The sequence below is a fragment of the Tyto alba genome, unplaced genomic scaffold (assembly GCF_018691265.1).
Source record: "Tyto alba isolate M040663 unplaced genomic scaffold, T.alba_DEE_v4.0 Super-Scaffold_12, whole genome shotgun sequence".
Taxonomy (NCBI): Eukaryota; Metazoa; Chordata; class Aves; order Strigiformes; family Tytonidae; genus Tyto; species Tyto alba.
In genome coordinates, this window is record NW_024881274.1 from 5898670 (window position 1) to 6020565 (window position 121896).

Below are 121896 nucleotides of genomic sequence, written 5' to 3' on the forward strand. Positions count from 1 at the left end.
CCGTACCCCCTCCGGCCCTCTCGACACCTCCCGCCGCCCCCCCCCCCCCCCCGCCTCGGGGCTCCCCCGGACCGCCGGAGCGCGGCCCGTAAAATGCGGCGGCATCAAACGGCGGCGCGGCGGGGGGCGGCGGGGGGTGGCGGGGGCGGCCGCGGCCGGGGGGCCCCCCCCCCCCCCAACCCCCAACACCACCCCCCGCGGCGGGGGATCGCGGGGATCGCGGGCGGCGGCTCTGCCGGGGTCGCCCCCGGGGCCGAGGCGGTGCGGAGGGGCCGGGGCGGGGGGCACCGCCCGGGGCGGGGGCCGAAGGCGCCGGGGGGGAGCGGGGAGGCGGCTCCGCCGGGTCGGGGCCCCCGGGGGCGGCGGCGAGGTGGCTCCGCGCCGATTTCGTTGATGCCGCTCGGCCGCCGCTGCCCGCTCCGTCCCGCCGGGACCACACCGCCCCGGGGCGCGCCCAGCCGCGGGCAGGGGAGGGGGAGCCGGGGGGGTTGGGGGGGGGGGGAACGAATCCTCACCAACCCCCGGGGGTGGGCTCCGGGGCGAGGGCGGGGGGGGGAGGAAAACCCCATCGGCGGGGCCCGGCGGTGAGCGGGAGAACCGAGGGCCGGGGGAGAACGAAAGACGGGGGGGGGAAAAAAGGGCGAGACGTGGCGGAGAAACAAAATCAACATGGAAGTTGCCTTTTCTCCATTCAAGTTTCCTCCGCTGCCCTCCCAGCCCTCCACTTCTTACATAACTCACCTTCGGGCGGACCGGAGGAATTTTTATTTCATTGTTCCCAGCATCTTCTGGGACCGGGACGCGGCTCCTTGAGGTGCTCCAGCCTCCTGCAGTCCTCTATCCAAAAGGAGGCGAGAGTGGCATCTCTACCCAGCAAAGGGGGTACCAGCTCTGCTGCCAGTGCCATATGGTTGGCACGTCATGCGCGAGAGCTATCACATGAGAGCTAATGATTGACATGCGCTTGCATTCAGGGAGATTTGTCTCTCTGGGGAAGGAGGACTCGCCATCTGTCACTCTGTACTCAAAAAAAAAAAAAAAAAAAAAAAAAATCCTCTTCCAAATCTACAGCTCTGCCTACACGCCGCAAAATGGGACCCGGGCGAGATGCAGGCGATGGCGGGGCCGGGCTGAACAATGGAGCCGGTGGCAGGGCGGCAAGGGAGACCGGCCATCCCGGCCGGGCCAAGCGTGTCGGGGGCGGCCGGCGGGTACCGGGGCGAGGGGGGAGAGGCCTTGGGGAGCCTCGCTGGGAGCTGGCATCTGCGGCTCGCCGCAAAACACCGCGGTGGCTCGCCTGGGTCTGTCCCCACCCTCAGCCACCAGCCGAGCGGGGATGGCTGCGGTGCTGCGGGCCCGGCGCGGGCTGGGGGGCTGCGGCCGGGCAGGGCCCGGGGGAGGCGGCGGTGGTGGCGGGGCCCTCGGCTGCACCCGTGTGGGCAAGGGGGGCTGGAGGTGTGGGCGTGGGCAGGGCTGCGGGGCCGTGGGTCCCTCCACGTGGGTGGCACATGGCTCTTTTGGCTGCCCCACGGACCACTCCCCCCCCCCCCGCGCACACACACACCGGCACCCCCTCGGCCTCACGGCCCCACGCCAGCCTCTTCTCCCCGCAGCCCCACGGCACAGCCGGGCCTTCGGCACACGCTCCTGCGTGCACGCACCAACGCGCACCCTCCTCACACGCGTGTGCACACGCACACCCTCCCCGACACACACGGGCTCCCTCCAAGCCGTCCCCGCCGGCGCCGATCCCACGGCGGTGGGGGCAGAGGCCCGGGCTGTGCCGGGGTGCAGCCAGCGAGACCTTTGTCTGCCGAACCCCTCCTCACCTGCACGGCCCCGCGCCCCGGCCCGGCAGCACCCCGTCACCCCCCCGGCCTCCCAATCTGTCCCAAATCTGTGCCGCCAGAAACCGCTGCTGCCATTTTGTGCCTGCAAACCAGCGTGCTGTGTCCCGGGGAGGCCAGATCCCATCACCCGGTGCCCCCCCTTGGTCCTGGGCCGCAGCCGTCGGGATGTCCCCGTGTCCTGGATCCCCTTTGTCCCCCGCGAGCCCCGGGGTGGCTGGGACCTACCCGGCTCGAGGGGTGCTGGCAGGGGAAGGGGCAGCGGGCGCAGGGTGCTGCACATCAGCACGTGCAGGCCGTGTGCCTCAAGGGCGGCACGGAGGGGACACGGTGGTGGCGGGGGGCCGGCACGCAGACAAAGGGCTGGCCGTGCCCGGCCGCCGGGTCTGTGCCAGCGGCGTCGGCGTCGCCCACTCCCCCCCGGTGCAGGTGCCGGGGGCTGGCACGTGATGGAGGGGCCTCCACCGGCGACGAGCGTGTGTGTGTGTGTGTGTGTGTCCCCTCCAAACGCTCGCTGCCGAACCCTCCGACTGTCACTCACGGCTGCGGCCGAGCAGATGGCACCTGGGCTGGAGCCGGCCCGCGGGGAGGCTGGGTGCCGGTGCTGTGCCGGGGCACCAATTCCTGGGCAAAACCTCCCGGCACGTCGCAGCCCTGCCCTGCCGCCGCGCCGTTCACCTCCCGCTGTCGTTGCCCGTCTTCGCTTCCGCAGGCCGGTGCCGGGCGGGCATCACCATGCACTGGGAACCCACCCTTGCCCGGTGCCAGTGGCACACCGGCGCTGCCCGCTCCTGCCAGCAAGCCCCCACCCCGCTGCCCTCGCTCCCCAGGTCAGGGGACCCCCCAGGTCCTCGGCGGGTGGCACGGCCCCGCTCCAGCCCGCCTGCACCCCCGGCATCGTGGCAGCGAAGGCGGCGGTGCCCCAGTTCCCAGCACCGGGCTGGCAGCTCGTGGGGGACCCACAGGGGCACTGGGGTTGTCTGGTGTGAGCGGCCAGGCTGGCCCGTGTGGGGACAGGGACGGGGGACGGGGGGAACCACGAGCCGCTGGCCCGGTGGATCCATTACAGCCTAATTAGCAGCCGGCGAGCGGCGAGGGTGGGCGCCGGCGTGAGCCTCATCAGCATGCACAGCGCTTGGAGGGAGAAGAAAGTGGAGACATGAAACGGGGAGAGGAGATGAAAGGGGAGCAGGGAGATGAAAACCCAAACCGCTGCATTGTGCTGCGGCCGGGGAGGTGCCAGGGGCCCTTGGCCGGCCTGTGCCGGGGCACGGCGGGCAGGAGGAGGGATCCCGGTGCTGTCCCCGTGCTGTCCCCTCTGCCATGGCAGGTGATGGCCCAGGGCAGAGCAGGGCAGGGCCAGCCCTGTCCTGCTCCCCACGTGTCTTTGGGGGGGGGGGGGGGGGGAGCGCAGTTCATCCAGGGTGCTGAGTGAGGCACCCAGCATCACGGCACAGGGGCTGCGTGAGCAGGATCAGGCCCCTGGGGAGATGGGGCTGCCCCGGGTGGCAGGAGGAGGCGAGGTTGGGCTGGACACAACTGGGGGGCAGGGGCAGGGCTGGGTGCTGGTGCTTTGGGTGCCAAGGCTGAAGCGGGGGGGCAGGTTTTGCTGCCCCAGGAGCTTGGGGCTGGGAGAACTGGGCCCAGTGACCCCAGGGCTCTGGTCCCCATCCTGCTGCGGGTCCTCGTGTCCAGGGACCGGCCTTGTCGGCACTGCCACCTCCAGTCCCTGGCCACCACCCCAGACAAGTGCCCTGGGGTCTCAGTGCCTGGTGGGCACAGCAGGGTGTTTGGTGGGCGCACGAAGCTCTTTCCTCCTCCAAAATTCATCCCCCGAGCCCCTTCCCCTCCCTCCGGCAGGAAGGCGATGGATGGGGGTGGGGACCCTGCCCGGAGCGGCGGCGGCTCCGTCCCCGAGGTGGGAGCTGGGGGACACGTGGCATCCGGAGGGACACGGTGGGGGGACAGAAGCGGGTGGGAGCTGGGCGCTGGGTGGTGCTGGGACCCGGCTGGGAGCCAGCTGGGCCCAGGACGGCTCCCGGGGGGGGGGGGGGGGGGCCCCGCGTGGGGTGAGTTTGCCGGGGCTCAGCCGGCTGCCGCATCCCCAGCGTGGGGGGCCCGACGCGCGGCACCGCAGCCGGCTGCCTCGGCCAGGCCGTGCTGTCCCTCCCTGGCGTGGGCCGAGGGGGCACCCCAGCTGACCCCCCCGCACCTCGCCGTCGGGGTCCCCGTCCCCCCCCCCCCCCTCGCTGAGGCCACCCAGGGCCCGAGCGTTGGAGCCGGCTCCGGCGTCTCCCGGCGAGCAGCGGCGGGGGGAGGCGGGGGCCGCGCTGCCAGATGGAGCTGGCTCCGCGCTGCAATATTTCTGGGAGGTGAAGGCTGGGAGAGATGGATGCGGGTAACGCGGCGGAGCCACCGCCGGGAATGTCACAGCCGAGGGGAGGAGAGCGGCGGGAGCGGGAGCCGAGCCCGTCCCCGTCCCCATCCCTCGCCCCATGTCCCCGTCCCCGCCGCTTTTTGGGGACGAAGCGGCCCTCGTGGAGGGGGCAGCTCTCCCTCCTGGGACCCTTCCCTGGGCATCTTCCTCCAGTCACCGGGTGAGCAGGCTGCGGGTGGGGGTCTCTGCGGGGTGTGGGGGGGGTGCCCTGCCTGTCCCCATGTCCCTAAACGTCCCCGCAATGGGGACCGCAGGGTCATGGGTGGGGTGGGCAGCCTGGGAGGAGGAAGCTGATGGTGGAGGGAAACTGAGGCACGGAGGGAGGAAAGGGGTGGCCCTGGCTCAGCCAGGATTGGGGGGGGGGGGCGGGATTTTAGCAAACCCTCTCTTCTTTGCTAGAGGAGGAGGGGGAGATGGGGGGGAGGGGTCTGGGTCTGTGGTGCTGGTGCCAAATGAAGCCCCCCACCCCAGCCGGGTCCTGCCCCTGGGGCATCCGGACCCCTGGCCTGTCCCCCACCCCCGCAACCGGGGACCTGCCAGGTGGTTTTTAAGACACACGCTGTTAATTAGGCAAACGACGCCCTGGGAATTGAGCAGTGGGAAAGTGCCCGGAGCTGCAGCTGCTGGGGGCTGGGGGGGGTCCCAGGGCACGAGGACGGGTGGCCCCAGGGGACACGTGTGTGCGTGTGTGTGTGTGTGTGTCCGTGTGTGTGTGTGTGTGTGTGTGTCCCCTTGCTGCTTCGTCACCCAGCGGGTCCCGGGGCGCACCCCGGCTGGGGTCAGATGTTCTTTGGGGATACAGGGACCCCGTCCTGGGATCCAGGGCTGGAGGGGGCTGCTGCTGAGGTAATAAAGCTGCCTTGCTGAGGTCACAATGGCCTATGACATCACAACCGCTGGACTGTGATGTCACAAGGCACCAGGAGCAGACAGGAGACCCCCTGGAGCTGCAGCATCTCCCCCTCCCCCCTGCCTTTTCCCGGGGTTCAGGGGGGGCACAGGCTGTCCTGGCTGGGGTGGGTGGGGGGGCAGAGGGTGGGGGGCACAGGGGGCCAGCGCACAGCCCGGCGGTGCCACCGGCGTGGGCACGGCGCGGATGAACGAGCGCGGCTGGCATGGGCCCCCCGGCCCCCCCGCGGCAGATGGCGTCCGCTTGGGCCCGTTTCAGGGAGCCGGCGGGGCGCGGGGGCGGGGGGTACGCGGTGTGCGGGGGTGGCGGGGGGCTGCCCGCAGCCACATCCCCCCTCCATCACCCCCCCCACACCATCCCCCCAGCCCCTCCACGTCGGTGTCCCCAAATCTGGGGGGAAGGGGGCCGGTGGCCCTCCCAGAAATGCGAGTGGCGTCAGGCCTCAGCGGGGCCGGTGGACACAGGGGGTACGGGGGTGGCACCAGGGATGAAGGTGAAGGGTCGGATTTGAGGCTGGGGGTGTCACACCCCCCCGTGCTGGGGGGGCTTTGGGTCCCCAGCCCTTGGGGGCTGACCCTGGCTGGTGCTGCCATCACAGGGCCCAGGGTGTTGGGGGACCACCGGCGTTGGGTGCTCTGGGACCCTCATCCCCATCCTGGGGTGCTGTGGGGCTCTCCCATCCCTGGGGATGTCGGGGACCCCCATCCCGCACCCCCCAGTGACTTTGGGGACCCCCATCCTGGGGAGCAGCACCCCCATCCCAACACTCCAAGCCATCGAGGCTGGGCGGGGCGGGGGGGGGGGCCCGGCAGCGAGTGGATTTGGGGAGGGGGGTGCTGGGGGGGGGGGGGGGAGTCTCCATGGCGACAGGGCGCCGATGACGACAGTCGCCATGGCGAGGCTGCGTGGCCCGGCCCGTTGCCATGGCGATGCGCCTGGCACGGCGAGTCGCCATGGAGATGGCCGAGGGATGGAGCGGTCCCCATGGCGGGGGCCCAGGGCCAGGCCAGGGTTTTGGAGGGGGGGGGGGGGCAGGATATTTGGGGTGGGAGGGGGGGGAGTGCCCCCGGGGCTGAGCCCCCCCACCCACGCGTGGGGCCTCGCGCCCTCCCGGCGTGGCGCGGCGTGGGGCCGGTGCCGCCGCGTGCCGCCGCGTGCCCGCTGCCGCCCGGGTTCATTTGCACGAGGCTTTTCCACTCCAGTTCACACTACCATCTGACAAGCCCAACTTCTCATTTTCAGAGTAATCACTCCACTGCACTAATTGCACATGCAAATATGCAAATTCGTATTAATTAATTACTATACTAATTAGTTCTGTGGTATTTGCGAGTAATAAATCATTCGGAGGGAGCGGGAAGCTGGAGACCTGGCCCATTTACACTTCGCATAAAATTTTAATAGGCGCTCCGGCTGATCCGGGACAGCCGCGCCGCGCCGCGCTTAAAGGCGCAGAGCTGGCGTGGCACGGCCTGGCCACGCTCCCCGGCGTGGGGGGCACCGGCCCCCTCCCCCCCCCCGGCCCCCCGTGCGTGGGAGGGCACCAGGGGATGGGCAACGGGGAGGGAAAAGGGAAAAGCGGGAAAAAAAAGGCGATGGGGAGGAGGTTTAGGGGTGCAGGGGGCGGTGGCGGGGGCTGCGGCTGTCTGCTCCTGGGGAAACTGAGGCAGGAGCGGGGTGGCCGTGGGGAGGGGGTGGCCTGTGCCCCCCACCGCAGCGCCACGGGCTCTCCCCCCACCCGGGAGGTGTCTGGTCCCCCCCTGGCACGGGGAGGCCCCCGAAGATGGGAGTACGCCAGGGGAGGGAGGGGGGGGCACCCTGCTCTGTGGGGCCATGGGCACCGCGGCCATGCCGGCACCGTGACCACAGTGGCCACACCGGCACCATGATCACGCTGGCACCACGGCCACGCCAGCATGGTGATCGTGCCAGCACCACAACCACGCCGGTGCCATGACCATGCCGGCACCACGCCGTGCCGGTGCCGTGACCACGCCGGCACCGTGGCCACGCTGACGCCACGAGCACGCCGGCACCGTGACCGCGGCAGCACCACGGCCACCACCGGCACCGCGCAGCCGCTCCCCACCGCCACCTTTGGGGATTTTGCAAGCCTTTAATTGTCGTAAGCACAGATTAATTAAGCAGCGATAAACACAAACCCATGCATTATTGATGAATAAGGGTGAGTTCAGGTTGGTGCAAACGTTGTAATTAAATATAAACCTCAAGCTGCCCATTGTTAACGTACAAATTACATTACTATTGCGACACGTGTCGGGGCGCGCGCGGCCGGGAAGGGGCTCGCGCCCCAGCACTGCGACCCCCCCGCTGCACCCCCCCAACCCCACGGAGGGGGAGAGAGGGGCTGGGGGGGGGGGCCAGGAGGGGGTTTGGGGGGGCCCTTCTCCATCTGCATCCATCCTGGATCCGTGTGCAGCCGGGCCTGGCACAGGTTGAGGGACACGTCACCGGCCCCCAAACCTGTGGGGACCCCACTGGGAGGGTGGGGACACACGTGGAGGGCTGTGCACACACGTGTACACGCAGCCTGCACGCTCCTGTGCATGTGCACACACATGCGTACACGCACACGCACACGCACACGCATGCACGCAAGCAGAAACTCTTGTGCACACATGCGCTTCCCTGGCGCGCGCACACATGCACATTCCTGGCACACTCACATACACACACTCCCGTGCGTGCACACACGCGTGCACAACAGTTTTGTGCACACATGCGGCCCTGGGGCACGCACACATGCACACACGTGCACACATGCACGTGCACATTCCTGGCACGCTCAAATACACACCTGTGCGTGCACACACGTGCACACACACATGCATGTGCATATGGATGCACATGTTCATATCCCCGGCACAGACATGCCTGCCCAGACATGCATGCACACACATGCACACCCCTGGCACACACAGGCATACGTGCACACCCCCCCTGTGCACACGCACACACACGCATGTACTTGCACACGCACGTGCATGCATGGATGCACACACACACGCACATCCTTGGCACATATGTGCACACGCACGCACATGTACATCCCTGGCATGCATGCACACGTACACACACACATACTCCTGTGCACGCACATGCAGGCACCCCCCCAGTTCCCACCACCCCAGCACCCCCAGTCCTGTCCCCCCCCGCCCCCCCCCAAGGCAGGGTCACCCCCACCCACAGCATCCCGTGTCCCCATGGCCCCGTGTCCTGCCCCTCCTCCCCCCGAGCAGGGCCCCCCCCTCCCGTGCCACCTCCCCACCAGTCAAACCCCGACCCCCGGGGACCCTGGGGACCCCGCCGCTGGGACAAGTGACAAGGACAGCGGGGGGGCTGTGGGGAGGGGGGGGGGGAGCCCGGCCGGCTGCGCGTCCCCGGCTCCCCGCGCGCCCCTCGCCCGGGCGCGGGGTGGGGGTTGGCAGCTGGTAGCTATTTATTAACCAGTCATGGTTAAATTGGTTTATAAATTAACAGATGTTTTAACTTTATTCTTTCTTCTGGGAACGGAGACAGCAAACTGGTCTGTGCTGGCGGCTGGGCCCCGGCCGGGGGTCTCATTGATGGGGATGGGGGGGGGGGGGGGGAGCAGGGCTGGCAGCCCCCCGCCCCCCCCCCCCAACCTCAGGGGCACCAGGACGGGCTTTGGGGTCCCCTGGGGTGGCACCTCCCCGTTGGGGGGGGGGGGGGCGACAGGGCCTTGGGCTGTGGAGGGCACGTGCTACAGGTGGGTAAACTGAGGCACGGCCAGCAGTGCTGTCCCTCGGCGAGACCCCCCCCCAGGTTGTGTCTCCGCTCACCGCTGCACCCCCACTCTCCTCGGGACCTCCAGCCCTGCACCCCCTCATGTGTGTCCCCCCCCCCCAAGGTTTAACCCTCCAGGCAGATCCTAGCACAGCCCCCCCCCCCCCCCCCCCCCGCCCCAATCCAGCGCATCCCCTTGCCCCGGGGGTGTCATCCCAGGACCTCCCACCTGCCCCCCCCCCCCTCCCCAAGCCCCCCGGTCCCACCCAGACGCGTGGCCACGAGGTTTGGCGTGGGCCGGTGGCCGCCAACCACGACGGCTCCAGCCGCGGCTCCCAGCTCCGGCCACCCCGTGCCAAAACCCGTGAGCCAGTGGCCAGGCCCGTGCTGGCCGGGTGGCCGGTGCCAGCACCGTGGTGGCCGTGCCAGCCCCGGGGTGGCCGTGCCAGCCCGGCCGTGCCAGCGCCGGGGATGACAACTGCCGGCAGCACCAACGGGCACGGCCGGGCTGGCGAGGTCACCGGGGCCAGGACTAGCCCGGGGCGGAGGGGGGGGGGGACACGACACACCAGCAGGCCATAGCCCCCCCTGCCCACCCTGCTGGGGCGCAGGGATGGGACCCCCCCTCATCCTGCTGGGGACACCCCATCCCACCCCACTGGGGACACCCCACCCCACTGGGGATGTGGGGACGCGGACCCTCCTCGCACTGGGGTTGGAGCTCCCCCCCCCCCCCCCCCCAATCACTCCAGGGAATGGGGGTTGTGTCCCGCCCACCCCCCCAGACCCAACGTGTGTGTGTGGGGTGTTATGATGTTGCAGCCCCCCCCCCCCCCCAAGTCCTGTCAGTGCTGCTCAGTGCCTCAGTTTCCCCCTCTGGCAGCTCCCCGCCCCCCCCTCAGCCCCATTTGAGGAAGGGGCTGCTCCCAGCTCCCCCTTCCCCTCCGCATCCCCCCAGGTTGGTCGCTGGGGGGAGCTCCCAGCAGGGAAGGGGTTAAGGGCCCCGCGGCCCGCCCCCCCCCTCCCCCCCTTCTCCCTTCACGCCACCCCCTCGGGCTCCCACGCGTGTTCCCACTCCCACACCTCCTCCGCGCCCGGGGGGGAGAACCGGCCCCCACCCGGTCGCCCCCGCTACATCTCCGGGGGGGCCGCAGCTGCTGGGGGGGGGGACGACCCCTGTGGTGCGGGGGGGCTCGGGGGGAGCTCGGAGGGGACCCCGCAGGGCCGGGCAGGGGTCCCAGGCGTCCGGAGGGGGATACCCAGGGTGAGGGGCACTGGGGGGGCCCCGGCACCCCCCGACACCCCCCTCCGCCCGAGCCCCGCCCCCCCATGGCCCCTCCCACTCCACCGCACAGGCCCCGCCCCCCGACACTCACCTTTTATACCCAGAAACCGGCGTCCCCCTCTCCTCTCGTCCCCACGATGCTCCGGCCCTGGTGTACCCCGTCCCCACGGCACCCTGTCCCCACGACGCCCCGTCCCCGTGGCACCCTGTCCCCACCATGCTCCGTCCCTGGTGTACCCCGTCCCCACAACACCCTGTCCCCAGCGTCCCCTGTCCCCGTGACTCTCCATCCCCACGACATCCCATCCCCACGACGCTCCGTCCCCAGTGTCCCCTGTCCCCACGACACCCTGTCCCCACCATGCTCCGTCCCTGGTGTCCCCTGTCCCCACGACACCCCATCCCCACGACAACCCATCCTCCATGCCGCCCCAGCCCCACAGCACCCCTCCCCTCCCGACACCGTGTCCCCGCCGTGCCCGGCCCCACGGGTGACGGGTCCCGCTCCTCGCCGGTGCCCGCTGGCGGGGGACGAGGCGGCGAGCGCCGCTTCCCTGAACCTGCTGCTATTTTTATTCTCTCTGCAGGAGGATCTGCTGCTGCTGCGCGGAGCTGCAGCCCCCGCCGCACGGCACGGGGATGGGCACGGCACGGCACATCACGGCACGGCACGAGCGCTGCTGACTCTACCCCTGCCCACCACGGAGCAGCCCGAGTGCCCGCGGCGCCAGGAAAGCGCTGACCCGGCGAGGAGCGTGGCCACGCGTGGCACACGTGTGCCCGGAGCCGCGTGGCACGGAGCGGGGCTCGGCCACCGCACCCCTTCCCCAGCACGGTGCTGGGTGCTGGGTGCCGGCCCTGATGCGGTAACACGCACCCCCTCCCCCCCGCAGCCAGCTGTGGGTGCTGCCTGTGGGCGCAGGGCTGCGTGGGTGCGGGCGGCGTGCCGATCCCGGGGGGCTGCGGGTGCTGCCGCAGCGCGGGGAGGGGAGGGGGCCCGGCCACCCCCTCGCACAGCGCCTTCGCGGGCGGGAGGAGCGGGAACGGCAGCGGGAAGGAGCCCGGGAACCTGTTGCCATAACAACCCGGGTCCCCGGGATGATGCTCAGAGCCTGGCACGGGGACCCCGGCACGGAGGGACCCCTCACCCCAGCCCCCCGGCTCAGCCCCACAGGGACACGGCGTGGGCAGTGCCGCATGGGGCTGCGCTGTGCCGTGGGGCCAAGCTCGGCTCCCTAAGGCCTGGCTTTGCCATCTTTGCTGCGCAGAGCTGAGCTTTGCCATGCAGAGCCAGGCTTTGCCATGTTTTGGTGCACAGAGCTGAGCTTTGCCATGTAGACCCAGGCTTTGCCATGCTTTGCCGTGCAGAGCTGGGCTTTGCCGTGCAGAGCTGGGCTTTGCCATGCAGAACCAGGCTTTGCCATGCTTTGCCGTGCAGAGCTGGGCTTTGCCGTGCAGAGCTGGGCTTTGCCATGCAGAACCAGGCTTTGCCATGCTTTGCCGTGCAGAGCTGGGCTTTGCCGTGCAGAGCTGGGCTTTGCCATGCAGAACCAGGCTTTGCCATGCTTTGCCGTGCAGAGCTGGGCTTTGCCGTGCAGAGCTGGGCTTTGCCATGCAGAACCAGGCTTTGCCATGCTTTGCCGTGCAGAGCTGGGCTTTGCCGTGCAGAGCTGGGCTTTGCCATGCAGAACCAGGCTTTGCCATGCTTTGCCGTGCAGATCCGGGCTTTGCCATGTTTTGCCACGTAGAGTCGGGCTTTGTCAAGCTTTGCCACGCAGAGCCAGGCTTTGCCACGTTTGGCCATGCAGAGCCAGTCCTTGCCACGCTTTGCCGCGCAGAGCCGGGCTTTGCCGTGCTTTGCCGCGTGGGGCCGGGCGGGCGGGAGGCTGGTCCATGGCACGGTGCCACTCGGGTAAATATTTTGCTGGAGCGGCGGCTGCTGGCCCGCGGCCACCCGCAGCCGTTGGAGCACCGGGAGATCCGGGGGCTGGAGCCAGCTCCCGGCTCCCCCCTTCCTCGTTCCTCCTTCAGGGGCGGCTTCCTCAGCCCCGCCGCCACCGCCCCGGCCCCCGGCGGGACCCCCCCGTGAGGGGATGGGTGCCACCGGTCCAGCTGTGGGTGACCCCGCTGTCCCCCTGCGTGGGGACCCCCCCCCCCGGCTGTGCCCCCTCCACGGCAGGGCTGGGAGAGGTGCCCTCGATGCTGGGGTCCCCCCTGGCAGGGCCTGACAAGCGCTGAGAGGTGCCCAGGCTGGAGGTTGTGCTGGTGGGGGTGGGCGAGCCCCCCGTATTTCCCGGGGGGAAACTTTGGGTTTGGTGGAATTTTACACTGGGAAAACCACCAAGAGCCGAGGCAGAGCCGGGACAGCCGGGCACGGTGCCGGGTAAGGGCATAGTACCCTGGCACCAGTTCACCCCAGTGTCCCCAGGGTGGTGGGTGTGGGGGGGGATCCCTGGCACACAGGCGATGGGACATTTTGGGGGTCCCATGTCCCCTGGGGGGATCCCATCCCTGCCTGAGCAGTGTCCCTGTCCCGTGTGGCACAAAGCAGCGGGGGGGGGGGGGGATTTTCCTGATGCCCAACCAAGGGTGCAAGCAGCCATGCCCCTGCCCCCCCCCCCCGCTTGTGGCTCTGTGGGGAAACTGAGGCACGAGGGATGGGGACTCACGTGGAGGTACCCATTCCCATCCCTGTCCCGTCCCGTTTGAACTGGCCACCGCAGTCAGGGGACACCCCCCCCCTCCCGGCAAAGAAGGGGTTAAGAGCCCCCCACAGCTTGGCTGAACCCCCCTCGGGGGCTCCCCAAGGGCTCATTACCACGGCCTCAGCCCCCCTGCCCGGGGAGGTGGTGGTGGTGGTGGGGGGATGAATAATTCAGTGCCTGGTAGGAGATGTGTCCTCCCTCCCTCTCCTTCCTCCTCCTCCTCCTCCTCCTCACCGGCTCTGCCTTCCCCACCTCCCGTCACTCTCAGTCCTCGCCCGTACCGAGCCCCGGGTGCTACCGAACTCCGCTCGGCACCGGTGGCAGAGACGAACCCCCCCCCCCCCCACCTCCCTCCTCCTTTCCCTGGCCACCCCCACATTCCCCCCCCCCCCCGGCTTCTCCGGCAGTGACGGTGACGCACGGTCAAGGCCATGGACCCCAAGGACCGCAAAAAGATCCAGTTCTCGGTGCCGGCACCCCCCAGCCAGCTGGACCCCCGCGCCGTCGAGATGGTGAGGGTGGCCATCGGGGTACGGGGTCACCCGGGGGGTCCCTCGTCACCCTGAGGTCACCGGCAGCGCGAGCGCTGCCGGTGACCTCAGGGTGACGAGGGACCCCCCGGGAGGGATCGGGGGACACACACACACACATGGGAGAACCCCGAGGTGTGAGCTCGGTCCTGTGGGAGGGATGGGGACAGAGTGGGATGGGACTGGGAGAGCTGGAGAAGTGGGATCGGAAGGGACGGGATGGGACCGGGAGAGCAGGACAAGGGGGATCAGAGGGGATAGGGCATGGGACAAGAGGGACAGAGAGGGGACGGGACTGGGTCGGGGGGACAGGATGGGATGAGGGAGAGGCGAGGACAGGACAAGAGAGGTCCAAGGTGCCCCCGTGCGAGCCACGGTCCTGAGTAGAGGGAGAGTTTTGTGGGGGGACAGGAGGGAAGGGATGGGACGGGGGGGACAGGGATGGGACAGGAGGGAAGGGACGGGACGGAGGGGACAGGACAGGGACAGGGATGGGGCAGGAGGGAAGGGACGGGATGGAGGGGACAGGGATGGGGCAGGAGGGAAGGGACGGGACGGAGGGGACAGGGATGGGGCAGGGATGGGGCAGGAGGGAAGGGACGGGATGGAGGGGACAGGGATGGGGCAGGGATGGGGCAGGAGGGAAGGGACGGGATGGAGGGGACAGGGATGGGGCAGGGATGGGGCAGGAGGGAAGGGACGGGACAGAGGGGACAGGACACGCTGGGGGTCGATGCAGCCACCCGTGGCCGGTTGTGCCTGGCCTGAGGGGACGTCCCCAGCACATCACCGGACCCAGAGTCCCCATGGAGGGACTGGGCAGGAGCTGGGGTTCTCGTGGGGCTGGGAGGGACCGAGGACATTGTGGGGACCCCTCTGTGGGGCACTCCACCTTTCAGTGGCGCTGACTCAGTGGGGACCCCCACTCCGGGGACCCCTGGCCTGGCTGGAGCTGGGTGTCCCCTGTCCCCTGCTCCCCGCTGGTGGCCCCGGGCTGGGTGCCCCCCCGCACCCCCTGCCAGGGTCCCAGACGCTCCCTGCCCACACCCGCGCTCACACGCATACACAGGCTCACACGCGTGCAGGCATGTGCGTGGGGTCTCAGCCCTGGGGTCCGGGCAGGGGACAGGGGACCCCCGGTGTCCCCAGCTGGTGACACCCCGCTGTGCCTCAGATCCGGCGGCGGAGGCCCACGCCGGCCATGCTCTTCCAGCTCTCCGAGCATTCCTCCCCAGGTGAGCGGGACAGGGACAGGGACAGGGACAGGGACAGGGACCGGGACCGGGACCGGCTGGGGATGGACATGGTGGCAGGGGACATTGGGTCCAGGGAGGGGAGGTGGTGGCAGGGATGGGACATTGTGGCAGGGATGGGATGTGGTGTCATGCATGGTATGGGATATCTGGGATGGGACATGGTGACAGGGAGGGGACGTAGTGGCGGGGTGGGATGCGGTGTCACTATGGGGTGGGATGTCAGGGATGGGACATGGTGGCAGGGAGGGGATGGGGTGTCCCATAAAGGACGGGGTGGCAGGGATGGGATGGGGTGGCAGGGAGGGGATATGGTGTCCCATAAAGGATGGGGTGGCAGGGATGGGATGGGGTGGCAGGGAGGGGATATGGTGTCCCATAAAGGATGGGGTGGCAGGGATGGGATGGGGTGGCAGGGAGGGGATATGGTGTCCCATAAAGGATGGGGTGGCAGGGAGGGGATGGGGTGGCAGGTCCCTGGTGGGCAGGGTAACCCCCTGGAGTGGGGGTCCGGGGGGGTGCGGGAGCTGCCCCGGCTCTGTCGGGGGCCAGCAGCCCCCGGCCCGCTCACCCCTCTCTCCCCGGTGCTTCCGACCCAGAGGACGAGTCCCTGCCCTACCAGGTGAGTGGGCGCCGGGACCCCCGGGGCGGCCCCACAGCTCCCTGGGCACTGCAGGGGGGTTGGGGGGGGGGTGTTATCGGGGTGCAGCCCAGGCACCCGCCACCCCGTCTCGGCCTGGCCCCGGCGCTTATCGGTTCCTTGCCCGGCACGGCGCCGGCGCTGCGGGGACGGGGACGGGGACACGGAGCCGAGCCAGGCTGTGGGGTTTGGCCCTGGAGCAAATCGCCTCGTGACCGTCATGGGGACACAACCCCGGGGTCCCCCGCGGCAGGGTCCTTGTCCTCGGGGAAGGGTCGCTGCGGGACCCCCATCGCAGCGTCCTCGTGCCGGGGTCCCCATTGCGAGACCCCCGTCAGAGCAACCACCTCCCCAGGGGGTGCCTGGCTCCCCTGGGGTCACGGTGGCCGCTGCCATTGGGGGGGGACACCCTGACCCCAACACCCCTCCGTCCCGCAGCGCGCCTCCGGTGAGGGCTGCCTGCTTAAACCAAAGAGGACCAACCCGTGTGCCTACACGCCGCCCTCGCTCAAAGGTACCGGCTGGCGCCGTCTGAATGGGGAAACTGAGGCACGGGGGGCTGCGCAGGGTGGGCTGGGGGCACCCGGGTACACTGGACCCCTACACCACTCCACACGGCTCTGTGGGGAGACCCCAGTGCTCCCAGTGCCCGGAATGGGGTCCTGACACCAGCGCCTCCCCAGCGGTGCAGCGCATCGTGCAGTCCCACCTGGAGAGTGGCCTGGCCGGGGGTGACAGCTCTGATGGGGAACCCGATGACGGGGAGCGCGAGCTGGCCCACGCCTGTGACCCCGACAGCACCCTTGAGCCTGGTGAGGGGGACAGGGCGGGGGACAGGGGGCCGCCAGAGCCTTGGGGAGATGGGGACAGGACTGCCAGAGCCTGGGGGACACGGGGAGATGGGGATGGGGCTGACGGAGCGCAGGGGAGATGGGGACGTGATTGCTGGGGCTTGAGGGCCATGGGGAGATGGGGACGGGGCTGACGGAGCCTTGGGGACATGGGGACAGGATTGCTGGAGCTTGGGGGAGATGGAGAGATGGGGATGGGGCTGCTGGAGCCCAGGGGACATGGAGACATGGGGACAAGGCTGCTGAAGGCCAGGGGACACGGGGACAGGATTGCTGGAGCCTGGGGGACATGGGGAGATGGGGATGGGGCTGCTGGAGCCTTGGGGACGTGGGGACAGGATTACTAGCGGCTGGGGGAGATGGGGACGGGGCTGACGGAGCCCAGGGGATGTGGGGACAGGATTACTGGAGCCTGGGGGACATGGGGAGATGGGGACGGGGATGTTGGAGCCTTGGGGACGTGGGGACAGGATTGCTGGAGTTTGGGGAACACAGGGAGATGGGGATGGGGCTGACGGAGCCCAGGGGACATGGGGACAAGGCTGCCAGATCACAGGAGACACAGGGAGACGGGGGCAGGGTTGACGGAGCCTTGGGGACATTGGGACAGGATTGCTGGAGCTTGGGGGACACGGGGAGATGGGGACGGGGCTGCTGGAGCCCAGGGGTGCAGGGACGGGTGCCACCGTCCCCCACCAGCCCTCGGGGACAGGGTGGGTACCCGGGGACACACACACACAAGCTGGCTGCCTGGACCTGCTGCCCGCTCGCCCCGGTCCGAGCGGGTTCCGCGGGGGCCACCATGTCCCCTTGGCCGGGGCCGCGCCGACGCCATCCGGACCCCGGTGCCACCGTGTTGCCTTCCTCTGCCCCCCGGCTCATCGTCACCCACCCGAGAAGCCCCGGGGAGCCAGGCCAGAGCCGAGCGGAGCTTCTTCCCCGCCGGCCCCAAGGCGCACAAGCGGAAAGGTAACGGCGAGGGGACGGCGGGGGGACATGGCGGGGGGGTGGGTGCCGGGGCTGGGGGTCACCCCGGAGCTGGGGGTCCCCGGCCTCGTTGCCCGCAGGCGGGCAGAAGGTGTCCTTCGCCGGCGGCATGGAGGAGCGCGGGCAGGACCTGAAGTCGCTGACGGTATCGGAGATCCCCGAGGACCCCGAGGGAGCGGAGGGTGACGAGGAGGAGCCGGGACGAGAGCCGGAGGACGGCGGCACCGGGGGTACGCGGGGTGGCCCCCCTCCCGTGTGAAACCGGGTGGCCCCGGTACCAGGGGGTGAGGGGGGGGGGGGGTCTCCCCAAACTTGACCCTGCCGCCGTTTTTCCGTCCCCCCCCCAGAGCGGCGACGCGTCGGCTTCGCGGAGGTGCCCCCGCGCCCCGTCGGCACCGAGCGCCACTCGCCCACCTTCCCACTGGGCACCAGTTAGCCGGCGCTGGGCGCCAGCCACCCCGGCTGCCCCCGGCTGCAGCAGCTTCGCCAGGGCCCCCCCAATTCCATCCCGCCTGCCCCCCCCCACCACCCCCCCACCCCGCCCTGCCTGCGCTTCGTGTGCCCTGTTCCGCCCCCCCCCCCCCCCCAACACGGTCACCCCGTTTCGGTGCCGGGGGTCCCCTCCCTGGGGAGCCCTCGCACCCCTCCGGTTGCCAGGGCAGGAGCCAGGGCCGGCCCCCCCCCCCCCCCCCCCCCCCCGGGGTGCTGGGGGGGTCTGGGTTCCCCCCTCCATCTCCTGGATCCCCCCCTCCAGCTCCTGTGTCCCCCCCCCCCCCATCGAGCAGAGCCCCCCCCCCCCTCCCCCCTCGCAATAAACGGCTGTACAGAGAGGTCGGAGCCTGCTTTGGGGGGGCTGGGGGGGGGGCTGGGGGGGGACACAGGCTGGGGGGGGGGGCAGGGGATCGGGGGGGTGTCTGAGCATCTGTGGGGCGAGAGCGGGGAGCTGTGGGGTATGGCTGTGGGGTCAGAGCCCGGTGCCGCCATGGCCCCCCCTCCCACGGGGAATGGGGTCTCCCTCACCCCAATGACCCCCCCGGTGGGGAATGGTACCTCCCAGCCCCACTGACCCCCCCCCCCCCCCCCCATGGGGAATGGGGTCTCCCTCGTCCCACTGACACACACACAACCCCCCGGTGGGGAATGGTCTCTTCCTCTACCCCGTTGGGCCCAGCCGCTCGCCTGCCCCCCCCCCCCCCCCCCCCCCCCCCGGCCAGCGATGGTCGGTGCCGGCACAGCCTCGCTCTGGCGTTTCCCTTCCGGGGTCAGCGGCGGCGGCGCGGGGTCGGAAGCGGCTCTCGCCGGGGTTCGCTTCCGGCGGGGACCGGCACCGAGCACCGGGCGGCGGCAGGTACCGATACCGGTACCAGTACCGGGGGGGCCCTGGGGGGGCCGGCCCCGCTCTAGGCACGGGCGGGCCTGGGCCTGGGCCTGCGCGGGTGACGGGCCCCGGCGGGGACAGGGCCGGGGGGTCATTGGGGCCGGTCCCGCAGCGCGGCCTCCGGGAGGAGGTGGGGGGGGGGGGGGGTGGAGGGTCGTGCCATGCCACGCCACGCCACGCCACGCCACGCCACGCCACACGACTGTCTGCGGGGGGTCCCGCGTTCAGTCCTTGGGGAGGGGCAGTTACCGGCGTTCAGTCTATGGGGGGGCCCGTTACCGGCTCCCCAGAGGCTTTGGGGGCCCCGTTACTGGTTTCCCGGAGGCATTTGGGGGAGGGTCTGTTACCGGCTCCCTGGAGACTTTGGGCCGGGGGGAGCCCGTTACCCGGAGGCTTGGGGGGGGCCCGTTACCGGTTCCCTGGAGGCTTCGGGCCGGGGGGGGTCCCGTTACCGGCTCCCCGGAGGTTTTGGGCCTTGTGCCGGGTACCGGGTGTGGGGGGGTTGGTGTGAGCAGGGCCCCTCTCCACTGGCGGCCAGAAACCTGCTGTGGGCAGGGAGCTCGGGGGGGTCTAATATCCACACGGGAAACCTGGCGGCCCCCCTGGGGAGGGAGAACCCGCCGCCTGGTTTTACAAACCCGCTGTAAAACTGCTCTCTGCACCCCGCGATGGCTCGGGGTGGGGGGGCTGCTCCGCGTTTGGGGGTTCATTTCGGGGCCGTTATCACAGACACATCCCCCGCTGCTTCGGGGCCAGGGTCTCCACGAAGACCCCCAGGTCTGCCCCCCCCCCCCCCCCCCTCCTGTGTTTCATACCCTGCTCCACACCACGGGACCGGGTGGGTTTTGGTCACGGCACGGTGACAGCAGATGCTGCCAGTGGGGTCCCACCGTGGGCCCCCCCCCCCCCCCCCCAAAATGTTCAAGCAGGCTGTGCCTCTCACTGCCACCTCGAGCTCGGGGGGGGGGGGGGGGGGGCAGCACCCACCAAGGGCACCCTGAGCCAGGGAGGGAGAGGGGCTGAGCCCCAACTCTTAGCTGGTGCCAACTGAGGGTTCAGGCAACCACCTTGCCACTGAAAATGAGCGTGGTGATGCGGAGCGCTAACGAGGAGGATAATGGGGGGGCCGGGGGGGGGGGGATGAGGCTGGAAGTTGGTTGTAAAGAGGGGTCGGGTGGGGGGGGAGGCAGCACGGGACGGGGCCCCGGGGCTGGCTCAGCCCTCGGTTTACACTTCCTGAGGCAGCTCCCCTGACACACAGCGGCTCAGAGGAGCGACACCCGAACGTTCCCCGCTCCCCGGGACGCGGCAGCACGCGGCTGAGCCGTTCCCACCCCCGGCACACCGGGCACCGAGGGGCTCGCTCCCCCGGGGAGGGGCTGGGGCAAAAGGGGCTCGCAAGGCGGTGGCCAGGGCCAGGCTGGCGTGCTGGCTGTTCACGAGGCTCTTGGCGTTTCCCTGGCTCTGCCCGCGGTGCCGGGGAGGGGACGGGCTCCCTGGGGGGTCCCGGCCTTTTGAGCTGTTCACAGGGAGGCCGAAGCCGCAGCCCCGATCCCCCTCGTCGCTCTGCTTTACCACGGTCCTTGCCTGTCACTCGTGCTTCCGGGAGCCAGCACGTAACGTGCCTGGCAGGGAGACCTTTCCCAGCGTCAGGCACGGGCCCAGATGAGCCCTGGAAGGTGCTTTAGGGAAAGCTGCAAATCGGGGCGAGGGCAGCTCCGCACCGTGCCTCTGCTGCGGGATCACGGCACATCTGGGGGTGCTCGAAAACCAAACGGCCTCAGCCCTTTGGGGTCCCAGCCACAAATACGACGGGGCCTGTCAAGTGGTTTGCTGAAGATGTTGGCTCATTTAATGTTTGGGGTTTTTTTTTGTTTTTTTTTTTTTTTTTGAGTGAGGTTTAGTGACTAATTTAATATTTAACTTTTTTGTTTTAAAGGCATGTCTGCCCTCTAGGAAGCTCGGACGCGTGTTAGTGTCTGGTGAGTTGGTGTCTCTGAAAGGCCCCGTCCTTCTCGCTCCCCAGGTGTTTTCTCTCCTGGTGCAGCGTTTGGTGCAAAGGCTGTAACTCTCAGAAGAGGTGACATGAGAATTAGCTGTTGAAGTCGTCATGTGAGCTGAGAAGACACATTAATAGGAAGTCGGGGGCGCAGGAGGAAAGGAGAAGCGGTGTCACAAGATGGAAAGGTTTCTTACTGTAAGACATGTCATTAACATGCAAACGTGTGCTAATGAGAAGCTTGTGATTTGAATCTAAAAGCTGAGAGTGGAAAGGGGTGACGCTGGGGAGGGGGGTGACCCTGGAGCTTTGCAGGGGCTGCTCCAGCCTTTCGCAGGGACGGGACGTGCCTCAGCGCAGGCCCTGGGTCCCTTTCGGTGTCCAGCGTCCTGGCGTTTTGCCACCTGGAGCTTTGGGGCAGCGCTGGCTGGGTGTCAGTGCTTGGTGTTGTCTCAGGATGTCACCGGTCCCCTCTCGCATCCTTCTTCATCCTCAAAACGGGAGGTCTCGCCAGCAAAAAGAAACCAGATCTTTCCTCAAAGTTTTAAGAACCCCTTTTTTCTGTAACCAGAAAACCTCTGAGGCGTCCCTGGGGCGGGTGCCCCTTTGGACTGTGTTATTGTCACCCGGGGTGTCCCTCCGGGCAGCACGTGCCACTTGTGCTTCCCCGGCCCCGTGTGTCGGCCGTCGGAGCTGCGCTGCTCGAGGACCCCCAAAAGCGGCTCGTGGCTCGGCAGCCGGTGCGGCGCAGGCTGCGGAGGATGTCTGAATGCATAATACAACACCGGGGCGCTCAATAATTTATCTGTCACCCAGAAAAAGGCACATTTATACACGCTCAGATCCAGCCCCTGCTCTTTCTGCTCTGAGCTTTCTCCTGCCTGAGGGAGCAGTCCCAGTTGGGGGGCCTCATCTGGGCTTAAAATATTTCTGCCAAATCCTGCTCTGTCCCACGGTGCTCTTGAGGTAAAGCCCTTGTCGCCGGTTCTTCCCCAGGAGTTGGTTATTGCCGGTTGGTTTGGGATGGGTGTGCTTCTGAAGCAGGGTTAAACCTCACGGGGAAGGCTGGGCTTTAATGACGGGTGGGTTTAGGTTGGCTGAGCTGCATGAGGGCTCGCACCGGTTCCCGTGGCCTGGTGTTCTGCCTCGGGGGAGCGGGGCCGGCGAGTCTCACAGGGTGATTTTAAAGCACTGTGAAAGTTGCGGGGGGCTGCCTAAGTGCAAAGTGGTGTTTGAAGGAAGGAGGTGGCGACACCCTGCCATAGGGGAGGAGGCAGCCCGGGCATGAGGTGATGTATTATTTAGCGCTCACAGATGTCTTTAACTTTTCTCAGTTTGAGATGGGTCCCTCGCTCGGAGCAGCGAAGAGCCGTGGTCGTTGCGGCTGATCCGAAGTGACAACTCTTCCAGCTCCTTCCGAAGTGTCTCCGAGAGAGACTAACAGGGACTTGACAGGAGTCCAGCTTTGTTCCCTTTCCAGCCCCGGCGCTCCCTGGGGGCTGGGACGCAGAAGCTGCTGGTGCAGGGATCCAAAATCACCCCCAAATCTGGTTTTGCTCAGCTCTTGCAGTTGCTCCAGCGTCCGGTGGGGCTCGGCAGCACCCCTGGCTTGCCCCTTCCCGCAGGTCTGGGCGCAGTCTTGGGGCTTTTTTCCTCGGACGTTGCGTGGCTGCAGCCTCCTGGTTGTGGCGAGCGTGATCTGTTGTAGACAAACAAACCTCACTCGGATCCTGGAGGATGCAGAACTGCTGGGGCAGCAGCTAATGCAGCAAAGAATCTGTTTTTTTGGAGGCAAAATGTCCGTGAGCAGGAGTATTTTGCAGAGAAGGAGTCTGTAGCTGTGCCTTTTGCTGTGGGTGACTTGGATGTGGCGGAGCCGGGGACTGACATATCCCTGGCCTGACCTGTTTTGGCATCCTCTTTCCTTGTTTGTCTCCAGCGTGTGCTTAGTTGCGCGGGCAATTAACATAGTGGCCTCCTTGTGCGGTGCTGACGGAGAGGAAAAATTTTAATACAATGGTTGGCACGGGCTGCCTGAAAACAGCCTTCAGACCTCAACACCTCGCTGGCGCTGGGGTTGTGTGCCCGGCACTGCCAGCCGCCGCGGCCGGGACAGAGAGCAGCGCTTTCCCCTGCTGCCTTCCTGCTGCTCTGCTTGGCCTGAGCCACTCCCAAAGGCAGCAGGCTCTTCTCTCGGCCGTGCCGGATGGGATCCGACGGCGTGACCGGCTCCCGAGGCTTTATGGTTTGCCTTGTGCAAAATGTGGAGCCCCTGGGAGCTTTAGCATCCGTGCCCCTGCGGAGGAGGCTGCTGCAGCTTGGGGTGGCTCCGGGATCCCAGGACCTGCTGCCTTTCAGAGCACGGGCCTCCACAGGAACACCCCGAGGCCCCTGTTCCTGCTGCCGCGGCATCTCCGTGGGGTTTGCCATCTGCTGCTGGGGCCGCCAGCTTGGCTTGCCGTGCTGCGAGCGTGTTCTGGGTGGCTGCCTCTGGGTCCCAGGGACACTTGCTGGTGGCTCCGCGGTCGCCCTGCACCTCTGAGCCTTTCGCAGCCCATCCCTCTCGCTCACTGCAGGGAAGGAGGAAAGGAGGGTCTCTGCTGGTGCTGGTGAACGTTGGGTGCCAGGGTGAGATGGGGCAGCCCTGGGTGTCTTCGCTTCAGAGAGGGAGGCTCTTTGCCAGCCCAAAAGCCAGTATTAGCTTTTTCCCTCCGGAACTGTATCAGACAGGCAGGATCTCATTTGGTAATAATAATTTGCCTTTAGAGGGGTGAGAAGGGGGTATGCAGACCCCCGAGGCTTGAGGGTTCCCCGTTGTGTCTCCCCGCAGGTGATGCACTGACTTGGCAGATGTTGCCCTGATCGACGTAGGACCCAAGTGGCTTGGGCCAAGGATGAGCAAACCGACAGACCTGCAGCACGACCTGGAACGAAGCCTCCCAGCCATAGCGTCCATCAGCACCTCGTTCTCCCAGAGCCAGGGCTTCTCCCCGTACTGCTACTTCTCTCCGGAGAAGAGGAAAGCCATCTCGGATGTGAGGAGAACCTTCTGCCTCTTTGTCACCTTCGACCTGCTCTTCATCTCTTTGTTGTGGATAATCGAATTGAATGTAAGTTGGGGAGAAGCAAATCCGTGGAGTCTTTGCCCCTTTAAGTTGGGCTTTTTTAATTCAGTTCCCTCTGCCTTAATTGCTCCGTTGCAAAATTCTTGCGCCAGGTCTTTGTTTGTTCTTCCCAGCGCTCTGGTGATTTGTGCTGGCTGAGAAACCACTGCACAGTTAGTGTAAACTAAAGTCCAGCTCGTTTCCTGAAACCGGGCTCTGTTGTGGCTGCCCAGGGTTGTTAACGCCGTCACGTGTAGCGCTCTGTGTTGTAGTGTAACAAGATCTGGGGCCCGTGGAATCGCCAGGTTGAGCAATTGGCCAAATTTCTCTCCTGCTCCCCTTGCTTTAAGTGAAGCCGCTCGCTGTGTTTGCCCAGCAGCTGCCAGCTTTGCCGCAGCGTCGTCTTCTTGGAGCACGGGAGGAGCAGGGTAGGATGTGCAGACCCTCCTCTCACCCACCCAACTGTTGGGCAGAGACGAGGGAGGCGCTGAGCTTTGGTCCTGACATGCTGCTGCTAATCTCAGCTTCTGAAAGCCAGAGGTGCTGCTCCAGCGCAGAGGGGACCGGCGAAGGGGACCGGGGGGATTTTGGTCCTCTGCGAAGCGCCTGTCACACCGACGGAGGCTGCTGCGTCTGCTCAGTGTGTCAACTGTTGCAATGACCAGGGAAATCCAGTTTATTTACCCCGGTCCCATCAGGTCAAAGTTACTCCCTGGGCTGTATTTTGGTTTTGTTTTTTCCTGACTGGTTTCCGCCGTGGTGACGGTGGGTTCCAGGTACTGCATGTCCTCCTGTGGAACAACCCGAGCAGGGAGGCAAGATGAACAGATAGACCCCAGCGCTTCTGCGTGCGGCCCTGCCGGTGTCTGGCCTTTATTTATCAGCACTGGATCCTGCGCTCACTTAGCAGCTCTTATCTCTGCCCTGTTTATCTCCTGGGTGTCTGCACTTAACAGATTGTCTCGGCCAGCAGCTCCCTCACCCTGCCCGCTGCAGCCGGCCACGCAGTGTTGAGAGCCTGAAGAGACCCCTGCTCCCCCCCAGCCTAGGAAAAATCATCTCTCAGCCAGCATTCCAGCCATGCCAATGGTGTCCTGCATGCCCGGCTCGGACCCCGGCTTCCTGCTCTTGTCCCTGTTCGCTGGGCTCTCTGGAGAGGTGCTGTCTACAAATCAAAAACAATCCAGCCCCAGGGAGCCAATCTGCCAGCGCGGTCACCAGGGTGATTCTGAGCATAGGTCTTGCAGGTAGCCATTAATGAGTGACTAACTGCTGATATTTGGGCCCTGAGCTGGGATGCTGCATATTTAAAGCTATTAGGGCATCTTATTTGCCTAGTTATGAAGAGCAACGATTTTATATCATGACTAATGCTTTTTTTATCAAACCGTTTCCTTTGCTGCAAGATAAGCTGAGCAAATTGGCCCTCGTTAAATGTCTGTTGCCTGCAAACTGTAATTCTGCGAGCTCGCGGCTCTTGGAGAGATGCCTCAGACGGTTCTGCCTTGTTCATGGCAGCGGCCTGTATTTAAACTGAAAACACCTCCCAGAAGTCGTAGTCCTTCCCCGTGTCTCGTTCCTCCTGCAGCATCTCACGGCGGCGTCACGGTGTGGGGAAGAGGCTTTCGGAGGCAGCTCAGCAAAGCTGGCTGGCACGAGTCCTGCAGCCGCAGATCAGTTAAAGCAATAGTGCAGAACTGCTTTGCCCCCCTCTCCCTGAATATTAAGCACCAGCCCTGACCTAGAGGGACCGCTTCCCGATGGCTGCCTCTTCTGTCCTTGGACTGTCTGACAAGAGGGTGCCAGGACACCAGGCTGCCAAGAACTGGCCTGAGATCCACCAACTTGTTTCTCACAGATCATCAAACAGCTGTCAGCCTATACCAGCTTCCAGGCCAGCTGGGCTGCGTTCAAACCAATAGCCTAAAGGTGAAGCATTTGTTCCAGTTACCTGAGCCATCCACTTCCTCATAAACAGCGATTCCAGGCTCCCGAGAACAGGATTTATGGTGTCAAAAGTACCAGAGCTGTCAGGCCCCAGATTGTCTCGGGGTGAGGCAAGAGAGCTCTTCCGTAAGCTCTTTCCACGCACCCATACGATATCCCAGAAAGCAGTTTTGCCTCTCTCAGATTTCCTTGCAGTCACTCTGTGTCTGTGCACGTCCCTCGTCCTCCCCTCCTCCCTCTTCCCCTCTGCCAGTACGTTTGAACCTTCTGGTTGACTTCCTCCGTCAGATTTCCTGGAGAGCAGCTCGGCACTGCTGGGAGCTGTGGGAAGCCAGCTGGCCTGGGCGAAGGGAGAGGGGACCCCTGGGTTCTTTGCACAGCGAGGATGATCGCAGTTTAAATTCCACCAGGTTGCTGAGTGACCCCTGAGAGCCCTCATGGGGGAGATGTTTTGATTGTCCAGCTGGAGACACTTTGTTCGGTGCGTTACTGAAGGCGCTAGAGAAGCCGTTTCCTGTGGGTTTTTCGTTTTTTTTTCCGCGTCTCCTCCCCTACAGCTGAAGTCTGACACCCGAAGCCACGCATGGAAGCGGTGGGCACGAGCGGGAGGTGTTGTCCAACCAAGGGCTTTAGGCTGTGAGAGTTGTGATCCGATGGCGCCGGATGCGCTGAGCCGAAGGAGTGGCTTTTCGGCGTTAGAAAGCCCACCCCCCCCCCCAGAAGTGTTTAATGTACCCGTGAGCTGCTCCAGCTCTGGCTGCCCGACTCGCGCTCCTCAGTGTGAAACCGAGGGTGAAATGGGCTGTTGTAGCCTCCTGTGGTCCCGCGTTGGCAGACGAGCCCGTGTCGTGGCTGCCGCAGGCATTTGTATGCCTGGTGCATAACCCGACCCGGCGGTAACCTCCGGTCACCGCTTGGCCGGTTTCTTCCTACTATTAGTTTCTTATCAGCGCACTCAATGGCTTTCTGGTTTCCTGTCTCCCCTTCAGACCAAGGATGGCATTCAGAAGAACCTGGAGAATGAAATCATCAAGTACAATTTCAAGACCTCTTTCTTTGATATATTTGTGAGTACCCCAGATTTGCTGCGGGTGAGGGAACGGCTTTAGAGCTGCTGGGGGTGGCGCGGCCGAAGGCTGGGCAGGGAGGGTCCGTGTGCCTGGAGGGGGGCTGGGGTCTCCCCGCAGCTTTGCCCCTCGCCTGGCTCAGTGAAATCGGGCAGGTCGCAGCCCATCCTGTCGCAGCCTTGACCCCCCTCTGGCTAGGAGACGAGGTCCTCAGGAGCTGGCCCGTGTCTGCGTCCTCCCAGCACCTGGCAGAGGGACAAGGGCAGTGATGGTGTCCATGGCTTTTTGTTTTTAAAGGTCTTGGCTTTCTTTCGGTTTTTTGTGTTGCTGCTGGCCTATGCAATCGTAAAGCTGCGCCACTGGTGGGTCATAGCGGTAAGAAGGCAATTTTTGCTTTCCTGTTTTTAGTTTTCTGTCTCTGCCTGGAGCTTGCAGGGATCTGAGATACGTAAATTTATTTTTCAGGTCACTACATTGGTATCCAGTGCCTTCCTGATTGTGAAGGTCATCCTCTCCAAGGTTGGTTTCCTTGAGCTCACAGGGGATTGCTTTGTGATTACCTGATGCTGCTGTTTTCCCGTCTGTGTAAACTCCCTGTGGTTTCTGCTTTCTTCCACGCAGCTTCTGACCAAAGGGGCTTTCGGCTATTTACTTCCTATCGTCTCGTTTGTCATTGCTTGGCTAGAGACTTGGTTCCTGGATTTTAAAGTCCTAACTCAGGAAGCAGAAGAGGAACGATGTGAGTATTTTGCTCCTCTCTGGTAGGAGTTGGCAGATGAGACTACCAGGCCTGGGGTTTCTGCTGCTTTGGCAGCACCTTGACAGATATGACATTTATAGAGAAGTGATCTCCAGGCTGGCTGTGATGGTAAGTGCCTGACTCAATTCTGTTATGGTATACAAGTCCCTTCAGGGGAAGAAAATACCAGCTTATAAAAAGCATCTTTTAATTGAGTGGAGAAAAACATGCCAGATTCCCCAATGTCTGGATCCTGAAGCCAGACGTGTTGGAAACAGAGCTCACCTCCCCATCAGAGAAAATGTTTTGAAACAGCGGGCCAAGTGCCAGGCGGACTGTTGGACTCTCCGTCTCTGGATATCTGTCTCGGGTCTGGGCTGGAGACTTTTCGGGGAGGATTGCTTCAGTCACAGACTCGTTACAGGGGCACGGCGCGAGTTATGGCGCGTGAAATTTGACAGCCTCTGGTCGCTGAGGTCAGACTAAATGGAGGTTGAGTTTGACCTAATGCTTTACAAATTACCCTCCAGTGCCGGGCACCTGTAACTTCCAGAGTCCTTCTCGGGGCTGGGTGCTCAGCCCTGACTGGCACGTCTGCCCCTTCCTAAAGCAGCACAAGGAGTTTGTCGCTCTCCCGGGCTTAACTGACAAAAAGAGGACTGGGAAAGGGCACGTAAACGAAGGAGAATTTGTCAAGCTGGGCTCCATCAGAAATGCACTGACTGACTGGAAAACACCAGAGGATGTTTGGGTCTTGCGAGGAGGCTTTAAGATGAAAAATGATCAAGTGTTTAATGCCTCTATTGGATTAGGCTCAGGTTCCAAATTGCTTCCAGGGGAAGCTCTTATTTAATTAGATGCTTAATCGCCTTTGGATTTGACAGGCAGAAGAGCCCATTGATCTCCATGCAGATAAAATGTCTGAAACAAAAGATGAGGCAATAGGAGCTGAAAAGCTTGTGGGCTGGCCGGTGTCAGTGCGAAAAGACCAGCTGTATCTGGAAGAAAGTGGTGGGCAGGGTGGCTGTGGCGGGGGCCCCAGGACCTGGATGCCGTGTGTGTAAAACCTCATGCTTTGGTTCGCAGGGTACCTGGCAGCCCAGGCTGCAGCCTCTCGCAGCTCCCTGCTCTACCCCGGAGCCCTTTCCGAGGGGCAGTTCTACTCCCCGCCGGAGTCCTTCGCGGGTAAGACATCCCCTCCTGCCGGGGGCCGCCTCGCTTCCCCGGCTTGTTCCCCTCTCAGCATTCCCCCCGGGGTCTCCTCGCCTATCCGGAATTGCCTCCTCCCCGAGCTCTGTCTCGTTATCCTAGCCCTTGGCAGTGGCGGGTGGCAGGGCCTCCAAGAACTGACACTGCGAAACGGGCTCCTCGCGCTGTGCCCGGGCAGGGCAGGCCCGGCCGCGCTGTCTCGGTGCCATCTGCGGAGCCGAGTCGCGCTCAGCCCTGCGCTCCTGGCTCCGGCTCAGTGGGAAACTGGAGCCTTTTGTGGTCTTGGGATCAAACGCTCTCAGCTGCGGCTGAAGGACTCGAAAAACGCTGCCCTCGGGGTGAGGGCACGGGGGGGGGCGGTGTGAGTTGCCACAAGCAGGTGAGGGCTGGAGCTGGCAGCGCTCCGCTGCCCTGCGGCACCGCCTCGTGCTGGCCCCAGGGTCCTGCCCCGCTCGGGAGCGAGGAGGCGTCAGCCGGAGCGATTCGGCGGAGGCGTTTGGGGAAAGAGGGGCCTGGGCTGTGTCAGCAGGATGGGGCACGGGGATCGGACGCTGTCCGTCCCCCACGAGGAGGTCAGGGGGAGGTGGTGCAAGCGGGGTCTTCATCAACCACGTGTTCGTCGCGTGCTTCCCCCCCCCCCCAGGGTCGGACAACGAGTCGGATGAGGAAGGTGCAGGGAGGAAGGCGTTGACAGCTCAGGTAAACAAAGGCAGCGTGGCCCGAGGCCTGTCGTCGGGGCTGTGGGAGTCGGACAATCCTGCTGGCCCCCGCGGGGTGCTGTACCTGCGGAGCACCGCCGGCTGCTGTCCCTCATTTCACACCTTTCCGTTCTGGGGACGTTTGGCCGAGTTGCTCTGCCCGGCCCTCGGCGCCAGGCTGTTCCCCTCGTGCTTCTGGTGGCAACCGCGGCCACCGCGGGAGCAGGCTCCTCCGGCTAACACCCGACGTTAACCCCCCTTTCCCCGGGGGGGGCACGCTCTCCCCAGCAGCATCCCGCGGCGCTGGGATTCTGCCCCCGCCTCCTGCCCCCTCCCTCTCCCCGCCTCGGGCCCTGGTTACCCGGTCCCGTACGAAGGACATCGCCTCGAAGTTCGTCGCTGAGCTGTGGCTCCCCGAGGCCCGGCTGGGCGCCGGCTGCTTCCTGCTCCTTTCCAAGCGGTTCTGCTGCCCCGGTTTTGGCACCCCTGCAGAAGGAAGCTCTGCGCATCCCGTAGCCCTTTGCCTGCTGGAAACCCTGACGTTGAGGCGGGAGGCTCGCCGGTAGACGCAGCTGGTGTGTGGATGCAAGCCAGGGCGGGGAGCGTGACTTTGAGCTCCAAAATGAGGCCTCTGTGACCCAAATTAAGAGATTTCTGCGGTGTGGTGATGGGAGATGGCCCCTTTCCCTCTGCCAGCCCTGGGAGGGGGGGTCGGCAAGCCTCGCGCGCACACTTCAGGCTTCCTGCACACCCAGCTAATGAAACGCTCCCTTCTCTCCTAGGAGAAAGAGTATGTCCGACAAGGCAAAGACGCGATGGAGGTCGTGGACCAAATCCTCGCCCAGGAGGAGAACTGGAAGTTTGAGAAGAACAATGCAAGTGTCCCCCCGCCCCACCTGCCGGGCAGCGCGGCCGGCGGAAAGCACGGATGGCTTAGCAAAAACGGGAGGACAAATGAGGCTTTTGAAACCTCCTTGCGACATGAAAAATTAACAAGCGTTACAATTACCTGATTGAATTAGGAATCTATTCCAGTTCAGTTAAATGTAAAATCCCCTCTTATTTAATTAGACGTTTAATTGCCTTCCTGTTTGACAGGAGAGAGCCCATCACTCCTCCCTCCAGCCGGCGGGCGGGCAGGGGCGGACAGCTCACCTTTGGGAGGTGCTGGGCCGCGGAGCCGTGCCCCGCTGCCGCGGCTTTCCGCCCTCGCTCCGCCGCACAGTGCCTTCGAGCATCCTGGGGAGCCCAAGCCCAGCTGGGGTCCGGCCTTTCTGGCCCACGTGGGAGCAGGAGATTGAGGGGCACAGGCTGCTCCTCCCGCCCCCAAAGCCGTTTGTGTGTGCCCCCCTTCCCCAGGACAGGGACCTCGTGGGCGCTGGGGTGTAAATCGGGGACGTGGCTTCGCCAGAGGGGTCTGTCTGCACGTCCCACCTCTTGCTCCGGGCAGCACAGAGGAGCACAAAGCGAAGCGGGCCCTGCCCTGCCTCTTCCCTCACCGCGCTGGTTCCTTCCCTGAGCTACAGGAGAGGTTTCTGGGGTACCTAGAGCTCCTTTCTCCCTCCAAAAAAGGGTGGAGGGAAAGGGGCGGTGTCTCTGCCCCCTAAAAGCAGCCTTGCCTTCGGCTCGTGGGCTCGCAACGCGACTGGGGTGAGAGTCCTGCAAACTGCAGTCTCATCTGGTGTTTAAAATTCCCCTGTCAAGTGATCCATTGTCTGACGCCAAACTAGCTGGGCAGATTGTTTTCTTTATCCAAAGGGGGGATGGATTTAAATAGACTAATCAGAGTTTAACACAGGGCTAATGATGAAAGGTTATCATCTGTCCGTCCCTAACCCCTCCGGGGAGTCTCCTCTCAGATGTAGGTAACAACAGCAGTGTGTTGGCAAACTAACCCCTTTCTCTTACCCTGGTGTTGGTAGCTTGCTACAAAGAGAATTTGACCTTGACGTGGAGTTTGCAGGCTGGCATGGGGCGGTTTCTTTTTCTGTCTCATCACTGCTGCCGCTCTGGATATTGTTTTGTTGATGGAAATTTGTGCATGTGCCTCTGAAACGTGCTCCCCGCTGCCTGGCGTGGGGGGCCGGGGGGATGTTGGAGGGGCTGGAGCGGGTCCTCGAGGACGACCCGCGCGGCAGGACGGCTCCTGCAGCCGCCGCGTTTGCACGCTCGCAGACTTTACCCCAGAAAGAAGCGATTCCTTTTGCTGACATAAACCTAACTTCCTTAATTTCTTCCACAGGACTTTGGTGACGTTGTTTACACTTTCGAAATACCTTTCCACGGCAAGACCTTTATTTTAAAGGTAAGAACCTTCCTGGATCACTTCCTTAGCCTGCGTGGTACGGGTGAAGAGCGACTGCTCTGCTGGGAGCCACGGCTCAGCTTTCACGCTCTGCCCTGGCCCTGGCAGGCCGGGTCAGGCTGCACAGCACACTCTCTTTGCTTGAGACAGATGAACTGCGCTGCGCGCTCTAGGGAATCTCTCCAGGAAAGCCCCTTGGCTGGCAGACAAACTCCCCAGCAAATATGGGCCCCAGTCTCTGCTGGTAGAAGTGGGAGCAGGTGACTGCAAGACTCGCTTCCAACCCCAGCATCTAGGACTAATCTGACCAAGGAGGCTAATTGGAACTAATTGCCAGCAAGACCAGGGCTGAGCGTGCGTCTGCTGCTGCCTGGCATGGAGAAGAGCTGCTCGGAAGTGCCTCGCTCTGTGCCCTCGCTGGAGTGGCTTGGCTGTAAACCACGCTTTAATGAAGCATTGGTGCTGCGGTGGCTTTTCTTTGTTCCAGTGCATATGTTGCCTCGCTGGCAGGAGCTGCCAATGGAGCAGCTCTGCGTTCGCGAGGAAAAGCTGGATGGGTCCCACTTTACTGCATTAACCATTTGCCTCCAAAGATCCCCTGTCCCACGGGGACGTGGGGAAATGAAGGTTGTCTGTGCTGGAGCTCAGAAACAGCTTTTCGGCAACTTCCCGCGCGCGTAGCAGAACTGCTGATAGAGCGGGGTGCGGGTGGGAGAGGAGCCAACCCCAAGGTCCGTCTGTCTCGCCGTGTTACAGACAGACACTTGCCCTCCCTTACAGCAGCATGGACCTCGGCAGGCTGCCGAAACCCGAGGCCTGATCTGTCCTCCCTGACTCCACGTGTGCCCTCCAGGCTCCCCGGAGCGAGAGCGCTGTGGCAGAAGGGGTGACAGCCTTGGCTTTGCGTGCGCCTGAGCCAGGCCAGCCTTGCCGCTCCCCTCCTGTACTACCCCCAGTTATTCTTTGTCATCCACCCTGTGTTCCTTAAAAATAATCTTAGCAAAGTGGAGTGGGGGACTGGCTAACTGCTCTGGCTCTGTCCTCAGGCTTTCCTGCAGTGCTCTGCTGAAACAGTTTACCAGGAGGTTATTCTCCAGCCTGAGAAGATGATCCTGTGGAACAGAACAGTGGCAGCTTGCCAGGTGAGCGTGCCGGACAAAGATGGCTTAATCACAGGAGCTCCTTGGAGCGGAGAGTTGGAGCTTCCCAGTCCAACACCGGCTGTCGGTGGTGCCCAGGTCCTACTGGAGCTGAGCTGGATCCGAGTCACTGAGGCGTTAAATCTCCGCCGCTCATCCGTACGATCCGAACGCTCTGCGGCAGCCAGCTGCATGCGTGTGCCCATCCAAAAGCCCATGAGGTGGGCAGGGAGATGGGCCAGCGCCTGAGCCAAGCCTGCTTTTGCTTGGGAGGGTTTGGGCGTTTTGCGCCGTCGGTGTGGCGGGGATCTGAAGGCAAAGCCTGTGCATCCCCCGCCCCAGAAAGGCAGAGGGACCAGTCCCAGAGCAGGAGACAAACCTGTGCACACCCTGCCAGAGAGCTCACCCCCCTCAGCCTCGGATCAGCTGCTAAAGACACTCCGGTTGCTTTGATTCCTGCTGCTGTTTTAGGGGAGGGTCCGTATCGCCCAGCTGTTGGCACGTGCAGACCTGCAGGCACAGTCTGAGGAAATCTCTTTTTATTTTTATTCCTCTTTCCCCCCCCCCCCCCCCTCAGATCTTGCAGCGGGTTGAAGACAACACGATCGTCTCGTACGATGTGGCAGCTGGGGCTGCAGGCGGTGTTGTTTCCCCAAGGTCAGTTTATTCCACTGTCTGGTTTGTACTGAGCCCCTGAACACCCTCTGAAAATACGGAGAGGAGCATCTGAGTGTGGTGAGAGCGCTCTGCCCCGGCTCTGCCGCTCTTCGCTGGCTGGGAGCTCGCGGTGTCACCGAGGCAGGGCAGGCTGGCTGTGCGGGTAACGCGCCCAAAGGCAAAGAGCCCCAGAAGTCTCCTCCAGACGTTTCTTGTAGCTCAAAAAATCTGCCTCGGTCGGTCTCCCTGATAACGGTGCTGCACTGTGCTTTGCCCGTTTGTTGACATACCTCTGGCCCAGCCTTTCCCCGCAGTCCGGAGAGCGGGATCTGCTCCTTCAAAGTCCCATTTGAAAGCAGTCAGCGCCTTTTCTTTGCTTAGGGATTTTGTGAACGTGCGCCGGATCGAGAGGAGGAGAGACAGGTACATTTCCTCAGGGATGTCGACCACGCACAGCCTCAAGCCTCCGCTCTCCAAGTATGTCAGGTAAGAGGCAGGTTCTGGGGTTTTTTAAGCTGGTATCTGACACGCGCTTTGCTTAAGCTTAGGGCAAAGAGCCACTTAAATGAAAACCCTGCTGTCTTCCTGGCAGCGGTTGCAGGAAGCGGAGCTATTTGTGGAGCTAAACCTTGCTTCCCTTGTTCTTCTCCCTTTGTTAAAGAAACTCTCCGTGCTGTTCAGCGTTGCTCGGGCGTTCCCCAGCTCTGCTCAGGGGAGTGGAGGTGCCGACCAGTAACAGCACAAACCCCAGCCCCGTCTACATCCTGTTTATGTAACAGTTAATTCCCAAACAGGGCCAGCTGCCATTTCTGAGGGGCAGTAAACAGCTGAGGGTGGCTCGCTTTGAGCCTCTCGCATGCCTTTTGCTTCTCGTAAGCCAGTCACATACTGACTTTAAAGGCTGAGGACATGGAGAGATGGTCCCAGGGGCGAAACGAGCTGCGTCAGGATGGACTGGCTCCCAAAGCCTCGGCAGGTCTTTGGCCTCTCCCCTTCCGAAGGGACAGCTTTGCCTGGCTGGTGATGAATCTCGGCGGGGTTATTCTCATCAAACAAGGACTCCTTGTTACTGTCTGCTCGGGTGCCTGGGGCCCAGCTGTGCCACTTCGCGCACTGACTTTGTTTTTCCTAATAATCTGGTTAAAGTAATTGACATTTTAACTCAGAGCCGTTATAGCTGCCTCAGTCTATTTAAGAGCTGGGGACTTCAGGGCCTAGAAAAATCTTTTTTACAAACGTATGCAGCAAAAATAGCATGTTCCTGAACAGGGAAGGGAAATCTGTATTTGGGCTGTGTGTGCGAGCGCAGCTCTTGCATCTGAGACGGATCAGATGGTGCGAGAAGGATCTGGGGGCTGCAGAGACAAGGCTCCCCGTGCCGAGCCCGTCCTGACCGCGCAGGGTTTCCCTGGCCGCTCGGCTTGCCTGGGACCTCTCCTTCGCTTCCCATTTCCACGGAAAACCTTCCCCGTGGCGAAGAGCCGGCGTCGGCCGGGCTGGCACGGTCCGGAGGCAGAGGCTGCTGCTTCTCAGCCGGCGGCCCTGCGGCAGCCCTGGCACCGCCGCTGCCAAAGCACCTGTGGGAAACCTGCCTCGCCGTGCTCGCCCGTGCGCCCGCAGCCAGAGCGGAGCCCTCCCCGGGCACTCTGCACATCTGCTCTTACCCCGCCGGGCTCTCGGGCCTCGCTGCCAGGCTGGTGGGGGGGGGGGGGGGGGGGGGGGCTCTGGCTGCAGGAGCTAGCGCAGGATCGGTGCCGTGCACCCCAGCGCGCTGGCAAACGGCTTTTCAGCCGGCCCCGGCTCTGACCGCCTGTGTTCTTGCTTCCCCGCAGGGGTGAGAACGGGCCCGGAGGATTCATCGTGCTGAAATGTCCCAGCAACCCCAGGGTCTGCACGTTCATCTGGATTCTCAACACGGACCTGAAGGTAAAGCCGGCTCTCCGCTGGTGCGCGAGCGCGGCGGCCGTCTCCCGTCCCCGGCGGGGGCCGGCGTCCCCCCGGCGCAGCGCAGGCTGCCCGCTGGGGTCCTGCTCCGTGCCCCCCGCTTCTGAGAGCGGCTCCTGAGCCACGGCTGCCCTAAAGGGACTCCAGTTTTGCTGGCGGGGGTTAAACGCTACCTGAAAAATCGCCCTCTTTCCCCCCTCCCCGAGGTTGCCCCGAGTGAGGTGGGGAAGCTCTTCCTAAGAGAAGAGACCTTAAGTTAAGGGTTTCACATCTCTGTGTGCTGGACTTGGGGGGGGTGGGGTGGAGATTTTTATCCTCTTTGGGGACTGCAAACAGCGGGGCACATGCAGCGCTGCCTGCTGCCCCCAGGAACGTGCTGAAGGGGCGACTCGCTCGCCCCCTGCTTGTCCCCGTACCCTGGTCCACACCCCGGCGCGCCTGGGGCTGTGCCCGGCCCCCCGGGGAGGTGACCCCTCGAGCTGGAGCCATCTGGGGAGGTGCCTGTCGAGTCCTTGCCCGGTGGCCCAGACAAAAGGCAGCGGCGCGAAGGGAGCCAGGGTCGGGCGGATGGGGCTGGGGGTTGGGGGGGGGGGAGCGGAGCTGGCCCGTTTTCTTCCTCCGCTGAAGGTTGACGTGGTAACGGGCGCTGCAGCAGCGAGCACAAAGGCTCCATTCATCAGCGCTCTGCTGCAAAGCTGCGCGGGGCCCCCCCCCCCCCTCCCCTCCCACGGCCCTCCCTCCCTCCCCACACGGCAGATCAGCTCCTGCCCGCCTCGTGAAACGCTTTTTGGAAAAGATTTGCAGAAGCGCCTGCCGGGGCAGAGCGGAGCGTGGCCTCCTGCTCCCTTTTGCTCCGTTTTCCTCCCCGCGTCCGGCTCCGACGCCTCTTCCCGCCCCGCTGTAACGAGTGGGTTTGGAGGGATAATGAACCCACTTGGTTGTGCAAGATGGGGCTGGGAAAGGAAAAGATGTTCCTTGTGCCTCCCCGGGCCGGAGAGCACTCGCCCACCTCCTGCCTCCGCTGCTGGAAGAAATGCCGTAGCGGCCGAGCTATTAATAACCCGCCCGTCGACTGCTCCCACCATCTTCCTGAAGGGCTCTGCTAGTGCCCAGACCCCTCTTCTGCCGCTGCCTTGCTATTTCCTTTGGCCCTGAAGAAGTTATTTATAGCACATGGCTCATCCCTTCCTGCGACGAAGGGTGAGAATTACACACGCGTGTGTGTGTTGGTGTCCCTGCCGGAGCTTCGCCCCGGAGCTTGTTTCCGAAATGGTCCCTGGACCAACAGTCCCACAGCCTCTTGCCCCCCCCCCCCCAGTAGCAGAGAAAACTTGCTCCAGGGAAAAGGCTCTGTCCTGCCGAAACACCCCAATCCAAAGTGTGTGCGGGGGGGTGCTCTTGTGCCTACCTGACCCCCCAGGATAGTTGGCCAGCCATCCCTGCCTGCGCTTGGGACCCCCTCTCTGCCCCGGGACGCTGCACGAGCCCCCGGGCGCAGCTCCCAGCCCTCCCTCAGCTCCCTTCCCCCGCAGAGGCAAGGATTATTTTATTTTATTTTTTGAATGCATCTCACATAATAGAGCGCAGGCCGAGGCGGTTGGGCTTGAGTCGTGCAGGGCTTTTTTAGAGAAATCAAAGCGCATTTCAGTTCCTCCCCCGGAGCAAGCTCCTTGAAAGCGGCAGCTCCCCGCCGCGGTGCTCGTGCATCCCTCGGGTCGGGCTGGGGGGGGGGAAAATCACCCCTGAGCTGCCTCCCCGCTCCATGTTTCTCTGTTTGTTTTTGTTTTTGTTTTTTTTTTTGTCCCCCCCTCCCCAGGGCCGCCTGCCCCGGTACCTGATCCACCAGAGCTTGGCTGCCACCATGTTCGAGTTCGCCTTCCACCTCCGCCAGCGGGTCAGCGAGCTTTCCGGCAAGCCGTGAGCAGTGGGGACCTGCCCTCGCCGGACATTCCTCTGCCCTCTCCCCTCCGTGGCTGGAGGGGGACACACACACACACACACACAGAGCCAGGAGAGGCCCCTGCGGCCCCCAGGGCCTCGCCGTGCCCCCCCCCCCCCCCCAGGGAGGCTGCCCCACACTACCAGCGCTGAGCTGAGGCCGGGGGGTGCTCAGCTCCTTTTCCCACCCCCAATTCCCCCTCACCGGGGCGCTGAAGCCATTTGACTGTTGTGTGCCAAACCCCTGCCCTGACCTTCCCCCCCCCCCCCATACACCACGTGGGGGTTGGGGGCTGCTCTGTGCCCCCCCAGACTCCTGCACTTGCACCCCAGTTCGGTGGGAAAGAGGGGCTGGAGGAGACGGCCACGTTGGGGTGAGGACACAGGTCTGTCCCTTCTCCTTGTCCGGCTGAAGCCCCGTGCCAGGCTCTGGGGGGGCCATTGTGTTCCCCCCCCCCCACCTGGCTCCCTGCAGCAGGGGATGGGGGGGCAGTCTGTGCAGGGGACCCCCCTCCTGGGTTGTTCCCTGGAGCTTTGGGCTGCCCAAATTTCCCCTTGGGGCTTGGCCGAGCTCATGTCATGTGTATGTGTCCCCCCCAACTCCCGGCGGAGGCAGAGCGCGATTTGCCTTAAGCAGAGACTTTTATCCATTTTTTCTTTTTTTTTTTTTTTTGAGGGGTAGGGGGGGGAATAGGGAGTTGGGGGGGGGGGGGGGGGGATGATGCGGGGGCGACTGCGCCTTCGCTCTACCTGCGAGCGCCGGTGCCGTGTTCCGGGCTATAAAGGGAATCAGCGCGAAGCCGCCCGCACGCGGGGGCACACGCCGGCAGCGCTGCGGCTGGGGGGGGGGGGGGAGCGCCCACGCCAGGCTCCCCCCCCCCCCCAACGTTCCCCCCGGGGCTTTCTGCCCCCCTTTTTTTGTCCTGGGGGGCGGGAGGTGGGGTGTCCATCCCCACCCCGTGTGCCTGCAAGGGGTGATGCCTCCGGCCGGCCCCGGTCAGAATTAAAAGCCTTGCACTGTTTGCAGCGCGGCGCCTGCCCTGTGCCCTTTGTAACCTGAGTGAGTAAAAGCGAGGAGGGACGCTGGGCTGGGGGGGGGGGCAGCCCGGATCGGCCCCCCCCCCACACACACACACAAAGAGGGGCGTCCTCCACGCTGGCTTCAGCCACAGGTGTCACTGTCCCCTCAGCCCGTGGTGGCATCGGCGTGGAGCATCCACCTCTGCGCTGGTCGCCCTGGGCAAAGGTTTCCCCAAACCTCTGTGTGTGTGCCCCCCCCCCCCCCCGAATGGGACCACTGTGGCTGTGGGGCGCTGGCCCACGTGGCTCGGGGGGGGGCTGCAGACCCGTGGCTCACTGCCCCCCCCTGCCCCTCTCTACCTCCTCGCTTCCCGGGCAAGTAGCCACGGCCACGTGAGCCCCGGCCACCAGCGAGCGCCCGTCTGTTCACAACCCCCGGCTGCAAATATCCCGGCTGGGGGGGCCCCCGCAACCAGCACCCCCTGGCACAGCCCGGCCGGGGGGGGGACGCGCCAGGCTGGGACCCCAGTGGTCCCAATGGGGCCACTACTGGGTGACACGGGGGTAGGGCACGGCCAGCGCGTTGGCCCATCATGGTCACTGGTCTGGGGGGGACTGGTGCCGGGGGGGGGGGGGGGGGACACACACAGGGAAAGGCCAGACGTGTCCTGGGTGGGGGCCAAGGGGGGGGGGTCCTGGCTGCACCGTCACGTTGCTGGCAGGATCTGTCCCAAACCCCCCCTATGGGAGGGGACACAGCTCCGGGGGTGCCACCACGGGGTGGCAAGCAGCCGGCGCAGGCACACGGGGTGACACACGTGTCCCCAAGTGCCACCCACACCCCCCCTTCTCGCTGCTTACCCCGAGGGGGCCCTTGGCACCCTCCTGTCCCCAAAGTGCCAGCGCCACGTCCCAAAATAGCCCCGGCGGGGCCATATAAGTGGGGTGGGCGGAGGGGGGGGGACACACACACGGACACACGGACACAGGGAGGGTGACACGATGCTGGTGCCCAGCGCTGTGGTGCGCAGCGGGGGGCTGCTCTCGGGCGCCCGCCTGGGCTGCCGCGTGCGGGAGGAAGACTCGGGGCGTCACGAGAGCTTCAGCGCCGAGTGGCTCGACCTGGAGCTCAGCACCCGGCCTGAGGAGGGGTGAGGGGCACCCCCCACCCCACCCCCCCCCAAACGCGGGGAGGAGCGGGGGGTTAGGGTCTTTGGGGAGCTGGGGAAATGGGCGGGGGGGGGGGGGAGTGGAGGGCTTGAGGTTGCCCAAGGAGGTTCTGTAGGGGTCTTGGGGCTGCGAGGGGGCTTCAAGGGTCCCAATGGGGCCATGGGGGGATTGGGGGGAAGGGGGTGCAGGGGGGGGGTCTCTGGGGTCCCCAAGGGGCTGGAGGGGGCGCTCCCTGTGGGGTCATGGGAGCTCCAGAGGTGAGGGGGTGTCCAAGGGGGGCTGGGGGGGGGGGGGGCGAGGCTGCGCATCCATAGAGGGGGGCTGTGAGGGGGGGGTGGGGGGGTTTCCGTGGGGTTGGTGAGGCCGTGGGGGTCTCCAGAGTGCCAGTGGGGACATGGGGGTCCCCAGGGGGTGCGGTGGGACTTGGGGGTGTCCGGGGGGTTCCTGTGGGACTTGGGGGGTGTCCAAGGGTTCCTGTGGGATTTGGGGGTGTCCGGGGGTCCCCAGGGGGTGCGGTGGGACTTGGGGGTGTCCAGGGGGTTCCTGTGGGACTTGGGGGTGTCTGAGGTTCCCGCGGCATGGGGTGGGACATGGGGGTGTCCAGGGTTCCCTGCAGGGTGGGATGGCCCCGGTGGGGCCGAGCAGGATGCAGGGGGATCCTCGTGGGGTGCTGGGCTTCCCCCCCCCCCCCCCCCCCAACGAGCGCCCTGTGCCCAGGTGGTGCCGGCGGGAGGTGGACGAGGAGCACCGGGAGACGCTGGAGCAGCGCGGGGAGACGCGGGTGCTGGAGCAGCGCTCGCCCTGGGGGGTGCTGCGGGTGGGGGTCCTGGGGCAGCCCCTGGCCCAGCACCTCCTGCCCTACGCCCGCACCCTGCCCCTGCCCCTCTTCGCCCCCCCGGACCTCCGCGGGGCCAAGGCGGGGGTCCCCCGCACCCTCTCCCGCTCCCTCTCCCACGAGGCCCAGCGGGGCTGAGTGTGGCGGCGGGGTCGGGGCGGGGGTCGGGGTGGGGGGGTTGGGGGGTGTGTGTGGGGGGGTCATCGGGGAAGGCGGCTGATGCTGGGGGGCGGCAGAGGGACCCCGATGCCTGGGTCCGCTCGGCCGACCCGGAAAGGCAGCGCCGGAGGGTGGGGGCAGGTGGGGGTGGGCTCCCGCTCGCCTGGGACCCCACCCCACAGTGGGTGTCGTGGGGGCCGGAGGGAACGGGGCGCCCACGGTTCGGGGGGCTCCCGGCAGCAGCGGGCGCGACTCAATTTCCCTGGCAAAGAAAAGGGGGTGCGAGGATGGAGCGCGCTGAGACACACCCCCATCCCCCCCCCCCCCGGGGCCAAAAGGGGCCCGGGGGTGGGGGGGACGGGGGGGCTGTGGGAGGGGCTGAGGTGGGTCGCTCTGCGGGGTTGTACAAACGATTGTCTTTGTACAGCAATAAAACACCCAGCCTGGCCCCGCAGCATCATTTTTTTGGGGGGGGTGGGGGGTGTGTGTACAAGGCCCCCTCCCCCCCCCCCCATAAGACGGTGTGGGGAGGGGGCAAAATTTGGGGGGGGGCGAGGGATCCTGCTGGGGAATGGGGGAAACTGAGGCACAGCGCCTTGCCGGCCGCCGGAGGGGCCCAGACGTCCCACAGGGGCTCAGGTTTAGGGGCGGGGGGGGGTGGGGTGTGTGGAGGGGTGTGGGTAACCTTCAGTTTATATAACCGCCCCCGCCCCGCCCCCGCCAGCCCAGCCGCTGCCAGGGTCCGGGATGGTCCCAGCGCCAGGGCACAGATTAGCTGTTCCCGCCCGGCCGGATCCCGCTGTCCCTGGGCCACCGCCAGCCCCTGTCCCCACCCCGGCCCCTTCCTCCCCACAGGCCGCCTGCCCCCCGCCGCCTTTGCCCACCTGCAGCTCCAGAGCACAGGCAGGATTTGGGAGGTTTGAACCACCCACCCCCCCCCCCCCCCGCCTTGCCACCCCCGGCCCCTAAGCGAGGCCCCATCCTGCCCAGGAGCCCGGCGTGCTGGGAGCTGGCAGGGTTGGTGGTTGCCGGCTCCTGCCAGGGGCTGGGCTGAGACCCGGCACACTCAGCTCACTGGTGATGGAGGCAGCAGGGAGAGCTCAGAGGGGGCCAAGCCCCAGCCCTTCCCCATCCTCCCCCCATTCCAGTCCCAGCCCATTTTCACCCCCCTCCCCAGCCCTGGGACACTGAGCAACCCACCCCCCACCACCACCACCCCGGGATGGGGCAGCACATGGTGGGGGGTGTCACACCCACATCTGGGAGAGAGGGGGGCAGCAAAAGCTTTGGGGTGCAGGGTCTGGCACCAGGATCCCTGGCACCTTCCCCCCCCCCAGCTCCGGGAGGGCAGCTGAGCGCCTTCGCTCAGCACCGGGCCGGATCCTGCCGCGGCCCCCCCCCCCCCCCCCCCGAGCCCTGCGGCGCTGGCACTAACCTGGTTAGCCAGGATGGATGGCCGCTGTCACCCCCCGCCCCGGCGCAGCGCAGCCGGGGATATAAGGCGGGTTTTGGGGGACACACACACACACACACACATACACACACACACACCAGGCGGTGGCCGCTGCTGCAGCCCCTCGCCATGAGCAGCCTGGCCGCCCTCCGCGAGGGCTACGAGCGCTTCGACCCCCGCGCTTACCTGCGCAACAACTACCTGCCCCCCCGAGCCGATTTCTCCTCCGAGGAGTTCGTGGTGCCCTGGAAGCTGCGATGCCTGGCCGAGACCTTCGCCAGCGGTGAGGGGTCATGGGGAAACCACCCCCCTTCCCTGCCCCCCCTGCCCAGTGGGGTGGGGGAAACTGAGGCGCAGGTTGGGAGAGCACCTCAGCACCCACCCTGCCTGCTCCCCACCGCTCTCCCCGCTCCCTAGCCCTTTCCCAGGGTGGGACCCTCCTCTCAACACTCTCTCCAGTTGCCCCCTCCCCATCCCTTCGCTCAGTGTGGGACACCCACCCCCCCCCCCAGGTGAGATCCGTGGGCGCACGCTGATCGACGTGGGCTCGGGTCCCACCATCTACCAGCTGCTGAGCGCCTGCGACCACTTCGAGGAGATCGTGGCCACCGACTACCTGGCGGTGAACCGGGAGGAACTGGGGCGCTGGGCGCGGGGGGAGCCCGGCACCTTCGACTGGAGCCCCTTCATCCAGCACGTCTGCAAGATCGAGGGACGCGGGTAGGGCTGCGGGGCTTGGGGGGGGGGGAACACAGGGGGGACCCCAGGGGGTGCTGGGCTGGTCCCTGGGGGGATCGTGTCCCCAAATCCCATGGGATCCCAGCCCCACATCCCCGTGGACGCTGAGTTGATCCCTGCAGGGTTATGCCTCCACACCCCTCACAGACATTGCTCTGATCCCTGGGGGATCCTGTCCCTGTGGGTGCTGGCTTCATCCCTGTGGGACCCTGACCCTGTGTCCCCATGTCCCTGTGGGTGCTGGGTTGATCCATGTGGGACCCTGTTCTCATGTCCCTGTGGGTGCCAACTTCATCCCTGTGGGACCTTGACCCTGTGTCCCCATGGGTGCTGGCTTGATCCCCGTGAGACCCTGTCCTCATGTCCCCATGTCCCCACGGATGCTGAGCTGACCCCTGCAGGGATATGCCTCCACATCCCTCACAGACATTGGTCTGATCCCTGAGGGATCCTGTCCCCGTAGGTGCTGGCTTGATCCCTGCGGCACCCTGTTCTCATGTCCCCATGTCCCTGTGGGTGCCAACTTCATCCCTGTGGGACCCTGTCCCTGTATCCCCGTGGATGCTGGCTTCATCCCTGCATGACCCTGTCCCCACAGATGCTGAGCTGACCCCTGCAGGGTTATGCCTCCACATCCCTCACAGACATTGGTCTGATCCCTGGGGGATCCTGTCCCCCTGTCCCCATAGGTGCTGGCTTGATCCCTGCGGCACCCTGTTCTCACATCCCCATGTCCCCATGGGTGCTGGCTTGATCCCTGTGCAACCCTGTCCCTGTGTCCCTGTGGGTGCTGGCTTGATCCCCGTGCAACCCTGTTGGTGCTGGCTTGATCCCTGGGGATCCTGTCCCCATGTCCCCATGGGTGCTGGCTTGATCCCTGCAGGACCCTGTTCTCACATCCCCATGGCCCTGTGGGTGCTGGCTTGATCCCCGTGCAACCCTGTCCCTGTGTCCCTGCGGGTGCTGGGTTGATCCCTGGGGATCCTGTCCCCATGTCCCTGTGGGTGCTGGCTTGATCCCTGTGCAACCCTCTCCCTGTGGGTGCTGGCTTGATCCCTGCAGGACCCTGTTCTCACGTCCCCATGTCCCTGTGGGCGCTGGCTTGATCCCCGTGCAACCCTGTCCCTGTGGGTGCTGGCTTGATCCCTGGGGATCCTGTCCCCATGTCCCCGTGGGCGTGATCCCTGCGGGACCCTGTTCTCACATCCCCATGTCCCTGTGGGTGCTGGCTTCCCCGTGCAACCCTGTCCCCGTGGGTGCTGGCTTGATCCCTGCAGGACCCTGTCCCCCTGTCCCCACGGATGCCGAGCTGATCCCTGTGGATCCCCAGTGGATTCCCCCCCCCCCCCCCCCCGTTTCCCCGCAGGGAGCCCTGGCAGGAGAAGGAGCGTCGGCTGCGCTCCCGGCTGCGGCGCATCCTGCCCATCGACGTCCACCGCCCCGAGCCCCTGGGTGCCCCGCTGCGCCCGCCGGCCGACGCGCTGCTCTCCGCCTTCTGCCTGGAGGCCGTCAGCCCCGACCGCGCCGCCTTCGCCCGGGCGCTGGGGCACGTGGGCTCGCTGCTGCGCCCGGGGGGTCACGCTTTGCTTTTGGGGGCCCTGGGGGAGTCCTTTTACCTGGCGGGGGCCGCCCGCCTGCCCGTGGTGCCGCTGGCGGAGGACGACGTCCGCGGGGCCCTGGCCGGCGCCGGCTTCGCCCTCCGGGATTTCCGCTCCTACGCCATGCCGCCCGCGCTCCGCACCGGCGTGGACGACGTCGACGGCGTCTTCTTCGCCCACGCGCAGAAGCCGATGGAAGCTTGAGGGACCACCCACCCCCCCCAACCACCGCCACCACCCCCCCCCCAACCAAAAAAAAAAAAAAACAACCCAACAAAAAAACCCAAACCCCAAGATTTTGTACCCCCCCCGACTCCCACTGCTCCAGCCCCGGTGCGCCCCACAATAAAGCCCGAGAGCTGCACGGCCGGGCCTGGCAGTGGGGATGGGGTGGGCGGGGGGGGGGGCACCCCTCTATTCTGGTGGGAGGCCAGGGTGGGGGGGTCAGGAGGGGGTGTGCAATGGGGTGGGGTGCGTGGTAGGGGGGGCGCAGGGTAGGGAGGATGTGGGGTGCCCCGTGGGGTGGCAGCTGAGGTGCGGGTGGGCAGGGTGGACACAGGGTGTAAGGTGGGGCTGAACTGGGGGTGGGGGGTGTGTGTGTGGTAGAGTGTGCCCCCCCGGGCAGGGAGGGGGGTACAGAGTGGGGGGGCAAGAGCCAGGCATGGCCCAGGTTGAACTCAGCTTTATTAACACCCCAAAACACACTCAGGCGAGGGGGCGGGGGGGGAAGACACAGACACGGGATGGACACATCCCTGAGGGGGGGCCCCATTCCCTCTGGCAGAAAGAGGGGGGGGGACACCCCCCAGCCCCAAGGCACCGCTCCAGCCCCACACATTATCCCCGCTCAACCTCCCTGCAAAAGCCAGCCAGCAGCCAGCAGGTCCACGCAAAGCCCCCCCCCCCCGCCAAAATGCAAACACAGGCCCCCCCCCGCCTCAGCCACCCACATCCTGCCCCCCCCCCAGCACCGTGGGCCCCAGCAGCCATTGCCACCTCGCGGCTGCCGGGCTCCACGGCAGGGAGAGCCCCCGGCTCAGCACCAGCAGCCGGGGGGGTCTGGGGGGGGGGGCGGGGCAGGGGGGGGGGCTCGGCTGCCCTTGAGCCCTGTGCAGCCAGCAGTGGGGGTACCCGGCCCCCCTGCACCCCGGGGCGGGGGAGATGGGGGGCCATGGAAAGAGAAAACAAACCTCAGAAGGCAACTGGGGAAAGGAGCCTGTGGCCAGGGAGGGGGGGCGGGGGTTCGCTTGGCACCGGGAAGGACCCCGGGGGGGGGCACCAAGGGCCGTGCTCCCCCAGCCCCGGCAGCTCTAGTCAGCTTTGAAGAGGTCGGAGTTGGCCTTCAGGAGGTAGAGGCTGTCGTCCACCAGGAAACTGTGGGGAGGGAGGGGGAAAGTGGGGGGCTGAGGGGGGTGGCCGGGGGGGTTCACAGCCCCATGGCCTTGGGGGAGGCCCCCTCCCACTGCTGCGTGGGAGGTGAGGGGATTAGGGGAGCCCTGGACCCCCCCCACCTCCACCTTGAGCGCAGCCAGACCCCGGGGAGCAGCAGTGGGGTCCCTCCAGCACCCCAGGGGCAAGAAGGGGACCCCCAGCATCCTGATTTCAAAAGGGGGGTGGGGGGGGGGCCACTGTGCACCCCGTGGACAGGAGAGGGCCCCCCAGCCCCTCATGGGAAACAAAGGGCTGCACTGAGCACCTCATGGACCAAAGGCGGGGCCCCTTAGCACCCCAATCCCAAGAGGGGGGGGCACCCAGTATGGGCATGAGGGGGGCACCCAGCACCCTGTGGGCAAGAGTGGGGTCCCCTGCACCTCAGTTTTGAGGGTGGGACTCCTGGCACCCCGTGGGAAACAGAGGACCGCCCGCCCCCCCCCCCCCCCCCCTCCTGAAGCCCAGTTTTAAGAGAGGCACTCAGCGCTGGGAAAGACTGGGGCGCCCAGCACCCACATATTCAGGTGTGGGGGGGTGGTGGTGGGGAGGGGAGGGGGGTGGGGGAGGGCACTGACCTGTAGAAGAGGACGTTGAGGGGGATGGTGCCGATGTGCCAGAGCGCGTGGGCGTCCAGCACCCAGAAGAGGGGGGGGAAGTCGAGGAGCTCGAGCAGCGCCAGCGCCTGCAGCAGCAGCACCACGGCCGCGCACTTCCAGACGTGGGGCAGGCGCGGGCGGTTCCGCAGGCACCACCGCAGCCACCACGCCAGGTTGAGGAGCCCTGGGGAGAGAAAATAAATAACAAAAAAAAAGGGGAAAAAGGGGGGGGGGGGGGGGGGGGCGGGCACGCAGGGGAATGGGGAGCACACACCCCCCCCCCTCAACCCCACCGGGTCACTCACCGATCGCCGCGTTCGCAGCCATGTTGTAGCCGTAGTCGAAGCGGACGAGGGTCAGGTAGGAGATGTGGCAGGCGAGGAAGAGGAGGAGGAAGGCCCTGAAGATGCTGATTAAGGCTGGCCGCTGCAGCCCCAGAGTCCTGGGGGGGGGGGGGGGGGTGGGGCGGGGTGAGGAGGAGGAGGATGAGGGTCGCTCCCGGCCGTGGGGGACCGGCCACCCCCCGCTGTCCCCCCCCCCCCCCGGCTCCGCGGCGCCGGTGGGGCCTCACCTGACGCAGCACAGGTACACGGAGTGCAGGACGACGGCTGAAGCGCAGAAATAGTCCAGTTTCTGCAGGGAAACGGGGCTGCATGAGCCAGGTTGGGGGGCTCAAGGCTCCAAAATACACCCCCCCACACACCCCCCCCCCCCCCAACAACAGGACCTCAGCAGGGGTTTGGGGACAGAGGGTGACGCCGCCCGCTCACCTCCGTCACAGCTGTGTCCCTCGTGTGGAAAACGGTGGACCAGAACCAGGCGTTTAAGGAGACCTGTGGGAGAGGGTGTTAAAAAACAACCCCCCCAGTGTGTGTGTGTCGTCCCCCCCACCCCAAGACTTCACGCTCCGGCCAGCGCAGCCACAACCCCTCCCCAAACCCTCCCTGTCACCCCCTCCCTGCAATGAGGGGTGCGAGGAGACACACACACACCCCCCCCCAGCCCCAAACAGAGCAGTGAGGATGTGGGGGTGCGGTACAGCCCGCTCTGGGGAAGGAGAATATATTTTTTTTTTTTGGGGGGGGGTGTTTAAGGCTGACCCAGGCAAAGGCGACACAAGTGGGGTACATGGGGGAGGCGGGGGGGACGGCGGCTTTATAGCGCAGCAGCATGAGGAAGCTGGCCAGGCCGTTGAGGAAGGAGGCGAAGGCGGAGGCCGGCTCCTGGAAGAACAGGAACCGCGAGAAGGGCCACTGCAAAGGGAGAGCGGAGGTGTCAGCAGACCAGTCTCCCCCAGTATCCTCTCCTCCCACCCCCCCAAGTACGCACCTTGCCGTGGAACTGGGGCACCCGGTGGCCGCCCTGGACGTAGAGCCGCACCGTCAGCCACATGCACTCGTAGTCGCAGTCGTCGCGGCAGGTCCAGCCTGCGGCGGGGGGGGAGCGAGCGGCTGGTGGGGCCCCCGCCCCGCTCACCCTGTCCCTCCCAGTCCCTCCCAGTCCGGACCGTCAGGCCACGGCAAGCACTGGGAGTGGCGGGATCCAGCTGAGGTGGGGGGGGTTCACCCTGCTGGGAGCAGGCAGGGCACCCCAAGTGGTTCCCTGCAACCCCCAGTATGGCCCAGTGTGTCCCCCCCCACCCCATATGGTCCAGTAACTTCCAAAATGGCCCAACAGAGGCCAGCACCTCTCCCAGCAAAGGCCAGTGGCCCCCAGTATGGCTCAGCGTGTCCTCTGGAATGGCCCAGTGACCCCCAGCGCAGACCGGTACCCCACTACACAGCCCAGCGCCTCCCAGCAGAACCCCTGAACGGCCCAGTAGCCACCAGCATGACCCAGTGACCACCCCTATAGCCTGAGTGCCCCCCCAGCGCAGCCCCAGAAAGGCCCCGTGACTCCCAGTCCGGAATCAGCACGGTCCAGCGATCCCAGAGCGCAGCCCAGCGCCCCCCAGTCCAGCCCAGCGCCCCCCAGTCCAGCCCAGCGCCCCCCAGCCCGGCTGCAGCTGGACCCAGCACCCCCCAATCCAGCCCAGCGCCCCCCAGCCCGGCTGCGGCTGGACCCAGCGCCCCCCAGTCCAGCCCAGCGCCCCCCAGCCCAGCCCAGCGCCCCCCAGCCCGGCCCAGCGCCCCCCAGCCCGGCTGCAGCTGGACCCAGCGCCCCCCAGCCCGGCCCAGCGCCCCCCAGTCCGGCTGCAGCTGGACCCAGCGCCCCCCAATCCAGCCCAGCGCCCCCCAGCCCGGCTGCGGCTGGACCCAGTGCCCCCCAGTCCAGCCCAGCGCCCCCCAGCCCGGCTGCAGCTGGACCCAGCGCCCCCCAGCCCGGCCCAGCGCCCCCCAGCCCGGCTGCAGCTGGACCCAGCGCCCCCCAATCCAGCCCAGCGCCCCCCAGTCCGGCCCAGCGCCCCCCAGCCCGGCTGCAGCTGGACCCAGCGCCCCCCAGCCCGGCCCAGCGCCCCCCAGTCCGGCTGCAGCTGGACCCAGCGCCCCCCAATCCAGCCCAGCGCCCCCCAGCCCAGCCCAGCGCCCCCCAGCCCGGCTGCAGCTGGACCCAGCGCCCCCCAGTCCAGCCCAGCGCCCCCCAGCCCGGCCCAGCGCCCCCCAGCCCGGCTGCAGCTGGACCCAGCGCCCCCCAATCCAGCCCAGCGCCCCCCAGCCCGGCCCAGCGCCCCCCAGCCCGGCTGCAGCTGGACCCAGCGCCCCCCAGTCCGGCCCAGCGCCCCCCAGCCCGGCCCAGCGCCCCCCAGCCTGGCTGCAGCTGGACCCAGCGCCCCCCAGTCCGGCCCAGCGCCCCCCAGCCCGGCTGCAGCTGGACCCAGCGCCCCCCAATCCAGCCCAGCGCCCCCCAGTCCAGCCCAGCGCCCCCCAGCCCGGCTGCGGCTGGACCCAGCGCCCCCCAATCCAGCCCAGCGCCCCCCAGCCCGGCTGCGGCTGGACCCAGCGCCCCCCAGTCCAGCCCAGCGCCCCCCAGCCCGGCTGCGGCTGGACCCAGCGCCCCCCAGCCCAGCCCAGCGCCCCCCAGCCCAGCCCAGCGCCCCCCAGCCCGGCTGCAGCTGGACCCAGCGCCCCCCAGTCCGGCCCCAAAGCGCGGCGGAGGCGTGGCCTCCGCGAGGGGCGTGGCATCAGAGCGCCCTCGGGGGGCGTGGTCCGCCCCGGCAGCCAATGGGCGCGGGAGGGGGGGGCGGTACCTGTCAGGCCCATATAGAGCGGCTGGCGGGCGCGGAAGTGCTGCAGCGCGGCCCCCGAGCAGTTCTGCCGCTCGCAGCGGCCCAGGCACTCGCGGTACAGCGGCTCCCGGTCCCCCTGCGAGCCCCGGGCCGGGACCGGCGCCGCCACGGCCGCCAGCAGCAGCAGCAGCGCGGCCCGCGCCGCCATCGCCGCCCGGCCCGGTCCGCTCCGCCACTTCCGGCCCACCCCGGAAACGGGGACGGCGCGGGGCACCCTGGGATATAGCGCCTCCGCGGGGATGACGGGATACAGTCCCCCCCAGGGCGGGAGGCTCATGGGATATATCCCCCGCCAGCCTCTCCGGCTCCCTCTGCAAGGGCTCATGGGATATATCCCCCCACCCGTGCACTGCGTGTCCCGGGGGGCTGCCGGGACCCGGGGGGATTTGCGGGGACTCCCCCGCCACGTTCTGGGGGTTCGGGGCCGTGCCAGGGCCCGGGGGCAGCGCGGCCCGCTCCGCCTCGGGGTGGGCCGTGCAGGCCCCGGCCATGCGGGACCCCGGGTGGGGACTGTGGGGTGAGGACCCCGAGGTGGCCGCTCGCCCGTGGGGTGTCAGTGGCTGCATCTGGGGGGGGACGTGCTGCCCCCCCGCCCCACCGTGCCTTCCCCCCCCCCCCTCCTCCCCTGGCTTGAGGTGGTGGTGACGGGCTGGCTGCCCGCTCGCATCCCCGCAGCCGGGGGTCCCGGGTCAGCCGTGTCACCCGTGGGAGCGAGGGATGAGGTGACCGGTGGGGACATGGCAGGGAGAACCAGCCACGTGTGGGGATCCCATCCCAGACCCCCCAGCACGGGCATTCCCGCCTGTGCTGGCCTGGCTGGGGGGGTCCGGGGTCCCCCCACTGTGGGCTGCGGTGCTCCCCGGGGACCCCGTGTCCCAGCTCCCCCCCGTGCAGCAGATGAAGGTGCACCGGTCGCTTGTGCCCAGGGTGTGTGTGGGGGGGACACGACAAAGGGGCCACCTCATTGGGGTCTCTATTGCTCCACTATCACTGTCCCCCAGGACCATCCCTGGGTGCCAGGCCAGTCCCCGCCCCCCCCAGGACCCCAACCCCAGAACGGGGGAGCCACATTACCGTCCCTTCCCCCCCCTCCCCCCCCCCCCAGGACCCCATTCCCAGACTGGGGGAGCCCCATTACTGTCCCTGTACCCCCTCCCCGGGACCCCAACCCCAGACTGGGGGAGCGCCATTACCGTCCCTGTCCCCCCAGCCCCTGCACCGACCACAGCCACAGACCCAGCGGGGCAGGAGAGGGGACGAGACTCCCCCCCCCCACACCCCCCCACCCCCCCAAATCCGGACGACGCCACGGCAAAGCCTCCGCACCCCCCCTCCCTGCAGCCGGTGCAGCCCCCTCCCCCGGGGGTGGCCGAGCTCCGGGGGTCCCGCCGGGGGGGGTGTCGGGGGGTGTGTGTTGGGAGTGGGGGGGGTCGGTGTGTGTGTGTTGGGGGGGGGGGGGGCGCGCCCCCGCCGGCCGGGACCGGGAGCGCGGCGCGGCCCCGCGAGGCGGAGCCCGGGAGCGGCGGGAGGCGGCGGCTCCGCACCGCAAACTTTCCCGGGAGCGGCCGGCGGGGCCGTGGGGCCGCGGCCCGCGCTCAGCACCATGATCCGGGCCGGAGGCTGCCTCTGCGCCGGGCTGCTGCTCGCCGCCCTCTGCCCCCCCGCCGCCGCCGAAGGTGGGTGCGAACGGACCGGGACCGCGGGACGGGGTGGGGGGACGGACGGACGGACGGACGGACGTGGAGCCGCGGGAGCGTCCCCTCGGTGGCGGCGGGACTTTGTGCAAAGTTTTGCGATCGGTACCGCGAAGGGAGGGAGTGGCGGGGGGGGGGGGGGGGAAAGCACCGGGAAGGGACCGGGGGCAACAACAGGCTGCGGGGGCCGGTGAGCGCGGGGGCTGCTCGGTTGGGAGTGACGGGACTGTCTGTGTGTCCCCCAAGTCCCTCCCCGGTGTGTGTCCGTCCTCCCCCCCCCCCCCCCCCCCGCCACCTCCCGGTGCCCACTCGGTCGCCCGCCCCCCTCCCCCGTGATCCCACGCCGCGATCGCCACCCAAGGGCTGGGGGTCGGGCTGGGCTGGACTGGCAGACGCTGGGCCGGAGCGGGCTGCCTTGCCCGCTGCACCCCGGCCCCCCCCGGACTCGGTGCCGCCCCGAGCAGGGACCCTCCCCCCCAACACACCTTCCCCGCACCCAGAGCTCCGGTAACAGCCGGGGAAGCGGGGACGGGACCCCAACTTCACGGGGTTCCCTTGCTAGAGCCACAGGGAGATTTCGGGGTGCAGGGCAGGGGAGCCGCGGGGTGCTGGGGCAGGCGCGGTGCCCCACGGAGCGGGTGGGTGGGTGGGTGGGTGGGTGCGTCCCCCGTCGCTCCCATCCACATTCTCGACGTGCCGCACCCTGCCCAGCCCGGGAGAGCGGCCGGGGAGGGAGCGGGAGCAGCCTGGACCCGAGCCCTGCCTGTCCCGAGGCCTCGGCGGGGACGTGGGGACAGGGCTGGTGGCCCCAAGGTGGCCACCAGCAGCCCCAAAAGCCACCGGCAAGGTTTGACCCCGCTGCCTGCTCGGGGCCTGCTGTCGTGCAGCCCCGCAGTGGGGGTCAGATCCAGCACTGGGTGGGTGGGACGAGTTTGGGAAGCAAATGCCCAGTGGTGCTGAGCTGGTGCGGGGTTGTGGGGACTCACTGGGTGGCCCCCCCTTGCTCCCGGCGCCCCCCCAGCTCACCCCGCTTGGAGGGTCCGTGCCGGGGGAGCTCTGGGCTGGGGACACACCATCCCCAACCCCGTCCCACTGTCCGTGTGTGAGCTGGGAGGGGGTAACCGGGCAGCACTGGCTCGGGGGTCACCGGTGCCGTGGGCGCGTGGCCGTGGGCTTTGCCGGACGCCTCGGTGGGCTGGCGGGACGATCTGCCGTGGCACTGCCTGCCGGAGCGAGCCGGGCAGGATGGATCCACCGACTGCTCTTCCCGGCGCCCAGCCAGCGACCTGCAGGAGCAGGGAGGGCCAAAGCCCCACGGGCCGGAGCTGGGATCCCCCCCCGGATCTGGCCCTGCCACCGCTCGCCCTTCGCCCCGGGAAAGCCCGTGGCACCCTCTTGCCCGCGCCGCGGGGCAGGGGGGAGGGCAGACCTTGAGCTTTGGCCGTGCCGGTGCGGTTTCCTTCCCCGGGGTGGAGGGGACCGTTCACTGCACCGCCGAGGCCACCGGGGTGGGGTGAAAGCTGAACCCCATAGTTGGGGGGCTTCCCTCTCCCTGGCCGCGTCATGTGCGTGTGGGGGGGGTGTCTCCCTGGCTCGGTGGCCCTGGAGCAGGCAGAGGAGGGGGCTGCCAACCGGGGCCCCCGGCCATGAGGCCGCGCAGGCAGCTGCTGGCACCGGGGGTTGTCACTCAGCCGCGGCGCGGCCGGCAGCCCCTTCCGACCGGGGACCGGGACACCAAACCCCCCCGCCCTGGGCGGAGGGCTGGGCACGGCTGCCTGACCCCCCCCCACTTGCTTCGTTGTCCCCCTGCCCCACGCCCAGGGAGGGGACGGTGGCAGCTCAGGGCTGGCGCGGCACTGGGGTCAACGCTGGGGCTGTGCCAGGGTCGATGCTGGAGCGGTACCGGGGGTCGGTGTTGGGCTGCGGGGAGCGGGGTGTGGGGGTGTGTTTTGGGAGGGGGGGGGTCGTCCCGGCGGGGTGGCGGGGCGCCGGGGGCCGCGGGCGCGCCGGGGCTGGGCCGTGCCCGCCAGCCCTGCGTCACCCGCTGCTCCCCAAACACGCCCGACCTGAAAAGGCGGTTCCTGCTGGGAGCGGGCGGCCGGGGGGGGGGGTGCCGTGCCACCCGCGGCCGTGACTCACCCACCCAGCACCCAGGGCAGGCTCCCGCGGCCCCCCCACCCCGCACCTCTGCACCCCCCCCCCCACCCCGATGCCCCGGGGATGGCCCCCTCAGCCGGCAGCCCCCCCAAGGGATGGGGCCGGCCGGGGCTTTGGCAGCCGTCGCCGCTCAACAATCGGGTCTTGTCTCGGCACGGCCCCCACCCCGCGCCCTCCGGCGTGGGCAGAGCATTCCTGCCCACGGCCCCCCCCCCCCGCTCCGGCCCCCCACCACAGCCCAGGGGCTGTGGGTCCCAGCCCGGCCCCCAGCAGCACCCGACGCGCACCGCGGGCACGGGGTGACATCGGCCCCCCGGCTGCCCCTCGAGTGGGGCCGGAGCCGGGTGCCAAAGCGGGAGCAGCTTTGCCGCGTGCCGGGGTGGGAGCGACGATCCAGGAAGCCCATCGGAAGCTGTTGGGAGCAGCCCCGGAGATAAACGGCCGCCGGCGGATCCGCAGCGTTTCCTGCGGAGGCCGGTGCCGCCACCGACTCGGTTTCCCACGGGGGCGAGGCCGGGCCGGGCGAGGGGACCCCGCTGAGCTCCCCCTCCGTCCCCGCAGTCTGCACGGGGACCGATATGAAGCTGCTGCGTCCCTCCAGCCCCGAGAGCCACTACGAGACCCTGCGGCACCTCTACCAGGGATGCCAAGTGGTGCAGGGCAACCTGGAGCTCACCTACCTGCCCCCCGACGCCGACACTGCCTTCCTCAAGGTGTGCGGGGACAAGGGGAACACCCTAAGGGGGGGTCCGGCGGGGGTCTGGCCGGCCCCTCACCCCTTTTTCCCCATCCCCAGGACATCAAGGAGGTGCAGGGCTACGTGCTGATCGCGGAGAACCAAGTGAGCCGGCTGGAGCTGCAGAGCCTGCGCATCATCCGGGGGACGCAGCTCTTCCAGGAGCGTTACGCCCTGGCCGTGGTGGGCAACGCCGGCCCCGCCGGCACGCCGGGGCTGCGCCAGCTCGGCATGCGGCACCTCACAGGTTGGGGACCCCTCCCCGGGGTGCTCGGGGTCAGGGGTTGCTGCTCCCGGGGCTGGGAGATGCTGGGTCCTGCCTGGGGTGGGTGCACAGGGGCTGCTGGCCCTGCCGTGTCCCTCCTTGGGGCTGCTGGACCCCCATAGTCCCTCCCTGGGGCTACTGGTCCCCCATAGTCCCTCCCTGGGGCTGCTGGACCCCCATAGTCCCTCCCTGGGGCTGCTGGTCCCCCATAGTCCCTCCCTAGGGCTGCTGGACCCCCATAGTCCCTCCCTGGGGCTATTGGTCCCCCATAGTCCCTCCCTGGGGCTGCTGGACCCCCATATTCCCTCCCTGGGGCTGCTGAACCCCCATAGTCCCTCCCCGGGGCTACTGGTCCCCCATAGTCCCTCCCTGGGGCTGCTGGACCCCCATAGTCCCTCCCTGGGGCTATTGGTCCCCCATAGTCCCTCCCTGGGGCTGCTGGACCCCCATATTCCCTCCCTGGGGCTGCTGAACCCCCATAGTCCCTCCCTGGGGCTACTGGTCCCCAGTAGTCCCTTGCCTAGGGCTGGATGCTCCCCGTGGGGTGTCAGGTCCCCATCCAGATCTGGGTGTCCCCATGGGGCTCCAGGAGCCTCCCCCCATCCCCGTGCTGACCCCCTCTTCCCCCCCCCGCCCCCGACTCCCCGACCTGTCCCTGCACAGAGATCCTGAAAGGGGGGGTGCGCATCGAGAGGAACCCCCAGCTCTGCTTCCAGGAGACCATCCTCTGGTCCGACATCTTCCACCGGCACAACGAGCTCCGCGGCGAGACCCGGGTGGAGAGCACCCGCAGCCGCAGCTGTGAGCGTTGGCACCCCGGCCTTGGGGGGGGTGGGTGGGGGGGTGGTGTTTTGTACCCAGGGAGGGGGTCTGGGGGCTGCCAGCCCCCCTGGTGTCGCCCCGCTCACGGCTTCCCCCGGCGCAGGTCCCGACTGCCGGGCGCTGTGTGCCGAGGGGCACTGCTGGGGCGAGGGGCCGCAGGACTGCCAGACGCGTGAGTACAGGGTCTGCAGTCAGCTCTGCACACCCCCCCCCCACACCCCCCGCCCTGAGACCTCCAAAACCCTGCCCCACAGGCTCCTCCAAAATCCCTGGGCTCTCACCCCCCTTCACATGTCCCTGACCCGGTGATCCCTAATGGCCACCTCAATCCTAGCCCCAGAGACCCCCCCCCCAGACCTCCTGCTTGCTCCCCACAACGCCCCATGGGGTCCCCAGAATCCCTGCTCCAGAGACCCCGACTTGTCTCCCCAACTCCCTTCCCCTTTGACCCCTACTTAGCGCCCAAATCCCTGCCCCAGAGACCCCTAAAATCCCTGCCCTGGGGGCCTCCGCTTACACCCCCAAATCCTTGCCCTGGGGACCCCCACTCGCCCCCCCTGCACCTCTGCCCCACTGTTCCCACCTGACACCCAAATCCCCACCCGAGGGTGTGTGTCCCCCACCCAGATCCCTGCCCTGGGAACCTGCCTACCCTCCAGCTCCTCATCCTGGGGAACCCCCCACATTCCCTGGGTGGGGAGGGAGGGGGACTGTTGGGGTCCCTGTCCCCACCGTGTCCCTCTGTGTGTGTGTGTGTGTCCCCTTCAGTGACCAACAGCATCTGCCACGGCTGCCCGCGCTGCAAGGGGACGAAGCCGACGGACTGCTGCCACGAGCAGTGTGCCGCCGGCTGCACCGGCCCCAAGCACTCCGACTGCCTGGTGCGCACCGGGGATGGGGTGGGGGGCACCCCAGGGTGGGGGGTGTGTGTGTGTGTGTGGGGGGAGATGCCGGGGGGTCTCACGCCAGCCGCTGCTCACCCCTAAGGCGTGCCTGAACTTCAACCGGAGCGGGATCTGCGAGCTGCACTGTCCCCCCCTCGTCATCTATAACTCGGACACCTTCGAGTCGGTGCCCAACCGCGACGGGCGCTACACCTTCGGCGCCAGCTGCGTCAGCCAGTGTCCCTGTGAGTACCACATTGGGGGGGGGGGGGTGTCCAGTGCTGAGCCACCGCGGCCCTGACCCCCCCCCGACCCCCCCCAGATAACTACCTCGCAACAGAAGTGGGGTCCTGCACCCTCGTGTGCCCTCAGAACAGCCAGGAGGTCACTGTCAACAATGTCCAGAAGTGCGAGAAGTGCAGCAAGCCCTGCCCGGAGGGTGAGCAGCCCCCCCCCCCCGCCCCAGCACTTGAAGGGGGGGGTGGAGCGATCTGGGGACCCCAGGGTTGGGTGGGAGGCGATCTGAGGACCCCAGGGTTGGGTGGGGGGGTGCTGGCTATGCCCTGAGGGGTGTCCCTCCATGGCTGGTGGGCAGGAGCAGTGAGCATTTTGGGGGGGAGGAGCAGGGGTTCGGGCAGAGCACCCCAGCCCTGCTCTGTGTGTGTGTGTGTGTGTCCCCCGCAGTGTGCTATGGGCTGGGAGTGGATTTCCTCAAGGGCGTCCGCGCCGTGAACGCCTCCAACATCCAGCACTTCACCGGCTGCACCAAAATCTTCGGCAGCCTGGCCTTCCTGCCCGAGACCTTCACCGGGTAAGGGCCTTGTCCACCCCCTCGAGACAACAGGACCCCCACCGGGACCACCCTCCCCCCCCAACCTCCCTCCCACCCCTCGCAGGGACCCCAGCACCAACACACCGCCCCTGGACCCCAAACTGCTGCGGATCTTTGAGAGCCTGGAGGAACTGACGGGTGAGAGTGGAGCTGGGGAGCTGGGGGGGCCGGGGGCTGTGGATGTTGGGGGGCAAGGGATGGTGACGTTGCGTTTTCCCCCCAGGTTTCCTCTACATCGCTGCCTGGCCGCCCGGCATGGAGGACCTGGGCGTCTTCCAAAACCTGCGGGTCATCCGGGGCCGAGTGCTTCACAAGTGAGAGGGGACGGGGACATGGGGAAGGGGAGGTACACGACACGGTTTTGGGGTGGGGTGGGGGTCCGTGTGTGCGTGTGTGTGTCCCCCCACGCACGCTCACCCGGCGGTGTCTCGGCAGCGGCGCCTACTCGCTGACGCTGCGGGACCTGGCGGTGCGGGCGCTGGGGCTCCGGGCTCTGCAGGAGATCAGCAGCGGGATGGTGCTCGTCCACCACAACCCCCAGCTCTGCTTCCTCCAGAAGGTGCCCTGGGACAGCATCTTCCGCAACCCCCGCCAGCGCCTCTTCCAGACCCACAACAAGCCCCCCGAGCAGTGCGGTAAGCAGCACCCGTGGAGGGCGACGGGGCTGGGGGGGAGCTGGTGGATCCCCACCATCCCCATTGCTCATGGTGTGTCGTCGTCCCCCCCCCCCCCCCATTCCTTGCAGAGAGCGAGGGGCTGGTCTGCTTCCACCTCTGCGCCCACGGGCACTGCTGGGGTCCCGGCCCGACCCAGTGCGTCGCCTGCGAGCGGTTCCTGCGCGGCCAGGAGTGTGTCGCCTCCTGCAACCTCCTGGACGGGTGAGCCCGAGGGGGATGGCAGGCAGAGACGCTTCCCGCCCCCCTCCCCAATCCGCACCGGGACCCTTTCCCTGCACCCCAACACCTCCCGGTTCCTTTCGCCCCTGCAGAGCCATCCGGGAGCACGCCAACGGGACGCGGTGCCTGCCCTGCCACCCCGAGTGCCAGCCCCAGAACGGCACCGAGACCTGCTTCGGCTCGGTGAGGATGGTGGGGAGACGTGGCGTGATGGGGGGGGGCAGGTTGTGTTGGGAATGGGGTGTCCCTGACCCCTTGAGTCCCTCACCCCACTCCCACAGGAGGCGGATCAGTGCGTGGCTTGTGCCCACTACAAGGACGCGCAGCAGTGCGTGCGGCGCTGCCCCAGTGGGGTGAAGGCGGACGCCTCCTTCGTCCCCGTCTGGAAATACCCGGACGAAGACGGCGTCTGCCAGCTCTGCCCCACCAACTGCACCCACTCGTGAGTCAGGGCAGGAGGTGGGGGGGGGGGGGGGGTGGTCACGGCCAAGGGGTTGGGGTGGGGCTGCTAACAGCAGGGGGGCTGCTGCACGCTCTGTCCCCAGGTGCACGATCCGGGATGAGGACGGCTGCCCCGTGGACCAGAAGCCAAGGTAGGAGCGTGGGTGCCCTGTGCCCCCCCTGACACCCCCTCCCATACCCATCTGGGTGCTGGAGGCGGGGGGGGCTTCTCTCCCTGGGACCCCCCACCCCATCACCCGTCTCCCGCAGCCAGGTGACGTCCATCATCGCCGGCGTGGTGGGGGCTCTGCTGGTCGTCGTCCTCCTCCTCATCACCGTCGTCTGCGTCAAGCGCCGGCGGCAGCAGGAGCGGAAGCACACCATGCGGCGCCTGCTCCAGGAGACCGAGGTGGGGACCTGCAGCTTTCCCGGGTGGGGGGACGGACCCCCCCAGGCCCCCCCCTCTCACCCGCCTGTACCCCGCAGCTGGTGGAGCCGCTGACGCCCAGCGGGGCCCTCCCCAACCAGGCCCAGATGCGGATCCTCAAGGAGACGGAGCTCAAGAAAGTGAAAGTCTTGGGCTCCGGCGCTTTCGGCACCGTCTATAAGGTGAGGGGGTGCCACCGGCGGGCTGGGACCCTCCCGGCTCTGCACCCCCCTCACCCATTTATGTGTCGTGTCCCCCTCCCCAACCTTCCAGGGTATCTGGATCCCCGACGGCGAGAGCGTGAAGATCCCGGTGGCCATCAAGGTCTTACGGGAGAACACGTCACCCAAAGCCAACAAGGAGATCCTGGACGTGAGTGTGCCAGCGGTGCCGGCGGGCGAGCGGTGCCCCCCCTGCACCCACCCTGACCCCCCCCCCCCCCTACCCCCCCGTCCCTGCCCGCAGGAAGCCTACGTGATGGCGGGGGTGGGCAGCCCCTACGTGTCCCGGCTGCTGGGCATCTGCCTGACCTCCACGGTGCAGCTGGTGACGCAGCTGATGCCCTACGGCTGCCTCCTGGACTACGTGCGGGAGAACAAGGACCGCATCGGCTCCCAGGACCTGCTCAACTGGTGTGTGCAGATCGCCAAGGTAGGACAGGGAGGGGGGGTGGGTCCGGGGTGGGGGGCAAACACACACACACACACACACACACACGGCGAGGGGTTGGGGCCAGCCTGACGCACGCCGCTCCCAGGGGATGAGTTACCTGGAGGAGGTGCGGCTGGTGCACCGGGACCTGGCTGCTCGCAACGTCCTCGTCAAGAGCCCCAACCACGTCAAGATCACCGACTTCGGGCTGGCCCGGCTGCTCGACATCGACGAGACCGAGTACCACGCTGACGGCGGCAAGGTAGGGCTTGGGGACGGAGCGATGGGGACCAAGATGCTCCCCCTTTTTGGGGACAGCCAGCCTCCTTACCCCCCCCCAAATCCTGCTCACCTCTCCATCCTCCCCGTCCCAGGTCCCCATCAAGTGGATGGCCCTGGAGTCCATCCTCCGCCGGCGCTTCACGCACCAGAGCGATGTCTGGAGCTACGGTACGTTGGGGGGTGGTCCCACCTCTGGGTCTGGGGTGCGGCGGGGGGGCCTGGGGGGCACCGCTCACCCCTGTCCCTGTGTGTCTCCCCCCCCCCCCCCCCAAGGTGTCACTGTGTGGGAGCTGATGACCTTCGGGGCGAAGCCGTATGACGGGATCCCCGCCCGGGAGATCCCCGACCTGCTGGAGAAGGGCGAGAGGCTGCCGCAGCCGCCCATCTGCACCATCGACGTCTACATGATCATGGTGAAATGTACGGGGAGGGGGGGGGGATGCAAGGAGACAGCTTGGGGACAGGGTGCCGGGGGGGGGTGGGGGTGGTGAGGGGGGTGGGTGGGTGGCACCTCGCTCCCGGCCCTGATGGCACCCGGCTCTGCCCTAGGCTGGATGATCGACTCCGAGTGCCGGCCCAAGTTTCGGGAGCTGGTCACCGAGTTCTCCCGCATGGCCCGGGACCCCCAGCGCTTCGTGGTCATCCAGGTACGGCGGGTTCCCACCCTGGAGAGCGGGGGGGGGGTGTCCTGTCCCGTCCCCCCCCAGCATGGGTGCTGACCGCTGCCCTCGCCCCCTCCCAGAACGACATGGTGGGGCTGCCCAGCTCCATCGACAGCACCTTCTACCGGGCCCTGCTCGAGGAGGAGGACATGGACGATCTGGTGGACGCTGAGGAGTACCTGGTCCCTCACCAGGGCTTCTTCAGCGCCGAGACCTCCACCACCTACCGCAGCCGCATCTCCTCCACGCGGGTAGGCAGGCTGGGGGAGCCGGGCAGGAGCCCCCCCCGGCTTCGCTGGCAGGGATGCGGGGGTCAAGGCTGCGCCCCACATCCTGCGCTGCCCGGGGGGCCGGTGGCTGACTCTGCGCCCTCTCCCTGCACCCAGAGCACGGCGGAGACCCCGGCCGATGCGGAGGAGGGCGAGGGTTTGGCCGCCTTCCCCTTCCCGCCCCCCGGCCTGGCGGAGGGGCCGGAGGGGGCCGTGCCGGAGGGGGCCAAGGCGGCTCTGCAGAGCCCGGCGGTGCGGGAGCCCGGCGCCCTGCCGCGGTACAGCGAGGATCCCACCGGGCTGGCGGCTGAGGAGAGCGAAGGCCCCGACCCCGAGGGCTTCACCACCCCGGCCCCCCACCCCGCCATGCCAGGTAGGGAGGGGACGGGTGGGGGATGGACCCAACCCCCCCCTCCGTCACCCAGCCCAGCCACGGTGGCCCCTAACCCATCCCTCGTCCCTGCAGAGTACGTGAACCAGGCTGGGGAGCGGCGGTCCCCACCCCGGCACCCCCGCACACCCCCATCCCCGCCGGACAAGCCCAAGGGCCACCAGGGCAAGAATGGGCTCATCAAAGAAGCCAAGCACCCCTTCCCAGGGCCCTTCGGCCACGCCGTGGAGAACCCCGAGTACCTGGCACCCCCCAGCCTGCCCGCCCCCGGCCCCTTCAGCCAGGCCTTCGACAACCCCTACTACTGGAACCAGGACCCCCCCAAAGCCGGCAGCCCCGAGGGCGGCCCCGGCACGACGCCCACGGCCGAGAACCCCGAGTACCTCGGCCTGGCCAGCCCCGACAACGCGGTGTAGGGCCGGGCTGTGGAGAGAGAGAGACACCCCCCCCCCTTTTCAACTTCGCCGAGGCAGCTTGGGGAGGGACAGCACGCAGCGAGCCGCGGCCACTGGGCCAGGGGCTGTCTCCTCCACCCGGGGTGAGGCCGGCCACCGAGGGCTGGGAGAGCCCGGGACGCTGTGGGACAGCACAGCAGCACATGTGGGGACAGAGATGGGGGGTCACCCTACGTGCCAAGTGCTGCTCAGGGCCCCCCCCTCAGAGCTGGGCACCCACGGGGTGACCCACAAGCCGCGCTGAGCCGGACGGTGCTCAAACCACAACTGGGAGCAGCCTGGGGAGCCCGGCCCCAGCGTGGCCCGGAGAAGGGGCAGCCAGCCACCGTCACCCCCGGGGCTCCTCTACCACCAACCAACTCGCCAGGGCTGTCCCAGTCCGGCCCAGCCCGTCGCTGCCCTCCTCCCCCGGCGCCCCAGCTGCGCCGGGACACACGGACTTGCACTGAGAGCAGGCGGACAGCGGGCTCGCAGCCCAGCTCCTCCTGGATTCTTTTGAAGCCGACTGTATCGCACCGAGATGTATATTTGATAATTGTACATTGTGGTTTTTTTTTTTTTCTTTTTTGTTGTTGCTATTGTTTCTACTCCCTTTGTCTGTGTGGTGCCACCTTTTCCGTCGCTGGCGCAGGGGAACCAGCTCCCTTTCAGGGACCATCATGTCCCTTCCCTCCTGGCCTTAGCTGCCACCACCCGAGGAGGCAGCGACGGACAGGACCCACTGGAGGATAAAAGTCCCGATCCTGCCCGGCCCTCGACCAAGGGCAGGGCAGGCAGGACCTGATCTAACCCCGCTCTCACGCCTCACTGCCTGCGTCCCACCCCTGTTCTCGAGGGACACGAGAGGGGCCACGTTCTCCTCTGTCCTTTATTCAGCACTGGGCCGTTGGGTTTATACACAGTATAGAATAAATAGGGGCCCCCTCCGCCGGCTCAGCCGCCCCGTGGCGAAGGGCAGAGTCATTACAGGCAGAACGCGAGAGCCGAGAGCCTGAGAACGGGGAGGTGGGGGAAGTTGACGGCCGTTAAATCAACTTCTTGGCCGTGGGGACAGAGCCAAGCCGGGGTTCCCATGTCCGGCCGGAGCAGCCGGTCCCCGCTGCCCTCGCTCCGGTTTAAACAGTGACAGGAGAGACTTTAATCATTAACGAATCACGCTTGAGTTTTTACAGTGAGGGGGTTTTGGCTCTGCATTAACCTGCTGGGAGCTGCCAAGCCCCCTCCTGGCTCCACTGAGGGCTGGGCAGAGCATTCACGGGGGACCCCAAATCCCCAGCAGTGGCTGAGGGAGGGGAGAGCCCCCCTGCGCTGCTGGGAGGCAAGCGCGGAGGAAGGGGGAAGGCAAAGACAGGCAGGGGAGCTGCACCCCAAAGGGATGGACCAGAAGAGCCCCCCCCCCCCGGCACGGCTGGCCCAGTGACACCAGTACCACAGCTCTGCCCATCCCAGCTCTCGCCCCCAGTGCCGCGGTGGTGTTCCCTGGGGAGGCTCCTTGTGCCCTCCCACTCCCCTCCCCTTGCTGTCCCCGGTGGTGCAGGGAGCTAACGCAGGCAGTGAGGAGCAAAGCGGGGGGCCCCGGGGGGATCCCAGCTGGGCGTGGGGCTACAGGATGACGCAGGGGGGGCGGCTGTTGGTGATTTTCTCCAGCGGTTCCCCATTCCTCGCTCGGCGAATCGCTTCGATCAGCTGAGGAGACAGAGGGGAGGGGGTCGCACTCCGGGCTGGCCTCACCATGAGGTCTTGGGGGGGGGGGGGATGGAGCATTTTTTTGGGGGACACACACGCAGCGGTTGGAAGCACTGGTGCCCAAATCATGGCCACACTGAGGCAGGAGCTCCAGAAACCTTCCTCCCCCTCCACCCCAGGTGAGCAGCGGGAAGGGGAACAACCCCCGAGGCTGCGCCGGAGCTCGGGCGGGTGATGAAACGGAGGCGTCGAGGGAAAAACCGGTCCCGGGGGAGCCCGCTGCGAAACCCAACCTCCCTGTGGCCACCAGCCTGGCCGGGTACTTACGTCCTTCTCGTAGGGAAAGCCTCCGTTCTCCAGCTTGGAGAAAACCAGCTGCCCGTTGATCTCAATCTCAAAGGCACCTTGAAAGCACGCGGGGCGCAGGCGTGAGTCCCCCAGACCGTGTCCCCGGCGGCAGGGCCGGGCTGGCTGAGCACACCCTGCGCTCAGGGTGGGGGGTCCTGCCCTGCTCCACGCAGACCCCCGGGGCTCTGGAGTCTCTGCACCCACAGGGGCAGGCCGGGGTCACCCCAAAAGCGAGCTCTGCCACGGCACCGGCCCTTACCTGTGCCCCCCAGCCTGGACTCGATCTCGATGTCAGGGTACTCCTCCCTCACGGCGCTCGCCAGCTCCTGGTAGGTGGGCTCGAAGCCGCAGGGCTCGCTGGGTGCAGGGAGAGGCAGGGGAGAGCCCCCTCACCCAGACGCCCCCCCCATCTAACCCCACCCCAAACAGAGAAACCCCCTCACCTCCACCTCCCCTGCTCCTGCCTGTACCCTCACAACAACCCTCCTCCCTCCTGCACCCCTAAATCTCCAGAACCCCCACCCGTGACCTCTCCCCAAAACCCTCTCACAGCCCTGCACCCCCCCCACGAGCCCCCCCAGCTCCCTCCACCCCTCAGCTCCCTCCATCCCGTTACCCTCAGCACCCCAACACTCCTCAGCCCCCCGGCTCCCCCCGCCCTGCCGAGCCCCCCCTCCCTCCTCAGCCCCCCGAAATCCCGCCCAGTGCCCCGCACGCCCCATCCCAGTTCCCCCGGTCCAGCACCCTCCCGCCCTCTCCCCATTTCCACCGGTTCTTCGCCCCCGCAGGCAGCGGAGCGGCACGGAGAGCAGGAGCCCGGGCCCAGCACTCACCAGTACTCCACCACGATGCGGACCCGCCGCTCGGCCCCGGTCCCGGTCTCAGCCCCGTCGCTCATCGCCTCCGGCCCCGCCGCCCGCCCGCCCGCCCGCCCGCCGCTTCCGGGTGCCGCCACGTGACTCAGCGCTTCCGGCCGCGCAAGCACCCGCTCCTCTCGTCTGCTCCGGGCGGGCCGCGCGGCGCCCCCTGCTGGCGGGAGGAGCGCGCGGCGGCGGGGCCCCCCCACCCCCGCGCTGGGTCCCCACGGAGACACGCAGCGACCCCCGTGGGACCCGCACAGACCCCCCGTGGAGACCCGCACAGACCTCCGCGGGACCCCTCTAGTCCCATAGACCCGTAGAAACCCTCCCCCCCCCACTTCCCCTCATGGGACCCCCTTACTGACACCCCACCCACCGCCCCCCGTGGGAATCCTATAGGGCCTTGGGCCCCCCACAGACCCCAGGGGATCACCCACGGACCCATAGGGCCCCCATGGAGCCCATGGGGCGGTCAGCATCCCCCACGGGGATGCCCTGATCCCCCCCAGTGGGGATACCTCCGGGGACCCCAAACACCCCGTGGGGACACCCACACCCCTTATGGGGACACCCCCAAGAGACCCCACCCTCTCTCCCCCACGGGACCCGCACAGGTTCCCTAAGGGACCTCTACATGTCCCACTGGGCTCCCCCCACCCCATAGATGCCCCTCCCATGGGGTCCCCCCAAAACCCCAGGGGACCCTGCTGCCTGTGTGAGACCCCCCACGGGACCCCCCCACACACTCCACGGGCTCCCCACCAGCCCCAGTCCCTGGGCTGACCCCACGGGACCCCCACCCCCATGGGCCTCTTCCAGCCCCCGCACATGTGGGGTCTCACTGGAGCCCTGACCTAACCCCACAGCGTGGGGCCAGGGACCCCCAGGGGGAGCCCAGTTTGGGGCGCACCAGACCTCACACCCCCAGGACAGCGATGGGGCCCTGCGTGTGTCCCCCCCCTCACTCCCAGCTCAGCCGCTCCTGGGGTCACCCCGGTGCATTGTGGGAAACTCCCCATCACCACCGTGGAGTGGTGGGATGCGGGGTTATGGGGGGGGGGGGGTGTGTGTGTGGGGGGTGGACCCCAACTGTGCTGGCACTGGGCCAGGCTGGATGCCCCCATCCCAGGGCTGGAGAGGGGGGGCCAGGGGGGCACCCCTGGGTGCTGGGGGGGGTGTGTGTTGGGGGGGAAGGTGCCAGGCGGCCGGCCCGGGGCGGCATGATGTCAGGCGGGGGCGGGAGCTGGCGCAGGTAGATAAAGCCGGGGAGAACAGGAATCCCCGGTCCGGCGGGAGGGTGGCGGGACGCGGCGGGCGCCTGCAGGTAGGAACGGGACCGGGGTGGGGGCCCCCAGCATCGCGGGGCCACTGGCCAGCCCGGGATGTCGGCCCCATCCCTGCCGGCATGACCCCAGCTCACCCCCCCCCCCACCCCCTCAACCCCCGGCCCTGGCCGCTGCGCCCCCGCCCCTTCCTTCCCACCTTCCTCCCCCACTCTTCCTCCTCGTCTGCTGCCCCGCAGCCTCCGTACCCCCGGCCCTGCAGCCCCCGTGTCCCACCGCCTCGGCACCCACTGGGACCCCTGCTCACAGCTGGGGGCGGGGGGACCCCATCCCATAGCTCTGGGGGCCCTGGGACTCTGTCCCCTAATCCTGGTGGCCCTGGGACCCCATCCCTTAACCGTGGTGACCCTGGGAATCCTGCCCTAAAGCTCTGGTGGCCCTGGGACCCCATCCCCTAACCTGGTGGCCCTGAGACCCCATCCCATAGCCCTGCTGGCCCCAGTCCCCTTGCCCTGTAGCCCTGGTGGCCCTGAGACCCGATCCCGTAGCCTCAACCTCCCCAGTCCCCCTGCCCCTCGGTCCTGCTGGCCCTGGGACCCCATCCCTTAGCCCTGGTGACCCTGGGACCCCATCCCTTAAACTTGGTGGCCCTGGCACCCAGGCCCTTGATGCTGGTGGCCCAGGTCCCCCTGCTCCATATCCCTGGTGGCCCTGGGGCCCAGCCCTATAGCACTGACCCCTCCAGTCCCCCACCCCATAACCCCAGTGGCCTTGGTCCCCTTGCCCCATAACCCCAAGGCCCCGATCCCTCTGTTTGTCCCAGCCCCTGGGGACACCCCGTGTCCCCTTCACCATCGTCACCACCTCATCAGAGCGCCGTCATGGCCACCAGGACAGGGGCTGGCTTTGAGGTGACCTGAGGCCATGGTGATGGGCTGGCAGGTTGGTGGCACGGCTGTGCCACTGTCCCAGGGACCCCGTGGGGCTCCCATCTGTCACATCCCCCCGTCAGCCCCACCGCTGTCCCCTGCGTGGCTTGGGGTGGCCCAGCACCGTGTCCCACTGTGGGCAGCATCGTCCCATGCTTGTCCCCCGCGGTCTGGCCAGGCAGGGAGACCCCAGCCAGGGGGAGCGGGGATGGGGCGGAGGATCCGTACCGGTGGGACTGGGACGTGGCAGGGATGGGGACGTGGCAGGGACAAGGATGGGGATGGTGGTGGCAGCCGCGCGATGACATCGGTCCTACCCGGCCATGGACTTGGACCCTGAGCTGGGTGGGGGACGGGGATGGGGACGGGGACGGGCAGCGGGTGAATGATTAACCCGGCCCCGCGCGGCATCCCCGGCGGTACACGCGTGCCTGTGGCCACCGAGTGCCACAGGTGCGGCCGTGGGCACCGCGCGTGTGCTACGTGTGCCGCGTGCCGAGCCGCGCCGAGCCGCGCCGAGCCGCGCCGTGCCACGGCGGGGCTGGACCAAGGCCGTGACGAACCGTTTCAGGGCCGAATCCGGCGCGCCGGCCGGTGTCCCGGTGCTGCGGCACCGCGTGGGCGCTGGCCCCGGGCCACCGGTGACGCCGCGGTGTGGGGGGCCGTGCCGGCGGGAGGGCTCGGGGCAGTTCCCACGGCGGGCGCGGGCGCCGGCTCCCTCGCCCCCGGCCTGCCGGCGCGGCCGCCCCGGCCCGGATGCCAGCGCGCTGAGGTGGAGCTGGGAGCGGCCGCCAGAACTGGTTTGGCCGGGCCAGAGGAGGTGTCTGGGCTGGGCCCCCGCCACGCTCCGCTTCCTGCTCCCGCCGGCGCCGCGGCTCAGCCCGGCACGGTTCAGCCCAGTACGGCTCAGCCTGGCACGGCTCAGCCTGGCAAAGCTCAGCCCAGTACAGTTCAACCCAGCAAAGCTCAGTCCAGTGTAGCTCGTCCCCGCACAGCTCAGCCCAGCAAAGCTAAGCCCAGCACGGCTCATCCCAGTACAGTTCAGCCCAACATGGCTCAGCCCAGCATGGCTCAGCCTGGCAAAGCTCAGCCCAGTACAGTTCAACCCAGCAAAGCTCAGTCCAGTGTAGCTCGTCCCCGCACAGCTCAGCCCAGCAAAGCTAAGCCCACCACAGCTCATCCCGGTACAGTTCAGCCCAACATGGCTCAGCCCAACAAAATTCAGCCCAGTACAGCTCAGCCCAACATGGCTCAGCCCAGCAAAATTCAGCCCAGTACAGTTCAGCCCAACATGGCTCAGTCCAGCATGGCTCAGCCTGGCAAAGCTCAGCCCAGTACAGTTCAACCCAGCAAAGCTCAGTCCAGTGTAGCTCGTCCCCGCACAGCTCAGCCCAGCAAAGCTAAGCCCAGCACAGCTCATCCCGGTACAGTTCAGCCCAACATGGCTTAGCCCAGCAAAATTCAGCCCAGTACAGCTCAGCCCAGCGCAGCTCAGCCCAGTACAGTTCATCCCAGTAAGGCTCAGTCCAGTGTAGCTCGTCCCAGCACAGCTCAGCCCAGCAAAGCTAAGCCCAGCACAGCTCATCCCGGTACAGTTCAGCCCAACATGGCTTAGCCCAGCAAAATTCAGCCCAGTACAGCTCAGCCCAGCGCAGCTCAGCCCAGTACAGTTCATCCCAGTAAGGCTCAGTCCAGTGTAGCTCATCCCAGCACAGCTCAGCCCAGCAAAGCTAAGCCCAGCACAGCTCATCCCGGTACAGTTCAGCCCAACATGGCTCAGCCCAACAAAATTCAGCCCAGTACAGCTCAGCCCAACATGGCTCAGCCCAGCATGGCTCAGCCCGGCAAAGATCAGCCCAGTGCAGCTCAGCCCAGCGCAGCTCAGCCCAATACAGTTCATCCCAGTAAGGCTCAGCCCAGCGCAGCTCACCCCAGTACAGTTCATCCCAGCACAGCTCATCCCAGCAAAACTAAGCCCAGCACAACTCATCCTAGTACAGTTCAGCCCAACATGGCTCAGCCCGGCAAAGATCAGCCCAGCACAGCTCAGCCCAGCACAGTTCATCCCAGTAAGGCTCAGCCCAGCGCAGCTCAGCCCAGCAAAGCTAAGCCCAGCACAGCTCAGCCCAGCACAGCTCAGCCCAACATGGCTCAGCCCAGCAAAGATCAGCCCAGCACAGCTCAGCCTGGCTCAGCCCAGCTCACTTTGGCCCAGTTAAGCTCAGCCCCCCCAGCTCCTGCACTGGGATGTGACTGGAGGGACGGGGACACCCCAACCCTTGGGCAGCCTCTCGGGGCTTGGCCAGACCCCGCGGGGCGCTGGGGTGGGGGGCAGGCGGGGCGGTGCTGAGTCACGCCGCCGCACGCTGACTCACCGCTTGTCTGGGCGCCGGCAAAACACCACCCGGGCAGGTGCCAGGGGTGGGCAGCCCCCCCCGGCAGCGCCGTGGCCCGACGTGCCCGTGCCGGCGCGGCGGCAGCTGGAGGCGTGGGGCCCACCTGGAACCCGGAGTGGCATCCGTTGGGGGGGGGGGGGGGGGGCTGCCACCCATGAGTAGCCCCGGGGACGAGGACCCGGAGCGTCCCACAGTGTCTCCCCCCTCCCTTAGATAATGCCATGGACGGGGGGGCTCAGCAGAGCGGCCCCCGGGAGCCCCCCGGACCGGGCGGCACGGAGCAGGAGGGGGTCCCCGGCGAGCGGGATGGGGGCGAGGGGCCACCCGAAGTCAAGCGCTCCCAGCCCCTCTTCATCCACGGCAGCAGGTGGGTGGGGGGAGCTCCACGCACTGAGGGTCCCCCGTGGGGGTTTGGGGGGGGTGTGGGGGGTGGGGGGGCTGTCCAATGGATTGAGTTGGGGAGTGGGGATAGAGGAGCTGGTGCTGGGGGTGGGGGTGGATCTGGGGGTGCTCAGCCCCTCTCTGCCCGCAGCCGGCCGGCGCTGGAAGAGGAGCCACGTGCCTCGTCGCTGCCCACCATCCCCAACCCCTTCCCCGAGCTCTGCAGCCCCTCCAACTCGCCCATCCTCAGCAGCACCCTGGGGCAGGGGCCCCCCCGCGAAGGTGCCTCCCACGTGAGTTGAGGGGGGGGGTGGGGGGTGTTGTGTGTGGGTTAGAAGGTGGTGGGGGTAGGGGGGTCCTCCTCCCCCCCCCCCCCCCCCCCATCCTCGCCGGGGGCCCTGACGCCCACCCCCGGGGTGCAGGCGGTGAAGGTGTTCGGCGAGGACGGCGCGTGCCGCTCGCTGGAGGCGTCGGCGGGGACCACGGCGCGGCAGCTCTGCGAGACCTTGGTGCGGAGGACGCGGGCGCTGCAGGACCACAGCTGGGCCCTGGTCGAGCTGCACCAGCACTTGGCCTTGGGTGAGCCACCGGTACGAGCACTGGGGGGGGGTCCCCAGCCCCTCCCCGGCCCCCCCCCCCGCCAACGCTGAGCCCCGTCCCGCAGAGCGGTGCCTGGAGGACCACGAGTCGGTGGTGGAGGTGCAGAGCTCCTGGCCCCCCGGCGCCGACAGCCGCTTCGTCTTCCGCAAGAACTTCGCCAAGTACGAGCTCTTCAAGAGCAACGCGGTACGTGTCTGCCCGAGACGGGTGTCCCGGGGAGGGGGGGACACACGTGTACCCCCCACGGGGACCCTGAGCACCCCCTGGGTGTCCCCTGATCCCCCCTGTGCCCCCCAGCAGTCCCTCTTCCCCGAGGTGATGGTGTCCAGCTGCCTGGAGGCGAATAAGAGCATGGCACACTCCGAGCTCATCCAGGTACGGGGCTGCCGTGCATTGGGGACCTCGCTGTGCCATGGGGACTCTGCCATGCCATGGGGGACCCCACTGTGCTGTGGGGACCCCACTGTGCTGTGGGGGACCCTGCTGTGCTGTGAGGACCCCGCTGTGCTGTGGGGGACCCCACTGTGCTGTGGGGGACCTCGCTGTGCTGTGGGGTCCCCGCTGTGCTGTGGGGACCCTGCTGTGCTGTGGGGGACCCCACTGTGCCATGGGGGACCCCGCTGTGCTGTGGGGGACCCTGTTGTGCCATGGGGACCCCACTATGCTGTGGGGACCCCGCCGTGCCATGGGGACTCTGCCATGCCATGGGGTCCCTGCTGTGTTGTGGGGACCCCCCCGTACCCTGACATGCCACTGGGACCCTGCTGCACCACGGGGACCCCACTGTGCTGTGGGGACCCCACCATGTTGTGGGGACCCCACTTCTCCGTGGGGACTCCACTGTGCCGTGGGGATCTCGCTGTTCCGTGGAGACCCCGCCGTGTTGTGGGGACACCGCTGCTCTGTGGGGACCCCACTGTGCCGCAGGGACCCCGCCGTGCCCTTCACCCCTCATCTCCCCCCCTGCCCCCCCCCCCCCAGAACTTCCTCAATTCCGGGAGCTGCCCCGAGGTCCAGGGCTTCCTGCAGCTGCGGGAGGCTGGGCGCAAGGTCTGGAAGCGTTTCTACTTCTCCCTGCGCCGCTCGGGGCTCTACTACTCCACCAAAGGCACCTCCAAGGTGAGGGCGCAGGGGGGGTAGAGTGGCTTGGGGGGGTGCAGTGGGGCCAGCCCTGACACACACCCACACACACCGCCCCCCCCAGGACCCCCGGCACCTCCAGTACTTCGCTGACCTCACCGAGTCCAACATCTACTACGTGACGCAGGGCAAGAAGCACTACGGAACGCCCACCGAGTTCGGCTTCTGCATCAAGGTGGGGATGTCCCTGCCTGGCTGGGGACTGGGGGTGCCCTTCCCCTGCCAAAAGGTCTCTGCCCCCCCCCCACTTGCCCCCCCCGAGCTGTCGGGGGCTGCCCCATGACGGCTCCAGCTTCTCCCCGCAGCCCTACAAGGTGCGGAGCGGCGTGAAGGGGCTGAAGCTGCTCTGCAGCGAGGATGAGCAGAGCCGGAGCTGCTGGATGGCGGCTTTTCGCCTTTTCAAGGTGAGCCCCGGCCCCGTGTCAAGGGGTTCTGGGGGGTGGAAATGCGGGGGGGGGTGTGGGGGGTGTGCTGGGGGGGGATGTCCCCATCCCTGTGCTGGAAAAGATGCAGGATGGGTGTCCCCGTCCCCACGCGGGGTGGATGCAGAGGTCCCCCTCCCCACACCGGGTGGACGTGGAGGTCCCCATCTCCACGCCAAGTGGGTGGTCTCCCCCCACCCCGCTGTGGGATGGAGCTCCCACAGGATCCCCCCCCCCCCGCCCCCCAGCTCACGGGGCTGTTCCCCCCCAGTATGGCATGCAGCTCTACCGCAACTACCAGCAAGCGCAGGCGCGGCTGAGCCAGCCCCCCTGGATCGGCCCCACGCCCCTGGTGAGTGCCACCCACCCCCCCACTCCCCCCTCAGCCCTCCCATCCCTTGGCCCCCCCCCCCCCCGTCACCCCACCCCACTCCCCCACAGCGAAGCGTCTCGGATAACGCGCTGGTGGCCATGGACTTCTCGGGGTGCACGGGCCGGGTGATCGAGAACCCCAGTGAGGTGCTGACAGTGGCGCTGGAGGAGGCGCAGGCCTGGAGGGTGAGTTGGGGTGCAGGGGTGTGTGTGTGGGGGGGGTGGGGGGGGTGGGGTGGGGTGTCCCCCCCACCCCGAGCCCACCCTAACGCCTGCTCCTTGCTTTGCACGGCCAGAAGAAGACGACGCACCGGTACAGCTTGCCGGCAGCCTGCCAGAGCTCCCCGCTCAGCGCCGGTGAGCAGCGCCCGCCCGCGGGGTCCCACCCGCGAGGTGGGGGGGCAAAGGAGTGTGTGTGTGGGGGGGTTCCCTGCCCCGGGTGGGTGGGGGGGTTCCCCCCAAGCCTAATGCCCATCTTCCCCGCAGCCATCCACCGCACCCAGCCCTGGTTCCACGGGCGCATCTCCCGGGAGGACACCCAGCAGCTCATCGGCCGGCAGGGCTTGGTGGATGGGTATGGGACCCCGGGGCGGGGGGGGGGGTGTGGGGTGTGCCTGGGGCTTGGGGGGGGGGAGGCGCAGGACAGGACATGGGACCCCTGGCGGGGTAAATGACCCTGGGGGTTATAGGGCCCTGAGGTTCATGGGGTGACACAGGACACCTGTGGGGATAGGGGAGACTTGCTGGGGGGGGGGGGGGGGGCACGGGATCCCAGGGGTGTTGGGATCCCCCCCCAGGGTTTTCAGGGGATCTGCTCCCCGGGGTTTGGGACCTGGGGGGTTTGGGGGGGGGGGGGTGACAAACCAGGGCCCCGGGGCTCCCAGGGGGATAAAGGGCTCCCAGTGGGTACAGTACCCCACGGCTTCGGGGTGGGGGGTGCTACCGGGGACCCTGGGGAGGACCCCGGGGGTGGCAGGGGGGGCCTGGGGCCAGAGGTGACACCCCCCTGGGGCTCGCAGCGTCTTCCTGGTGCGGGAGAGCCAGCGCAACCCCAAGGGCTTCGTCCTGTCCCTGTGCCACCTGCAGAGAGTCAAACACTATCTCATCCTGCCGGTGAGTGCGGGGGGCCGGGGGCTGCCGGGGGGGGGAATGGGGGGGGGGCCGGGGTGCTGACCTGCACCCCCCCCCCCCCCGGCAGAGCGAGGAGGAGGGACGGCTCTACTTCACCATGGACGACGGGCAGACCCGCTTCGCCGACCTCATCCAGCTCGTGGAGTTCCACCAGATCAACCGCGGCATCCTGCCCTGCAAGCTGCGGCACTACTGCACCTGCGTGGCCCTCTGAGCCTGGCACGGCTCAGCACGGCCCGGCACTGCTGGCGTGCCACAGCCCAGCCCAGCACCACCAGCACGGCTCGGCACAGCCCGGCACCACCAGTATGGCCTGGCACAGCCCGGCACGGAGCGGCAGGATTGGTCCCAGCTCGGCGCAGGGTGCACAGGGACGAGGCCGGCTCCTCCGCCACCACCCGCCGGCCCTGTGCCGGGGTGCCGGCTCTGCCCGCGGGGTCCTGGGGTGCCGGCATGGCCGGGCCCCCCCCCACTCAAGCACTTTCTCCCCCTCCTCCACAGCACCAGGCCCGAGTGTCCCCGAGTGTCCCTGCAGGGGCCGGACACTCCTCACCCCCAGGCCAGGCAGGCTCGGGGGTCCCCAACCCCAGGAGCGGGGTCCCGGGAGAGGAGGGGGTGAGGGGGGCACCCACCACCGCGTCCCCCACGTCCCCACAAGGCCAGTTGAACTGTGATGTGTTTTATACCAGTGAGAATAAAGGTTATTTTTTCAGAGCTCTTGCCTCGCCCCCTCTCAAGGGAAAGCTGGGGTGCTGGGGGGGGGGGGTGGTCTGTCCCCACAGCCCCCCCTCTGCCAGCGGGCACGCGGCTGGCAGTGTCCCTGTGTCCCGTCATGTCCCCATGTCCCGTCATGTCCCCGTGTCCCACCGTGTCCCCGTGTCCCGCCGTGTCCCCGTGTCCCGCACAAAGGCTCCTCTGTGCACCCCGGGCACCACGTGCGGCTCAGCCACGCGGCCGCCGGCAAATCCCCGCCGGGGGGTGGATTAACAGGGGGGAGGATTAAGGGTCTGGATCTGGGGGGCTTCTGGGGGGGGGGGGGGGGGGGCCAGGGCTGGGCCAGCTGCTATTAAAGGCGGGGGGCCGGGGAGCGGGGCCACGGCCGTGCCATGGCTCCCAAAACGGTGCTGATCACCGGCTGCTCCTCCGGCATCGGGCTGGCGCTGGCCGTCCGGCTGGCACAGGACAAGCAGCGCCGCTTCCGAGGTGACACCCCCCCCCCCACCCCGCCCTTTCTAACCCCCTAATTCCCAGGGGAGACCGCTCTCCATGCAGGGGCTGAGCTCCCCCCGTGCACCCCCCAAACACCCCCCCCCCCCCCCAGTCATCGCCACCATGAGGAACGTGAGCAGGAGCGGGGCGCTGGCAGCGGCGGCGGGGCCGGCGCTGGGCCGGACGCTGGAGATCAAGCAGCTCGACGTCTGCGACGAGGGTTCCGTCCGCGCCTGCCTCAACAGCATCCCCGGGCGCCACGTCGACGTCCTGGGTGAGGCCCGGGACCCCCCCCTCCCCCCCCCCCCGTGTCCCCGGGGTGCTGGGGACCCCCCCAGTTCCAGGGACCCTCTGTGCACTGGGGGTAACTGGGGTCTGTCCACGCTGAGCGTGTCCCATGTTGGGGACCTTTTGTGCGCCCAGTGCTGGGGACGCTCTGTGCCAGGGACACCTCATGCACCAGTGTCCCCCTCACCCGGTGTACCAGGGACCCTCCGTGCCAGGGACATCCTGCACAGGGGACCCTCTGTACTGGGGACCCCCTGTGCACCAGGGACCTTCTGTACTGGGGACCCCCTGTGCACCAGGGACCCTCTGTACTGGGGACCCGCTGTGCACCAGGGACCCTCTGTACTGGGGACCCCCTGTGCGCCAGGGACCCTCTGTACTGGGGACCCCCCCGTACCAGAGACCCTCCACTCCAGGGACATCCTGCACCAGGGACCCTCTGTACTGGGGACCCTCTGTACTGGGGACCCCCTGTGCACCAGGGACCCTCTGTACTGGGGACACCCTGTGCACCAGGGACCTTCTGTACTGGGGACCCCCTGTGCACCAGGGACCTTCTGTACTGGGGACCCGCTGTGCACCAGGGACCCTCTGTACTGGGGACCCCTTGTGCACCAGGGACCCTCTGTACTGGGGACCCCCTGTGCGCCAGGGACCCTCTGTACTGGGGACCCCCCTGTACCAGAGACCCTCCACTCCAGGGACATCCTGCACCAGGGACCCTCTGTACTGGGGATCCTCTGTACTGGGGACCCCCTGTGCACCAGGGACCCTCCACACCCAGGGCATCCCATCCTGGGGACGCTCCGGGCACTGGGGACCTTCTGGGCACAGGGAGCAGGAGCCCCCTGGCCCCGGGGACACCCCAGTGATTCCCAGTGCCCCCAGTCAGCAACGCCGGGGTGGGCATGGCGGGTCCCCTGGAGTGCCAGAGCCTGGCGGCCATGCAGAGCCTCATGGACACCAACTTCTTCGGCCTCGTCCGCCTGGTCAAGGAGGTGCTGCCCGACATGAAGCGGCGCCGCAGGGGCCACATCGTGGTCATCAGCAGCATCATGGGCCTGCAGGGTAAAGGGGGGGGACGGGACGGGGTACCCCAGTAGGACCAGCCCCCCCCCTGCCTCCCAGCCCTGATTGGGACACACACATACCCCCCCTCCTCCCCTGCAACCGGTCCAGGCATCGTCTTCAACGACATCTACGCCGCCTCCAAGTTCGCGGTGGAGGGTTTCTGCGAGAGCTTGGTGGTGCAGGCGCTGCACTTCAACGTGGCGTGAGTGCCGGGGGGCTGGTGGGTGGCACGGCCCCCCCCCAGGGCGGAGGGGGGGTTTGGGGGGTGCCGGGGTCCCCAGCGCCCCATCCCCCGGGCAGGATTAGCCTGGTGGAGCCGGGGCCGGTGACGACGGAGTTCGAGGCGAAGGTGTACGAGGAAGCCAAACGCGCCGACTACTCACGGACCGACCCCGAGACGGCCGACATCTTCGCCAACCTCTACCTGAGGAACTCCAAGGACATCTTCTCCAGCCTGGGCCAGACCCCTGAGGACATCGCGGAGGTGATGGGGGGGGGGGTGGGGGCTGCCCTCTTCCCACCCCCCAGCCTGGCAGCCCCTCCCTGGGCTGGGCTCTTTAGAGAAACCCCCAATTAGTGCTAACGAGGAGCAGTGACCCCCCAGCAGGCAGCGGGGCAGGGGGCCCGCCCCGACAATTCCTCCCCTGATGGAGAAATTCCTTATCCTGATGGGGCTGAGCCTGGCTGGGAATAGGGATTGGGGTAGGAATAGGGATTGGGAATGGGGATAAGGATAGGATGGGAATGGGGTGGGAATGGGAACAGGGGTGGGGGTGGGATGCAGATGGGATGGAAAGGGGATGGGATGGGAATGGGGACGGGAATGGGGATGAGGGTGGGATGCATATAGGATGGGAAGGGGATGAGATGGGATGGGATGGGAATGGGAACAGGAATGGGGGTGGGATGTGGATGGGATGGAAAGTGAATGGGATGGGATAGGAGTGGGAATGGGAAGAGGGATGGGGGTGGGATGCAGATAGGATGGAAAGGGGATGGGAATGGGAATGGAATGGGATGCAGATAGGATAGAAAGGGGATGGGAATGGGAATGGGAACAGGGATGGGGGCGGGATGAAGATGGGATGGAAAGGGGATGGGATGGGAATGGGAACAGGGATGGGGTGGGATGGGATGGAATAGGAATGGGAATGGGAACAGGGATGAGATGTGATGCAGATAGGACGGAAAGGGGATGGGAATGGGAACAGGGATGAGGGTAGGATGCAGATGGGATGGAAATGGGATGGAGTGGGAGTGGGGATGGGATGGGGAGGAGGGGACGGGGCAGGAAGGGGACAGTAACGTGTGTGTCCCCCCCCCCCGTGCAGCACACGGTGTGGGTGATCGAGGCGGCCCGGCCGCCCTTCCGGCACCGCACCAACGCGGTGTGCACGCCGATGGCCGCGCTGAAGCACGCCGACCCCAGCGGCGCCCTCGTGACCGACGCCTTCTACAAACTGGTGTTCAAGTACGACGCGGTGCTGCGGCTCAGCCTCGGCGCCATCCGCCTGCTCCGCTGGAAGGCCCAGAAGGTGAAGGAGGGCGCCCGGCTGCTGGGCTTCAAATAGCCCCCCGCGGCCCCCGGGCAACTCGGGGCACCGCAGCCCCCCACCCCGGGGGGGGGGGCTCAGCTCAGAGGCGGGGGGCGAGCAAGGCCGGGACCCACATGGGGTTTCGCTTCCTGCTCCCGGCCCAAAATAGCACCCGCCGCCGCTGTATTAAAATCCGGAGTGGTATTTTTAACCAACGCCGGGTGAAAAAGCAGAGCGGCTTCCTCTGAGAGCGCAGCAGCCGTGACGGGGCTGGGAAGGGCTGGCAGCTGCCCCCCCCCACACTGCCTGCCCCCCACTGCTCCCCCCGCCCCCCCCCCCCCCAGCATCCTGCACCCACAGGCATGTGGCACCCCATGTTCCCCCCCCTCCAAGCACCAGCGACGGCTGCGTCCCCCAGCCACTGCTGAGGGGTCAGCAATGCCCTGGGGGTGGGGTGGGGCTCCTGCACAATGGACCCCCCCTGTGGCACCCAGCCTCACGGCACCGGGGCAGCACAGAGCTGGGGGGGGTGGGGGGGGCTGCAGTGGTTGGTGCGGGTGGTGGTGCAGGAACAGGAGCAGCAGGGTGCAAAGGGTGCACGGTGGGTGCAGGGAGTGCAAAGGGGCTGCAGGGACCGGTGCAGAGTGGGTGTGGGTTGCACGGTGAAGGCTGGGTGCAGGGGTGCTGGGTGCAGGGGTGCTGGGTGCAGGGGTGCATGGTGGGTGCAGGGGTGCTGGGTCCAGGCGTGCTGGGTGCAGGGGTGCTGGGTCCAGGGGTGCATGGTGAGTGCAGGGGTGCTGGGTGCAGGGGTGCATGGTGGGTGCAGGGGTGCTGGGTCCAGGGGTGCATGGTGGGTGCAGGGGTGCTGGGTCCAGGGGTGCTGGGTGCAGGGGTGCTGGGTGCAGTGTGCATGGTGGGTGTGGGGGTGCTGGGTGCAGGGGTGCTGGGTGCAGCGTGCATGGTGGGTGCAGGATGGGTGCAGGCCGGGCGCTAGAAGCAGGCACGTCAGGGGGACCCCAGCACCCTGCGCTGCCCCGGGGGCTCCCCTCCAGCTTGGGGAGCGGGGAGAAGGAGCGAGGGGGTGGCAGGGGGGGGAGGTTCCAGCCTGTGCCGCCCCCCGGGGTTGGGTGCAGGGTGCTCGCGCGTGGGTGCCTGGCGTGACTGCGCCCGGGAGGTGAGAGCAGGGGGAAACCGCAGGGAGGCCCGGCATGATTCAACGCCGCGGGGCCATTTCTGAGAAACCTTCCTGGCTCCCACCGCACTTCCCGGTGCGGCTGCGCCGGAGCCAGGGACGCCCGGGCGGCCTCGTCGCTGCCCAGGATGGAGGGTACAAAGGATGCACGTGGGACATGGATGTGGGGGGTCCCTGGGACAGCCCCCCCACCCCAAAAAAAACCCCAAAACCACCGCGCCAGGACCCTCAGCCCCACGTGCGAGGGGCTGGATGGTGGCTGCAGCACCTTGCACCAGCCTGTGCGGCGCACGTGGCCTCCGCGGGCCCGGCCGGCTCCTGGCACCCCTGGGGACAGGATGGGGGGGTGGGAAGAGGAAATATTTTTGCATTATCCCCCCCCTGCTTCTCGCACAAGTTAATGGCAAAGACCGTGGCACCGAGGCTATGGCAACGGCACAGCACCTGCAGGACGTGCAGGGGTGACATCAAAGGGGCGGTGGAGATGCAGCCTCCCCCCCCCGCCCCCCGCTGCGGTTTCTGCAGATTTGACTAACTTTCTCCGCTCTGGGGGGCAGGGATGGGGTGGGGGGGGGGGGTGGGGGGGCGGCTGCACCCAGTCCCAGGGAGCAAGAAGGAGGGGGGAGCTCTTGGCTGCAGCTCAGCCCCCCCCCCAGCACAGAGCTACAGCCGTGGGAAATGGGGCCGAGGGTGGAGCGCACCCCCCCACACCCCCACCCCAGGCACCCCCAGCCCCACAGTGCCCCCCAGTCCCCAGGGAAGCAGCACTGGGGCTGCTGCTGGGGGAAGAGGGGAGGGGGGAGCAGGATTGCCCCCAACACTCACTGCAGAGCTTGGGGGGGGGGGGGGGAAGTGGGGGGGGTGCAGCACCGCTGTAACGGCCTCAGCCCCGCTCACAGCCCATCTCCCCAGCGCCCGTGGTGGGAAGGGGGTCCTGGGCAAAGCGAGGGGGAAACAGGGGGGCTGCTGTGGCCTGGGCTGTGGGGAGGGGCTCCTCTATCGTGGGGGGGGGACACCTGGGCCGTGCTTACAGCTGAGGAGCATCATCTCCAGCCTGGGAGCTGCAGCACCGCTGCAGAGCCCAGGAGCATCATCCCAGTGCAACCCTTCTCTGCAGCCCCCCCCGGGGGCCGGGGTGGAGGCTCTGCCCGAGGTGCCAAAGCCACCGGGGTGGGAAGCGTTGGGTTCTTCTAAAAACAATCGTCTGCGGGGACTTTCCTTCCCCCGGCGAGCCCGCGTGTGACAATGATCGGCCGCTCCCTCGAGGATTTCGCTCGCTGCCCAGGTGCGCCGGCTGCGCCGCGATGCAAATGCGGCACCAGATATAACCCCGCCGGAGGGAATGGGGTGGGAGCGCGGGGCTCCCCGGGGGCTTCACCCCCCTCCCGGCGAAGCGAGGGGGGGGGCATCAGGGGTGGCATGAACCGGCTGCCCCCGTCACGGTGCCCCGGTGACAGCCGCGGGCCTGTCCCCGCTTCGCTCGTGTCCCGCGGGGACCCCGGGGCTGCCAAGCGTTCAGGCACGCGGTTCTGCGTGGGGGGCACTGGGGAGACCCCCCCCCCTCCTCCAGCCCGCTGTCCTCAGCCCCCCCCCCCGCCAAGGGAAACGCAGAGGTGGCCCCACGGCTTGCTCACACCTTCCCCCCCAGCTTTTCCCCGGCTTTTGGGGGAGCCCAGCCCACGCGGAGGGCTGCGAACCGCCGGCGGGACGGCACGGAGCAGCGTGACTCAGTGAAAGGCTGGAGAATCGGGACGAGGAGGAGGAGGAGGAGGAGGAGGAGGAAGAGGTGGTGGTGACTCAGTGCTCCCTCGCCCGCTCTCCCCTCCCAGCACCGCTGGTCTTCGGGTGCTGGGCCGCAGCAGGAGCCGGCCGGGATGCTCAGAGGATGGGCTGCAGCACCCGGCAGAGTTCTGTAGGATTTCTTTTGTGCATTGCAAAGCGTGTTTCGACATGATGGGGGTAAACGAGTTCCTCTCCACTCTATCATAATTACAGCCTATCAGCAGATAAGGATCTCGCTGTCGTAACGCCAACCCAACGTTTCTATAAACCTGGTGCTTTAGAGGGGGGTTGGTTCCAGGCATGAGGGGGCTGAAGGGTTTTTTTTAGCATCAAACCAGCTCTTATGGAGGGAAAAGCCAGGCTGGGGATCCGCTGTGGGATCCGCTGCCCCCGAGCCCCCTCGGCTGGCCCGGGGCTGCGAGCACTGGCCGTGCTTCACCCAGTCCTTCCGAGTTACCTGGCAGCGTCTCGGTAGGGGGAAAATAACTCTTGGTGCTTGTGTTTCACCCAGGCTAGGAAGGAAGTGAAGGTAAAAGAAAAAAAGGATCTTCTGATTTTCTTTTTTTTTTTTTTTTTTTTTTTTTTAATTTTCTCTGTTTCAAGTGTGTCCAGCTTCTTGTGGTAGAAGCTGTCAGGAGAGTATGAAATAAGTGTGAACAACGTCAACCTGCTAAAGCAGGTGCTAGAAAAGGGCTGTTGGCGCCAGCCTCCGCCCTCCCCGCCCGCCGGGATGTTTCCGGCTGAGCGATGTGCTCCGGCACGGTGGGGCGCAGCCCCCGTCACCCCACGGAAACCCTGAGCCCCCCCCCCCCTCGAGCTTTGCACATGGGGCTGAGCGTCGCCCGCGCCCCACGCTTCTGCAGGGTGAGGGTGACTGGGAACACCGGTGCCGGCGGTGGGCCTCGCTGGGAAGCACTGGCGAGGCCACGGGGGGGGGGACACGGGACTCGAGGGGCGCGTGTCCCTTCCACCATCCCCTCGGCAGGCGTGAACCAGCTCAGCACCCCGCCGCCGCGTGTCAGGGCTCCTCCGCACCGCTACCGGAGCCCGGTTTCGCTCTGACTGGGCTCGGCGACGCCGGGTCTGAGGAGGACGGCGCTTCGCGGCCCGTCGCGTCGCAGGGAGCGAGTCCCCAGGCCGGGACAGCCCGCGGGAATCGCTTCTGCGCTACCGGGGCAAAGCTGGGCCGTTCCCCTCCCTCGGACACTTGTCCCGAGCTTGCCGGGGAGACGAGGAACGCCGGCGGCAGCCCGAGGGCACGTTTTCCTAGGCCGTACCAGTCATCAATTAACCAAAACTAAAAACCTCTACCGTTTTCTCAGCAGTTAGAGGAGCGGGCGGCGTGATCTTCCCATCCCGGAGCGTACCAGCGCTCCACCGAGTACCGGGTTGGTGCTTCGCTGGCCACAGCCATCGCCACCCGCCCGGCAGCGCCCGGGGGAAGCACCGCGGCTGGACGGTGGCTGTGGGATTCGTCACATCTTTGTGATTTATGGACCCCGGGGGGGGGTGACAGGCACGAGCAGCTCCGGCCCTGGGGGCTCTCTCCTGGGCATCAGCCAACGTTCGCCGCTCGCCCTCCAGCTCGGGGCGTCCTGCGTCCAGGCACGAGCTCGGGCCGTGGGAGAGCAGCGCAGCAGAGCGCAGCACCCGGGCTCCCTTCCCCTAGCGTGTACGTGAGAGGGCTGATGATTGAAATTTAAAAATTCAATAAAGGGTCGAGCACGGGAGGCTCATTTCTTGGTTCTAAAAGTCAGCTTCCCGAGGCTCCTCCGTGCCGCCCGCCGTTTAGGTGCAATTCAGCAGTAAATAAAGAAGCCAAGCGAGACAGACGAAACAGCTGGCTGGAGCGCGTTCAGACAGAACGGTCCAAACAGAAATTTGTTTCGCACCACAATAACCAGACCAGGAGCAGAATAAGTCAGGCTCACGACACACACCAGCGGGTTTTTTTCCCCTCCATTTTCCCAGATGAGGTGATTTGCAAAGCTCCTCCGAGCCCACAGACCCGCCCGGGAGCCAAGCGCAGCCCTTCGGCGTCCCGGCACGGCCCAACGCGCCTGGTGCTCAGCGCCCAGGGAGGGTGCTGGGGGCAGCGCCGCGGGACGGGGACCCCGGTGCCAGGGGAGGCGAGTGCCCACCGGGGCGGCGGGGGGCCCCATCCTGGCACGGCCAGCGCCCCAGCCCTGCTGCCGGGACACGGCCAAGGCGCCGGTTCGGGGAGGCGCGGGCTCACCCTCCGCCAGCATCACACAGCACGTCAACGGTTCTCATAAAAATACAGATGTGTTTTAATAAGTGACTGGGTTGGAATTCCACAACAAGCGATTGCTCAACAGCAGAGCCGTAACGAGGTCACTGCTCGTCGACTCCAGGCAGCACAGGGAAGGTCTTTTGGTCGGGCCTATCCTGAAACCGGGACTCGGTCCCAGCCGCGGTGGGAAAACGGTGCCGCCTGGGCCAGAAGCTGCGAAAACCTCCCTCCTTCCTTTCCAAAAGCTGGCAGCGCTGCTCGGGGGCGCAGCGGTTGATTGCTCAGCTTATCTGGGAAGCGAGGGTAGGTGGCTGAGGCCCTGCCTGGCGGGAAGTGGAGAGTGGGAGAGTAATCTGAAGAGTGTTTTCAAGGATTCGGCAGCGGCGTGAGAAAGAAACCGGCGGTGCTGCGTGACACACATTCGGCGATCTGGGGAGCTTCCTGTGCGAACGACAAGTCGCGTTTTACTACGTGTAATCTTATTCATTTCTCCTGAACCCGGAGGAGCTTTTTCGTCACCCACGACGCGCGTGTAAGCTCAGCCGCTCCCCCCTCCGTGGAAAGGCAGCGGGGAGGGCCGGAGTTATCGAACGACTGGCACCAAGCGAGGTGGGGAACCGGCCGAAGCCTCCCCGGGGCCCGCAGCGCTCCGCCGACCGGGTGAAGCCCTTGCTGGAGCCGCAGCCTCGCTCACAGAAGGATCGTTCGGCACGCCGCGACAACGGGAGTTCAGCGGGGAAGCACCAACTCCCACCCGCCCACCCTATGGGCCTCACGATGGGAAGCTGGTTATTGGAAAAGATCCTAAACCTAATTTATAACCATGCCCATAACATCCAAGTGGCTGAAGAGTTCCCCTTACCCCCCGACGACAAGCAGGATCTAGGATCTAACACCTCCGCAGCACTTCAGATACTCAGGCACTCTGCAGACTCATTTCACCTTCAGACGTACCCATACCGGGAAAATTGAATTTAATTTTCTTTTTTTTGTACCTTAAAATTCAGGGAGGGAGGGAGTATTTGAGCCAAAAGAGTGAGCCCAGGTCAGAGAAGGGAATGAAATTCAGTATTCCCTGACCCTCGGCACTCCACCCAGGCCCCTGTGCCCCACAGCCTTCCCTCACGGAAACAAATGGATCACCACGGATATCGGCACGGCAACGCTGAAAAAGTACAAAAGCGATGTAGATATCAAACCATACAATGGATGCAAGAAGTCCATCAGAACACACCTAACTCTACATTATACAAAAATACTTTGCAAAGAATAAACATCCACTCAGCAAAACTGTTATCAAATTCATATCTTCAGCACAGTGACTAACAATACAGCTGCAGAGCAATGATTAGATTAAAAGAACTATTTTAAAAACCAGCTTCAAAGTAATTGTAAATACTCATTTTGCAAAACAGCACATTTCACTCCGAGGGATATCCCCACGTAAAACCAGACACAGCGTGATTTTGCTGTCAGCTCCCACACACTCGTGTATGCAGATTCTCACGGTGTCGGCTGCCAGGGCCGGGTGCCTCCCGCCCCGGGCCCGCGGCTTTCGCTGCCCGCGGGGCCGACGGCGCGGCCGCAGGAGCCGGGCCGGGGGCACAGCCTGGCTCCGTCCTCGTTCTTGGCAGCCGGCAGAAAGGAGGACTTTCCGCCGGTGAAAATCAGGATTTCCCCCAGACCGCATGGATGAGCCAAGCAGTGACCTCACTGGCTATCCCAAAAACGCATACGGTTCAAAAACCCCAGCCCCAAAACGGGGCTCATTTCTTATTTTGCTATTACTGAACAAGACGCATGTGGGAGTGACTTTAAAGAAAGTGAACGGGGGGGGGGTAAGAAAAATGAAAGTGTGGGGGGGCCACACGCTCTTTAAAACTTAGGGGAAAATCTTTAGAAAGGAATTAATAATCCCTCCCAGACGCACTTTTTCCTCGTTCCGCTGATCAGCCGCTTGACGACCGTCGGCACTGTGCCAGCTAGAGAAAGCTCCTCCTGTACACCTCTTCCTATGCATCTGAGCAAGCAGGGAGACTGGCAGCAGGGCACGAAACGCTCTGTGCCGAGTTAAAGCATACATTATAAAACCAAAGGCACGTTAAAAAACAAAACCACCTCACATGGCTCTTAATCTTCACGAAAAATAAAGTTCATATAAAAATCGGTCTCCGCTCCTGGTGTTTTATCCAGTACCGCCCACCACAGCAGCTAGGCATAGATGCTACAGAACACTGAGTTATTTGTAAAGAAAAATTGAAGAAGGGGTCACCTCCCCGCGACCCTCGCTTAAAAACTGGCATAGAAAAATACTCAAGAAATTTCTTTATACTAATTAAAACCCGAACAAACAAGCCTCCTCTCCCACCTAAAACAAAGCCTTTTGACCTTGGAAGAGCAGTCGCGCTATTTGAGTACCACTCTGTGCTCTCCTCGCGCTATGTGTGAGGAGAACTCGTACCGGTCGTGGCTCCTGTACCCGCAGACGTTGCACTCGAAGGGGTCGCGGAACCCGTGGCAGCCCATGTGGATGGTGAACATCACGTAATCCAGGAAGAGGACGCGGCAGTGGTCGCACCGGTAGACCCCGATGGCTTCCCCGTCCTTGTTGACGACCTTGAAGGCGTCGCGCGGGCAGAGGGCGGGCGGCTTGAGGACGTCGTAGGGCCTCGGGAAATCCTTCAGCGCCTGGAGGCCGTTGCGGACCTGGGCGGGGATGGCGGGGCCCTGGGGGAAGGAGGGGTTCTGCCGCTCCTCGTGGTTGCTGTCAGTGTCTGTGGAGTCTTGGCCGCTGTTGTTTGGGGAGAGGGCCCTGTCGGACGAGAGGCTTTTGTCCCTGAGGGGGGCATGGCTCTTCTCGGCCTCCTGCGAGGTGCCGTTGGGCACGTCGGCGCGGGTCAGGGCGAGGGGGTACAGGCCGCTTATGACGGGCACCATCTCGGAGCCGGGGGCCGGCGGCGTCTGCACGAGCGGGCGCAAGGCCTCAGCCCCCAGGTAGGTGATGGCGTTGTTTATGGCCTGGTCCATCATGCGTCCTTGCATGAGGTCGCTCTCCTTTTCGTACACGAAACTCGGATTATAATTAACATCAAAACCGTGCCGTTTCTCACCTGCGAGAGAGGAGAGGTGTTAAATTACCTGGGGGGGGGTAAAGCGGTATTTCGACTCCGTGACGCCTTTCCTAACTGGCAGCAGTCTCTGGAAAGCGAGGAGGCATGAAATGTTCTCTGCAGAAAACGGCTGTTCACATACACAAGCAGCTCTTAGGTGGGGGCTTTTTGGGGGTTGTTTTTTGGTTTTCTTTTAAGCTCAGGCTTGGAAGCAAAAAAATCCAATAGAGAAGGTGGTGAGGATGCTTACTGGACAAATCATCATTAAGTTTTTTAAATTATTCTTGGATTTAAGGGGAAGAGTATTATCAAAGCTCGCATAGATGGACTTCTCTCATCTTTTTTATAGAAAAAGGTAAATAATTCTGGGATTTAAGGGGAAGAATATTATCAAAGCTCGCATAGATGGACTTCTCTCATCTTTTTTATAGAAAAAGGTAAATAATTCTGGGATTTAAGGGGAAGAATATTATCAAAGCTCGCATAGATGGACTTCTCATCTTTTTTATAGAAAAAGGTAAATAATTCTGGGATTTAAGGGGAAGAATATTATCAAAGCTTGCATAGATTAACTTATATTTTTTACAGAAAAAGATAAATAATCACTAATGAAAATACTTGGAGCTAACAGATAATGAACCAAAATATTCCATTTTCAGTACCAAGAGCGCAACCTTTTGTTCTTGACTTTCTCCTGAGAAGCGTACCCCTCTCTAACAGAAAAAGTGAAGACGAGTGACAGCTGAGATTTGATGCGCTTTTCACTGCTCTCACCCATCTGACAGAGTCTATTTTTATACGTCCTTGGACACTGAAGTCCCTTTTCCCCACGGTCCTCTGACGACTCCAGCCCCCTCTGCACCACGTCTGGCTTCTTTGAACCCTACGCAGGTTTTCAGACAAGCAAACGCTGGCAGCTACGTGTACGGGCACAGGACAGCGCACCGAGGGCCGCGCGATACGGGGTCGGGGGAAGAGGAGGGGAGCCTTCCTCTCCGGGTGTGCGGGGGCTTTGCAAGCTCTGTCGGGCCGGGAGGAGAGCTAAGGGAGCCTGTACCTCGAATGCTGCTCACGCCGCTTCTAGCAAGGACTAAGGCAGGGAGGGTGGGCTGGGCAGCTCACTGCAGCTAGCTTTCTCTATGCCACGTGCAGGGAGGACGTAAAACTGTACCCCGAAAGGACCGAAGTCGCTTTTTTGGAGAATGTCTAGAAATAAGTAGCCGAATTCAGTGGTTACATATAAAATTGTTCACCGCTTTAAAAAAAAAAAAAAAAAAATGGACCAGACCAAATGTTTCATGTGCAAATGACTTTCAAACATCAGATCCACTAATCTTTTAGTTACGGTAACTTGAATAGTGCAGATGTGTATCAGTCACCTGTCAACACCATGACTCAATGTATATGAAACTCATTAGGTTTCACTGCAGAGGCAGAAAACCAGGAGCTCACGTTTCTCTCATAAAACACTCAAAAAAGGTTAGTGAACCACAAGAGTGTAACTGCTTCCAACCCTCAACAAAACTTACTATCCAACTTTACACAGAAGGAAACAAAAACGATACAGCACATTTGTATGACTCACAAAACCAGCTCCAGGCCAGTGAAAGATGTGAACAAATTTGAAATTAAAAAAAAAAAAAAAAAAAAAAAAAAAGGCAACAAAATAAAAAATAGACAGGAGTCCCTATAATTTTAGGTTAGGATTCACTGTCATAAGGTAAAATGCAAAAAACACGATGTATGATCGCTGAGGCCCTCGCAGTGTTCTGTTTCTCCACCATCCCAGTGGCTTTTTAAAGTCCCCGCAATAGCCCACTGTGTCTCCCTTTCCAGTTACAGCAAATGAAATGCCAACACCCAAATGCTCTTCTGACATACGTTAACGTGTCGTGTTGCTGTGCACTTTTAAAGGCTCACGGCACATCTGATGTGACTCTTTATACACGAGGGCAAGGAATCAGGCTGTAAACCAGACTGCGACTTTTCTACGATACTTTGGGAAGAAAAGGCATCACCTAAAGGATGGCTTCTCCCCCTCCCCACTGCCTCAGCACACACCCCAAGGCAGGCACGCGTCCGATTTCGATACCTCAGTAAGAAGTCTATATTTAGGTGGGCTGTATCTGCATGAAAGTGCCACAGCAAGTGCTAACTGTACATCCAGAGCGCCAAGCGATGGCACCGTCTCGCAATCACGTGGATGGGGGGCCCACTCTTGACATCTATTTTGTCTCCCCTCCGCCAAACACAGCAAACCTTTCCACGGAAAGAAGCAAAGGGCCAGATCAGGGCTTCTCTCCAAAACCACAGCAGTCAGCCTGGAGAAAGTTGGGATCGGTGATTTGAAAAAGGGAAATGAGTCTATGGGGGCTGGGGGAGGAGTAACATGGACTGTGCTGAAGGCAGTTGATGTTCTACCTTTGTAGCCAGCAGGACAATCTACTGGATTAAGCTGAGTTAAGCTGCTATCTGCACTGGGCTGAGCGCCACAAAGTTACTGAAAAATACTAAATTCAAAATTAAAGGTGCTTTAGTGTTCATTTACAAAGCAGCCACTGGTTAGCAGAACATCTTCCCCCCCCCCCTTTTTTTTTTTTTTTTTTGTTTGCCTCAGTGCAATGCAAAAGCTTTCCCCTTCAAAATTCAGACATGAGCCATCGTGTATGACACATACTCATGTGCTGCTCGGCGCTGCTTCACTCACTCGAAGATGGATGTAGCTTTTTGCAACCAGACGAGGTGTGTGGACACTGGAAACAGGGAGTGAACCTGCTTCCTGCCGCCCTGCTAACCAAAGCAGGCAATTTCTCATTAGACTTTGCACGCTGGGGGACAACGGTGTTTGTTACCGTGTCAGAACTGCACTAGCACTTTTACCACTATGAGAAATAGATTTTTTTCCTCCTGGTCTCAGGGAGAACTTGTTTTTAAAAAGGGAAGAAATAGAAGTTTGTGAGTTAAGATGCTCAGCTGGTGTAAGCTGGCAAAAATGCACTGGTTACTTCCACCGGGGTCGGCGGAGGGTACAGCCCCGTCCGTGCTTTATACAGCACCACCAGCACAGCTACCTGTTCTGCTGGGCTGTTTTTATTTGCAATTTTTTTTTTTTAAAAATCTGTTCGTTAATCAAACCCAGAAGTACAAAAAGCCCGGGTTTGTAGATTTGGTCCATATACATGCAAAACAGAAATCCACAGCAAAATAGGAAACACAGAATCATAAACTTCTATTCAAATCCTTGTTCCCTCATCGCTACGGGAAAAGCTGAGGACAAAATCTTTGCAGCAGAAGCCTTTGAAGGGGGGCCCAGTGTAGAGGTTAAGAGTCAAGCATACAGCCTGCTGATCCGTGTCCTCATTTGGGACTTACTCTTGCACACGAGGTAGCTACTGAAGAGGAAAATGTGAAAAAATAAAGTGGGCAAGACTCTGAGTGCTTGTACGAATCTCTGCAGAGCCCTCAAATAATAATAAAGGTGTTTTTTTTCTGATCAATAGACTTCATTCACAGAAATGAGCCAAACAAAGATGCCTTGTTAGTACACATCTCTATCCCTTCTTCCTGACAAAATGAAAAATCAGCACCCGTTCCAAGAACGCTGTTTCCCAAGAAATCACAAAGCTGTCCTGGCAGATTTGCACTCCTACACATACAGTTCAGAAAGTCACAAAAGTCAACTCAAGGTCAGACAGACTGCTCTTGCAAACATACTTCCCGGGGATAAAAGGGACCAAGTGAGTAATTTTTTCACATATTACTTACCAAGAACATGCCAATTACATAGAAAAACAGTAAGCTTCAAAAATTGGTTATTTTGTTCGTTTAGCTGAACTGCCCTGGGTCCTCCAACTTCTCCACAAAAACCCTTGCATGATGCAGTTACCAGCTCATGCCGTCTGCAGACCTCGTTACTGAGCACAATCACAAATCAAAAAAGGATCTATTCCATACGGGAACAAGTACGCTGCTCCAAGAAATCAGAAAAACACTAGTACCTAAGCGTATGCCGAGTGGTTGCATCCTGCTGCAGACATGTTTAATGAAATACACGAAGACTGAATTGGTAGAAATTGAAAAACAAGATAGGGTGAAGCTGATCTTGGTGCTAAAAAAAAAGGAAGCTGAAGATTTTCAGACATTTGCATCAGTATTACCGTTTGAATCACAGCATGGCATGTAAGGTCTAAGTCACCCAATCAACAGTTTCAGTATTAAGTACCCAAAAGCACTCAGATGGAGAGTGCTGGTGGTAATTCATTCCTGTATAGGAAGGTGACCTTTTAAAGCCGTGCTAGGTGTCTACATAAAGTTACCAGTTTTCACAGCTGGAAGTCCAGCGCTACCCACCACATCCAGGAAGAGCTCCAGCACCCTCCCGAATTCGGTTGCTTTTGTGTCTCTGTGGGTTTAGCAGCGTACCTTCACCCCGGTGTGGAGCTCGGCCCCAGGCCTCCAGGACAGGTCAGAGCCTCCCTCGGGCAGGGGGGGGGCTCTGGTCCCTGCAGCCCCCAGCCTCACCCCCCCCCGGCCCCGCGCGGCCGCCACGCTGGCCCCTCTGCTGAAGGTGAAGTTCACAGGAAGAAAAGGAAGCACCCTACCTCATATAACCACACAGAATGTAACAAATAAGGCATTGCTAGCACTAGCATTCTGTAACTGCTGACTGCGCCAGGTCTTTACCCGGGACGCAAGAGTTGCACGTTATTTTCTTAAAAGGCAAGTTAATGAAATAAGAGCAGCCGAGAGGATCTGGCGTTCACTGAAACACAAAACCTGCCAAACTAGTATTTAAGGTCCCCAGCACGCCAAACTCTGATCATATAAAATTAAATGCAAAGAAAACACTGTGGAAACATCTCGTTGCTTCAATTACCACGAGAAAGGATTTGATATTTTTAAATCATATTCAAATTGAGCAGGATGACTAACAGAAATCCAATACTTTTTCTGTCTTTAGGCCCTATTCCACAAACGCATCCTGCAAGTGTCTTCAACTCCTGCTGACTAGAAAGAGCGTTCAGCTCTTAACAGCATTAAGCCTTCCTGTTCTTTTCCTGTAAAGAGCCTAGCAGAGAACATTTCAAAGGCACAGGTACAGAAAACACATGGAAGCTCATAAAATATAGTTATAAATTGCCTACACAAACAGACACAAAGCACAATAGTAGCTCCATCCGGTTTAAGTATCTAACAGAACACATTCTTTTTATTTTAATCAAAACCCTACAACAAATCACTAAAAACACATCAGAAAAATCAGTTACTTTATTTATATTCTTTTGTATTAGATTAGATTATAAACTTGAGAAGGATATTTAAAATAAGCAGAGGCATTGTACTACAGGTTACCAACTTGCACATAGTTAACTGCTGCACATGAAAAGGTTTTTTGTTCTTACCAATAAATTTCTGAGGCATTGAGCTTTTTCTCTTTGCCACGTTGCTTGCTAGCCTGTCCAGCACAAGGGCTCTTTCACTCCCCATCTCTGCCTTGATGTGCCTTGCCTCCACGCTTGCTAGTTTGGAAAATGTGAAAAGAAAAAAAACAAAACAACAACAAACAAAAAAACAACACGTGGGTGAAAAGGGAAAAAAAAGAAAAAAAAAAAAAAAAAGGAAGAGATGAATGGTTTAATCTCCGGAGTTTGCCACACTAACTGGGAGGAAACAGTTTGGAGATCTGATGTAAACTTGTTTTGCTTTTTCTGTCGTTTTTGCTCTTTGCGTCTTGGGCACCAGTTGCGGTCAGTGGAACCAAGTACAGAAACAGACACTGATCTTGCAGTCCTGAGCTCATGCAAGGAGAGCGTAAACCACACAAAACCAATATCCTCATTAGCAGGAGGTAATGTAAAATAAACCGGCTGGAAGGGTTGGTTACAAAATGTAGCTGGAGATAGAACCTCTGCTAGCCTTCCTGTTTTATCCTGAGTGAGACTGTGTGACACCTGCAGGCTGACACAGTGCTTCAAAACTTCAATAGAAGACATTCAGTTCTCCTGCTACGCGTTTTAGGTATCAGTCATACGTAGATGTCGTCTTAACTAATCGCTAAGAAACTTGTATGAAATATAGCAGTGTTCCATTAACATCAAAATAATAGAACCTGTCAATATTCACTTCTAATTCATTGTTTTCAGGTGCCATTCTCACTTCATTTGTTTTCCTAAACACTACAGCTAAAACTAATGAAGAATGTTTTCACCCTGGCACACTTGTAAGCATTAGCATTATGTGTTTTAAAGCTCATTACAACCTCCAGGATTTCTAATTTCAGGAAAAGTACACGTGCCCTGCAATCCCCCCCCCCCCGAGACTGGGCCACTGACTCTTTTGCGCACCTTACCATTTTCCAGAGCTCCCCTTCAGCCGCGCTCACCGGAGCCCATCGTTTCACGGAAACGGCTGCTTGCTCTCACCTCAGGGAGGCTGCACGGCCTTTTGAGCTGGGGGAGCCAAGCTGAAGGGCTGCCACCTCATATCACGACTGCCAGACTAATACCGAACGTAACTGCTGCGGCTTCCCCCCCCCAGAAAGCTCGCTCCCGCCTGAGGAACGAGTACCGGTCCTGGGACTTTGGTATTAAAACGTGGCACCAAGAGTTTGGGCGTTGGGGACCACTGTGGTGAAAACCAGATGCATTTTAAGAGACCGCCCGTGCCTTGAAGAGCTGGTATTTACGTAGAGGAAAATGAAGACAAGGAAGGGCAATTTGCTTTCCCAGGGCAATACAAAAGGTCAGATCTCACCGTGAAAGAATCCTGGCGGCTGTGTTATTGTACTGTTGCACTAGCATTCCTAAATATGTGAAGAATAATCTACATAAGAGAGAAGTAATGCCAGGGGAAAGTGTTACAAGCACTTTGGCATCACTTCAGTCCTGCTGAATGCAGTTTTCTTAAGTATTGGACTTAAATTGCAATTTGTCAAGTACAGCAAGTGGTGAAAATGCAGTTTCCTCTTTCTGTAGCTTAGCGTGCAGCATTTCCCTATACATTTTAAAGTCAGTCTCTCCTTACTTGTTTATTATTGCTGTTATTGATATCATATGAGTTTCAGTCAGCACAAACCATGACTCACCAAACCTCAGCCAGAACAATTTGTTAATGTTTGTTCAGCATTTTGAAAATGTAAAGTGCTTCATAAGTACCCAGTGCCGCAAGTACTACCTACAAATATGACTCAGGATGGCTGGGATAACAGGGCTCACCCCAGCACTACCTTAGTCCTGTTTCATCAGGCTGTAACCCCCACAGAGGGCATGAATACACGCTGCCTTAAAGGTAGGAACATACTGCTTTTCTAGTCTGATTTTTATTCCAAATTACTCTAGTATGTTTAGAGACTTACCCAAATATATTCATCAACTGCTAAAATGCACCTGCATTTACTGGAAAGTTAGGTAGGCAGAACATAATCATCAGTTTGGATTTTGGCCAGAACCTCTAGTTAATTCTTGAGAATAATGTTATGGGATTTTCAATTTTAAAACTTCTGTTTGACTCTCATGCTCCAAAACCTGGAATATTCTTTCTGAGCTCTTCACATTATCTTCAGATAACTGCAGCTCAAGGTTTGAACTATTCCCAACACAGCAAGCTTGTAATCTTGACAGGATCACTGCACAAGTCATTAATAATAGTAATTTAAACTTTAAAAACCCCAACAATCCTCAACTACTCTGACCAAGATAATAATACAAGCAGTGCTGTATATTCAAAAATTTATGTTGTAAAGAAAAAAAAAACAAACAAACAAACCAAAGAAAATACAATGAATCCATGTCATAAGAGCAGCTCCCTGGTCTCTATAATTTTTTCATTTTTAAATTTTGTTCTTCTAGTTACTCTTTTTCTCAGCCTTTAACTTCATGAGCTGTACTCATGTTCTAGTAAAGCTTTAGTTTCTCATTTTCAGAATGTTTTTCTCTATATTCTGACAGAACTCAAAGAGTGAAGTTTCTGTAAGTTCTCTCAGCCAGCCCTAGAAACACCCTGGAAGCTACAGCCCATCAGTGACTACTTGTCTTGTCGATGTTATTTATGTGCCACCAAGGGAACTTTATTAAATTAGTGTCAAGAGGGCAGACAAGCAGCTTCCTGCAGAGGTAACAATAGTCTTTACTCAGATGAGATTGCTGAAGAGACAGTAACTACTGACCTACATAATATATTCTGGGACAGCTGTAAGTACCAATCTTCCAGCCTGCTGTCTGTCTGCCATTTTATTGTAATGCGCTGAGGGTCTTTCATTAAGATTTTCTACTCCTTACTAACAGCTATTTTTTTCCTAAAGAAAAAAAAAAATCTCTTATTTATGAGTCACAAAAAGTCTTTGACAATGGCTTCATAATACAGCCCTGGGGAAACAGTATCTGCTCCCACTGAGACACAGGTGGTTACACTGGTTCTCCCCCACAACACCGCGCTCTCTACCCAAAAGCCAACTTAACATTATCTCACCCACCTCTTTCTTTTGGATCACTTATTAAACAATTCAAGAATAATGTGTAGTATTTAGGAAACATTTTTTTAATCCCTCAAAATTCTCTAAAGACTTCTCAAACAGAGAGAAAATCATGCCCTGTCTCCCTGTTCAATTACCTTATCCGCTAGATGATTCCACAGCACATGGTAACATCAGTTTAAAGAACTAATTATCTAACTATAACATGTATCTAAAAATAAATTTCAGGCTGGACTGACAGAAATGGTCAAGTGCTTTGCTCAAAGTTACACTGAAAAAAAAATTAATAGTTACAAAGGAAATCTAGGCTTTCAAAGCACTTAACCTACTTCAGGCTGTGATCTTGAAATGTCCTGCAGGCTAAATACTTCTGATGGTTCAACTGCATGACCCGAAAACAACAAAAACTCTAAGGATGCTGAAAGAAAGTGCAGACCAAATAAATCACCCTCTTCCCTCCTGCTCTGCTCTGATCAGTGCTCTCGCACGTGCCTCTGGAGTTACACGGACAGGCAGGCTCCCACCCGTCGTATTTTGCACAGCAGCAGGATGGGATGGGGTTTAGCTCCAGTGTCCTGAGCACTTTTAAGCTCGGGTCCTCCTCTCCCACCTAGGTAACACCAGCGGGTGACAGTGGCCTTCCCTGGTCACCACCCGAGATGCCCCTGGGGTGCTTCCGAGCGCTGCTGCCCACCGCAGGGGTGTGCACATTTCAGTCCTGATCTTACGTTTATAAAACACTTCCTGAAGAAAATTTTTGTGCAAATGTGATTTATCCATTATGAATGACTGCTTATGCCTTCTTGTAATCACTGGGTGACGAGCCACCTCTCTCAAACTGTGCTGTCACCTAGCCATCACGACATTCTGCAGATGCAGAGAGCAGATCCTCTTCTTCCAGCCCAGAGTGTGAACCCACGATCATTTAGCCTGTGCTGAACTGTTTCCATAGTGTGGTTTCTGTCACACCATAAATGTGAGTATCATTTCTAGAACGTGCGGGCATCCTTAACAAAACCCTAAAGTACAAAGCACAGCCCAAATTAGAGGCATTGCTTCCTGTAGCATCTCTATGTGGTCACTAAATAATGGAGAGTGGAACAGAGCGGTGGGTTACTGTGCAATGAGAACAATGTGACCGGAGATTGTTATCAGGGACTGAGCAACACTAACAATATTGTTACATAAAACCTTTCTTACAGAAATATTTCCGCACTGCTACATTTGGAACATGCAAACCTCCTGCTTAAAAGCAATTGGAAAGGTTACTACGGTCCTGATGCTTTTCAATATTTTAATGAATTATTGGATGATGGCATGTAGAGCATACATGCGCTTAAAGATGGCTCCATATGAGAAGGTTGCAAGGACTTCAGAAAAGCACCAAAATTCAGAGTGATGTGGATATGTAGGAATATGGTCAGAAACCAAAAAATAATGCTCACTAAACACAAGTGCAAAATGCTACACTTTGGGAAAAAAACCTAATCAAATGCATTAAATAACCTCCTGAGGTCCTTTCCAGCCTTCCCTCTCTCTGATTCTGTCATCAAACATAGTGCTGATAGCAGAGAACTGAACGGAAATGCCCCAGCAAAACTGAAGTTCCAGTTTTTCACAGAACTTACTACTCCATTAAAAACACTGCATTATGTTCTGAAGTGTGAAGGTCTCAAAGGCAAAGGGTCCAGCCACGTCACGTCGTGCTGGAACTGTACATTTCCTCTGTGACCAATTTAAGGCACACTGTACTACTGCATTAAGTACTACATAGCAGATTCTGGATCGGTGAAATGTGGCTGTACTGAAATGAATATAAACCATGAGAATCATTTAAAAGCAGAAATCTATAGCAGGTATCAAGTTTTCCATTTTCACGTAGTGGACATCTTGGAGTGATTGCCATCATGGGAGTACGTACTGTAACATAAAACCACAGTTACAATATGTATGGGTTCTCATGAAAACCAAAACTTGCTGATGTTCTGATAACCCTTTACTTTTACTAATGCTCTAAAAAAGTAGGCCTTTTGCTGAAAAGAAGACAGCCCACAAAAAACTATAAAACTCTAACTTTGTCAAAGCATTGTTTCTTTATGGCAGTTTTGTGTGTGTGTGTAATAAAGCCTGATACACCAACCTCCTCACTCTGCACAGGGTAAGGACTCCTGTACCCACATAGTTATTGTCATATATCAGTGAGTCTTCACTCTGGTTTTCAGGCCTGGCTTGTAATGATGCCTGCAGAATCGTTGCTTGATAATAATATCACTAAATACTTATTATTATTATTATTGTTGTTATTATTATTTAATTATTATTTAATAATAATAATAATAATTATTATTATTAAAGGGTCTTGGTTAACATCATTGTCTCTCTAAGCATAATTTTACATTTTAAGTTTTCTTCTCTGAAAACTCAGCTTAGCCTTTTCTTTGCAAAGAAAATTCACTTTGAAATTCACAATCAAAGCTGGGAAGTTTGAGTCCTTAAAAAGTTACCGTTTGTTCGTTTTTTAAGGCTGCACAGGAAAAGAATGGGAACTTGAATTCTGAAATTGTAGCCTCAGCTCTGCTGCAGATTAGTCAAATAATCTTTTGGGAGGTCACAACCACTCCCTGACTCGGAATGGGAAAAGTAATTCTTTTCTGACTTACTGGCATATTGTGGGACTTAAATCACACAAGTTCATTTTAGGATTTGAAATGTTCAGGTGAAGCAGGCTTAAAGATTATGGCAGTTATTTTTCACCAAAGTATTTTCAGAACTGCAGCACTGAGGCTGTGAAAAGGAAAATAGGAAGAAACTGTGTTTTAATACATTTTATCTTTAGCCTTTTTCAGAGGCAGCTCTACACTTGAAGAGGTCCCTTACCTCTCACTGCCTCCTAAGCTGATCTACTGGTGATCTTTGCATTACCATCCCATTGCCATGCCCTAGATCCATGCCTCTCAAACTTCTGCAAATTCTAACCAGTTCTGAACTACAGTTCTTATTCTAAAGGAAGCATCAAATGGACTGAGACATGTGAACAACTGTTGTCAACAACCACGGGCATCAACTCATCCAATAAAATGAGCCACATAATAGCACTGATGTAGGAATAATTTAACTTACTGTGAGTGTCACCTACAGAACTGCTGTGTTCAAGGTATTTTAGCTGTTTTATTCAAAGTAACTGTGAAATAAAAAAGTGATTAAAATAAAAGCATTCTTTAACTAGTTGCCTGAGGGATGCATTAAACCAGACCCTTTTATAAGATGTTACAGCCCCTTAGGTTACTGAAAACGATTGTAGTAAAAACTGTTCTCGGGCTGTGAATTAACAGCTTACCAGATGCCCCTTTCTAAGCACTGTAACGTACCAAAAAACCAAAACCACCACAACGTGATAAACTCACCAGGCTCGCACATGCCAGCATTCTGCAAATAAGTACGGCACCGCTCCTTGTGCTCCTCTAAAGAGCTCCGCTGCTTGTAGCTCCTTCCACAAAACTCACATTTGTACGGCTTCTCCACTAGAAAAATAAGAGCACGGAGTAAGATAACCACAAGAGACTACTAAAACACAGTTTCCCTGACATCCACGTATATAGTTACTAACAGGATATATTCAGCCAGAGGAAAATGCTTTACTTTTCTATTAAGTTTATGAGTGCTGTAATCATCACAAAATCAGGGTTACATGAGGGTGAAACCCGCCGGACACACAGAGTCCCTCTTTGCCCCCTAAGCTGAGCACCAGAAAAGAAGAGGACTCACAATTAGACACTGTTCCCAGGGGCTCAGGTTCCCAGAGCCCGGCTCTAGCTGAGAACTCGGCGTCACTTCCCTAGGGAAGAGCAACTGTACTGCTGCTCAGCCGGGACTGCAACTGCCCTAACTGCCTGAGCCAGGTCCTGCCTATACAGCATTTCTCAAGGATTTCATGAAATCGATGAACTTAAACCAAACCAAAACCATATGTGAGGTTCATTTAATTTCCAGAGGCATTTACTGTAAAGTGAATTATGTTCCTAATTCATTTAAGCTAAAGCAAACCTGTTTGAAACTCAAGACATCCACACAGCCTTCCCCAGTGCCTCACACACAAGGACTGGAAGCACTTTCTAAATTAACTCATTACTGTTTTGTGAGCAGACATCCTCTAACACACCCAGGCAAATTACCATCCCTGTACAGCACAAATATAACTAGACTTGCATTGTATACTGTACAAAAAGACCATACTCCCTACTCTAATGCAATTGTTCACTTATGTGATTCACCTGAAGAGATTTTCTTTATACTGTTTAATAAGCCAGCTCTTAAAAACTTCAGTCACAATAACCACACAATGTATTTGAAGCATGATGTTTTTAGCATTGTGCTGGTGGGGGACGGTCACCACCACTGTGCTGGGTCTTGATTAAATCAGAATCTCATTTATCCATGTCAGATAATCTCATTTTTAACTTTGATTCTTTGTGAGGTTGAACTTTTTTTCCTGTAAAGTGCAGTGCAGAGATAACATCTATCATTTAGAATAAATGTTTTCTTTCTAGGCCGCTGTGTAACACAGGATATACACAAATCAAAGAGTAAGCACAACCTGGCTCTCGCAGAACTGGGGGAACTGAGCGTAATCAATTTACACCTGGCTTGTTATTCAAGTCACCCCAGCTCTGTGCCTCCATTTCTCCCATCTGTAAAATGGATGGAACACCCTACCAGACTTGAGAAAAACCACTGGCATTTGTTGAGCACGTTAAGACGTTCAGATGAAAGGCACTACACAACAGCGAGGTGTTAACTGGCAATAGAGTCATGCTGCCCTGGATTAGGCTCCTAGAGCTGTCCCAGCAGCTCAGGGGAAGTCCCAGCAAAGCACATCTTGGCGCTGCTCCTCAAATTCAGAGCTTGCTGGCACAGCCAGCTCCGCTCATCCGAAAGCACCACGGAGTTATTTCGTGCAAGCAGCTATCGAGGCCGGCCGTTTCTCGCAGCATGCCGCTGTGACCGTGGGCTTCCCTGCACCCTCCTTCTGCATTAAGAGCAGAGCTGAGTCCTGAGATGGCTCCATCAGCACAGCAGGCAGAGCGAGCGGTCACCTCTTCAAAACTAGACTGGCTGAGCAAACTTTGGCTGACTCTTTATTTTCCACACCTAGTGTCCTAGTGACACACATCTAAAACACATGAAGTGTCTTTGAAGTCACTTACCAGAATGGGTCCTTAAGTGACCTGTTAGCGCATCCCTCCTTTGGCAGGCATAACTGCAAAGATGACATTTAAAAGGTTTTTCCCCTGTATGTAGTTTAATGTGGCGGAGGAGGTTACCCTTCTGAGTAAAGGAAGCTCCGCACTGATTACACTGGAATGGCCGTTCACCTTAAAATGACATACAAAAAAGGACATTTAATGGTTACGTGGGTATCGTGCTATCCTCATACCCTTTCCTTTTTGGAAGAGGGAAGAATGAGATACTGGATCAATTTCTTTCTATAGAAACACACACAGCCCTTCCGTTGGCTTCAGTGGGAGTTACACACAGCTCTGGTGTCAGAGCTTCTTGTAACATAGGTACGATTATGGAAAACACTGTACGTTTTTTCCATGGAAATAAGTGTTCCAGAGGAGGCTGATTCCAACAAGCTAGCAATTTTTTTGAAAAAAAAAAAAAAAAAAAAAAGAAATTTTACTGCAGGTCAAAACCTAAGATGTTCATTGGTTTGTTGCCAAAGTACAGCACAAAGAGAAATACATTTACGGACTGGAAATGGCATCACAAAACCAATTTAACTTGTGTTTTGTGCCTGAAATACTTAAATGACATAGTGCCTTTCATCCAAAATTCTTAAAACGCCTCACAAACATGCTTTTACTAACATTCAGTCCTGATAAGAAGAAAGGTGGGTAAAGTGAGGCACAGAAAAGTGAGTAACTTGCTAGAGATCACATGTGGCGTCAAGGACAGAAGAAGGAAATCCTGATTTTTATATCCTTTTTAAAAATAAGTAGTCTAGATTACAATTTATTATCCTTTCAGTATTCAGCTCTTACAAGAATAATATAGTGATATTTACCAGTGTGGCTACGCTTATGAACCATCAAGACATTGAGGCTAATGCAGGCTAATCCACAGATATCACAGTTCATTTTTCCACTAGCTGGCCTGACGTTGTCATATGAACCAGAATGTCTTTCCAGTTTAATGCTTTCATATTCATTATATTCTCTGGGATAGGTGTAAGGCATTTCAGATTCTTCTGGGTTTTCCATAGGCTCTGAATTTAAAGCACTCTCCTCTCTTTCACTGTATTCACCTTTCACTTTAACCACATCATCTGCAGGTAAAACAAAGCACAAAAGTGAAAAAATGCTCATCTTAGGCACAGTGAAGTATCTTAGGAAAAAAACTCACCTAAAATTACATAAAATTACGTTATCAATCTTCCTTAAATTTTACTTAAACACCCAAAGATGAAGAAATGCAGCTGAGACAGGAATCTTCATGGGTTGTGTACCCTTAATGATACTCACAGCGAGATAACCTTTAAAAATACTGACCTGCCTGCTAACTACCCTTGATGAATAATTTCCTTCTACAGATTATAAAAGTATAATGGAGCACAAACTTCTCCTGCAATTACATGGCACTATTCAGGATTCAAAAGAAAATATTTATTCCCAAAACTCACAATTAGCCTATCAAAATTAGTGTCAAGGCTATTCCTGTGAAACGGAAATAGAGAGACACAGATTAAAAAGGATACTTATATCTTCCCATGGAACCTCTGGTGCTTGAAACATGCCTAAGAAATATGTCTGATCCAGCGTAAGACTTCCAGTGCTCCCATGATACAGATTCTCATCAGCTGAACCTAATCAATAACCCTAATTTTCAATTGCAAATTGCAGTTTTTATCCGAAGATCTCAAATATGCAAAGAGCATCTGATAATCTTGACACCTGTATCACAAAGTTCCTATGTGAGTAAAACTAGCAGAGGTAGGGTAAAGATTTCTTGTCAAATAAATTTATCCCAGAAACATTAAAAGATTTGTCCAAAGTCATATTGCGAGTATGTGGCAAAGAACCCAAAGACTCAAGAAGATCAGCACCTGTGGCCTTTGAATAGGTTCCTGAAGCCATGTCCAGAAAACCCCAAAACACTGCCTTAAATTAATGCAATTTCATGACAAGAGGAGAACGTAACAAGTAGCTAATGATTTACTAACAATAATGGTCCCATGTAAAAATATAAGTAAATTGGTCACACTATATAAACAGTTGATGATTCCCAACTTATGTTGCTGAATTTCCTTTCCACTATTAACTCCAGCATTACCAGCACTTACATTAAAATCCTTACTCATTGACAGGACAGCTTTTTTCTGCTTAAAGCTGACTTTTCCATCTAGACAAGAACTAGCCTATGGCTGAAACCTGAGTTATGCCTCAAGCTACCAAGTGAAGAAAAGCACTAAGAGATAAAATACATAGTTTCCTGTTTGAAAGTATTGTTCTCATGGCCACCTGCTCCTCTCTCAAACTGAGGGTTAGACAGTTAAATATGGCACTTAATCACTTGTCCTTTCTCCAAAGTACAGAACATGGACTGCTGAATATGTATTAGCTCTGGTTCTGAGTAATAAACCACATCAAATGCCGAGAACAAACAATGAGTGACAGCGAAAATGAGGTGGCAACATAAAAGCAGCACTGAAAAAATAAAGACCTGGCAACCAAGACTTTCATGAAATCAAAATTTTCACCTATATTTTAGTGATAAAATCACTCCTCTATCCTAAATGTTTGCACTAAGCCCAGCCAACCTATCTTACTTTGGGATGAAGTGAGGTGGAAGAAACAGGTGGGTGATAGTTTCTCCATCCTACGCAAGAATCCACAGTCCCGTGGAAGCCTCCGAGATTCCTCTTGGTGCCCTCCCTAGATGATGATATCCACCCAAGGATGGGTTTTTCCCCATATTGTGTGGTTTTTATCCCCCTATCCTGGCCATTTTTTATTAGAGTTTGGTATTGGGACTGACTGCCCTCGACCCAGAAGAGCTCAGGGCATCACAGGGAGGTCTAGATTCACTACAAATGGGCCATTTTTCTCTGCACCTTCCTCAGTACTACCTCTGCTCCACATCCTGGGGATTCCCACTTCCACGGAAACAGGGTTTCCTCTGCAGGTACCTCCTGCTGCCAACTTCATGTCTGAGGGTGTGAGAGTCATCTGCTATCCAGACTCCTTCAAAATGAGTTCATGCATCCATTTCCACCACTCTAAGGAAAAATTATTGCCAGTTGATGAAAGCAGCTTTCAACAGGACCTCTTTTGCAAAAAAAATGTTTTTTGGTTGGTTGGTTGTTTTTTTTTTCCCTCTCAAAAGGAGCCAGCTCCAAAATAATTTGCTACATCCTGCACAGCACGGTAAAAGGAAGTCCACACTGCAGCTGCACCTTGTTGGTACTTTCAGAAACAATTTCAATTCCCACTTTCTACTTAACGTCTCACCTTTTGTCTGCATCAAGCGCAATTGCTTCGTGGTGGAGGACTAGTTGTAACCTTCAACTGAGAAGACTTCTCTACCGTTTTCTACTGTTTCTCACCACAAGTTCATGGCTCACAGCTTTTCACTCTTTTACAGAGTTATGCCGGTGCCCATGTAGCATGGCAGAAACGCGGGTTTGAGTTCCCCATGGCAAGCACTTGCTGACTGGCACAAACTGGGCAAGCCATCCTATGGTTCCACTGCGGAAAATAATTACCTCTGCATTTTCCACGTTGCATGCTGACTGTCTGCAAGGCTTGTGTTTTCTTATAGCAACAGAGAAGGATGCACCTGAGTCCTGATCAAAGCTTTTCCACCACTGCCTCCCCTCAGCAAACATCACCGCCACTCCAGCTGCCAGTGCCATCCCACCAAAGCTCGAGTGCTTTTCAGTCGGCCTGTAGGCATCTGAAGAACCCCAAGGGCAAAACTCACCTTCTGATGACTGAGAACAGCAGACAGCACAAGCCACTAGAGAAGAGGGGGGGTTTAACCAAAGAAATGTTAGAAGGGTTGGAATTTTTCTGTCCTAACACATCTATTATCGTTTAGAGTCTATTCCGCCTTGCTGACAGCAATACAGAAGAAAGCTTTGGTACAAAGCAGGCTGAGGAAAAGATGACTTGGTACAGGTCAGCCCAAAATTAACCAAGCGGTTGCAGAGGTTTGAAGCAACCAGATTCCTTTTTCAGCCTTGACTGTTGCTCTGTGCAGTGGCATGCTCGGGGCATGCTGTGAGATCAGGAGATTGGCAGCTGCGTGGAAAGGCTTCTATCCGTCACTTAAAAAATCATATTTTAATGAGATTGGGGAGTTTCCAGGCTGGCCCGCCTTAACTAAGAGGAAGACGGCTGTAACTTCAAGTAGAAAAGGGAAATTTAACTGAGGAAAAACACAATTATCCCAAACAACACTAACAAAGTTCCCCCAGTTGAAAAAAAGAATTGCTATAATCTCTTTTATGCTTAGGAAAGTAAAGAGGCTGTAAGAGGAAAAAAACATTCATGGTGTCCTACCCAGGTAACTATTTTTCTTGAGGCAGTTCATGAAGGTAATATACACTGCAGAACAAAATGTTGTAGATTTTACACAACAAAGTACCAGTGTGATGCGTTAAGGCTGATGCACATGGTTTCATTTCCTGGGGAGATGATTACAAGATGAAAGACATACTCCAGAGTAATATTTTTGTTTCACCTGAAACACTGTAAAAACAATGGGTTCTGGAAAAAATCCAAAATAAAGCTGTGGTGGCAACTTCAGACTGAGTCACCACATGAACAGTGCTTGTGTATGTTCTGTAAGATGCATGAATAAAAAAAAGAAGTCAAAAGCAGCAAACAATTAGGCCAAGCCAGAGTATTAGCTATTCTCTCTAGGAGGAAGTCGCAGAAGGAACCCCCCCCCAATTACTATATTTAATCCAAGACCTGGGCATCAAATATGGAGAAAAGAACGTAAGTTTTGTACTGTTGTTAAGCAAAGTTTACCAGTAGTGTTATGAAAAGCACAAAGAATAAAAACCAGAAGCTATTAAAGACAACGGCACAAAAGGGTGATGTTGCTCAAGTGTTTTACAAGGAGTGGGGTCATAATCATGAAATCCTCAGCACATGCAAAAAGTCAACTGGATAACAAAGAAACTTAATCATCTTAATGTGGCATTTTAATGATGCTGCTGATTTGCTATGCCAATTCAGAGATAATGAGCCCCTAATGCTACAGATGTTCAGCCAGACTAAAGAAAAAAAAAGAAAAAAGAAAAGCTTTTCTTGTATGCCATTTCCTAACTATCCAATTAAACAAATTGTGAAAGCATATAAATAGTTTACCAGGTTTTGACAGCTGTTAATAGGATTCAGATGCTGAAGAACAAGAAGGGAGTCTATCCGTGTGCATATTGAAGGATTCTTGTGACTACCTGGATTTGACAGGTATTAACTGATGATTCATCACCGTTATCTCCACAAATTGTCCCCAGAAATAGCGGTATAAAACCAAAACCTAGCAGACACATACTAGAGTCGCTCCCCTCCCAGACTGCGATATTCCTTTACCTAAACGAGCTTGAAACAGAACAGACATACGTGGTGAAACCGAAAAAGTCAGCGGAGTTTCCAAATTAAAGTCAGAATCCTGCATGTTTATGAAAAACACCTCTACAATGGAATTAACGCACTGTGGGGGAAGATATGTCATGAATTAAAAAACACCCAGATTCCTTACTGAATAAAGAGAAGTTTGCCGTACATCCCATTAAAATTACAAACTGGGAAGGAGAGAAAAGAACCCCAACAATGCTGTACTTTTTTTTCCTTAAATAGCAAGATGAAAACAATTACACATAACTTACTTGTATATATTGAAAGTTTGGAGACTGTAAGTAATGGGGAATTATAAAATGTGAAGTGACACTATAGCAACATGAGATTATAATTTTTTTAAATAGAGACAACACAGAGATAAGGCAACTTTTCTCCATGTCTGTCTTCCACACCACTGCAGACAGCAATCCCAGGGAAGGGAAAGGAATTCAAGCCTTTCCGGCCCAACCTGGCTTTGTTTTTTCCACTGACTCCTGTGGCAGCTCCCTTTTTTACAGCAGCAGGGATGCTTTTTATGAGATCATCGTTTGCCAACAAAGGAAGAAGCAATCACCTAGAAGCAGAATCAGCTTTCAGCTACACAGCAGTGGCAACAAGGGGGATGAAGCCGTGGTGCCAAAAAACGCGTGCTCCCTCCTGCAGCGCCTGGGCGCTGGACTTGTCCCCCTCGGGCGTCCCCACGGCTGAGGTGCCCTTTTTGTGTCACCACAGGCCAAAGCAGATTCTTTCTGCACTAAAAATCCCAAGTGCTGCATTCAGTACTTCTGCTCTGCAATGCACTGGAAATCCACAGGCTTCACCCCTTTAACTTACTAAAAATGATTACCTGGACGTACTGGCTTTGTTTTTATTTTATCTTTGTGTTTTCCCGTATTTTCTTAGCACTGTTGTTCAGTATTTGTCGTTGTGCAAAACCAAGCACAGACACTGTACAAAGCAAATTTGAGTGGTAATTCCTAACTGAACCAGTGCTGTATGCACCTGGTGGAAATTTCACTTCTAAAAATAGGAGAGAAACTTTCATAATTCCCCTTTGTGGAGTGCATGCTCTATGGTAATGAGTTTCCTTGTTTTTATTGTGACTTGAAACAAAAATAGAAACAAATCAAATTGAAATGCAGCACTGAAAATTGGAAAAAAAAAAAACAAAACAAAAACAAAACAAACCCACACACCACAAACCAGGCATCATTTTCCAAGCACTAGGATGTGTATTTTCTACTTCATTAATATCGACGTCTTCCTATCATTAAAACTCAGTATAATTTATCTAGTTGTACAATTAATTACAACAACAACCCCCTTCCTCCCCCCCCAAAAATATCAAACAACACACATCATCTCCAAGCTCCTGTGAGCCAGGAAATTTGAATTACGTAACTGGTTCTTAAAGCAACTTATTCAAATACAAGGATTTTTCTTATAAAGACGTATATTCCTGTGTAAATCTGTAATTTTATATCTGGTATTTCCCATCCATTACCAATTTCTGCCTAATAATTATCTACTGGGTTTTTTAGGACTTTAATTCAAAAGGTTTCCAAAATGTTAGTTATATTAACAGACATAATGATAAAGGAAAAATGTTATCCAAAACTGAGTGCTACCAAAGCTGGAGCTGAACAGGACAACTGCACAGCAACACCAGGCAGCACTAGGCCATGGTTTAGAGAAGGAAAAGAAAAATAATGTATTTAACTGACACTACAAACAGAATTTGGGGAAGCAGTATGTTATTACCTGAAACAATATGGCTGGGGACTAGAAAACTATGGTTAGTACTATGCTAAATCTATCATAGGATTTTATTTTTATTTTTTTCATTAAACAAGTGTCAATAGCTTGCCATTTTTCCTCGCCTGCCTATAACCCCAGTGTTGCACAGGAGCACAGAGGATCAGGGGGAATGCCATCCCTCATCCCCAGGCCTACAGTGCCCAGATTTTCCAAAGCCTGTCCCAGATGACTTTTGTTTCATTTATGACACCTGTTAACATTACCCTTTCCAGTCTTACTATCTTTAAAGTCTCCCTCTTAAGAAAAAAACTGTATGAGTTCTTCCCTTCTGTTACAGTTAAGATAACACCACTCAGAAAACACTTCTAAAATTACAATTCCTAAAGTCCAGAAAGCCAGATACAATCACAACCGTTAAATCAGACTTCAATTAGACAGCTAATCAGAGAACATCTGGACCTAACAGTCAGACTGAAAAAGGCCACATGTTAAATTCAGATAATCGCCTTCATTAGTTATATCAAGGGACCTATTACTAATACGACCACTCAGGCATGATCGTCTCTGGTCAACTGCTTTTTCAAATTAACTTCAAATGTGAGAAGTTGAAAGTGTAGTTTCATTTAGCCTTTTTAAATTAATCTCCCCAAAATCTTTCTTACAATGCAATATACTCTTGTGTTTGCCACTAGAAAAATATAATATGAAGAAAGATTATAATAATATGAAGAACATGGAAATCTGTGATAAGTATCAATGGAATTTAACACCTAGGAACGGAAGACAGGAGCTTGGTTAAGATGTTGCTCAAAATCCTTGAACACCGTAATCTTCACAAAACTAAGTGTATTGATTTGCCTCAACTATCAACAATTTTCTCGTAGTAAACAATCTAGATTCCGAGACTTGAATTTTAGATTGCAAATACTTTCTCTCCAAACTGAGGTTTTCATAATTCAATACTTGTGTTCTACTGGCCTTCTCCAGAAGCGCACGCGTCCCCTCGGCGTCCCCTCAGTAGCGTTCGTAGCCCTACACCAGACCCAGCCCTGCCTGGCGGGGGGGAAGGCTTCTCAGAATTGCTCTGTCCTGCCAGCTGGCCCAGGGGTACGAGCATCTCCCCAAACCGCTCCTGGAGGTGGTGCTCCTGCACCAGGAGAAACAGCCGGTGTGTCTGGCACGCTTGGCAGGTGAGGTGCAGCCACAGACTTTTTAACGAGAATATATGGAATTGTGCCCCGACTGAAGCAAAGTTCCTAACCGCTCCTGCAGAGCAGCAGGAGGCAAGTCGGGAACAAGAACTGGAGCGCTGGAAGGCAGGGTGGTGGGAGACGGTGCTGGGAGCCCAGCAAAGCTCGCCTGAGGTACCAGCAGTGGAACATGGCATCTAGCTCACGACGCAAACTCTGCACGATTCAGTGAAAAGTCAGCCAGCAACACGACACAAGCCCACTGGAAATCGAGCCTCATCAGTTCCAAGACTCATGGAACTATTTGCTGCATTTTAGCGAAGTTTTGACTCTTGCGGATTTGTTTCTGCTTTCCGATACCTTTCCAGCAGCACAAGCAGTAGTGAACCTGCCCCTTAAACTCACACATTTTGTGCCAAATGAACTGCCTAGTTTGGGGGTAAAACGTGAGTCATCTTAATTAACTGATTTCCTTTCCACCAACCCATATTTCTAAAAATGGATTATTTTCTACAATGACATGTGATTTGAGTTCCTAGGACCGTTTTCTTCATCTTCACTTATTTCCTGCGGGGGGAAACACCACAGCTCATCTACCCCGGAGCAGATTTTCTTTTGATGCCAAAGGAGTAAGTATTTCTCTCACCTTTAACTTCAAGGAATTATTTTGTATGAATGCGAGATACACATTGTAGAACAAGTGAAGAAAAATGCAGCTTAAAAAGTTATGGAAAGGAGTCCCTCATCTACTGAATATCGCCGTGCATCCGTTCTCCCTCCAGACTTTGTCTGGTAGCTTACACTGGTAGTCAGGGTATCTCAAAAACAAATTCTATTTTCTGCTAACTACAGTGGGTTAATTAGAATAAGAAATAGCTGCACTTCTGCGACTGTTTCAAAGCAATCAGAAGAGCCGAGGTTCTGTACCAGCCCTGGGTGCTCTGGGCTACCCACAGTGCAGGATAGTCCAAGCTGATGTGAATCATTTACAGGCTGTGGTGACACAACTGACTGCGTTGATGTCACTGAATGTGCTTGGCAGCATTCCTGCTGCTGATAGTACAGTACTGCAGAGCTAAAACAAAGTCAAGAGGATCTTTTGTTGATAACACTCAGATGCAACTTTCAGTTCATGCAGAGCCACCAAAGCAGAGAGACCTGGCACAGTTAAGCAGTGCAGGCTCCTAGCCGGGTTTGAACACTTACAGAAATCCCCTGTTAAGTGAACTTCTGCAGCACAGCACTGCTGATGTTGTGAGATAACCCCTGAGTCCCATGAGCGGCAGGGCTCGATCTGGGCTTGGGAGATGTAATATTCTGATAAAAAACGGCACTTCCTTTTCAAGCAGATAAGTGCGTGTGCTAGCAGCACCACTGGAACCTCAGTACGCGCCTAAGCGAGGGTTTGTCATCCTCTCCTGTCTCACTCCAGCCTTTTAACCGCCCCCTTTCACACACCTAAATGCAGCAGCAATTAGCATCCATAAACCACAAATGTGGCTTCTATTTCTTTTTATTTCACAACCATGAAAGCTAGCTAACATTCATAACACCCAAAAAGTTGTCTGCCTCAACAGATGAGGGAATTAAGACATAATTAAACACTTGTGCTTGACTGTGACTCCCATAGGAAAGAACGTGGCTTTTTAAATTTAATTTTTAAATTAAGGACGCTTCAACTTTGGCCACCAAAGGTAAGAGTGTTGGGGGCACATGAAGAAACAAGGGAAATTAAGTGCTTCCTCCCCTGTCTGTCTCATTGCTTGTCTCTTCTCAGACTAGATACAGGAAGCACCATGGGAACTGTGTATTTTTATGGTTGCAGGCAAGCATACACCATGTGCACCACAGCATGCAGCTTCTATTCCCTTGAGACAGAAAAAGGTTTTTTCTTTCTTTTTTTTCCTTGTTCTCCATCAAGCTTTTAATTAACATATTACTATAGCCTTCTGCCTAACTGTTTGCCCTACACTTAGCGATCATCATCGCTGAAGCCCTTTTAAAAGGCCCGTATGCGAGGACAGGTTGAACTGTTTTCATTGAGTGGCAGCTCACCTTTGCCAGTTACGACACAGACAGAATAAACGACACGTCAGCCAGTGTGTTGGCACGTCCTCGGAGAAGTACAAATACGGAATTGTTCGCTGAAGAAGTGGATTTTCTCATAGCAGATGAGCACCAGTTATGATGACATTTCAGCCCTACACATTATTTAGTGCCTTTCCGAAATTTCTGTAGCCTTTTGAAAGGATCACGGTACCACTTTCTGCAGACCTAGCATGAAAGGCTCCACCGAATTAGTTATACAACTTCTAAATGTAACCAGGCTCCAACTTCTGCTCAAAGTCTCAGAATAACTCCCCACGATGTATTTAGAGTGGTGCCCGTTAATAATGAAAAATTCACAAATGTATAGTCCAAGAAACTGGAAGATTACTACTTACTATGAATGGCTGATGAAACACGGAAAAACCAGACATAATTGTACCGAAGAAAAACATGTTACAGACATATTAAGGCAGTGGAAAGCAGGCTATCAAATGCTTGATCTCTCTCTATGAGTCAGTGGCCTCATGTTCTTACGGTGGCCTTCAGCAGATGGAACAAACCCTGTGGGCATGGATCATGCAGGGGTTTAGGATTAAAAAAAAAGGAGAGTTTTCTGTGATGCAGGCTATCATCAGCGATGAATCGCCAAGATACTGAAGTGGAATTGCTCGCTCACAAAAAGGGTGGATCACGGATCACGAATACCATGATTAACATCTATGAGAACCACACAAACATTTTTCATTATTTCTTTTTAAATTTGATATGCAATTAGGGTATCAGTGATCGCACCTAGAAAAGTGCCAAAGAGAGCTCTTTTTTTGTTTGGTTTTTTTTTTTTTTTTCTTTAACACAGTCTTCTCAGGTGTAGGTAGGACATAATCCATTTCCCAAGAGCCATCACCCACACTGATAACACTTTTATTCTGTGATTCTGGAGAATACTATATATTCATTTTTACCAAGGTTAGTGATCCTCAGATGATAATACTCCCACCAGGGCAGCACTGTCAGAATGTGGTTTCACTTATCTAGAAGACAGACATTGACCCGCAAAGCCTGCTCAGTGACTAACGTAGCTGCTACTGTTGACCTGCAATTTATATAGTAGGCATGACATGAAAGCTAAGATTATTTCTGAATTTTAGTAGCCAACACCAACTGAACTGGTGTTAGGAAGAAATTTAAATGCACCTACTGATCTTTGCATGGCCTAGAGTACTAGCACAGCGTGCTTAAATATTTAAGATTTATTGTGCTTCCGGTATCAGAATGACTGTAGAGAACTGTATGTGAAGCAATGAAGTAAAGACAATATATGTTTTATTTTGTGCCATTTTACGCTGAGATACTGTGGCTTTCTTTTTTGTGCATTTAAAATAGCTTTCTCCTAGCAATCATGTCTTTATTCCTATAGTGAGAATCAAAGAATAGAGCACTGTGGTACTGAGTGGGTTAATACTCATTCTATAATGAATGAACACTCTAATGGTAAGGGAGTCTATCAGAGTGAAATGATGTTTTATTAATATTTATAGCATTATCTTTGAGATGTAAATTTTCAGTATTTGCATTCCAGAACAAATTGTAAAGAGACTTTAAGAGATCAGCGGCAACATGAAAAATGAATGGTATAGAAGAGCAGTATCAATATAAGCATTCCCTCAGGGGTGTTTAAGTTGTACCTCACTGAAATGTATGGAGAAGAGCCTGAGAAGTGGCACTGAAGCTGAAGAGGACAGGGGTCAAGGAATGGAAAAAAGACTTGCTTGATGCTGTGCATGCAAGCGGTGGAGACAGGGCTCCTGGAACGGGAAGGTGGGGAGCAGCTAGAGCAATTCCTCTTGGATGGTCGATATCGAGGGGCCTGTGAAAGAAACCCTGTCCTGGCTTCCCGTGTCCACAGCTTAGTGACCAGGAGAAGCGAAGGGCAGGGACACTGGGAAAGCAGAGGTAGCAGTGAGCTAGGGCGTGAGGGAACGGCATACGGGGTGGACACAGAGCTGGAATGTGGCTGTGAATATTTCATGGGCTGCGGGACCTGAAAGGGAGATCAGGTGCCTTTTATGCAGAAAAGGCTCAAGCCTTCCTTGCTCGGCGGATACAAACATTAAACTGATGTTTTCCGGGTAAGCAGAGAAGAACTCACCTGACCAGGATAGATTCTACACCGCAGACATCTGCGCTGAGCTACTCACTGACTAGAAACGGAGTCCTGCTAAGCAGCAGCTGCTCTGGGGACACGAGGCATTTCATCCCAAGTCAGACACCCAGACTGGGTCAGAAAACCTGCGTGCTCTCTCTCCATCGATTGTCAAGAAAGGCCAGACACCACCACAGTTCTAGAAAACAGTGCTGTAGATACCTAAGTGAGATAATTTCATCCTTCTCATGGACACTTTTGCTAGTGCAGCACTCCCTTGAGTGTTTTATATTGGTTTGCACTTTGTTAATGAATAGAAGTTTAGTCTTTAATAATGCAAAAGTTTAACCTCTGAACATTTCATTTTAGTCCAAAATAAAGTAATCCCATTTATGTTACAGGGAACAACCAAGGCTACTTGGGCAACCAACCAGAGACAATTCTTTAGTGATTTACTTGATTCATGTCATACGTAAACACTACCTCAAAACTACTAACCAAAGCCACAGACATAATTTGTCTTGACACTCCTCTACTGCCATGGACATGCAGTACTTGAAAGGCAACATGAAACTGATAAAACAATGTCTGCCTTTTCCCCAGTATACGTATACCACATCCTCTACCAGGCAGCATTTTTCACTGTTTGTGGTTGAGAACTGGCATAAATGAACACACTCAGCTCACTGGCAGGAATGTCTATTAATGCTGTGATTTCAATTTATGAGCTTCTACATCAAGGCAGAAATTCAGTCTCGTCCTCTACATCTGTGTCACATACACACATACAAATCCTGAACTCTGAGGGCCTGGAGGACCTCTGAGTCCAGGAGCTGCTGCTTTTATCTATTAAGTAAACAGAGCCTAGTAGTTTTTAAAGAAACATAGAAATACGCATTTATGTAGGACTTCTTGAATAAAAAAGTATTACTAATTGTTTCAATATTTCATTCATACCTGTGTCTTCTTTCAGAGTCATATAGGAAGGGTTTACTGTTCAAATTAAACAATAAACATGGTAAACTGACCAACCTTCTGTTCACCCACAGTTTAAAGTAGAGGATTACTGCTACAGTTTTAAATTCTACACAGCTGAGTTGTCCTATGAATTTGAGGTAACTTGTCCTTTCTTTCAAAAAAAAAAAAAATTACCAAGTTATTTTTGAGATATCAAAGTACCTTAACAACATTAATAAAAAGTACAGTCCTAACACACACATTTGTCATATGCAAACTGCTTTTAAGAATCTGTATGCTGCAACAGACATTAAAAGAGCTCACCATATGCACATGGGTTTTTATCTTGCTATCCATATTTCATAGATCCTGTAAAAGTGACCTTTATAAAATGCACGTGAGGTTTCCTGATGGAAAACAGTTGCTCCTCCTTCAGAGCATTTTAAACCACTCTAAACTGTAATGGAATCGTTATTCCTTTTACAGACATGCAGGCAAACCAGAGCCATGATCCAGAAGAAACTTTCTAATCACTCTCATAGCATAATCAGATGAATAAATAAAACAATATAATTATTATTTTTCAGAATGCAATCTCCACTTTACCTCCTGCTTCTTCACTAGACTGATTATGCTCCTTCATATCTTCTGCATTATCCAAACTTCCCACTTCCTGGGATTTGTTCAGATTACAGTCTGTCAAAGCCTCCTGTCCTCCTGAAAAAAACAAACAAAAAACAAAAACAAACAAACAAAACAAAACAAAAAAAACACACAAAAATTAATTTTACGCTCCAGGAATATTTCCAGGTGATTACTTCAGAGTATCTGCAAACTCCCAGTATTGCTCACAATACCCACAAGTTCTGCCTGTAGATGCACGAGTTGCAGTTTGGCTGAATGGATTTGCTTCCCAAAATCAGACTCTCACGCAGAGAACACACCTTTAACTAAATCTTAAGCTTTTGCTCCGATTTAACTATTCTGGAGGTTGTTCTAGATGACAACAAAACAGGAATAAAATCCAGTATATGTAACTCTATAGATCACATCTATTCTGACAAGTGCTGCTAGCAGGTAAGCAAGCAGGCTCCTCAGAGCATGGAAGAGGAATCACAGCTCTACGTTGTTCATTTGGGCAAAATATTAATCATTCTGGCCCCAGGCCAGGAAACTGCTCGAGCACGTTTAATCAGAAGCCTCTTTGAACAGAGTTGCACTCCTGTGGTTATTTCACATATGTCTTTAAACATCATCAGAAAGTTGTCTGCTGATTGCCATGGCCGCAGTATGCCCCAGAAATTCAAGCCCCTCTTCTCTGAAATAAAGCCAAATTTTGAACTACTGTGAAATTTATTTGGGTGAAGTTTTTCAAATAAAGCCTCTTTTCATAAAACTCATAATAGAGACTAATTCAATATTATGCATATTTCTGCAAATTTCAGATCAGTATTTTGTTTAAAAAACTGTTTTCAATAATCCTGTAAATTTTTAAAGTTTCACAGCAACATTGTGAAATTACTGTTAAAATTGTTTAACTTATTAACAGCTGTGTAGTAAAAAACCGAATCCTTCTCAAGCTAAATATTATATTGGATCTGAAAAAAAAGTTTTATTTTTTGATTAACAAGAAAGTAAAACACTTGTCCAATGCACACAAGAGGTTTGTTTTCATATTTTCAGAAATGCAGTCAACCAAAAGAACCACATTATTCTTGCCTCCCTAATCAAAACTTCCAGCTTTCTTCTGAAAACACTTCCTTTCCTACTATGCAGTCTTTTTTTTCCCTTTAGTATAATTTTCCAAAATGATATTGAACTTCCACAGTTTTATTTCAATTCTAGAATTTACTTTTTGCCTTTAACGCCCATCTTTGTGACTGTGCTATTTAGTGTCCTGGGAATCTAAACAAGCTGCAATTCATATATTTTTTCCCACTTAAATTTAAAATTTTCAAGAGAGGATGAAAGAACATAACTTGACCAGCACAGTACCTGTAGCCATGGGCTGTTCCTGGGAGTTACTGAGGTCCATCCCTGCCTGCGAATCTGCAAGACAGAAAAGCGGTTTGAGTTGCTTAATAATTAGAACCATTCATGACACAGTTGTTATAACCTTATAAATTCCCGCTTTCTTGACTGAAAGTGAAATTGAAAAAGAAAAATTTTCAAAGAAATATACACCAAATAATCGTTATGTTTCATTGTACAACTTCTTTATATCTTGAGCACTGGCATGTGCCCGGAAAAGGGATTAAGTATTCTTTTCCAACTCAAAAAATTATAGAACACAATAACTTACACTTTCCATTTAACATCTCATTTTGCACCCTGTGAGCACAGCACAGTGGCAGTAACTCTATATGAGGTGAATTCCTATGAAGCACAGAGTACAAGGTATTTTTACATGCCTTTTCCTATTCAAAGGGAAAACCCTATTATCTTCACAAGATCTACTTGTTTTTTGTGGAAATGCAAGTCTAATTCCCATTTAGAAATTCAAATATGGATCAAACGTTAGGAATTTTTAAAAAATTTCAGGGGACTACATATGTGGCCTGCTTTCCAGAAGTGCTGAGCACTCAGCAGACCACTCTGTGACAACATAAGCTGCAGGTATTTTCGTCTCCCACTCCAGTGCCCAAGCTCAGCCTGGCGAGTTCGACTGGAGACGCAGCTCCGACCTGTCCAGCCACGGCTTTACTCAACACCTTGCTGCCTTGAGATTTCATTGATGGGAGGGCTGGTTCTCTTACATGTCACAGCTACCTGCTTCCTTCCTCCTTTCTTTCCTCTAGCTTTTTTTCCTCTTTTTTTTACATACCAGAAAATCTTTTATCATCTTTGAACATAAAAAATAATAGCTCCAGGGCTCGTGAAATTAATTCCTGGCAGTTACATAACAGAAATACACATGCAGTGGCCATGAGGTGTTAACCACGGGTGACATTTACCCCATAATTATCTACCTTTACCACCACTGCACATGGAACATTTTTGTGGTCGCTGCAGTGTCAAAATACAAAGCTCTGTTAACCCTACAGCAAAGAAGGCTAGTAGCAGATGAGGCTATCCAAAAAACTGCATGAATAGAGGATGGGCAGATGCATCCAACAAAATAAAGGCAAACTCGGAAAGGAAAAAAAGCAACAATAGAACTATCCAGCAAGAGATTTTCAAATGTTTGGTTCTATTGTTTCCTAAACCAAAGCATTCAGCTCCCACTTCTCAATAATGGGTCTCATAGTTACATTATGCATGTAGTTCCCATTATTCTTAACTAGCTATTACCAAATAGCAGCAAGAAAAAAAAACACTATTAATGATTCAAGCCATCCAGCAGTGGCCTGAGCTCTTCAGGGTGCAACTTGACTGGAGACAAGTTGTTAAGCCATTAGCACTTATGAAATGTACCCTAAAATTAAATCAGAGCTCCTAACCTTTCATGCAAATTTAGCACTAATGCAAGCTTTTTATTAAGTGTCTTTTATTAGAGCTAAGAATGTTGCCTTGTGGCACAGTCACAGAATTAAATGACAAAAAGTTCAAATATTTACTAAATGTGTATTTTTAAAATATGTAAGATCAAGGAACTCCATAGTTATGGCTCTTAATTTGTTTCATTTTATCGCACCAGGAAAAGTGAGGTACAAAGAAGCAAATGGATCAATTTATACTGTGAATAATGATGAGGAAACATTAGTAAATACATGGTGTATGAACAAAATTCTCCCTTGTATTGATTTTAATTTTACATTGCAATAATATAGATACTTAAATGACACAAACCCTTGTAACTGTGTAAATAATCAAGCTCTGGGCAAGACAATGAAATCCCCATTATTCCGTAATACTTGAATTTTATTGTAATTGCATTCAGAAATCCCGTGCAGTTGCCCCATTCGGGTGCTAAAGCACTGAGCTGGTCAAAGCCCCAGGATTAAGCAGAAAGGGTGCCTGCCTGGCGGGGGGGAGAGGTGTGGCTTGGAAACTGCAGCAATTCTGCCTTCCCCTGGGTTGCCAGGAGGTCTCGAAGAACTAGAGCCCTTATGCGGCTGATTCAAGTCAGAGAATCCTGCATATATTCCCGTAGAACTACGTGGGTTTAGAAACCACCGCATCCCCCAGGACGTCTGAGCGCAGTCAGGATGCCCCCATTGCTACAGCTCATTGGGGAACTCACCGCAGCACAGGCTGCTGCATGCGGGGCTCGGTGCAGCACCCCGGCAGCCAGGCACTGTCCCGACACCCCTGAGCCCCCCCGAACCGCAGCTCGGGGGTGACGGGCCAGCACGGCCCCCGCCTGACCCACGCCACAGCCTGGCAGGACCCGCACAGCCCGGCCCCAGCTGCTCCTCTACTCATTGCTGAGAGGGTCTCTGCGTATTTATTTATGCGGAGCACACCAGGTTCCTGGCCGTGACGGGCTGCGGGGCAGTACAACCCTTCTGAAGAGACACGATCGACGAGACACCACATAACGTTTCTCTTTTCTGTTGAGAAATATCCCAGTCTTTGTATCACTTTCAAGCCTCCAACATCCACTCATCAGGACCTGGTTTCTTTATGGTATCAGTCTCAAGTAGCTTCTCACAGCCTTAGCAGTCTCTTAATATTTAACCTTAGGTCTCTTTCCCGAGTAAAGTATTTTGAGCCAGATCCTTCACTGTGTCACATAAATGTGCTAGAAGGAGCAGGTCAAGGAAGCTTCCATCCCTGATTCTGTACAAATAAGACCATATTTCTACCTAACGTTCAGAAAAGCACAACGTGGGAAATCACTTACAGAACACGTTAGTCTTCCCAAGCTTCAAAGAGATCCACTGACTAGGGCGCATGGAAAGCAGACGCTTGTCTTGTGTGTGTTGCCGCTGACGCACGATGTTCATTTACAAAGCAGAAGTAAAATTCATGTGCTTTTGAAACCAATCCTTAGCCATCCTGTGTTCTACACCAACAGCCAAAGTGAGCAAAAATATTCAAATTGCTTTCTAAAAAAGTGCTATGGCATTTTGATACATAACTGTATGAATACTCTATCCTGGCATTTGACCAGTTAATAGAAGTCACAAAACAGCCTACCTGTATTTTAATCCCCCTAAAATGGATGTCTTTCAAATAAATTATAACAGTAATACCTTTCAATCATCAATACAGCTGTAGCCAACAGAATGGGACGTATGTCTTGAATTATTAGCATCTTACCTGTTTGCCTCCAAAGTGAAAAACAGAACATTTCCTTTTTACTGCCAGCTGCACTTTTCAGCCCAACAGCATTGCGACGGGGACACCTTTTTAAATCCCATACGCTCTCAGTCCTCCTTCTATCACTGCATATGGAGCAAACACAGCTTGTTTCCTTGTCTTTGCACCATCTTGAGGCACAAGCAAACCAAAATAAACCACACACCAATCTTGGTCCCTACCCTGTGGGTTGACCCCCACAGCCTCATCCCCAAATGCTCGCCGCGGAGCCAGTGCCTGTGCTATGTGCACCAGCCAACCTCTGTCACCCCAACACGTTTTTCAACTTCAACCCGCATTGTACTATTAAAGAGAGAAAGCCTACCCAATTTCCCCACTGAATGGCCTTCTTCAGCATTTACAGTCTCAGTGGCTTTCTGAAGGAGGTTCCTGGACCACATCAACTTTTTGCAAGGTCTCCAATACTTTGCTGCTCTTAAGTGCCATTTCATGTTCGAAATGACACGGGCATTTTAAGCGCACATATCATTTGAGGAAGGAATCTTGATCAGCAGTGTGTAACTAAGGATAACATTTTTCTCATGTTGCAGCACATGACCTTCTGAAAACAGCAGAGTATCTTCTAGTAATTCAACATGTTCATCCCAGTACAGCAAATGGAAATGACAGCATCAGGTCAGTTCTTGTGATCGTGGCAAAACCCAAACCCGTCATGAAGAGATGCAACCAAGTCAAGATTGTGGATTCTGGCTTCCTAGACTCAGATCTCAAGCACCTGCTCTTGCCAGTGCCTGTCCCCCAGCAAGTGACCGTATACCGAGCCTCCTCACACTGAGCACAGAAAATTGAGGACAGAAGTGTCACCCCTTCGTCCCCAGTGGCAAATTTCCCATTGACTCCCCTGGAACCGAGATTTTCCCAAGACCCAAGGAAACAGAGACACTTGGCAGTTATTGTATCCAGAGATAACACAGTACCACACTTCCACATTAACTTCATCCTGAACATAACGAGCTTGGGCACATTAACTGACCCTCATAATCCCCACAGCCAGAACAAAAACCTGAAGGATTATTTCCATGTTAAGTGTACAAGAAATAGGAACACAAAAAAAGAGACCTCTTAAATAATCTCACTTGTAACAGCAGAAACATGTTCATTTTCTAATGAGAGACTATACTGACACACCTAAAGAGCTTTCTTCTCCCACAAAAGACACACACAGTGGACCCGACCTGACCAAGAAAATGAGGCTGCACTTTTAAGTGCTGAACTGCCACCAGACCCATTCTTTCAAAACATTAGCTACATCTCTCAAGCAGTGATTGTCTCAATTCAGTCAGATTCTGTGAGAGTAACTATTTAAATATAAACATATTTAAAGCCCTTAGCAAAAGAGAATACACTTTTAAAACAGGCAACTGCATCTAACTTAACCAAAACCTCAAGTCACCGAGACACTGCAGAATCTAAACTCAAGCCCTTAAAACGGCGAGTTGAAGTAAGAACAGCCACCTCTGAAATCATCAACCGAGTGATGCTTTGCAATGCCTCTCTGCCCGCTTCGTTACCACCACCAGTCATTTTGCTTTCCTTCCAAAGCGAATTACGCTGGAGCCCAGGATTAACTCGCAACTTGGCTTTTGCTGGCTCTGAAAGTTACACGCACGTTTTGCAAGCGAAGAGCAGCCAGCGCGCCCTTTAATTCGTTAAAACCTAAGAGTACGAGCTGCAGGTAAAGCGCGCTCTAAAGCCCAACTTTATCGTACATGCTGTGATGTTTCTGAAATTAAATAGCTGGGGGGGGGGGGGGAGCCCCGTTCGCTTCCTGTTTAACTGCACCACGCGATTAGATTTCTCCTCCAGAGGCTGCAATCTGTTTGCTTCAGAAAGCGCTGAAGAAGCCGCTTGGAAGTAAACGAGAGGTGGAGCAGGGTGCGAGCGGGGAGGCACGGGGACCGGCAGCGCCTTCCACCCCCCCCCCCCCACCCCACCCCCGGCCCGGGGACAGAGCGGGCCCGATCCTCACCTTCCATGCTCCGGCCGCGGGGCCCGGCTCCACCTGCCCGCCCGGGCTCGGGGACTGTCGCCGCCGCCCCCCGGCCTCGCCTCCCGCCCGCCCGCCCGCCGCGGTCCCCGCCGACATCCGGCGCGGCGCTGGGCGGGCGGAGAGCGGCGCCGGGCGGCGGCGAGCGGAGCCGACCCCGCGGCGACCCGGTGGGGACCCGCGGTGGCCCCCTCGGGAGAGGGGGGGGGGGGGGCCCGGGGGGCTGAAGGGCAGTGAACCCCCCCCCCACCACCACCACCACCACCCCCGGGGAGCAGAGCCGGGAGCGCCCAAACACACCGAGGGGCCGAGACACAACGCGGGGAGCCCCGCGCCCTGGAGAAAAACGGCCCCCTCGACTTGGAATCGCAGAGCCGTGTGGGTTGGGAGCGACCTCCTAATCCAAATCCCCCTGGATCACCTAATCCAAAACCCCCCCTGCCCCGGGCAGGGACCCCCCCTTCCCCCAGCCCAGGGGGGTCCCAGCCCCGTCCAACCCGGCCTGGAACCCTCCCAGGGAGGGGGGCACCCACAGCTTCTCCGGGCGCCGGGGGAGAAGCTCCTCTCCCCACCACAGGTAAGGAAGCCACAGCAGGTCCTTAGGCAGGGATGCGGTCAGGAATGGGATGAAGGGGAGCGGCCGCTGGAGAAAGAAACCAACCTAACGGGGGGGTAACGGCACCCCGAGGGCTCAGGCACGCGGCCCCGTTCAGGGCGAGGACGGTGCAGATCCCCAGCCGCCCTTCGCACCTCGGGCCGGGTCAGCAGCTCCCTCCAACCCACGTACCCGAGGAGAAAGCGGGAAGGCATTTGCCGGCCCCTTCTGCAAACGGGTCGCCAGCAAGACAAACGGATCCGTAAAACACGGTGGGCGGCCAGTCAGGAACGCCAGCGATCATCTCGGGGAGCCCTTCATCTTCAAAGCCTGCAGCAAGCGCTCGCACCCAAAATAGCGCGGGAAAGCTTGCGGTGACTTAGGTTAGGTCACTCAAGGGACAACAGCTATTCATACGGAGAGTTTAGCAGGGCGACACGGAGATGTTTTGCGTTGGCAGATTTCTGACTCATTTTATTTTATGCTGCAGAGCCGAGCAGCCCAAGCCTTTATTAGAACTGGTGTGGCAATTGTGCGCTGTGGTGCCCACGCACGTGAAAGAGTAACTTCTTTTCTACATGCTTAATTTCCTTTGTGTGCAATTGGTCCTGGCTCTATTTACACCTCATGTAAACACGGTAAGGCAGCCTCAGCCGACAAACAAGTGCTGCTTGCTTTTCATTATTTGTTAACAGATCGCACTCCTCGGACTGTACATTAAATGACTGAGATAAAATAAAACCTGTTAGCTGTTTTTCAAAACAAAATAGCATTGCTATTTAGGAGAAACTCAAGTTACAAAATTGTTTAATAAATTAAAGCAAATATGAATTTCAAAATACTCAGGGAATTGTTAAATAAGGATTTTTGTACCTCTAGTCCAGCGTTCTGAAAGGAGGCTCGCTCTACTCAGGGCCCAGATGGGGCTTTGAGCAACCTGACCTCGTGCAGGATGTCCCTGCCCACAGCAGGGGGGTGGCACCAGATGACCTTTACGGGTCCCTGGCGACCCAAACCCTTCTATGATTCATGAGGAAGCGTGAGCTGTGCCAGACCAACGCGGTCTTGACTTTATGTGCAAGCTAAGCACTAGTCATGGCATTTTGCTTCACCCAAAGCCCAGAGCTATTTACCAGGAAAAGGCCTAAAAAGGTAATAGCTGGCCTAGATCTCAGATCAGCACAGAACATCAGTGCAGAACAGCCTGTACCTGTCACGCTTTGACATCAACGTACTCCTGTTTGCAGCCTCGAACTCTGATGAGCCAGAGAGACAGCTGAGAAGAGAGAAAAAGGAAAACAACAAACCCAAGATACTGTAGACGGAAGGCTTGCTGATCAGCTTCAGCGTGACTAGGGCAGGTGCACTGCTGGACCCTTGGGGTTAGTGCTGCATTTGTTTATTACAGTTTTATACTTCATCACATTGTGCTTTT

General features: G+C 59.5%; 11 protein-coding genes across 22 annotated transcripts in view; 7 read left to right on the plus strand and 4 right to left on the minus strand.

Annotated features, from left to right (window-relative positions):
- The window catches only part of NEUROD2 (neuronal differentiation 2), a 2819-nt gene extending 1900 nt beyond the window's left edge, over nt 1-919 (minus strand). Inside the window, exon 1 of the mRNA XM_032993091.2 lies at nt 742-919. The gene's annotated coding sequence lies outside the window, so the exon portion shown is untranslated. The remainder of the gene's footprint in view (nt 1-741) is intronic.
- A 12433-nt stretch (nt 920-13352) lies between these two features.
- PPP1R1B (protein phosphatase 1 regulatory inhibitor subunit 1B) lies at nt 13353-17951 on the plus strand. Its single transcript, XM_042787365.1, has 8 exons — nt 13353-13464; nt 14657-14717; nt 15335-15357; nt 15814-15889; nt 16059-16187; nt 17127-17195; nt 17294-17443; nt 17561-17951. The coding sequence occupies exons 1-8, from the start codon at nt 13384-13386 to the stop codon at nt 17647-17649; spliced, it is 678 nt and encodes a 225-aa protein (XP_042643299.1). The 5' UTR covers nt 13353-13383; the 3' UTR covers nt 17650-17951.
- Nucleotides 17952-18463: 512 nt separating this feature from the next.
- STARD3 (StAR related lipid transfer domain containing 3) lies at nt 18464-38363 on the plus strand. Of its 3 annotated transcripts, none has more exons than XM_042787400.1 (16): nt 18466-18561; nt 20618-20788; nt 23421-23700; nt 26631-26708; nt 27006-27083; nt 27174-27227; nt 27330-27447; nt 28534-28632; nt 29300-29355; nt 30137-30229; nt 31597-31659; nt 32706-32801; nt 33376-33455; nt 33837-33941; nt 35288-35381; nt 37216-38363. In XM_042787400.1, exons 3-16 carry the CDS (start codon nt 23485-23487, stop codon nt 37318-37320), a joined length of 1335 nt encoding a protein of 444 aa, XP_042643334.1. In that variant the 5' UTR covers nt 18466-18561; nt 20618-20788; nt 23421-23484; the 3' UTR covers nt 37321-38363. The 3 variants fall into 3 exon arrangements, with proteins under 3 accessions (XP_042643332.1, XP_042643334.1, XP_042643335.1); XM_042787401.1 differs by lacking the exon at nt 20618-20788 and adding an exon at nt 20531-20573 and having other exon boundaries at nt 18506-18561; XM_042787398.1 differs by lacking the exon at nt 20618-20788 and having other exon boundaries at nt 18464-18561.
- Nucleotides 38364-38975: 612 nt separating this feature from the next.
- LOC116962921 (titin-cap) lies at nt 38976-40500 on the plus strand. The gene is made up of 2 exons (XM_042787402.1): nt 38976-39508; nt 40245-40500. The coding sequence occupies exons 1-2, from the start codon at nt 39360-39362 to the stop codon at nt 40498-40500; spliced, it is 405 nt and encodes a 134-aa protein (XP_042643336.1). The 5' UTR covers nt 38976-39359.
- Nucleotides 40501-42007: 1507 nt separating this feature from the next.
- PNMT (phenylethanolamine N-methyltransferase) lies at nt 42008-44674 on the plus strand. The gene is made up of 3 exons (XM_042787558.1): nt 42008-42257; nt 42487-42694; nt 44079-44674. The coding sequence occupies exons 1-3, from the start codon at nt 42104-42106 to the stop codon at nt 44512-44514; spliced, it is 798 nt and encodes a 265-aa protein (XP_042643492.1). The 5' UTR covers nt 42008-42103; the 3' UTR covers nt 44515-44674.
- An 839-nt stretch (nt 44675-45513) lies between these two features.
- PGAP3 (post-GPI attachment to proteins phospholipase 3) lies at nt 45514-49757 on the minus strand. Of its 2 annotated transcripts, XM_042787546.1 has the most exons (8): nt 49525-49754; nt 47667-47764; nt 47438-47590; nt 47108-47170; nt 46909-46970; nt 46643-46779; nt 46317-46521; nt 45514-45684 (listed from the first exon to the last, which is right to left on the minus strand). In XM_042787546.1, the coding sequence occupies exons 1-8, from the start codon at nt 49709-49711 to the stop codon at nt 45621-45623; spliced, it is 969 nt and encodes a 322-aa protein (XP_042643480.1). In that variant the 5' UTR covers nt 49712-49754; the 3' UTR covers nt 45514-45620. The 2 variants fall into 2 exon arrangements, with proteins under 2 accessions (XP_042643480.1, XP_042643481.1); XM_042787547.1 differs by lacking the exon at nt 47438-47590 and having other exon boundaries at nt 49525-49757.
- A 1334-nt stretch (nt 49758-51091) lies between these two features.
- On the plus strand, nt 51092-62017 carry ERBB2 (erb-b2 receptor tyrosine kinase 2). 2 transcript variants are annotated; one of them, XM_042787221.1, is made up of 27 exons: nt 51092-51239; nt 53976-54127; nt 54211-54397; nt 55079-55216; nt 55341-55409; nt 56006-56118; nt 56225-56366; nt 56444-56560; nt 56806-56932; nt 57018-57091; nt 57177-57267; nt 57389-57588; nt 57699-57831; nt 57942-58032; nt 58131-58291; nt 58395-58442; nt 58561-58699; nt 58777-58899; nt 58991-59089; nt 59183-59368; nt 59475-59630; nt 59743-59818; nt 59924-60070; nt 60200-60297; nt 60393-60563; nt 60699-60954; nt 61048-62017. In XM_042787221.1, exons 1-27 carry the CDS (start codon nt 51167-51169, stop codon nt 61386-61388), a joined length of 3708 nt encoding a protein of 1235 aa, XP_042643155.1. In that variant the 5' UTR covers nt 51092-51166; the 3' UTR covers nt 61389-62017. The 2 variants fall into 2 exon arrangements, with proteins under 2 accessions (XP_042643155.1, XP_042643156.1); XM_042787222.1 differs by lacking the exon at nt 55079-55216.
- Nucleotides 62018-62277: 260 nt separating this feature from the next.
- Nucleotides 62278-64631, minus strand: MIEN1 (migration and invasion enhancer 1). The gene is made up of 5 exons (XM_042787110.1): nt 64607-64631; nt 64295-64487; nt 63721-63818; nt 63441-63517; nt 62278-63113 (listed from the first exon to the last, which is right to left on the minus strand). The coding sequence occupies exons 1-5, from the start codon at nt 64629-64631 to the stop codon at nt 63030-63032; spliced, it is 477 nt and encodes a 158-aa protein (XP_042643044.1). The 3' UTR covers nt 62278-63029.
- Nucleotides 64632-65594: 963 nt separating this feature from the next.
- On the plus strand, nt 65595-73280 carry GRB7 (growth factor receptor bound protein 7). The gene is made up of 15 exons (XM_042787257.1): nt 65595-65645; nt 69143-69296; nt 69462-69603; nt 69733-69889; nt 69975-70096; nt 70208-70285; nt 70892-71029; nt 71115-71225; nt 71356-71454; nt 71744-71824; nt 71914-72030; nt 72141-72201; nt 72331-72418; nt 72864-72957; nt 73043-73280. Exons 2-15 carry the CDS (start codon nt 69151-69153, stop codon nt 73187-73189), a joined length of 1581 nt encoding a protein of 526 aa, XP_042643191.1. The 5' UTR covers nt 65595-65645; nt 69143-69150; the 3' UTR covers nt 73190-73280.
- Nucleotides 73281-74041: 761 nt separating this feature from the next.
- Nucleotides 74042-77293, plus strand: LOC116961112 (retinol dehydrogenase 8-like). Its single transcript, XM_042787289.1, has 6 exons — nt 74042-74178; nt 74297-74458; nt 75361-75540; nt 75652-75745; nt 75844-76027; nt 76875-77293. Exons 1-6 carry the CDS (start codon nt 74082-74084, stop codon nt 77112-77114), a joined length of 957 nt encoding a protein of 318 aa, XP_042643223.1. The 5' UTR covers nt 74042-74081; the 3' UTR covers nt 77115-77293.
- Nucleotides 77294-82319: 5026 nt separating this feature from the next.
- IKZF3 (IKAROS family zinc finger 3) lies at nt 82320-121353 on the minus strand. Of its 8 annotated transcripts, none has more exons than XM_032984179.2 (8): nt 121335-121353; nt 114610-114663; nt 113221-113331; nt 99954-100214; nt 99091-99258; nt 97291-97407; nt 90819-90935; nt 82320-85416 (listed from the first exon to the last, which is right to left on the minus strand). In XM_032984179.2, the coding sequence occupies exons 2-8, from the start codon at nt 114647-114649 to the stop codon at nt 84713-84715; spliced, it is 1518 nt and encodes a 505-aa protein (XP_032840070.1). In that variant the 5' UTR covers nt 114650-114663; nt 121335-121353; the 3' UTR covers nt 82320-84712. The 8 variants fall into 8 exon arrangements, with proteins under 8 accessions (XP_032840070.1, XP_032840066.2, XP_042643186.1 ...); XM_032984175.2 differs by lacking the exon at nt 121335-121353 and adding an exon at nt 120654-120907; XM_042787252.1 differs by lacking the exon at nt 121335-121353 and adding an exon at nt 119849-119965.
- Nucleotides 121354-121896: the final 543 nt, after the last annotated feature.

Excerpts from the sequence above, each read along its gene's own strand:
- GRB7 (XM_042787257.1), top strand. The coding sequence starts at position 69,151 with ATGGACGGGGGGGCTCAGCAGAGCGGCCCCCGGGAGCCCCCCGGACCG. Across the intron at positions 70,097-70,207 it reads AGCTCTTCAAGAGCAACGCG|CAGTCCCTCTTCCCCGAGGT; the intron begins GTACGTGTCTGC and ends TGTGCCCCCCAG. Across the intron at positions 71,455-71,743 it reads CGGCTTTTCGCCTTTTCAAG|TATGGCATGCAGCTCTACCG; the intron begins GTGAGCCCCGGC and ends GTTCCCCCCCAG.
- PGAP3 (XM_042787546.1), bottom strand. The coding sequence starts at position 49,711 with ATGGCGGCGCGGGCCGCGCTGCTGCTGCTGCTGGCGGCCGTGGCGGCG. Across the intron at positions 46,971-47,107 it reads GGGACACAGCTGTGACGGAG|AAACTGGACTATTTCTGCGC; the intron begins GTGAGCGGGCGG and ends GTTTCCCTGCAG. Across the intron at positions 46,522-46,642 it reads GGCTGCGAACGCGGCGATCG|GGCTCCTCAACCTGGCGTGG; the intron begins GTGAGTGACCCG and ends TTCTCTCCCCAG.
- ERBB2 (XM_042787221.1), top strand. The coding sequence starts at position 51,167 with ATGATCCGGGCCGGAGGCTGCCTCTGCGCCGGGCTGCTGCTCGCCGCC. Across the intron at positions 58,033-58,130 it reads CCGAGACCTGCTTCGGCTCG|GAGGCGGATCAGTGCGTGGC; the intron begins GTGAGGATGGTG and ends CCACTCCCACAG. Across the intron at positions 59,369-59,474 it reads GGTGTGTGCAGATCGCCAAG|GGGATGAGTTACCTGGAGGA; the intron begins GTAGGACAGGGA and ends CGCCGCTCCCAG.
- IKZF3 (XM_032984175.2), bottom strand. The coding sequence starts at position 120,765 with ATGATCGCTGGCGTTCCTGACTGGCCGCCCACCGTGTTTTACGGATCC. Across the intron at positions 100,215-113,220 it reads GTCTAGTGAAGAAGCAGGAG|ATGATGTGGTTAAAGTGAAA; the intron begins GTAAAGTGGAGA and ends TTTTACCTGCAG. Across the intron at positions 97,408-99,090 it reads TCACTTAAGGACCCATTCTG|TGGAGAAGCCGTACAAATGT; the intron begins GTAAGTGACTTC and ends TTATTTTTCTAG.
- STARD3 (XM_042787398.1), top strand. The coding sequence starts at position 23,485 with ATGAGCAAACCGACAGACCTGCAGCACGACCTGGAACGAAGCCTCCCA. Across the intron at positions 27,448-28,533 it reads GGAAGCAGAAGAGGAACGAT|GGTACCTGGCAGCCCAGGCT; the intron begins GTGAGTATTTTG and ends TTTGGTTCGCAG. Across the intron at positions 35,382-37,215 it reads TTCTCAACACGGACCTGAAG|GGCCGCCTGCCCCGGTACCT; the intron begins GTAAAGCCGGCT and ends CCCCCTCCCCAG.
- MIEN1 (XM_042787110.1), bottom strand. The coding sequence starts at position 64,631 with ATGGGACTAGAGGGGTCCCGCGGAG. Across the intron at positions 63,819-64,294 it reads CGCATCGTGGTGGAGTACTG|CGAGCCCTGCGGCTTCGAGC; the intron begins GTGAGTGCTGGG and ends CCCTGCACCCAG. Across the intron at positions 63,114-63,440 it reads GCTTTCCCTACGAGAAGGAC|CTGATCGAAGCGATTCGCCG; the intron begins GTAAGTACCCGG and ends CTGTCTCCTCAG.
- LOC116962921 (XM_042787402.1), top strand. The coding sequence starts at position 39,360 with ATGCTGGTGCCCAGCGCTGTGGTGCGCAGCGGGGGGCTGCTCTCGGGC. Across the intron at positions 39,509-40,244 it reads AGCACCCGGCCTGAGGAGGG|GTGGTGCCGGCGGGAGGTGG; the intron begins GTGAGGGGCACC and ends CCCTGTGCCCAG.
- PNMT (XM_042787558.1), top strand. The coding sequence starts at position 42,104 with ATGAGCAGCCTGGCCGCCCTCCGCGAGGGCTACGAGCGCTTCGACCCC. Across the intron at positions 42,258-42,486 it reads GGCCGAGACCTTCGCCAGCG|GTGAGATCCGTGGGCGCACG; the intron begins GTGAGGGGTCAT and ends CCCCCCCCCCAG. Across the intron at positions 42,695-44,078 it reads TGCAAGATCGAGGGACGCGG|GGAGCCCTGGCAGGAGAAGG; the intron begins GTAGGGCTGCGG and ends GTTTCCCCGCAG.
- PPP1R1B (XM_042787365.1), top strand. The coding sequence starts at position 13,384 with ATGGACCCCAAGGACCGCAAAAAGATCCAGTTCTCGGTGCCGGCACCC. Across the intron at positions 14,718-15,334 it reads CTCCGAGCATTCCTCCCCAG|AGGACGAGTCCCTGCCCTAC; the intron begins GTGAGCGGGACA and ends CTTCCGACCCAG. Across the intron at positions 15,358-15,813 it reads ACGAGTCCCTGCCCTACCAG|CGCGCCTCCGGTGAGGGCTG; the intron begins GTGAGTGGGCGC and ends TCCGTCCCGCAG.
- LOC116961112 (XM_042787289.1), top strand. The coding sequence starts at position 74,082 with ATGGCTCCCAAAACGGTGCTGATCACCGGCTGCTCCTCCGGCATCGGG. Across the intron at positions 74,179-74,296 it reads CAAGCAGCGCCGCTTCCGAG|TCATCGCCACCATGAGGAAC; the intron begins GTGACACCCCCC and ends CCCCCCCCCCAG. Across the intron at positions 75,746-75,843 it reads GCGCTGCACTTCAACGTGGC|GATTAGCCTGGTGGAGCCGG; the intron begins GTGAGTGCCGGG and ends TCCCCCGGGCAG.